General features: G+C 47.7%; 2 protein-coding genes across 2 annotated transcripts; one reads left to right on the plus strand and one right to left on the minus strand.

Annotated features, from left to right (window-relative positions):
* Window positions 1-5,018: 5,018 nt before the first annotated feature.
* Window positions 5,019-18,920, plus strand: LOC140390217 (zinc-binding protein A33-like). Its single transcript, XM_072475188.1, has 6 exons — window positions 5,019-5,539; window positions 7,498-7,593; window positions 9,962-10,195; window positions 11,765-11,787; window positions 11,892-12,013; window positions 15,879-18,920. Exons 1-6 carry the CDS (start codon window positions 5,120-5,122, stop codon window positions 16,427-16,429), a joined length of 1,446 nt encoding a protein of 481 aa, XP_072331289.1. The 5' UTR covers window positions 5,019-5,119; the 3' UTR covers window positions 16,430-18,920.
* Window positions 18,921-26,943: 8,023 nt separating this feature from the next.
* LOC140390214 (zinc-binding protein A33-like) lies at window positions 26,944-86,540 on the minus strand. Its single transcript, XM_072475184.1, has 6 exons — window positions 85,825-86,540; window positions 72,184-72,279; window positions 71,870-72,103; window positions 62,616-62,638; window positions 62,331-62,533; window positions 26,944-31,282 (listed from the first exon to the last, which is right to left on the minus strand). Exons 1-6 carry the CDS (start codon window positions 86,347-86,349, stop codon window positions 30,723-30,725), a joined length of 1,641 nt encoding a protein of 546 aa, XP_072331285.1. The 5' UTR covers window positions 86,350-86,540; the 3' UTR covers window positions 26,944-30,722.
* Between the last annotated feature and the right edge of the window lie 34,014 nt (window positions 86,541-120,554).

Consider the following 120,554-nt stretch of genomic DNA (forward strand, 5'->3'; position numbering starts at 1 on the left):
ATCGAATAGGTGCCTCTTTTTGGAATCTTGCTGTGCAGAAATTGGCTTCCGCATTTCCCTTCTTCACAACCTGTGGCCACACTTTGAAGAGGCGCCTCACTGGCTGTGAAGCCCTTTGAAGCAACCGGAGGCTTGTTAAAGTCGCCGCATAAATGCAAACATATATTGGTGATGGCGTAATGTGAATGGGTGGGCAAGGGGCCATTTCCTCTGGCCGACTTTCTCCGGGGGTTTTCTCATTCTTTCAAAGAGAAGGCAGACTTGCTGAACGAGGCGTGACCTTTGCTGGCACGTCTCCAGTACGACCTCCTCTTGGGGCAACTCATTAGCCGTTCGAAGTCTCCAAGGCAACAAGCCTGCTTTGATCTCCCTTGACTTAATAAACAAAGGAAATAGGAGCAGGAGGAGGCCATTCGGCCCTTCCAGCCTGCTCTGCCATTCATTATGATCATGGCTGATCATCCAATTCAATAGCCTGATCCCGCCTACCCCTTGTTGAGACATGGTGGTGCTGGGTTTACCCTGCGGGTGAGAGTCATTGGGCAGAGTGTTTTCTTGGGTGATAATCTAACACTCCCCATCTCTCACCACCCCCCCACCCGCACTTTGTTGGAAAACATTTGACTTTTCACTGCATGGAAATGAGTTTGAGATGCGGGAGTCTTTCTCCTCCTGCACTGGGTGAAAGGTCAAATCACATCATTTTGTTATTCTGCCATGGGACGTCACTGACAAAAGTCAGCATTTGTTGCCCGTTCCTAATTGCCCTTGAAGGTGAGTGGCATTTCATAGAGGCAGGTGAGAGTCAACTAAAATTGTAGTGAGCTCCGGAGTCATGCGTAGGGGCTAGATGGCGGATTCCCTTCTCTGTAACATTAGCCTGACCCGTTAGCAACATAGTGTTGCTAACTTTTGCCTTAGTTTAATTGCTCTGTTTTATCACCTTTGCTCTTGAGTCGCCAGGTATCTTTATGATACCGCCATGTGGTTCAAGTCCGAGTAATGATCAATAATCCAATACACCGCTTAGTAAGATTTAAATCAAAGCACATTTATTATACACAGTAATCACTACTCATGCATAAATTCTACGTCTAAGCTACTTCTACGACTAACAGGCCAATACTTAACTCGGAACTGGCCCACCGGGTCAGGGAAACCAATGGCCTTTCGTTCGGGTTCTGAGCCTGCGGGATTCGAAGTTGGTACAGATTGGTAGCTAGGAGCGCCAATCTCGTAGCAAGCGTTGAAGTAAGACTTACTGGATTTCAGCGATGGCTGGACCGGTCACTGTGAAGGGTTGGTTTGCGTTGCTGAGTGACCTAGTCAAGAAGAGAAGCAGAGGGCCGATTTGAACTTGGCCTCTATTATTATAGTCCCCAGGGGCTTCCCGCCTTTCAGGGCGGACCCTGTACCTGGTTCCAAGTGATTGGACTTTGTCCCAATCACTTGGTTCGATTTTCTCCAATACTGGAGCGATTCCTTGATCGATGGGCGGTCTTGAGGTGGTCGTTCACCTCCCATTGTGTAGGCTTCTGCTGGCGCCGACGAGTCTGGGTTGGTTTTATGTATCTAAATGTTGCTCATTGTTCCCGGGGATTGCTCATTAATATGATGATGGCTGGTGTTTTGTTATGCTGATGGTTGCCGGTATCGATCTTGTCTGGCCTTTCCAGAGGTAAATACACACTCATCCCGCAGCTGCTTGCTTGTGTCCTGTTGGCTGACTTTCCCATCAGCCTTTGCCGTTCGCCATTTTAAATCGGGAGTTAGCCATTCTAAATCGGGAGTTAGCCATTTTAACTGGCTACAATAGGATGTAGACCAATCGACCCTTCGAGCCTGCTCCGCAATTCAGTATGATCATGAATTGCAACATGGCAACACCGTATTCCCGTTGTCATAACCCGCGACATGGGACTTACGGGAAGGGAATGATTGTCTTCCCCGTGTCCCTTGAGGGGCATGAGCTCCTCGTTAAGGGGGTGGGGAAAACTCACTCTATGTTGTATATAAGGTCAGCCAGTTTGTTAAGACCCGGTTGGGAACTATTGGGAGCTGTGTAGTATAGACTTGTCAATAAACCTACATTTCGTTGATACAACTTGGTGTGGACTTTCCTTGACTTCATAAAACCTGTGCTCTCCCCATATCCCTTGATACCTTTAGAGTCTAGAATTTCCTTCTTAAATATATTCAGTGGTTAGCCCTCCACAGCCTTTCTGTGGTAGAGAATTCCACAGCGTCACCTCCCTCTGAGGGAAGTGGTTTCTCCTCATCTCACTCCTAAACTGGCTCACCCATATTCTGAGACTGTGGCCCCTTGTTCTAGACTATCCCAGCCAGAGAAAACAAATTCTGTGAATCCAGTCCGTCTAGCCCTGTCAGAATTGTTATATGTTTCAATGAGTTCCCCCTCTCATCCTTCTCCAATGAATACAGGTCCAGTGGACCCAATCTCCCCTCTGAATTACTCACCTAGTGACATTACCGTCACTGCACCGTCTCCCTCACCAGTGATCTAGTCGGCGGGGGTGGCAGCTAACCACAAAACGCAGCATGCAGCTTGGCCCCGCTAGATAACGTGTTAGTGCTTTTTCATGCACAGGCGGGGAGGCAGCGCCGGTCGGCTGCAGAGAGATCCGCCCCACCTCTCGGGCAGAATCCTGCAGACTGAAACATGCCAGCACTAACCTCGAAAGCTGGCCGCTGTGCTGAACAGCTGCAGGTTCATCCAAGCTGTGGTTCCATTGCTGGGAAGTGTAAATTATTCTTGGCTGAGGAACGACTCTTTCCTGGAACTCCGCGTGGGGGAGGAGGGTTGGGGTGGGCGGGAATGCAGGAGTCACAACAAAATCTTGCATTTGGAGAGTTCCTTTCGCGATCTCACGGGTGCTTTACGGCCAATGAGCTACTTTTGAAGTGGAGTCAGTGTTGTAGCGTGGGTAATGCCGTGGTGTGTGTTTTGTGTGCACAGCAAGATCCCCCAGGCAGCAATCAGATTCGGTGGGGCGGTTTGTGAGGTAAATTGGCGGGGACACTGGGGATAACACCCCCACCGCCCTCCTCTTCTTCGGAATAGTGGCTTTCACATGCATCCTGCCAGTCGACAGGGCCTTGTTGAACATCTCATCCGAAAACAGCACCCCTGTCTGACAGTACTCCTTCAGTGCGACACTGGATCCTGCATAGAATTCCTAGACTGTAGGAGGCCATTCGGCCCATCAGGTCTGCAGCAACCCTCCGAAAAAACACCCTTCGTTGCCCAGTCCCCTCCCCAGCCGCAATATCCGACCTAACCTAGACATTCCTGGATTCTAAGGGGCAAATCCACCTAACCTGCACACTTTTGGACCGTGGGAGGAAACCGGAGGACTCGGGAGGAAGCCCACGCAGGCATGGGGAGAAAGTACAAACTCCACACAAGCAGACACCCGTGGCTGAAATTGAACCCGGGTCCCTGGCACTGTGCTAACCACTGAGCCACCCAGCTGACATTCCTTGCGCTCAAATCTCTGGGCTGGAGCCTGAACCCGTTGACCAGCCGACTCGGAGAGCAGGTGTTACCAACTGAGCTACTGCTCAGCGACGAGGAGCAGAATCTCATGCGGGGGTGGGGGGGGGGGGGGGGTGGACCAGAACATTAAACAGAAAGAAGACTTCCGGGGTGGGGGGGGGGGGATGTAATGCAAAGGTACTTGTGATAGTCACCACTGTTATATTATATTGTATATATGGGTATTACAGTAAGGCCCCTGTACTACAGGTACGGGGGTAGATCCCTGCCTGCTGGCTCCGCCCAGTAGGCAGAGTATAAATGTGTGTTCTCCGAACAGCAGCCATTTCGTAAGCTGCTGTAGGAGGCCACACATCTCTGTGTAATAAAGCCTCGATCACATTCTACTCTTGTCTCGTCGTAATTGATAGTGCATCAGTACTAACAGTGAAATGCTGCTTTATACCCCTTCGGTTGGAGTGAGTGAGTGAACAGTCACATCAGGTGGTGTTCAACACCAGCTACCATGTGGGATTTCCCGCCTGGAGTTAAGGTTACAATGACCTCGAGAGTTGAGCGGGAGACGGTGCCATATAGTGGTAATGTCAACAGGCTAATACTTCAGAGACCCGGGTTAATGGCGGTCATGGGTTCAAATCCCACCCCTGGAGTTTAAACCTAAGGCAATTAAAACCTGGCATTATAATATTAGGCTCAGTCGTGGCGATTGTTAGGAATACCCACCTGGTTCACAAACACCCTTTCGGGAAATAAATGTGCCATCCACGCCTGGCCTGGTCAGCGCGTGACCGCACACTCACAGTAATGGACTCTTAACTGCCCTCTGAAATGGCTCGGCAGGTCACTCAATTCAAGGGCAATTAGGGGCGGTCAACCCGGGCCTGCCCAGCCACCACGATGAGAACAACAAAACATCTGCTGTTTTAGGCTTTCAATCCCCTTTTCTATTAGAGAAAATCCAGATCATGTTCAACCTCAGTAAGAAGTCTTCCACCACCAGGTTAAAGTCCAACAGCTTTCTTTGGAATCACGAGCTTTCGGAGCGCAGCTCCTTCATCAGGTGAGTGCCCATTCGGGAAGGAAATCTGCCCTCCTCACCCGGCCTGTAGAGTGGGAAGTGCCGTGGTGTGTGTTTTGTGTGCACAGCAAGATCCCGCAGCCAGCAATGTGACCATGGCCAAATAATCGGATTCGGTAGGGCGGTTTGTGAGTTAAGTATTGGCGGGGACACTGGGGCTAACACTCCCCACCGCCCTCCTCTTCTTCGGAGTGAGGAACGCCAGCTGGGTGGCACAGTGGTCATCACTCAAATGAGGAAGGAGCTGTGCTCCGAAAGCTAGTGATTCCAAAGAAACCTGTTGGACTTTAACCTGGTGTTTAAGACTTCTTACTGTGCCCACCCCCGGAGTGGAAATCATATTGGCGAGGAATCAGACTTAGATTGAAGTGGCGAGCTCCGGTACTTCCTTTTATAATGTTTTTTGGGGGGAAGAGGAATGTGTGCTGTGGGATTGACTGACAACGACAGTGAACGTTTATTCCTTTGTCGGCTGTTTCTGATTTCCGCTCCGGAAGGCGGGAAAGGCTCAGAGAGAGAGACAGATGGCAGGCAGCCGGCAGCTGGAGTGCCTGGCGGAGGAGCTGAGCTGCTCCATCTGCCTCTCGCTCTTTGTGCAGCCCGTCAGCCTGCCGTGCGAGCACAGCTTCTGCCGGCCATGCATCAGCCAGTGCTGGGAGGCCCAGGGAGAGCTGGGGCCACCGGGCGGGCCCTCCTGCCCGCACTGCCGCCTCCCCTGCCCGGGCAAGGCGCTCAAGCCGAACCGTGTGCTGGCCAACCTGGTCGAGCAGCTGCGCTGTCTGGAGCTGGCGCTGGGGGACAGCCCGCTTTGCCTGGAGCACCAGGAGGCACTCAAGCTCTTCTGTGAGGACGACCAGGAGCTCATCTGCCTCATCTGCAGGGACGACCCCAAACATTCCCAGCACAGCTTCCTGCCGCTCAGGCAAGCGGCCTCCAAATACAAGGTGGGTTCGCTGGACATCGAGGCACCGCCGCCCGGGTACTGTGTCCCCCCTCACCCAGAAACGATCCAGCGGGCGGTAGGAGAACTGCGGTCCCGACCAATCTGCCCGCTCTTCCAACCCCTGGCAGGAGCGGAAAACAGAATGTGCAGAATGGAAAAGCGAGGGAGCTGCAAGTAGGTGGCAGAGTGAACCACCGGGTGGAGTGTAAAAATTTTGCTGGGACTTGATTAGATTTAGATTTATTGTCAAGTGTCCCCATGCATGTAAACCTACTTGTCACAATAAAGATTATTATAAAAAAGTATTGTTCTGAGTACAGTCCAGGCAGATCATTCCATACGTAAAACACAGGAAGGAGCTGCGCTCCTAAAGCTAGTAAAAAACATAGGACACGATAGATACACAATGTAAATACGTAGACATTGGATGAAGCATATGGACTGTCGTGCTACTCAGTAGAGAGGATGTGTGAAGAGATCAGTTCAGTCCATAAGAGGGTATTCAGGAATCTGGTAACAGCGGGAAGAAGCTGTTTTTAAACCTGGTAGTGCGTGTTCAGTCATCTGTATCTCCTGCCCGATGGAAGAAGTTGGAAGAGTGAGTAAGCCGGGTGGGAGGGACCTTTGATTATGCTGCCCGCTTGCCCCAGGCTGCGGGAGGTGTAGATGGAGCCAATGGATGGGAGGCAGGTTCGTGTGATGGACTGGGCGGTGTTCACGACTCTCTGTAGTTTCTTACGGTCTTGGACCGAGCAGTTGCTGTCCCAGGCTGTGATGCAGCCTGATAGGGTACTTTCTCTGGTTCATCTGTAGAAGTTGGTAAGGGTTAATGTGGACATGCCGAATGCCTTAGTTTCCTGAGGAAGTATAGGCGCTGTTATGCTTTCTTGATCATAGCATCGACATGGGTGGACCAGGTCAGATTGTTCGTGATGTGCACACCTAGCCACCCATCCCAGCATAAACAGGAGCAGTTAAAGGGGCCTCTCCCTCACCACTGTGCCATAGACAGGAGCGTATAAAGGGGCCTCTCCCTCACCACTGTACCATAGACAGGAGCAGTTAAAGGGGCCTCTCCCTCACCACTGTACCATGGACAGGAGTGTATAAAGGGGCCTCTCCCTCACCACTACCATAGACAGGAGTGTATAAAGGGGCCTCTCCCTCACCACTGTACCATGGACAGGAGCAGTTAAAGGGGGCTCTCCCTACCCAGTGTACCATGGGACAGAAATAGTTAAATGGGCCTCTCCCTCGCCATCTCTTCCTACGTCAGAGGGCGGCATGGTGGTGCAGTGGTTAGCACTGATGCTTCATAGCGCCGAGGTCTCAGCTTTGATCGCGGCTCTGGGTCACTGTCTGTGTGGAGTTTGCACATTCTCCCCATGTCTCTGTGAGTTTCGCCCCCACAACCCAAAGATGTGCAGGGTAGGTGAATCGGCCAGGCTAAATTGCCCCTTAATTGGAAAAAAAAAATGATAGGATACTCTAAAAAAAATTTAAATCTTCCTCGGTTAGTAATAGTTGAAGGGACCTCTCACCTCACATCTCTTCCTGGGTCACCGTGGTGATGGGGGCTCGGAAGTTTATTAACCACCCAGAGTGACTCCGAGGTTAGTACCACCGAGTGGCTCCCTCGACCTTTACAGAGGGCAGTTGAGGGTCAACCACATTGTTGTGGGTCTGGAGTCACAGACAGGCCGGACCAGGTGAGTACAGACCCCCCCCCCCTCCGGCTCCATCCCCCCACCTCCCTCCCCCACCTTCCCGTGGGTGAGCTATATCAAGCGTTTCTGAATGAAATCATCAGCAGAGATACATGGAAACTTTGGTCTCCGGTTGATCTGAGGTACTCGGCCCTGCAACTGCCAGCTGCCTGTCCTCCCTTGTGTCAGGGCAGCCTCGGGCAACACATTGCCAAGCGTGGATTTTTAACCATTAGCTTTCCACCTTCTGCAGCATCAGCTGAATGAGATTCTGTCAACAGAAGAAGGGAAGCAGCAAAAGAGGAGTATCCTCATAGAGCAGCAACAGGAGCAGATCTCTGCACTGCAGGTACGTTTAACCCCGCGGTGCCGCTCCCCCAGAGGGAGTGGGGAATTCATCACCCATTGAAGGTGTGGATGACGGGCAGCACTGGAGCAGCCATCGTCCATTCCGCTGTGGAACCCAGCCCTCCTCCCCATCCAGAAATCTACAGGTGGCTGACACTCCAAACTAGGCCTCGTTCAATCTGATCAGTTCTTGAGAGTGTCCAATTATTGTTTTTCAATTAAGGGGCAATTTAGCGTGGCCAATCCACCTACCCGGCACATCTTTGGGTTGTGGGGTTAAGACCCACGCAGACACGGGGAGAATATGCAACCCCCACACGGGGCAGGGATTAAACCCGGGTCCTCGGCGCTGTGAGGCAGCAGTGCGAACCACTGTGCCACCGTGCTGCCCTTGCTCACTTCTTCTAGCTCACATTCTCACCTCTTTTCAGACCTTTGTGGGTGCGCTAACCTTTGACCCTTCAAATCAATATCTGCATTAACAATCAACTTGACCTGTTCCCTCTGGATGGGGAGCAGATCACAGTCAGTCCTTTGGCAGTATCAGTTTTCACCCTATTTTCCTGCCCCTTGATTCCCGCCTTTATCGCTGTTTCAGGAATAGGCTTTGTGCTGATGGTTACATCAATAACACTCGCTCATGCCTTCTTGACCTCCATAATTGATCATTCTAATGTATGCCTCACCTGTCTCCCAAATTCTACCCTCTTGAGGTAAACCTGAGGTCACGCCAAGCTCTGCTGCCTGATCCCTAATTCACAATAAGTCCCGTAGCCCATTCACATATTCTCTCCCCCCCCCCCCACCTTTTTGTACTCGTCCACTCACATTAGCACTGCTTCCTCACATCGTCAGGACCCAGGTTCAATTCCGGAGTGGTTAACTGAGTGGAGTTTGCATTTTTTCCCCCGCATCTGCATGGGTTTCTGTCGGGTGCTCCAGTTTCCTCCCACAGTCCAAAGATGTGCAGGTTAGATGTATTGGTCATGATAAAGTGCCCCTTAGTGTCCAAAAGGTTAGGTGGGGTTACGGGGATAAGGTGGGAGCATGGGCCTAGGTAGGATGCTCTTTTGGACGGTTGGTGCAGGTGCGATAGGCCGAATGGCCTCCTGCACTGTAGTGATTCTATGATTGTCTCCTGGCCAAGCAAGATCTTGAGCTTAAATTTCATCCTTGTTTTCAAAGCCTTCCATGGCCTTGTCCCTCCCTAAATTTGTTATCTCCGCCCGACCCACACATCTCCGAGATATCTGCCCTCCTCGAACTCTGCCCTCTGTGTCTTGCCAACTACAGTCGCTCCACCATTGGTGGCTATGCCTTGGGTCCCAAGTTCTGCAATTCTCTCCTTATTCCTCTCTACCTCTCTCCCTCACTCCCCCTCGTTCAGACACTCCTCAAAACCTGTCTCTTTGACCAAGCTGTTGGCCATCTGATCCAAGAGGCGTTTGCATAGTGGGATTTCTACTCGATTTGTGATCCAGGGTAACTCTCTGGGAATCCTGGTTCGAATCTCACCACGGGAGATGGTGAATTTTGAATTCAGTAAAAATCTGCAATTGAAAGTCTAATGACCACCATTGTTGTAAATGTCATTTGGTTTCACGAATGCCCTTTAAGAAGGAAATCTAGGGCAGCACGGTGGCACAGTGGTTAACACCGCCGCCTCACTGCGCCGAATCCCAGGCCCGGCTCTGGGTCACTGTTCGTGCACCCCGTGTTTGCATGGGTTTTGCCCTCCGCAACCCAAAGATGTGCAGGGTAGGTGGGTTGGCCATGCTAAATTGCTCCTTAGTTGGAAAAAATGAATTGGGCATTCTCAATTTATTTTAATAAAGGAAGGAAATCTGCCATCCTTACCCAGCCTGGCCTGCATGTGACTCAAGATCCACGGCAATGTGTTTGCTCTCTGAAGTGGCCCAGAAAGCCACTCGGTTCAAGGGCCATTAGGGATGGGCAATCAATGCTGGCCAGCCAGAAACATCCACTTTTCATGAATGAAATAAAAAATCTCCTTATGTGACTAAGTCTTATATTTTGATTTATAATATACCTGTGATGTGCCGCCAAACATTTCATTACATTAAAGCCTCTCTGTAAATAAGAGCTGTTGCTGTTTATAATTAAAGGATCAAAGTTTCTCCTTAGTCAGAAGTTGGAACAATGCGTTCAATTTTCCGTCGCAAAACCCCAACAGAAATTTCATTCGGAATTACATTGCCAATCATTTGTGTATTTTGTTCTCAGTCTCATTGTTTGCTATGGCCAAACATTGGTTTTAATCGGAGTTCAGCGTGTTTTCGGCCTGGCTGTGCAGGGTTCGGTTGGAGTCAGGCCTGTTGGAGGAATGATTCTGCTTCTTTTTTTTTAAGGAAACCTCCGGGACGCTTTTGCACCACATCTCCTCGGAGTTTGAGGAATTGCACCGATTCCTCGCCGGCAGAGAGCAACATCTGAGCGAAGAGCTGGAGCAAGAGACGGAGCAGTGCCGCCGTTTAATGGAGGGAAACCTGACTGCCGCCGAGAGGGTCCGCTCAACTGCAGAACAAGGTCTCTCCCAACTCCGAGCGGCAATCGCTGAGAAGAACGACTCTGCTTTTCTCAAGGTGATGAGGAAATTCCTGTGTCCGGGGGGGCGGGGTGCAGGGCAGGGGGCTAAGGGGTTTCCAATACTCCTCAAGCAATGAAACCACCCTGCAGTGTCATGAACGTTCTCTGATTTTTGTCCCTTCTTGTCCATTTCGCTCCACATGGCTGGTTAATTTTAAGGTGACATTTCTTGGTCTCTGGGCAATGATTTGGATGAGGGAACCAAAAGATATTGTATTTCCAAGTTTGCTGATGACAAGAGACTTGGTGGGAGGGTGAGTGGTGAGGAGGACATTAGGAGTCTTGAAGGTGATTCAGACAAGTTGAGTGGGTGGGCAAATACATGGCAGATGCAGTATAACCTGGGTAAATGTGAAGTTATCCACTTCGGTAGGAAAAACAGATTGACGGAGTATTATTTAAATGGTTATAGATTCAGAAACGTTGATGTACAAAGGTGCCCTAGTACACCAGGCACTGAAAACAAGCATGCAGGTACAGCAAGCATTAAGAAAGCAAATGGGGTGGCCGGGTGGCACTTTGGTTAGCACTGCTGCCTCACAGCGCCAGAGATCTGGGTTCAATTCCGACTGTTTGTGTGGAGTTTGCACATTCTCCCCTTGTCTGTGTGGATTTCCTCCTGGTGCTCCGGTTTCCACCCACAGTCCAAAGAAGTGTAGGTTAGGTGGATTGGCCATGCTAAATTCCCTTGGTATCTAAAGGTGTGCAGGTTATGGGGATAGGGTGGAGGAGTGGGCCGAGGTAGTGTGCTCTTTCAGAGGGGTCAGTGCAGCCTTGATGGACCGAATGCCCTCCTTCTGCACTGTAGGGTTCAATAGGGCAACGGTGACGCAGTGGGTAGCACTGCTGCCTCACGGCGCCGAGGGCCTGGGTTCGATCCTGGCCCTGGGTCACTGTCCATGTGGAGTTTGCACATTCACGCCGTGTCTGCCTGGATCTCACCCCCACAACCCAAAAAGATGTGCAGGGTAGATGAATTGGCCGTGCTAAATTGCTCCTTAATTGTGTTGGAACTCTTATAATACCTTCTAATAAGAATCGGTAGTCCGGTTGGTGGGAGGTGTCAAAAATACAACTTTATTATTGTTAATTGCTGACTTGAATACACTGGAATAAGAACTGAATAAAAACATTGAAACAAGATATCAAACAATACATTAAAAAGTCAAGCACATGGCAAAAGCTTTGAGCACAAAAATAAATCACTTTAAACACAAACTAACAAATCGATGATTCAAGAATTCTGGAACAAAGACCTCGGCCACGAGGTCCTACTTTTAAGGGAATTCTTATCTCTGGTTTAAGCCTTCATTTACTTTCATTGGCCTCTAATTCTCAGCTAAGACTTCCTGGTTTGTTCAAATGAATGTTTGTTACTTAGAGGATGATTTGTTGATCAAACATTGGACATTACTTAAGATTGACTGGTGCCTATCAAACGTAGCTCAGTGTCTGCATGCACAGTGTCAGGAAAATTACTGGGAACAGAGAATCCCAACAGCTGGAGAATTCCGGCCTAAAAATGCTTCGCTGACTGTTGTTTTTTCTTATGTAATTGTACACAGGCGCTGAAAGGATTAAAACAGAGGTGAGTGTACAATCTAAACCTTGACTTACACATTGACATTTATTTAATTTTAACAGCCTTATTTGATACTTCGAATGAACCCATTGCTTAACTCCTTTCCCCAGGTTCCAGGAAAAGGGAGGAAATGAGGTAATGAATGTCGTGAAAAGAGGCCCAGAGTTGGGAATATTCAAGGGACCCTTACAATATACAGTCTGGAAAGAAATGCTGCAAATCCTCTCTCCTGGTAAGTGGCATGTCGTCTCAACACAATCCTCTATCCCGATAGATATCAATAGATCTACCATAACCATCACTGGCACCCTCCTGTAAACATCAACAGATTTACCATAGTCCCATCACCTGGTAAACACCGACAGAACATGGTCGTTGGAACACTATGCCACTTATGGAGGGAACTCTTTACCTGGCCTGGCATACATGTAACTCCAGAATCCACAGCCATGCGGCTGACTCCTAACTGCCTCTGAAACAGCCCAGCAAGCCACTCAATTGTTTCGAGCCATTCATGACGGCCCACAGGGACTGCAGCGGTTCAAGGAGGCAGCTGACCACCACCTTCTCAAGCACAGTTAGGGATGGGAAATGAATGGTGGCTTAGCCAGTGAAGCCCACATTGCTGGAATGAATTTATTACCCTTTAATTTGACTGGCCTGATGGACTTTCACAGGATAGAATCATAGCATCCCTACAAGAAGCCATACAGCCCATTGAATCTGGACCAACTCTCAAACAGCACATACTTAGGCCTACTCACCCACCTATTCCCGAAACTCACCTAACCTTTGGACGCAAAAGGGCAATTGATCATGGCCAATCCACCTAACCTGCACATCTTTGGACTGTGGGAGGAAACCAAAGCAGCCGGAGGAAACCCACGTGGGCACGGGGAGAAAGTGCAAACTCCGCACAGACACCCAAGGCCGGAATCGAACCCGAGTTCCCAGTGCTATGAGGTAGCGATGCTAACCATCATGCCACGCATGGCATGTAACCTGTATCACCCCTCTGAATGGCATTTGCTGATCTCACCTCTCAGTGGTCCGAGACTGGGGGCCAGGTAGACAAAGAGCCCTGGTCCTGGTCACTCGCTGGTGTGAACACCAGTTTGGGGTGGAGCTGTGAGGCCTCCTGCAGTCGAACAATAGCTTGCCAACACCTGCTGTGCTGTTTGGGAAATGAATGGCAGCCCCTATGGAAAAGATGCTGGAGATACCAAGAGTACACAGAGCCAGGACAGAGGAAGGAATCAATACACTCCCCCGGAATTAAAAGTATGCTTAATGGTAACAGGAAGCATTTTATCACCAAAACAAAATGTGTCACAGTTAAGAGGTGAGGAAACGTGTTGGGAGTTGTCTTTTTCATACATCCCGATTGATTGTAACAGGGTTTTATGTAATTTATAAGGATGTAGCAATTTGATCATTGTCCGTACTTAACCATTTATGAGATGATTCCAAATGAACTACCCGGGCCAGTTTTCTTGACTTTAAAGCGAGAAATAAACGTTTTCACACAGTGCGTGGTTAGGGTCTGGAATGCGCTGCCTGGAGGTGTGGTGGAGGCAGGTTCAGCCGAGGTGTTGAAGAATACATTAGATGATTATTTGATTGGAATCAATGTGCAGAGGGACAGGGGAAAAGGTAGGGGAATGGCACTAAGTTGTGATGCTCGTTTGGAGAGTCGGTGCAGACACGATGGGCCGAATGGCCTCCTTCTGCGTTGTAACAGATCAGTGATTCTGTTAAAAACCTCGCCAGGTAAAGGCATAAAATTATTTTAAAATGTGAACCCACGTCCCAACCTACGCAGCACGTACACCCACATCACACACACAGGGGTGACACAGTTAACACTGCTGCCTCACAGCACCAGGGACCCAGGTTCAATTCCGGCCTCGGGTGACTGTCTGTGTGGAGTTTGTAAGTTTCCCCCGTGTCTGTGTGCGTTTCCTCCGGTTTCCTCCCATTGTCCAAAGATGTGCAGGTTCGGTGGATTGGCCATGCTAAAAGTGCCCTCAGTACCCAGAGGTTTGCAGGTTAGGGTCACGGGGTTGGGACGGGGGAGTGGGCCTAGGTAGGGTTCTCTTTCAGAGGTTAGGTGCAGACTCGATGGGCCGAATAGCCTCCTCAGCACCATCAGGATTCTGTGATTCTATGGCAAGCATGCAGAATTACAAGCTTATACTGTAGGTTAGTTTTCTTGGCCAAATTAAGATTCAATCCAAACAGGAAAAAAAATGAGTTCATTGTTTGTGAATCCTTTGCTGGTGTCTGCATGGTCATAGCGTCATGGAGTTTTCCAGCATAGAAAGATCATAGGCTGGAAGATCCGTCCTCTTACCCCCGGGATTCTCCGTTTCGCCAGCCGGACAATGGGGTTTCCCATTGTGGGAAATCCCCGGGCTGCCGGCGCAACGGAGAATCCCAACAGCGGAGAATCCAGCTCCATGTGTGGATGTGTGGGCCATCAAGCACCTGCCTATTCTAATCCCGTTTTCCAGCACTTTGTCTGCTTTGTAAGCTATGATGTTTCCAGTGCTTGAAGGACTCTTGAAATTCCAGGATTTCAAGCCCATGTGAACTGCAATTTCTGGAGACAGACACTATTTTAGCGTCATCATCTTTCGTTAAATTGATGATTTTTGCACACGTGGCTCATTTTGATGAAACATCTCTCTCTGTGCTGGATATCAAACTGGAAAAGGGATAGGGTCTTAAATTTGGAACAGAAGATATAGGAACTCATTCCTGCCCCATCAGTTGCCTTCTCCCTGACTGCTGTCCAGCAGCCTGCATGTTGTAATAATTTGTTTAAAATGGTTATTCCGGTCACATGACCTCTCTCCCCAAAATTATTTTCGCTCCCCGAGAGGCATTGGAGCCCTGCACTCTCTTTGGAACTGGGTTTCTGTATTTTCATACTCCAGTGATGTTGCATTCAGGAATGCAAGATGGACTGCACAGGAACCAGGGCATTCAGCCCAAACAGTCCATGCTGGTGTTTATGATCCACTTGAGACTCCTCATGTCCTTTCTCATCTAACTTTATCAGTGTGACTCTCTCTTCTCCTCTCCCTCATGTTCTTATCCAGCCCCCCCTTAAATGCATCTTTAGGCCTCCATTAGGGGTAGTGCGGTGGTATTATCATTGGAATAGTAATGCTCTGGGGACGGGGGTTCGAACCCACCAGTGGCAGATTTAAAATCTGTAATTAGAAGTCGAGCAATGACCATGAAACCCTTGTCGATTGTCATAAAAATCCCCATCTGGTTCACTAATGTCCTTTAGGGAAGGAAATCTGCCATCCTTATCTGGTCTGGCCTACATATGACTCCAGATGCACAACATTTATGGTTGGCTCTTCCCTCAGAAATAACCCAGCAAGCCACTCAGTCAAGGCCAATTAGGATGGACAATCAGTGTTGGCCCAGCCAGCAACATTCACACCCCCATGAAAGAATTTTGAAAAATATTATTCATTCCAATGAAGACCGCAGTATGCGTTCTACATCCTCAGCACTCTCTGGGTATAAGAGTTTCTCCTGAATTTCCTATTGGGTTTCTCAGTGTCTAGCTAATATTGCAAAAAGGAACAAATAAAGAAATGTACAGCACAGGAACAGGCCCTTCAGCCCTCCAAGCCTGTGCCAACCATGGCACCCATCCAACCTAAAACCTTCTAGACTTCCTGGGTCCATATCCCTCAATTGCCATCCTATTCATGTATTTGTCAAGATGCCCCTTAAACGTCACTATTGTCCCTGCTTCCACCATCTCCCCCTGCAGTGAGTTCCAGGTACCCATTACCCTCTGTGTAAAAAGCTTCCCTCGCACACCTTCTCTAAACTTTGCCCCTCGCACCTTAAACCTATGTCCCCGAGTAATTGACTCTTCCACCCTGGGAAAAAGCTTCTGACTATCCACTCTGTCTATGCCCCTCATCATTTTGAAGACTTCTATCAGGTCGCCCCCTCAACCTCTGTCGTTCCAGTGAGAACAAACCGAGTTTATCCAACCTCTCCTCATAATTTAGTTCTTCCAGATGTTGCAAGCTTATAATCATCTCCCTGTTTGTTATTAAAAGTGCTAGCCTCGCTCACTCTGGATCCCAGGACAGCGCAGCCAAGGCTCATATTATCCGAGGACCTGACCAAGGTGCACTCCGGGAATCTGAGGAGGAACCTACCGAACGGCCGAGAGAGGTTCGAGCCCTGCACCTGTGTCCTGAGCAGCCAGGGCTTCACTTCGGGGAAACATTACTGGGAGGTGGAGGTCGCCAACAAGACCGACTGGGATCTGGGCCTGGCCCTGGAGACAGCCGGCAGGAAGGGGCAAATCACACTGATGCCCTCGGTTGGCTACTGGACCATCTGCCAGAGGCACGGGCACACCTACGGGGCCCTGGCCGTCCCCTCTGTCATCCTCAAGCTGACCGCCAAGCCCAGGAAAATCGGAATCTACCTGGACTATGAGGGGGGGCAGGTATCCTTTTACAATGCCGACAGCATGTCTCACCTCTACACTTTCACTGACACCTTCAAGGGCAAACTCTTCCCTTTCTTTAACCCCTGGATAAACAAAAGCATGGGAAACAGTGAACCACTTAAGCTGCTCCATTTGAAACTAACGAGTTAATGGGACCACATCTCTCTGGAGAAACGACAACAGTTCATGACCTACGCTGTTATTAATGCACAGCTCACCCAACGAGTCCACGAGGTCAAGATTTTACAAAGCGAAAGGTGAATCTCTGGAATTTCCTGGTCGACGTATATTATTTTCCTCCTAGCTTATTTTTCCATTGTTTTTGTTTCAGAATTTTCTGTGTATCTGCATTAATTCCCCATTAAACACACCATGGAAAGTTAAGTATGGGTATCTAATATAACAATGCAAACATTGTTAATCCCTTGACAACCTCGCTCCCTGCTGAGTCCTAATCCTGTGAGTACGATCGAATATCCTTCATCAGCACATTCAGAACAGAACACGTCTGAAAATGGCATGTTTTTTAATGATGTAATATTGCAGGTGTAATCAGTGTTAACCAGTCAGGAGTAAGCCGTGTGAGAGGAACAACCTAATGTGTAGACTATAGTTAGCATAGGCATAGGCTATTGTAATGTAAGTAGGCCTAGGGCCTGCTCTATATACAGTCGATCAGAAAAACAATTGTATCTGAATACTGAAATGCAATCAGCTCTAAGGGTTTCAGATAAAGGATACTCGATCTGTAGCACCTCCTTCTTGGGAGATTTCCAACCTTTGAAACTCAGGCTTTTGATGTGTTTGCGTGTCTCTTTATTTTTCCCTTCTCATTCTTAATCTTAATGCTTCCTTCCCTCTGTTTCTCTTTCGAGTCAATGGGCGGGATTCTCTGTCCTGTCGCACCAGTTTTCTGGTGCGGAGCGCCCCCGCCGGCAGCGGGATTCTCCGTCCCGCCAGCCGGCCAATGGGGTTTCCCATTGTGGGCAGCCCCACGCCTTCGGGAAATCCCCAGGCGCGGGTGCACTGTCGGCGAGAATCCCGCCAGCGGAAAATGCAGCCCATAGAGTTTTACAGCACAGAAAGAGGCCATTCGGTCCATTAGGTCTGTGCCGGCCATCGTAAAACTCTCTATTCTAATCCCATTTATCCCCAGCACTTGTTCCATAGCCTTGTATGCTGTGGCGTTTCAAGCGCTCGTCTAAAGTTTGGTCCCTGATTCAAATCTAATTTGTCACTTTTTCCTTCAGTGCCCATCCCCTGTTACTTCCTCAATCCCCAAGTCTCGCTGTCTAAGGCGAGATATGGTCAGTTCCTGCCGTTCACTTTGGTCCCTATCGCTCTTGTTGTTCTTACAACACCATTGTCAGCTCACATTCCCAGCAAGTTAAAGCACAGATTATATTAAAACAAAAACAAAATGCTGCAGATGCTGGATATCTGAAAAAAAGACAGAAAAGTGTTGGAAAAATCCTCAGCAGCTCTGGCAGCATCTGAGGAGAGAGAAACAGAGTTAATGTTTTGAGTTCGATATGACTTCTTTGGGACGCCCCTTGATCCTGTCTGCTGTAAGGGGGCCCAGACCCAGCTCTCTCCACATAATCAAAGGCCCTCATTCCTGGTATCGTCTTTGTAAAGCTCCTCTGAAACCGTTCTAACACCTGGACAATTTGCCTAAATGTGGTGCCCAGGATGTTACACATGACTCCATTTTGAAGCCCGATGCATGTCATGCCAATTAGGAGCTGGAGCAGGCCACTCGGCCCCTTGCCTGCTACCCCAATCAATAAGATCATGGTTGATCTGATTGTAACCTCAGCCCCACATTGCTGCCGACACCCCCCCCTCCCGATAACCTCTCAGCCCCTTGTTGGTCAAGAATCTATCCATCTCTATTTTAAAATATTCAAATACTCTGCTTCCACCTCCTCAGGAAGAGTTCCATGGACTAGCGATCCTCTGAGAGAAAAAGATTCTCTTCATCTCCCATATAACGTTGGAACCCAAGAACTACCATTCAAAGGGTAAACAATACCTGAGCTGGTTAACCGAGGTGGGGCTCATATTAAAAAAAACTTGCATTTAGGTAGTGCCTTTCATGCAGGAGTACCACACAGAATTTAACACTGAGCCACATTAGGAGATATTAACCAACAACAGAAGAATGCTGGAAAAATTCCATCCTGGTTTAGCTCACTGGGCTAAATCGCTGGCTTTTAAAGCAGACCAAGGCAGGCCAGCAGCACTGTTCAATTCCCGTACCAGCCTCCCTGAACGGGCGCCGGAATGTGGCGACTAGGGGCTTTTCACAGTAACTTCATTGAAGCCTACTCGTGACAATAAGCGATTTTCATTTTTCATTTTCAATAGTCCATGAACCCCATATTGGTAAACAAGTACAAGGTTGGAATGAATGATGATCTCACTTTTGCAGCATCTTAATTTCAACCTTAGCAGACGCACAGACTGGATATGTTAACCGAGGATCTTTATTAATATTACTGCAACAAATATGTACCTTAACCCAGGCTTTCAATAACATTACTGCAATGGATAGAAAATACAATATATATAACAATTTCTTCCAATCATCACACTGACGATGTATGTTTCTATATTAAAGGTATGATTGAAACACCAATCGCGGTTGTCGTTCATGTCCAGTTTTGTTTTTGCCTTTCCTCCGCTTTTTCCTGTGTCCTGTTTCCATGGATACAGTCCCTACCCCTCACACCGTCCCAATCTATCCCCGATCGCCTCCTCCCACAGACAAACTGATGTTTGGTTTCCCTTCAGGATAGACACCGGTTGTGAAGGAACAGTTTTCTTCCTTCGTGCATTCATGGAAGGTGGTGACCCTGGCTGGGCCCGCATTATCATCCAATCACTGATTCCCCAGAGAACGGAGTGGCTTGCTGGGCATGTAAGAGGCGACGACACATTGCTGTGAGTGTGGAGTCACATTTAGACCTGGCTAGTTAAGGTTGGAGTCACGTGTAGGTCAGACGAGTTACGGATGGAGCCATGTGTAGATCAGACTAGTTAAGGGTGGAGTCACATGTAGAGCAAACTAGTTAAGGATGGACTCACGTGTAGGGCAGACATGTTAAGGATGAATCACGTGTCGGGCAGGCTAGTTAAGGATGGAATCACGTGTAGGGCAGACTACTTCAGGATGGAGTCACATATAGGGCAGGCTAGTTAAGGATCGAGTCACATGTAGAGCAGGCTAGTTAAGAATGGTGTCACGTGTAGGCCAGACTAGATAAGAATGGAGTCACTTGTAGGGCAGACTAGTTATGAATGGGATCACCTGTAAGGCACACTAGTTCAGGATGGGGTCACATGTAGGACATACTATTTGACGATCGAGGCACATGTACGGAGGGCTATGTAAGGATAGGGTCATGTGTAGGGCAGGCTTGTTAGGAATGGAGTCATGACTAGGTTAAACTCGTCAAGGATGGATTCACGTGTAGGCCAGTTTTAAGGATTAATTCATGTGTCGGCTTGACTAGTTAAGGATGGCAAATTTCCTTCCCTAAAAGGCTCAGTGATGGGCACTATTACTGAGACTAGTTTTATATGCAAAATTTTATTAATGGAATTAAATTCCTCCAGCTGTTGTGGGATTTGAACCCGTGACACCAGAGCATTACCTTGGGTCTCCGGATTACTAACTCTGACATTGCTATTCTGTCGCCTGAGACGTAAACCATGTTGGGCAGCTCGGCAATTTCGGACAGTTCAAGCCTCTGAAAAATGGAAAATGCCCGTCCATAACTCCTCACAGAGAGCCACTTTCACCGTTAATCAACCCCCCCAATCCCGTCAGCCTCTGCCATCTGAAACACCCCCGAGTCCTGCCCATCAACATTTACCAGGTCAACTGAGCTGGCACCGCCACTTGCCCACTCTCCAGGTTGTAAACTGCACCAGCAGTGAAGCTGATCAGGAAGGCTACTTATTTCAGCTGGAACTCCTGAATCTCCCCAGCAAGTTATGAAGGTGTCAGGAGGGCACATCTTACTTACTTTTCTCTTCCCATGCCTGGCGCCGTGTGAGAGATAAAGCGCGTGCTCCCGTTTGTTTCCACAGCTAGCTTATCCTGGAGCGACTCACGAACCTGTCACCAGAGACTCCTGCCGTGATGGTGCAGCCTCGTCGCGCCCGACCCAGTGACGCGATGGTGCAGTTAAATCTTGCGAGAGGCCTCTTGCGAGATTTGTGATGTTCGGGATGCCTCGCGAGATCCATTGAGATCTCCCGAGACATCGCGATCCAGATTTGCATATTGAAGAGAGCAGTTAGCGTCACTTAAACATGCCTGCCGCGGAATCTCCCGAGGCCCAGGATCGAACGCTTGCGCCTGCGAGACCTGCCGTGATGCCGTTTAGCAGTGGTGCATGCAAACGAGATAGTGTGCAACTGCCCACATTCATCGAGGACCAGGAGAAGTGGCCGTTACAACCTCAGATGGGGCCCCTAAGCTCTGCTGACGCTTCTCTGCTGACCATGAACACCAACCACCTCAGACCAAGGGTTTCAAGTTGTTTTTAAAGCATCTCAGACCATAAGACGTAGGAGCAGAAGCTGGCCATTCAGCCCATCGGGTCTGCCCCGGCATTCAATGAGATCATGGCTGATCAGGTATGATAATCCTCAACTCCACTTTCCTGCCTTATTCCCATAACCCTTAACTCTCATATCTTTAGGTCCACAATTTGCTTTATACTTTGGGGAATAGTGGGTGGGGGAAGAGGGGGGTGGAGTGGTGGAAAGATTCCCAGGAAACTTCCACGCTCAACAGGTCCTGGCCTCAAGGCCTCCATATTTTGAGCACATTTCATAGAACTTACAGTGCGGAAGGAGGCCATTCGCCTGTTGAATCTGCACCGGCTCTTGGAAAGAGCACCCTAATTAAGCCCACACCTCCACCCTATCCCCATAACCCCACCTAACCTTTCTGGACACAAAGGGAAATTTAACATCGCCAATCCACCTAACCTGCAGATCTTTAGACTGGGGGGAAACCGGAGGAAACCCACGCAGACACGGGGAGAACGTGCAGACTCCGCACAGACAGTCACCCAAGCAGGGAATCGAACCTGGGACCCTGGAGCTGTGAAGCAACAGTGCTAACATGCTGCCCACTGTGGGTAAATGCACTCAGCATTGTTAATAGGGTCGCTGAGCTACTGCTGTGGAACACCACCAGGGATTTACTAAGAGAGAGCTGGCCCAAACAAGGGGAGAAATAGGAATCTGACATTCCTGACTTCAAGCTAATCAGGAAGGGCGGAAATGAGCAAATGTTGGCAGTATTGATCCATAAAATTATGATTGCCATTAAAAAGGATGGTATACTTGAGGGGGTCAAAGACAGGGCTGGATTCTCCGCAACCCGGCTGCGAAATCGCATTCGGTATGGGGGCGGAGAATCCACTTTCACGCCATTTTGGGTGAATCCAGCCCATAATCTATTTGATTGGTTTAGTAACTTGAGGAAGCCAGCGATAAGAGAACGGAAGTTTATTCAACGATATACAATATTCTGCACAAGGCAACTCGCTCCCAGTACTGTCCTTTGCTGGAGAACTAACCACACCAGGCCCTGCTTTGGGCCGGCTTTATTTTTTTTGTAACAAGCTCCAGCCGGGTGTCCTCCACCACCTATCTGGGAAGCTCGTAGTCCACCAGTCCGACGGGGAGATCAACAGTGGTTTCCCCGTGGGGGCTACACCAGTTGGGGATAAAGAGTAACAGACAAGTGATTACACTTCTGGGTTTACAAAGCAGACGGGGGGGAGGGGAGAGGAGAGAACATCAGGGGAGGTGTGTGGATGGGATGGAATGCATGAGGGATTAAAGGACAAAAGGGATGATAGTGCGAGACAAAAGGAAATAATAATGAGGGAAGAGAAAGAGAGATGTGTCTGAGGAGAGGTGAACAGGATTATCACCAACAGCTGCTGTACAGAAAGGAGACGGAGTGATTCCTGACAGTTTGTGTGCATCCTCCCCACGTATCCAGGCAGCGGCAGCTCTGCCATCAACAAGTACTTCAAAGAGGTGTATCGAGACTGTCACCCTTGGGTGACTGGAAGCGTCTGCGCAAACAAATCATCTGGATTTGATGAATGAGGAGTCCTTGACAATGTATTTATTGTGCCTCTTCAGCAATCGTTGCTTTTACCACTGTCACCGGGAGTGGAGGTCTTTTTCTTACAGAATCCCTGCAGTGCACAGTCGGCCCATCGAGTAGCACCGACCCTTCGAAATAACACTCTACCCAAGACCACCCCCCCGTGCTATCAGCGCCCGTGAGATGGCAGTGCTAATAGTTAAGACATTTAAAACAAATAAAGTACCCAATTAATTTTTTCAAATTAAGGGAATTCACCTACCCTGCACATCTTTGGACTGTGGGGATGAGACCGACGCAGACTCGGGAAGAATGTGCAAACTCCACACAGATAATGATCCGGGGCCGAGATTGAACCCAGCTCCTCAGCGCCGTGAAGCAGCAGTGCTAACCACTGTGTCACCGTGCAGCCCATAGTTAAGGCTTTCAATGCTGGTTTTTATTGAACTCAAATTCCACCTCGTGTCTTGGTGGCATTGGGCACTTGATCGCGAGAGCCATGGGTCTCTGGATTACTGGTCCAGTGGCAATACTGCTACACCACCAGTTCCAATACAAGTTCAAGTTTAAATCCAGCATAGCCCATTCCCCAATTATACTTAAATCTGTGTTGTGAAAGCAAAACACTGCAGAGGCTGGAAACCTGAAATAAAACAGAAAATGCTGCAGCACCTGTTGCAAGTGAAACGGAGTGAATATTTCAGACCAGTGATCTTCCATCAGAGCTCTGTACTTTCCGCGAACTCTGTGACTCTGTATTACTAGTGTATCAGTTTCATTTTGCCACATTTTCTTTCCTGGTCAGAGATGGATTTTCCTGTGCTGTGCCGCGCCGCGTTTCTCTGCCGTGCCTGCATCTGATCACAACCGTCCTCGCAGTTGGATATGCTGTTCAACTTGACGGGTGCACATCCCTTAAACCCATTGTATCCCCCACCCCACCACACTCTCAGACCACCCTACCCTCATTCCCGCAGGACAAGGTGATCCATGGAGCTAGTCAGCGGGGTCAGGGCAGTCGAGCACGACTACCAGTGCTGATGTGCAGGAAGGATCGGGCACTGAGGAGTGGAGGGCGAAGTGAAGGGTCTCTGAGGTCACGGTCCAATCAGCGGTACAGTGAAGTGTCCGTGTTGGTACTGTCCAACCTCACCCCACGCCCAAACCCCACCTAAACCAACTCCCCCCCCCCCCAACCAAAACCCCCACACCCCAACCAAAACCCCCACACCCCAATGAAACCCCCCAACCAAAAACCCCACCCCCAAACCAAAACCCCCCACCCCCCAACCAAAACTCCCACACCACAATCAACCCCCCAATCAAACCCCCCACCCCCCAACCAAAACCCCCGCCCCCAACCAAAACCCCCCACCCCCAACCAAAACCCCCACACCCCAATCAAACCCCCCACCCCCAACCAAACCCCCCACCCCAACCAAAGCCCCCATACTCCAATCAAACCGCCCACCCCCCAACCAAACCCCCCCGAACCCCCACCTCAATCAAACCCCCCACATCCCAATCAAACCCCCCACCCCCAACCAAAATCCCACCCCGGAACGAAACCCCCCACACCTCAATCAAACCCCCCATCCCCCAACCAAAACGCCCACATCCCAATCAAACCCCCCAACCAAAACCCCCACCCCCAACCAAAACCCCCACCCCACAACCACCCTCCATGCTGACCTCCACCCATGCCACAACCCCACCCCAACCAACCCCCAAACGAAACCCCACCACCCCAACCAAACCCCCCTCCCACCCCAACCTCCCCCCACCTACGCCACAACACCACCCCAACCGCCCCCAAACCAACCCCAGCCAAACCAATCCCCCCACCCCAACCTCCCCCATGCCCCAGCAAATGATGAGGAAAAATAAGAAATAGGGAGATCGGGACATAGGAGCAGGAGTAGCCATAGAATTTACAGTAAAGAGGGAGGCCATTCGGCCCATTGAGTCTGCACAGGTCCATGGAAAGACCACCCTATCTAAGCCCACAGCTCCACCCTATCCCCATAACCCAGTGACCCCACTTAACCTTTTTGGACACCAAGGACAATTTAGCATGGTCAATCCACCTAACCTGTACATCTTTGGACTTGTGGGAAGAAACCGGAGCACCCGGAGGAAACCCTCACAGACACGGGGAGAACGTGCAGACTCTGCACAGACAGTGACCCAAGTGGGAATCGAACGATTGTGCTAACCACTGTGCAACCATGCCACCTTCAACCCATTGAGCCTGCTCCGCTGTTCAGTACGGTCATGGCTAACAAATGGATGTCAGTTGAAAGCAATTGACAGAAGGTTCAGGCAGCTGGTGACACTGGGGTATCACGTTAGCAGCCTCTGAGATTTCCCGAGATATTATATTCGCTCTCAAGTTGAGGACAGTGCCCAATAAAACAGATTGCTGCAAGGAAGAATTTGCATTTGAATCGCTCCTTTCACTCCCGTGACTGACTTTGGGGTGAATTTCTGCTCCCCTTCTCCCCGACTCTAGTCTGTCGGAAACTGGCACCAATTTTGGGTGTCAGAGTCTGCTTCAAGGCTTCACTGACTTGAGCCAAATTGCCCTCAGCACTGGGATTGCCAGTTTTGTGCCAATTTAGGTTGGTCAGTTCCTTGGTTCAAACCTCGGAGAGAACCCCTCTCCCCTGAATCAAAGGAAACTGGGGAAATGTAACTGTGTTTGAGCTGCTAGTGAGTCAATCCGTGTGGAAGGGAAATTAACATAAATGAAATACTGCTGAAATATTCAAGTTTCGGCCATATTATGAAAACACATTGTCCTCCGAAAGATAACAAAATGTGTACTCGAGTTTTTAGCCAAGGGCAAGAACATACGTACTATGTATTTCATCGTACGTACTTTCCAAGGTCTGTTTAATATAAACATGCCTGTTTACTTCAGATTCTAAAAACATGCTATCTTCAATCGAATCTCAGAGCGCAGTGCACTGGCTTTGCAGCTGGAACACTCTCTCCGCAAATATATTGGTGTAAATAAATTTCCTTAAATTGAACCTCGAAGAATTTGTCTTTATTATGATTTCCATGACAATCCGTGATCGCAATTTTATAACAATCTATGCATTTATTGAAACAGTAAGAATACAAGCACAGTCAGGACAAGGGACATCAATTAACATCTATATCAGTAAAGTAATAGATTAATATAACTACAAAGATGGGAGGGCACACGCTGTGTTGTAGCTGCAGAATGTGGGAGCTCATGGATGATTCAACTCCAAACACGTCTGTGGTGCCTGCGGCTGGAGGAAGCTTGGCTCAAACACTGAGTCGGAGATCGAGTTACGGGAACGGTAATACATCAGTGAGTTGGGGTGGGAGGGGGAAGTTACCAGGACACTTTGTACCAGGAGGCCGTCTGATGGGGATGTCTGATCTCGTTCATTGTCAGGGATGGGAGGGTAGGACTACGAGTGAGGTAGGTCTCAGAAGTGAGAAGTGGAGGGGTCTTAGGCCTTTGTAAATATCCAACAAGTTTGAGGTTCTTGCAGATGGTCTGAATGGAAGGTGGATGAGCAAACTGATCAGGGCACCATGCCACATGGAACTATCCAAGCAAGGGGGAGTTAATGTGAATATAGTGGTAGGTGGGACAGTGTAGTCAGGGTGATAGATACAGTTCTTTCCAGCCAAGGGCGTGAGTCCAGAAAGCTGTGCTGCCAGCCCACTGCCAGAGTTCAGGACATCAACTCAGGGATGGAGTGGAACCTGGGAGCTAGAAGATGCAGTTGTCATGGTGCATGTCAGTACCAATGCCAAAGGTGGAACTGGTAGAAGTAGAACTAGGAAAGAGGTCCCGTTTGGAAATTATGAGCAGCCAGGGGCTAAATTAGAAAGCAGAACCACACAAGCTGTAATCTCTGGATTATAACTTGAGACACGAGTAAATTTGAATAGGGTAAGTAAAATTAGAGAATTAAATGGGTGGTTCAAAGATTGGAGCGGGAGTAATGGCTTTCAATCCATGGGCATTGGCAGCGGTCCACGGAAAACTGGGAGCTGTAACTTTGGGATAGTCTTCATCTAAAACAAGTGAGACCAGTTATGTCGGGTCATAAAACTAGGGTGGTAGAGAAGATTTTCAACTAAGCACTGGGTGGAGCTAAGAAACAGCAATGGGTATTGAACATGGGTAGGCCATCAAACAGTAATGGTATAATAGAGCAATGTGTAAATGGAAGGGAGGCATTTTCCCCAAACTTGCACAGTGCTGGATCAGTCGAGAAAAGCTGTGTAAAATCGTCGGTTTCACAGGAGCCTTTTCTCACCTGATTAAACAGTATTCGATTCAATTTAAGAGTGCTGACGAGGGTCACACAGCCAGCTGGAGGGGGCAGGCAGGGTCATCAGGTCCACCCCTCCCACCACCTTCACAAACTCTGGTCCGACCCACCCCCTCATGCCTCATGGCATTGAGGCGACATTCCCCCTATCCAGGATTGGGGCACCGTCCCCCCCACCCCAATGCTGGCACCAACCCCCCGCACAAGATTCACCCCCCATCTGCACATCAGGAGAATGGGGCTACCCCGTATGCCTGCCACTGGCACTGCCACCCTGACAGGGTGCCAGGAGGCAGTGCCAAGGCACTGTGAAGCCATGTCCCTCACCATCCCGGAGCTATATTTTACTGTGTGGGATGTGGTCATCGTGACTGGTTTATGAAAAACAGTAGCGATGTCATCCCCCTGGGAGAGGTTAAGGCTTGGGCCATGTTATGCCATCAAAGCAGGTACCTATATGTTAGTTTATTAAAATTTATGGAAATCAGGGCATGAATCTGACTACATCATTGGCAAAGGTGAGGAAGATCTCAGGCTGAGATCTCACTAGGTCAAATCCCATTTTTGGCCCCTTGCAAATTGTTTTTTTAAAAATAATTTCTTTCCAAATTAAGGGGCAATTTAGCCTGGCCAATGCACCTACCCTCTATATCTTTGGGTTGTGGGGGTGGGACCCACGCAGACACGGGGAGAATGTGCAAACTGGATAGTGACCCTGGGCCGGGATCCAGCCTGGGTCCTTGGTGCCATGAGGAAGCAGTTGTAACCACTGTGCCACCCTGCCGCCCATTCCTCCCAAATTTTAGCGTCCATTACGGGATTTGTGCGTGTAATCAATGGGGCGGCTACATCATGGCCAAGAAATTAGAGGTGCTTATAACAAGGGTGATACAGTAAACATTGGGTACCTCACTCTACACATGAACTGGGTAAATCTAATTGGCACGAATGTTATGGGGGACGAATTCCTGGAATGTATACAAGATCGTTTTCTTGGACAGCAGTTGAAGAACGAACTTGAGGGTGTAACGAGCGTAGATAAGGGAGAGCCAGTCGGTATGGTATATTTGGATTTTCAAAAGACCTCTGCTAGGGTCCCTTACAGGTGGTTGGTGAGCAAAATTCAAGCACATGGGATTGGGGGTAATTTACTGGCATGGATTGAGAATTGGTTTATGGACAATGAACAGAGAGTTGGAATAAATGGGTCATTCTCAGGTTGGCAGGCTATAACTAATGGGGTGCCTCCTGTGTCTGTGTGAGTCTCACCCCCAGAACCCAAAGATGTGCAAGATAGGTGGATTGGCCACACTAAATTACCCCTTAATTGGAAAAATAGAATTGGGTCCTCTAAATTTATTTTAAAAAGAAGAAAAGACTAATGGAGTACCTCAAGGTTAATTTCTTGGGCCCCAGCTATTTACAATCCATATAAATGATTTGGCTGTCGGGGTGGGGAGGGGCTTGGTGTATTGGACACAATTTTCATCCCCTTACTGAAGGAAGCATAGATTGCCATAGGATGAGTGTAACAGAGATTTGCCAGACTGAACCCTGGGCTGGTGAGCTTGTCTCACGTGGATAGTTTGTGGAGGCTGGGCCTAAATTCTCCAGAGTTTAGGAAAATGAGAGATCAGCTCACTGAAGAAAACAAAATTCTTACAGGCTCGACAGGGTGGATGCAGAAGGGATGCTTCCCCCTCACCGGAAGGTGGGGGAGGGAGGGTGGATAGTTGGGAGGCATCTGGAACCAGACGACATAGTCTCAGAATTAGGGGCAGGTTATTCAGGACTGAGATGAGCAGGGATTTATTCTCTCAGCACGTGGCAAATCTTTGGAATTCTCCAGGTCCATACAACTATGGCATCTCAGGCATTGAGTATGATCAAGCCAGAGATTTCTGGATTATATCAAGGGGAATAGTTGGGAATATTTCAGGAAAATGGCAAACGATAGGTTAGAATTCTTGTAGAATGGCAGAATAGGCTCAAGGGGCTGAATGGCCTACTGCTGCTCCAATTTCTATATATAATCCTGTCTGTGTTGTGCTCCTGGGTTTCTGGCACCCTGTGAAATCCAGCCGGAGAGCATTCATGTTGGCACCGTGAGAACGTGGCACAGGCAGGCCGGGACCTGTCGCGGAAATGATACACTACGGGCAGGGGTTAGGGCTGGGTATTGGAACATGGGCAGGGGTTAGGGCTGGGTATTGGAACACGGGCAGGGGTTAGCACTGGGTATTGGAACACGGGCAGGGGTTAGCGCTGGGTATTGGAACACGGGCAGGGGTTAGGGCTGGGTATTGGAACACGGGCAGGGGTTAGGGCTGGGTATTGGAAGACGGGCAGGGGTTAGGGCTGGGTATTGGAACACGGGCAGGGGTTAGAGCTTGGTATTGGAACACGGGCAGGGGTTAGGGCTGGGTATTGGAACACGGGCAGGGGTTAGGGCTGGTTTTTGGAACACGGGCAGGGGTTAGGGCTGGTTTTTGGAACACGGGCAGGGGTTAGGGCTGGGTATTGGAACACGGGCAGGGGTTAGAGCTTGGTATTGGAACACGGGCAGGGGTTAGGGCTGGTTTTTGGAACACGGGCAGGGGTTAGGGCTGGGTATTGGAACACGGGCAGGGGTTAGGGCTGGGTATTGGAACACGGGCAGGGGTTAGGGCTGGGTATTGGAACACGGGCAGGGGTTAGGGATGGGTATTGGAACACGGGCAGGGGTTAGGGCTGGTTTTTGGAACACGGGCAGGGGTTAGGGCTGGGTATTGGAACACGGGCAGGGGTTAGGGCTGGTTTTTGGAACACGGGCAGGGGTTGGGGCTGGGTATTGGAACACGGGCAGGGGTTAGGGCTGGGGATTGGAACACGGGCAGGGGTTAGGGCTGGTTTTTGGAACACGGGCAGGGGTTAGGGCTGGTTTTTGGAACACGGGCAGGGGTTAGGGCTGGGTATTGGAACACGGGCAGGGGTTAGGGCTGGTTTTTGGAACACGGGCAGGGGTTGGGGCTGGGTATTGGAACACGGGCAGGGGTTAGGGCTGGGGATTGGAACACGGGCAGGGGTTAGGGCTGGTTTTTGGAACACGGGCAGGGGTTAGGGCTGGTTTTTGGAACACGGGCAGGGGTTAGGGCTGGGTATTGGAACACGGGCAGGGGTTAGGGCTGGTTTTTGGAACACGGGCAGGGGTTGGGGCTGGGTATTGGAACACGGGCAGGGGTTAGGGCTGGGGATTGGAACACGGGCAGGGGTTAGGGCTGGTTTTTGGAACACGGGCAGGGGTTAGGGCTGGTTTTTGGAACACGGGCAGGGGTTAGGGCTGGTTTTTGGAACACGGGCAGGGGTTAGGGCTGGTTTTTGGAACACGGGCAGGGGTTAGGGCTGGGTATTGGAACACGGGCAGGGGTTAGGGCTGGGTATTGGAACACGGGCAGGGGTTAGGGCTGGTTTTTGGAACACGGGCAGGGGTTAGGGCTGGGTATTGGAACACGGGCAGGGGTTAGGGCTGGTTTCTGGAACACGGGCAGGGGTTAGGGCTGGTTTCTGGAACACGGGCAGGGGTTAGGGCTGGTTTTTGGAACACGGGCAGGGGTTAGGGCTGGTTTTTGGAACACGGGCAGGGGTTAGGGCTGGTTTCTGGAACATGGGCAGGGGTTAGGGCTGGGTATTGGAACACGGGCAGGGGTTAGGGCTGGGTATTGGAACACGGGCAGGGGTTAGGGCTGGGTATTGGAACACGGGCAGGGGTTAGGGCTGGTTTCTGGAACACGGGCAGGGGTTAGGGCTGGTTTTTGGAACACGGGCAGGGGTTAGGGCTGGGTATTGGAACACGGGCAGGGGTTAGGGCTGGGTATTGGAACACGGGCAGGGGTTAGGGCTGGTTTTTGGAACATTTTACTTTTATCCTCCAGACTGCCAGGTCCATAAACCTCGGTTGACCTTTGATGTCCTTGAGGAGGAGTTAATATCGATCTTATTTCTCTGCATTTACACAACACCTTCGGACTGTTTCGGATTGACAGAGTTCAAGTGCACCCCACCCGAGATTCACAGGATAGAGAAAAGGGAAGAGACCCTCAGTGAAGGTATCACTAAAACTGTAGAGAACGGACATGTCATCCACATTGTAAAAGATCAACTGTCCTCCCTCATAGTCCAGGAAAATCCCAATGATTTTGGGGTTCAAACTCGGGGTCAGGGTGACTCTAGAGTCAGTTGCTCCATATTTATTGTCCAACCGCCACACACACCAGTAACCGTCTTTAGCAACTAGTGTTATCTTTCCCTTCCGATTAGCTGTCTCACTGGCCACACCTACTCTCCATCTGGGATTACCCCCAACAGCCACCTCCCAGTAATGTTTCCCCGACGTGAATCCCTGGGATCCCAAGACACATTGAGCTGTGTCAAACCTCTGCGGATTATCAAAAGGTCGCTGAAATTTCTTGCCAGCGAATCCCACAACGGTCTGCCCCTCAGACAGGACGAGGTCACGATGCGCCGTGTTAGGGTTCAGGGTCAGTGATTCCGGAGCTGGGGAAAATAAGAAAAAGATCCAATGTTAAATATTTTAGACCAAAGAATGTGATTGGACACAGTTTATAACTGGATTCAGTAAATATTCCCAGATTACAGTATGTGCAGTGAACAGTTATTACAGACTGGGTGTGGTGTACAGTTAGATATATTCCCAGACTCCAGTGTGTACAGTGAACAGATATTACAGACTGGGTACGGTGTACAATTAGATATATTCCCAGACTCCAGTGTGTACAGTGAACAGATATTACAGACTGGGTACGGTGTACAGTGAGATATATTCCCAGACTCCAGTGTGTACAGTGAACAGATATTACAGACTGGGTACGGTGTACAGTTAGATATATTCCCAGACTCCAGTGGGGACAGTGAACAGATATTACAGACTGGGTACGGTGCACAGTTAGATATATTCCCAGACTCCAGTGTGTACAGTGAACAGATATTACAGACTGGGTACGGTGTACAGTTAGATATATTCCCAGACTCCAGTGTGTACAGTGAACAGATATTACAGACTGGGTACGGTGTACAGTTAGATATAATCCCAGACTCCAGTGTGTACAGTGAACAGATATTACAGACTGGGTACGGTATACAGTTAGATATATTCCCAGACTCCAGTGTGTACAGTGAACAGATATTACAGACTGGGTACGGTGTACAGTTAGATATATTCCCAGACTCCAGTGTGTACAGTGAACAGATATTACAGACTGGGTACGGTGTACAGTTAGATATATTCCCAGACTCCAGTATGTGCAGTGAACAGATATTACAGACTGGGTAAGGTATACAGTTAGATATATTCCCAGACTCCAGTGTGTACAGTGAACAGATATTACAGACTGGGTACGGTGTACAGTTAGATATATTCCCAGACTCCAGTGTGTACAGTGAACAGATATTACAGACTGGGTACGGTGTACAGTTAGATATATTCCCAGACTCCAGTGTGTACAGTGAACAGATATTACAGACTGGGTACGGTGTACAATTAGATATATTCCCAGACTCCAGTGTGTACAGTGAACAGATATTACAGACTGGGTACGGTGCACAGTTAGATATATTCCCAGACTCCAGTGTGTACAGTGAACAGATATTACAGACTGGGTACGGTGCACAGTTAGATATATTCCCAGACTCCAGTGTGTACAGTGAACAGATATTACAGACTGGGTAAGGTGTACAGTTAGATATATTCCCAGACTCCAGTGGGGACAGTGAACAGATATTACAGACTGGGTACGGTGCACAGTTAGATATATTCCCAGACTCGTGTGTACAGTGAAATGATATTACAGACTGGGTACGGTGTACAGTTAGATATATTCCCAGACTCCAGTGTGTACAGTGAACAGATATTACAGACTGGGTATGGTGTACAGTTAGATATATTCCCAGACTCCAGTGTGTACAGTGAACAGATATTACAGACTGGGTACGGTGTACAGTTAGATATATTCCCAGACTCGTGTGTACAGTGAAATGATATTACAGACTGGGTACGGTGTACAGTTAGATATATTCCAAGACTCCAGTGTGTACAGTGAACAGATATTACAGACTGGGTACGGCGTACAGTTAGATATATTCCCAGACTCCAGTGTGTACAGTGAACAGATATTACAGACTGGGTACGGTGCACAGTTAGATATATTCCCAGACTCCAGTGTGTACAGTGAACAGATATTACAGGCTGGGTACGGTGTACAGTTAGATATATTCCCAGACTCCAGTGTGCACAGTGAACAGATATTACAGACTGGGCATGGTGTACAGTTAGATATATTCCCAGACTCCAGTGTGTACTGTGAACAGATATTACAGACTGGGTACGGTGTACAGTTAGATATATTCCCAGACTCCAGTGTGTACAGTGAACAGATATTACAGACTGGGTACGGTGTACAGTTAGATATATTCCCAGACTCCAGTGTGTACAGTGAACAGATATTACAGACTGGGTATGGTGTACAGTTAGATATATTCCCAGACTCGTGTGTACAGTGAACAGATATTACAGACTGGGCACGGTGTACAGTTAGATATATTCCCAGACTCCAGTGTGTACTGTGAACAGATATTACAGACTGGGTACGGTGTACAGTTAGATATATTCCCAGACTCCAGTGTGTACAGTGAACAGATATTACAGACTGGGTACGGTGTACAGTTAGATATATTCCCAGACTCCAGTGTGTACAGTGAACAGATATTACAGACTGGGTACGGTGTACAGTTAGATATATTCCCAGACTCCAGTGTGTACTGTGAACAGATATTACAGACTGGGTATGGTGTACAGTTAGATATATTCCCAGACTCCAGTGTGAACAGTGAACAGATATTACAGACTGGGCACGGTGTACAGTTAGATATATTCCCAGACTCCAGTGTGTACAGTGAACAGATATTACAGACTGGGTATGGTGTACAGTTAGATATATTCCCAGACTCCAGTGTGTACAGCGAACAGATATTACAGACTGGGTATGGTGTACAGTTAGATATATTCCCAGACTCCAGTGTGTACAGTGAACAGATATTACAGACTGGGTACGGTGTACAGTTAGATATATTCCCAGACTCGTGTGTACAGTGAACAGATATTACAGACTGGGTACGGTGTACAGTTAGATATATTCCCAGACTCGTGTGTACAGTAAGCAGATATTACAGACTGGGTACGGTGTACAGTTAGATATATTCCCAGACTCCAGTGTGTACTGAACAGATATTACACACTGGGCACGGTGCACAGTTAGATACATTCCCAGACTCCAGTGTGTACAGTGAACAGATATTACAGACTGGGTACAGTGTACAGTTAGATATATTCCCAGACTCGTGTGTACAGTGAACAGATATTACAGACTGGGTACGGTGTACAGTTAGATATATTCCCAGACTGCAGTGTGTACAGTGAACAGGTATTACAGACTGGGTACGGTGTACAGTTAGATATATTCCCAGATTCCAGTGTGTACAGTGAACAGATATTACTGTCTGGGTACAGTGTACAGTTAGATATATTCCCAGACTCCACTGTGTATAGTGAACAGATATTACAGACTGGGTACGGTGTACAGTTAGATATATTCCCAGACTCCAGTGTGTACAGTAAACAGATATTACAGACTGGGTACAGTGTACAGTTAGATATATTCCCAGACTCGTGTGTACAGTGAACAGATATTACAGACTGGGTACTGTGTACAGTTAGATATATTCCCAGACTGCAGTGTGTACAGTGAACAGGTATTACAGACTGGGTACGGTGTACAGTTAGATATATTCCCAGACTCCAGTGTGTACAGTGAACAGATATTACTGTCTGGGTACAGTGTACAGTTAGATATATTCCCAGACTCCAGTGTGTACAGTGAACAGATATTACAGACTGGGTACGGTGTACAGTTAGGTATATTCCCAGACTTGTGTGTACAGTGAACAGATATTACAGACTGGGTACGGTGCACAGTTAGCTATATTCCCAGACTCGTGTGTGTACAGTGAACAGATATTACAGACTGGGTATAGTGTACAGTTAGATATATTCCCAGACTCCAGTGTGTACAGTGAACAGATATTGCAGACTGGGTACGGTGTGCAGTTAGATATATTCCCAGACTCCAGTGTGTACAGTGAACAGATATTACAGACTGGGTACGGTGTACAGTTAGATATATTCCCATACTCCAGTGTGTACAGTGAACAGATATTACAGACTGGGTACGGTGCACAGTTAGATATATTCCCAGACTCCAGTGTGTACAGTGAACAGATATTACAGACTGGGCACGGTGTACAGTTAGATATATTCCCAGATTCCAGTGTGTACAGTGAACAGATAATACACACTGGGCACGGTGTACAGTTAGATATATTCCCAGACTCCAGTGTGTACAGTGAACAGATATTACAGACTGGGTACGGTGTACAGTTAGATATATTCCCAGACTCCAGTGCGTATAGTGAACAGATATTACAGACTGGGTACGGTGTACAGTTAGATATATTCCCAGACTCGTGTGTACAGTGAAATGATATTACAGACTGGGTACGGTGTACAGTTAGATATATTCCCAGACTCGTGTGTACAGTGAACAGATATTACAGACTGGGTACGGTGTACAGTTAGATATATTCCCAGACTCCAGTGTGTACAGTGAACAGATATTACAGACTGGGTACGGTGTACAGTTAGATATATTCCCAGTCTCCAGTGTGTGCAGTGAACAGATATTACAGACTGGGTATGGTGTACAGTTAGATATATTCCCAGACTCCAGTGTGTACAGTGAACAGATATTACAGACTGGGTACGGTGTACATTTAGATGTATAACCAGACTCCAGTGTGTACAGTGAACAGATATTACAGACTGGGTACGGTGTACAGTTAGATATATTCCCAGACTCCAGTCGGTACAGAGAACAGATATTACAGACTGGGTACGGTGTACAGTTAGATATATTCCCAGACTCCAGTGCGTACTGTGAACAGATATTACAGACTGGGTACAGTGTACAGTTAGATATATTCCCAGACTCCAGTGTGCACAGTGAACATATATTACAGACTGGGTACGGTGTACAGTTAGATATATTCCCAGACTCCAGTGTGTACAGTGAACAGATATTACAGACTGGGTACGGTGTACAGTTAGATATATTCCCAGACTCCAGTGTGTACAGTGAACAGATATTACAGACTGGGTATGGTGTACAGTTAGATATATTCCAAGATTCCAGTGTGTACAGTGAACAGATATTACAGACTGGGCACGGTGTACAGTTAGATATATTCCCTGACTCCTGTGTACAGTGAACAGATATTACAGACTGGGTACGGTATACAGTTAGATATATTCCCAGACTCCAGTGTGTACAGTGAACAGATATTACAGACTGGGTACGGTATACAGTTAGATATATTCCCAGACTCCAGTGTGTACAGTGAACAGATATTACAGACTGGGCACGGTGTACAGTTAGATATATTCCCAGACTCCAGTGTGTACAGTAAACAGATATTACAGACTGGGCACGGTGTACAGTTAGATATATTCCAGACTCGTGTGTACAGTGAACAGATATTACAGACTGGGTACGGTGTACAGTTAGATATATTCCCAGACTCGTGTGTACAGTAAACAGATATTACAGACTGGGCATGGTGTACAGTTAGATATATTCCAGACTCCAGTGTGTACAGTGAACAGATATTACAGACTGGGTATGGTGTACAGTTAGATATATTCCCAGACTCGTGTGTACAGTGAACAGATATTACAGACTGGGTACGGTGTACAGTTAGATATATTCCCAGACTGCAGTGTGTACAGTGAACAGATATTACAGACTGGGTACGGTGTACAGTTAGATATATTCCCAGATTCCAGTGTGTACAGTGAACAGATATTACTGTCTGGGTACAGTTAGATATATTCCCAGACTGCAGTGTGTACAGTGAACAGATATTACAGACTGGGTACGGTGTACAGTTAGATATATTCCCAGACGCGTGTGTACAGTGAACAGATATTACAGACTGGGTACGGTGCACAGTTAGCTATATTCCCAGACTCGTGTGTGTAAAGTGAACAGATATTACAGACTGGGTACGGTGTGCAGTTAGATATATTCCCAGACGCGTGTGTACAGTGAACAGATATTACAGACTGGGTACGGTGTACAGTTAGATATATTCCCAGACTCCAGTGTGTACAGTGAACAGATATTACAGACTGGGTACGGTGTACAGTTAGATATATTCCCAGACTCCAGTGTGTACAGTGAACAGATATTACAGACTGGGTACGGTGCACAGTTAGATATATTCCCAGACTCCAGTGTGTACAGTGAACAGATATTACAGACTGGGCACGGTGTACAGTTAGATATATTCCCAGACTCCAGTGTATACAGTGAACAGATAATACACACTGGGCACGGTGTACAGTTAGATATATTCCCAGACTCCAGTGTGTACAGTGAACAGATATTACAGACTGGGTACGGTGTACAGTTAGATATATTCCCAGACTCCAGTGCGTATAGTGAACAGATATTACAGACTGGGCACGGTGTACAGTTAGATATATTCCCAGACTCCAGTGTATACAGTGAACAGATAATACACACTGGGCACGGTGTACAGTTAGATATATTCCCAGACTCCAGTGTGTACAGTGAACAGATATTACAGACTGGGTACGGTGTACAGTTAGATATATTCCCAGACTCCAGTGCGTATAGTGAACAGATATTACAGACTGGGTACGGTGTACAGTTAGATATATTCCCAGACTCCAGTGTGTGCAGTGAACAGATATTACAGACTGGGTACGGTGTACAATTAGATATATTCCCAGACTCCAGTGTGTACAGTGAACAGATATTACAGACTGGGTACGGTGTACAGTTAGATATATTCCCAGACTCCAGTGTGTACAGTGAACAGATATTACAGACTGGGTACGGTGCACAGTTAGATATATTCCCAGACTCGTGTGTACAGTGAACAGATATTACAGACTGGGTACGGTGTACAGTTAGATATATTCCCAGTCTCCAGTGTGTGCAGTGAACAGATATTATAGACTGGGTATGGTGTACAGTTAGATATATTCCCAGACTCCAGTGTGTACAGTGAACAGATATTACAGACTGGGTACGGTGTACATTTAGATGTATAACCAGACTCCAGTGTGTACAGTGAACAGATATTACAGACTGGGTACAGTGTACAGTTAGATATATTCCCAGACTCCAGTTGGTACAGAGAACAGATATTACAGACTGGGTACGGTGTACAGTTAGATATATTCCCAGACTCCAGTCGGTACAGAGAACAGATATTACAGACTGGGTACGGTGTACAGTTAGATATATTCCCAGACTCCAGTGCGTACAGTGAACAGATATTACAGACTGGGTACGGTGTACAGTTAGATATATTCCCAGACTCCAGTGTGTACAGTGAACAGATATTACAGACTGGGTACAGTGTACAGTTAGATATATTCCCAGACTCCAGTGTGCACAGTGAACATATATTACAGACTGGGTACAGTGCACAGTTAGATATATTCCCAGACTCCAGTGTGTACAGTGAACAGATATTACAGACTGGGTACGGTGTACAGTTAGATATATTCCCAGACTCCAGTGTGTACAGTGAACAGATATTACAGACTGGGTATGGTGTACAGTTAGATATATTCCAAGATTCCAGTGTGTACAGTGAACAGATATTACAGACTGGGTACGGTGTACAGTTAGATATATTCCCAGACTCCAGTGTGTACAGTGAACAGATATTACAGACTGGGTACGGTGTACAGTTAGATATATTCCCAGACTCCAGTGTGTACAGTGAACAGATATTACAGACTGGGTACGGTGTACAGTTAGATATATTCCCAGACTCCAGTGTGTACTGTGAACAGATATTACAGACTGGGTATGGTGTACAGTTAGATATATTCCCAGACTCCAGTGTGAACAGTGAACAGATATTACAGACTGGGCACGGTGTACAGTTAGATATATTCCCAGACTCCAGTGTGTACAGTGAACAGATATTACAGACTGGGTATGGTGTACAGTTAGATATATTCCCAGACTCCAGTGTGTACAGGGAACAGATATTACAGACTGGGTATGGTGTACAGTTAGATATATTCCCAGACTCCAGTGTGTACAGTGAACAGATATTACAGACTGGGTACGGTGTACAGTTAGATATATTCCCAGACTCGTGTGTACAGTGAACAGATATTACAGACTGGGTACGGTGTACAGTTAGATATATTCCCAGACTCGTGTGTACAGTGAACAGATATTACAGACTGGGTACCGTGTACAGTTAGATATATTCCCAGACTCCAGTGTGTACAGTGAACAGATATTACAGACTGGGTACGGTGTACAGTTAGATATATTCCCAGGCTCCAGTGTGTACAGTGAACAGATATTACAGACTGGGTACCGTGTACAGTTAGATATATTCCCAGACTCCAGTGTGTACAGTGAACAGATATTACAGACTGGGTACCGTGTACAGTTAGATATATTCCCAGACTCCAGTGTGTACAGTGAACAGATATTACAGACTGGGTATGGTGTACAGTTAGATATATTCCCAGGCTCCAGTGTGTACAGGGAGCAGATATTACAGACTGGGTACGGTGTACAGTTAGATATATTCCCAGACTCCAGTGTGTACTGAACAGATATTACACACTGGGCACGGTGCACAGTTAGATACATTCCCAGACTCCAGTGTGTACAGTGAACAGATATTACAGACTGGGTACAGTGTACAGTTAGATATATTCCCAGACTCGTGTGTACAGTGAACAGATATTACAGACTGGGTACGGTGTACAGTTAGATATATTCCCAGACTGCAGTGTGTACAGTGAACAGGTATTACAGACTGGGTACGGTGTACAGTTAGATATATTCCCAGATTCCAGTGTGTACAGTGAACAGATATTACTGTCTGGGTACAGTGTACAGTTAGATATATTCCCAGACTCCACTGTGTATAGTGAACAGATATTACAGACTGGGTACGGTGTACAGTTAGATATATTCCCAGACTCCAGTGTGTACAGTAAACAGATATTACAGACTGGGTACAGTGTACAGTTAGATATATTCCCAGACTCGTGTGTACAGTGAACAGATATTACAGACTGGGTACTGTGTACAGTTAGATATATTCCCAGACTGCAGTGTGTACAGTGAACAGGTATTACAGACTGGGTACGGTGTACAGTTAGATATATTCCCAGACTCCAGTGTGTACAGTGAACAGATATTACTGTCTGGGTACAGTGTACAGTTAGATATATTCCCAGACTCCAGTGTGTACAGTGAACAGATATTACAGACTGGGTACGGTGTACAGTTAGGTATATTCCCAGACTTGTGTGTACAGTGAACAGATATTACAGACTGGGTACGGTGCACAGTTAGCTATATTCCCAGACTCGTGTGTGTACAGTGAACAGATATTACAGACTGGGTATAGTGTACAGTTAGATATATTCCCAGACTCCAGTGTGTACAGTGAACAGATATTGCAGACTGGGTACGGTGTGCAGTTAGATATATTCCCAGACTCCAGTGTGTACAGTGAACAGATATTACAGACTGGGTACGGTGTACAGTTAGATATATTCCCATACTCCAGTGTGTACAGTGAACAGATATTACAGACTGGGTACGGTGCACAGTTAGATATATTCCCAGACTCCAGTGTGTACAGTGAACAGATATTACAGACTGGGCACGGTGTACAGTTAGGTATATTCCCAGACTCCAGTGTGTACAGTGAACAGATAATACACACTGGGCACGGTGTACAGTTAGATATATTCCCAGACTCCAGTGTGTACAGTGAACAGATATTACAGACTGGGTACGGTGTACAGTTAGATATATTCCCAGACTCCAGTGCGTATAGTGAACAGATATTACAGACTGGGTACGGTGTACAGTTAGATATATTCCCAGACTCGTGTGTACAGTGAAATGATATTACAGACTGGGTACGGTGTACAGTTAGATATATTCCCAGACTCCAGTGTGTACAGTGAACAGATATTACAGACTGGGTACGGTGCACAGTTAGATATATTCCCAGACTCGTGTGTACAGTGAACAGATATTACAGACTGGGTACGGTGTACAGTTAGATATATTCCCAGACTCCAGTGTGTACAGTGAACAGATATTACAGACTGGGTACGGTGTACAGTTAGATATATTCCCAGTCTCCAGTGTGTGCAGTGAACAGATATTACAGACTGGGTATGGTGTACAGTTAGATATATTCCCAGACTCCAGTGTGTACAGTGAACAGATATTACAGACTGGGTACGGTGTACATTTAGATGTATAACCAGACTCCAGTGTGTACAGTGAACAGATATTACAGACTGGGTACGGTGTACAGTTAGATATATTCCCAGACTCCAGTCGGTACAGAGAACAGATATTACAGACTGGGTACGGTGTACAGTTAGATATATTCCCAGACTCCAGTGCGTACTGTGAACAGATATTACAGGCTGGGTACAGTGTACAGTTAGATATATTCCCAGACTCCAGTGTGCACAGTGAACATATATTACAGACTGGGTACAGTGCACAGTTAGATATATTCCCAGACTCCAGTGTGTACAGTGAACAGATATTACAGACTGGGTACGGTGTACAGTTAGATATATTCCCAGACTCCAGTGTGTACACTGAACAGATATTACAGACTGGGTACGGTGTACAGTTAGATATATTCCAAGATTCCAGTGTGTACAGTGAACAGATATTACAGACTGGGCACGGTGTACAGTTAGATATATTCCCTGACTCCTGTGTACAGTGAACAGATATTACAGACTGGGTACGGTGTACAGTTAGATATATTCCCAGACTCCATTGTGTACAGTGAACAGATATTACAGACTGGGTACGGTGTACAGTTAGATATATTCCCAGACTCCAGTGTGTACAGTGAACAGATATTACAGACTGGGTACGGTATACAGTTAGATATATTCCCAGACTCCAGTGTGTACTGAACAGATATTACAGACTGTGTACGGTGCACAGTTAGATATATTCCCAGACTCCAGTGTGTACAGTGAACAGATATTACAGACTGGGTACGGTATACAGTTAGATATATTCCCAGACTCCAGTGTGTACAGTGAACAGATATTACAGACTGGGCACGGTGTACAGTTAGATATATTCCCAGACTCCAGTGTGTACAGTAAACAGATATTACAGACTGGGCACGGTGTACAGTTAGATATATTCCAGACTCGTGTGTACAGTGAACAGATATTACAGACTGGGTACGGTGTACAGTTAGATATATTCCCAGACTCGTGTGTACAGTAAACAGATATTACAGACTGGGCATGGTGTACAGTTAGATATATTCCAGACTCCAGTGTGTACAGTGAACAGATATTACAGACTGGGTATGGTGTACAGTTAGATATATTCCCAGACTCGTGTGTACAGTGAACAGATATTACAGACTGGGTACGGTGTACAGTTAGATATATTCCCAGACTGCAGTGTGTACAGTGAACAGATATTACAGACTGGGTACGGTGTACAGTTAGATATATTCCCAGACTGCAGTGTGTACAGTGAACAGATATTACAGACTGGGTACGGTGTACAGTTAGATATATTCCCAGACTCCAGTGTGTACAGTGAACAGATATTACAGACTGGGTACGGTGTACAGTTAGATATATTCCCAGATTCCAGTGTGTACAGTGAACAGATATTACTGTCTGGGTACAGTTAGATATATTCCCAGACTGCAGTGTGTACAGTGAACAGATATTACAGACTGGGTACGGTGTACAGTTAGATATATTCCCAGACGCGTGTGTACAGTGAACAGATATTACAGACTGGGTACGGTGCACAGTTAGCTATATTCCCAGACTCGTGTGTGTAAAGTGAACAGATATTACAGACTGGGTACGGTGTGCAGTTAGATATATTCCCAGACTCCAGTGTGTACAGTGAACAGATATTACAGACTGGGTACGGTGTACAGTTAGATATATTCCCAGATTCCAGTGTGTACAGTGAACAGATATTACAGACTGGGTATGGTGTACAGTTAGATATATTCCCAGACTCCAGTGTGTACAGTGAACAGATATTACAGACTGGGTACGGTGCACAGTTAGATATATTCCCAGACTCCAGTGTGTACAGTGAACAGATATTACAGACTGGGCACGGTGTACAGTTAGATATATTCCCAGACTCCAGTGTGTACAGTGAACAGATAATACACACTGGGCACGGTGTACAGTTAGATATATTCCCAGACTCCAGTGTGTACAGTGAACAGATATTACAGACTGGGTACGGTGTACAGTTAGATATATTCCCAGACTCCAGTGCGTATAGTGAACAGATATTACAGACTGGGTACGGTGCACAGTTAGATATATTCCCAGACTCCAGTGTGTACAGTGAACAGATATTACAGACTGGGTACGGTGCACAGTTAGATATATTCCCAGACTCGTGTGTACAGTGAACAGATATTACAGACTGGGTACGGTGTACAGTTAGATATATTCCCAGTCTCCAGTGTGTGCAGTGAACAGATATTACAGACTGGGTATGGTGTACAGTTAGATATATTCCCAGACTCCAGTGTGTACAGTGAACAGATATTACAGACTGGGTACGGTGTACATTTAGATGTATAACCAGACTCCAGTGTGTACAGTGAACAGATATTACAGACTGGGTACGGTGTACAGTTAGATATATTCCCAGACTCCAGTCGGTACAGAGAACAGATATTACAGACTGGGTACGGTGTACAGTTAGATATATTCCCAGAATCCAGTGTGCGCTGTGAACAGATATTACAGACTGGGTACGGTGTACAGTTAGATATATTCCCAGACTCCAGTGCGTACTGTGAACAGATATTACAGACTGGGTACAGTGTACAGTTAGATATATTCCCAGACTCCAGTGTGCACAGTGAACATATATTACAGACTGGGTACAGTGCACAGTTAGATATATTCCCAGACTCCAGTCTGTACAGTGAACAGATATTACAGACTGGGTACGGTGCACAGTTAGATATATTCCCAGACTCCAGTGTGTACAGTGAACAGATATTACAGACTGGGTACGGTGTTCAGTTAGATATATTCCCAGACTCCTGTGTACAGTGAACAGATATTACAGACTGGGTACGGTATACAGTTAGATATATTCCCAGACTCCAGTGTGTACAGTGAACAGATATTACAGACTGGGTACGGTATACAGTTAGATATATTCCCAGACTCCAGTGTGTACAGTGAACAGATATTACAGACTGGGCACGGTGTACAGTTAGATATATTCCCAGACTCCAGTGTGTACAGTGAACAGATATTACAGACTGGGCACGGTGTACAGTTAGATATATTCCAGACTCGTGTGTACAGTGAACAGATATTACAGACTGGGTACGGTGTACAGTTAGATATATTCCCAGACTCGTGTGTACAGTAAACAGATATTACAGACTGGGCATGGTGTACAGTTAGATATATTCCCAGACTCCAGTGTGTACAGTGAACAGATATTACAGACTGGGTACGGTGTACAGTTAGATATATTCCCAGACTCCAGTGTGTACAGTGAACAGATATTACAGACTGGGTACGGTGTACAGTTAGATATATTCCAGACTCCAGTGTGTACAGTGAACAGATATTACAGACTGGGTACGGTGCACAGTTAGATATATTCCCAGACTCCAGTGTGTACAGTGAACAGATATTACAGACTGGGTACAGTGTACAGTTAGATATATTCCCAGACTCGTGTGTACAGTGAACAGATATTACAGACTGGGTACTGTGTACAGTTAGATATATTCCCAGACTGCAGTGTGTACAGTGAACAGGTATTACAGACTGGGTACGGTGTACAGTTAGATATATTCCCAGACTCCAGTGTGTACAGTGAACAGATATTACTGTCTGGGTACAGTGTACAGTTAGATATATTCCCAGACTCCAGTGTGTACAGTGAACAGATATTACAGACTGGGTACGGTGTACAGTTAGGTATATTCCCAGACTTGTGTGTACAGTGAACAGATATTACAGACTGGGTACGGTGCACAGTTAGCTATATTCCCAGACTCGTGTGTGTACAGTGAACAGATATTACAGACTGGGTATAGTGTACAGTTAGATATATTCCCAGACTCCAGTGTGTACAGTGAACAGATATTGCAGACTGGGTACGGTGTGCAGTTAGATATATTCCCAGACTCCAGTGTGTACAGTGAACAGATATTACAGACTGGGTACGGTGTACAGTTAGATATATTCCCATACTCCAGTGTGTACAGTGAACAGATATTACAGACTGGGTACGGTGCACAGTTAGATATATTCCCAGACTCCAGTGTGTACAGTGAACAGATATTACAGACTGGGCACGGTGTACAGTTAGGTATATTCCCAGACTCCAGTGTGTACAGTGAACAGATAATACACACTGGGCACGGTGTACAGTTAGATATATTCCCAGACTCCAGTGTGTACAGTGAACAGATATTACAGACTGGGTACGGTGTACAGTTAGATATATTCCCAGACTCCAGTGCGTATAGTGAACAGATATTACAGACTGGGTACGGTGTACAGTTAGATATATTCCCAGACTCGTGTGTACAGTGAACAGATATTACAGACTGGGTACGGTGTACAGTTAGGTATATTCCCAGACTTGTGTGTACAGTGAACAGATATTACAGACTGGGTACGGTGCACAGTTAGCTATATTCCCAGACTCGTGTGTGTACAGTGAACAGATATTACAGACTGGGTATAGTGTACAGTTAGATATATTCCCAGACTCCAGTGTGTACAGTGAACAGATATTGCAGACTGGGTACGGTGTGCAGTTAGATATATTCCCAGACTCCAGTGTGTACAGTGAACAGATATTACAGACTGGGTACGGTGTACAGTTAGATATATTCCCATACTCCAGTGTGTACAGTGAACAGATATTACAGACTGGGTACGGTGCACAGTTAGATATATTCCCAGACTCCAGTGTGTACAGTGAACAGATATTACAGACTGGGCACGGTGTACAGTTAGATATATTCCCAGATTCCAGTGTGTACAGTGAACAGATAATACACACTGGGCACGGTGTACAGTTAGATATATTCCCAGACTCCAGTGTGTACAGTGAACAGATATTACAGACTGGGTACGGTGTACAGTTAGATATATTCCCAGACTCCAGTGCGTATAGTGAACAGATATTACAGACTGGGTACGGTGTACAGTTAGATATATTCCCAGACTCGTGTGTACAGTGAAATGATATTACAGACTGGGTACGGTGTACAGTTAGATATATTCCCAGACTCGTGTGTACAGTGAACAGATATTACAGACTGGGTACGGTGTACAGTTAGATATATTCCCAGACTCCAGTGTGTACAGTGAACAGATATTACAGACTGGGTACGGTGTACAGTTAGATATATTCCCAGTCTCCAGTGTGTGCAGTGAACAGATATTACAGACTGGGTATGGTGTACAGTTAGATATATTCCCAGACTCCAGTGTGTACAGTGAACAGATATTACAGACTGGGTACGGTGTACATTTAGATGTATAACCAGACTCCAGTGTGTACAGTGAACAGATATTACAGACTGGGTACGGTGTACAGTTAGATATATTCCCAGACTCCAGTGCGTACTGTGAACAGATATTACAGACTGGGTACAGTGTACAGTTAGATATATTCCCAGACTCCAGTGTGCACAGTGAACATATATTACAGACTGGGTACGGTGTACAGTTAGATATATTCCCAGACTCCAGTGTGTACAGTGAACAGATATTACAGACTGGGTACGGTGTACAGTTAGATATATTCCCAGACTCCAGTGTGTACAGTGAACAGATATTACAGACTGGGTATGGTGTACAGTTAGATATATTCCAAGATTCCAGTGTGTACAGTGAACAGATATTACAGACTGGGCACGGTGTACAGTTAGATATATTCCCTGACTCCTGTGTACAGTGAACAGATATTACAGACTGGGTACGGTATACAGTTAGATATATTCCCAGACTCCAGTGTGTACAGTGAACAGATATTACAGACTGGGTACGGTATACAGTTAGATATATTCCCAGACTCCAGTGTGTACAGTGAACAGATATTACAGACTGGGCACGGTGTACAGTTAGATATATTCCCAGACTCCAGTGTGTACAGTAAACAGATATTACAGACTGGGCACGGTGTACAGTTAGATATATTCCAGACTCGTGTGTACAGTGAACAGATATTACAGACTGGGTACGGTGTACAGTTAGATATATTCCCAGACTCGTGTGTACAGTAAACAGATATTACAGACTGGGCATGGTGTACAGTTAGATATATTCCAGACTCCAGTGTGTACAGTGAACAGATATTACAGACTGGGTATGGTGTACAGTTAGATATATTCCCAGACTCGTGTGTACAGTGAACAGATATTACAGACTGGGTACGGTGTACAGTTAGATATATTCCCAGACTGCAGTGTGTACAGTGAACAGATATTACAGACTGGGTACGGTGTACAGTTAGATATATTCCCAGATTCCAGTGTGTACAGTGAACAGATATTACTGTCTGGGTACAGTTAGATATATTCCCAGACTGCAGTGTGTACAGTGAACAGATATTACAGACTGGGTACGGTGTACAGTTAGATATATTCCCAGACGCGTGTGTACAGTGAACAGATATTACAGACTGGGTACGGTGCACAGTTAGCTATATTCCCAGACTCGTGTGTGTAAAGTGAACAGATATTACAGACTGGGTACGGTGTGCAGTTAGATATATTCCCAGACGCGTGTGTACAGTGAACAGATATTACAGACTGGGTACGGTGTACAGTTAGATATATTCCCAGACTCCAGTGTGTACAGTGAACAGATATTACAGACTGGGTACGGTGTACAGTTAGATATATTCCCAGACTCCAGTGTGTACAGTGAACAGATATTACAGACTGGGTACGGTGCACAGTTAGATATATTCCCAGACTCCAGTGTGTACAGTGAACAGATATTACAGACTGGGCACGGTGTACAGTTAGATATATTCCCAGACTCCAGTGTATACAGTGAACAGATAATACACACTGGGCACGGTGTACAGTTAGATATATTCCCAGACTCCAGTGTGTACAGTGAACAGATATTACAGACTGGGTACGGTGTACAGTTAGATATATTCCCAGACTCCAGTGCGTATAGTGAACAGATATTACAGACTGGGCACGGTGTACAGTTAGATATATTCCCAGACTCCAGTGTATACAGTGAACAGATAATACACACTGGGCACGGTGTACAGTTAGATATATTCCCAGACTCCAGTGTGTACAGTGAACAGATATTACAGACTGGGTACGGTGTACAGTTAGATATATTCCCAGACTCCAGTGCGTATAGTGAACAGATATTACAGACTGGGTACGGTGTACAGTTAGATATATTCCCAGACTCCAGTGTGTGCAGTGAACAGATATTACAGACTGGGTACGGTGTACAATTAGATATATTCCCAGACTCCAGTGTGTACAGTGAACAGATATTACAGACTGGGTACGGTGTACAGTTAGATATATTCCCAGACTCCAGTGTGTACAGTGAACAGATATTACAGACTGGGTACGGTGCACAGTTAGATATATTCCCAGACTCGTGTGTACAGTGAACAGATATTACAGACTGGGTACGGTGTACAGTTAGATATATTCCCAGTCTCCAGTGTGTGCAGTGAACAGATATTATAGACTGGGTATGGTGTACAGTTAGATATATTCCCAGACTCCAGTGTGTACAGTGAACAGATATTACAGACTGGGTACGGTGTACATTTAGATGTATAACCAGACTCCAGTGTGTACAGTGAACAGATATTACAGACTGGGTACGGTGTACAGTTAGATATATTCCCAGACTCCAGTCGGTACAGAGAACAGATATTACAGACTGGGTACGGTGTACAGTTAGATATATTCCCAGACTCCAGTGCGTACAGTGAACAGATATTACAGACTGGGTACGGTGTACAGTTAGATATATTCCCAGACTCCAGTGTGTACAGTGAACAGATATTACAGACTGGGTACAGTGTACAGTTAGATATATTCCCAGACTCCAGTGTGCACAGTGAACATATATTACAGACTGGGTACAGTGCACAGTTAGATATATTCCCAGACTCCAGTGTGTACAGTGAACAGATATTACAGACTGGGTACGGTGTACAGTTAGATATATTCCCAGACTCCAGTGTGTACAGTGAACAGATATTACAGACTGGGTATGGTGTACAGTTAGATATATTCCAAGATTCCAGTGTGTACAGTGAACAGATATTACAGACTGGGTACGGTGTACAGTTAGATATATTCCCAGACTCCAGTGTGTACAGTGAACAGATATTACAGACTGGGTACGGTGTACAGTTAGATATATTCCCAGACTCCAGTGTGTACAGTGAACAGATATTACAGACTGGGTACGGTGTACAGTTAGATATATTCCCAGACTCCAGTGTGTACTGTGAACAGATATTACAGACTGGGTATGGTGTACAGTTAGATATATTCCCAGACTCCAGTGTGAACAGTGAACAGATATTACAGACTGGGCACGGTGTACAGTTAGATATATTCCCAGACTCCAGTGTGTACAGTGAACAGATATTACAGACTGGGTATGGTGTACAGTTAGATATATTCCCAGACTCCAGTGTGTACAGGGAACAGATATTACAGACTGGGTATGGTGTACAGTTAGATATATTCCCAGACTCCAGTGTGTACAGTGAACAGATATTACAGACTGGGTACGGTGTACAGTTAGATATATTCCCAGACTCGTGTGTACAGTGAACAGATATTACAGACTGGGTACGGTGTACAGTTAGATATATTCCCAGACTCGTGTGTACAGTGAACAGATATTACAGACTGGGTACCGTGTACAGTTAGATATATTCCCAGACTCCAGTGTGTACAGTGAACAGATATTACAGACTGGGTACCGTGTACAGTTAGATATATTCCCAGACTCCAGTGTGTACAGTGAACAGATATTACAGACTGGGTACCGTGTACAGTTAGATATATTCCCAGACTCCAGTGTGTACAGTGAACAGATATTACAGACTGGGTATGGTGTACAGTTAGATATATTCCCAGGCTCCAGTGTGTACAGGGAGCAGATATTACAGACTGGGTACGGTGTACAGTTAGATATATTCCCAGACTCCAGTGTGTACTGAACAGATATTACACACTGGGCACGGTGCACAGTTAGATACATTCCCAGACTCCAGTGTGTACAGTGAACAGATATTACAGACTGGGTACAGTGTACAGTTAGATATATTCCCAGACTCCAGTGTGTACAGTGAACAGATATTACAGACTGGGTACGGTGTACAGTTAGATATATTCCCAGTCTCCAGTGTGTGCAGTGAACAGATATTACAGACTGGGTATGGTGTACAGTTAGATATATTCCCAGACTCCAGTGTGTACAGTGAACAGATATTACAGACTGGGTACGGTGTACATTTAGATGTATAACCAGACTCCAGTGTGTACAGTGAACAGATATTACAGACTGGGTACGGTGTACAGTTAGATATATTCCCAGACTCCAGTCGGTACAGAGAACAGATATTACAGACTGGGTACGGTGTACAGTTAGATATATTCCCAGACTCCAGTGCGTACTGTGAACAGATATTACAGGCTGGGTACAGTGTACAGTTAGATATATTCCCAGACTCCAGTGTGCACAGTGAACATATATTACAGACTGGGTACAGTGCACAGTTAGATATATTCCCAGACTCCAGTGTGTACAGTGAACAGATATTACAGACTGGGCACGGTGTACAGTTAGATATATTCCCAGACTCCAGTGTGTACAGTGAACAGATATTACAGACTGGGTATGGTGTACAGTTAGATATATTCCCAGACTCCAGTGTGTACAGGGAACAGATATTACAGACTGGGTATGGTGTACAGTTAGATATATTCCCAGACTCCAGTGTGTACAGTGAACAGATATTACAGACTGGGTACGGTGTACAGTTAGATATATTCCCAGACTCGTGTGTACAGTGAACAGATATTACAGACTGGGTACGGTGTACAGTTAGATATATTCCCAGACTCGTGTGTACAGTGAACAGATATTACAGACTGGGTACCGTGTACAGTTAGATATATTCCCAGACTCCAGTGTGTACAGTGAACAGATATTACAGACTGGGTACGGTGTACAGTTAGATATATTCCCAGGCTCCAGTGTGTACAGTGAACAGATATTACAGACTGGGCACGGTGTACAGTTAGATATATTCCCAGACTCCAGTGTGTACAGTGAACAGATATTACAGACTGGGTATGGTGTACAGTTAGATATATTCCCAGATTCCAGTGTGTACAGTGAACAGATATTACAGACTGGGTACCGTGTACAGTTAGATATATTCCCAGACTCCAGTGTGTACAGTGAACAGATATTACAGACTGGGTACCGTGTACAGTTAGATATATTCCCAGACTCCAGTGTGTACAGTGAACAGATATTACAGACTGGGTATGGTGTACAGTTAGATATATTCCCAGACTCCAGTGTGTACAGTGAACAGATATTACAGACTGGGTATGGTGTACAGTTAGATATATTCCCAGGCTCCAGTGTGTACAGGGAGCAGATATTACAGACTGGGTACGGTGTACAGTTAGATATATTCCCAGACTCCAGTGTGTACTGAACAGATATTACACACTGGGCACGGTGCACAGTTAGATACATTCCCAGACTCCAGTGTGTACAGTGAACAGATATTACAGACTGGGTACAGTGTACAGTTAGATATATTCCCAGACTCCAGTGTGTACAGTGAACAGATATTACAGACTGGGTACGGTGTACAGTTAGATATATTCCCAGTCTCCAGTGTGTGCAGTGAACAGATATTACAGACTGGGTATGGTGTACAGTTAGATATATTCCCAGACTCCAGTGTGTACAGTGAACAGATATTACAGACTGGGTACGGTGTACATTTAGATGTATAACCAGACTCCAGTGTGTACAGTGAACAGATATTACAGACTGGGTACGGTGTACAGTTAGATATATTCCCAGACTCCAGTCGGTACAGAGAACAGATATTACAGACTGGGTACGGTGTACAGTTAGATATATTCCCAGACTCCAGTGCGTACTGTGAACAGATATTACAGGCTGGGTACAGTGTACAGTTAGATATATTCCCAGACTCCAGTGTGCACAGTGAACATATATTACAGACTGGGTACAGTGCACAGTTAGATATATTCCCAGACTCCAGTGTGTACAGTGAACAGATATTACAGACTGGGTACGGTGTACAGTTAGATATATTCCCAGACTCCAGTGTGTACACTGAACAGATATTACAGACTGGGTACGGTGTACAGTTAGATATATTCCAAGATTCCAGTGTGTACAGTGAACAGATATTACAGACTGGGCACGGTGTACAGTTAGATATATTCCCTGACTCCTGTGTACAGTGAACAGATATTACAGACTGGGTACGGTATACAGTTAGATATATTCCCAGACTCCAGTGTGTACAGTGAACAGATATTACAGACTGGGTACGGTATACAGTTAGATATATTCCCAGACTCCAGTGTGTACAGTGAACAGATATTACAGACTGGGCACGGTGTACAGTTAGATATATTCCCAGACTCCAGTGTGTACAGTAAACAGATATTACAGACTGGGCACGGTGTACAGTTAGATATATTCCAGACTCGTGTGTACAGTGAACAGATATTACAGACTGGGTACGGTGTACAGTTAGATATATTCCCAGACTCGTGTGTACAGTAAACAGATATTACAGACTGGGCATGGTGTACAGTTAGATATATTCCAGACTCCAGTGTGTACAGTGAACAGATATTACAGACTGGGTATGGTGTACAGTTAGATATATTCCCAGACTCGTGTGTACAGTGAACAGATATTACAGACTGGGTACGGTGTACAGTTAGATATATTCCCAGACTGCAGTGTGTACAGTGAACAGATATTACAGACTGGGTACGGTGTACAGTTAGATATATTCCCAGACTGCAGTGTGTACAGTGAACAGATATTACAGACTGGGTACGGTGTACAGTTAGATATATTCCCAGACTCCAGTGTGTACAGTGAACAGATATTACAGACTGGGTACGGTGTACAGTTAGATATATTCCCAGATTCCAGTGTGTACAGTGAACAGATATTACTGTCTGGGTACAGTTAGATATATTCCCAGACTGCAGTGTGTACAGTGAACAGATATTACAGACTGGGTACGGTGTACAGTTAGATATATTCCCAGACGCGTGTGTACAGTGAACAGATATTACAGACTGGGTACGGTGCACAGTTAGCTATATTCCCAGACTCGTGTGTGTAAAGTGAACAGATATTACAGACTGGGTACGGTGTGCAGTTAGATATATTCCCAGACTCCAGTGTGTACAGTGAACAGATATTACAGACTGGGTACGGTGTACAGTTAGATATATTCCCAGATTCCAGTGTGTACAGTGAACAGATATTACAGACTGGGTATGGTGTACAGTTAGATATATTCCCAGACTCCAGTGTGTACAGTGAACAGATATTACAGACTGGGTACGGTGCACAGTTAGATATATTCCCAGACTCCAGTGTGTACAGTGAACAGATATTACAGACTGGGCACGGTGTACAGTTAGATATATTCCCAGACTCCAGTGTGTACAGTGAACAGATAATACACACTGGGCACGGTGTACAGTTAGATATATTCCCAGACTCCAGTGTGTACAGTGAACAGATATTACAGACTGGGTACGGTGTACAGTTAGATATATTCCCAGACTCCAGTGCGTATAGTGAACAGATATTACAGACTGGGTACGGTGCACAGTTAGATATATTCCCAGACTCCAGTGTGTACAGTGAACAGATATTACAGACTGGGTACGGTGCACAGTTAGATATATTCCCAGACTCGTGTGTACAGTGAACAGATATTACAGACTGGGTACGGTGCACAGTTAGATATATTCCCAGACTCGTGTGTACAGTGAACAGATATTACAGACTGGGCACGGTGTACAGTTAGATATATTCCCAGTCTCCAGTGTGTGCAGTGAACAGATATTACAGACTGGGTATGGTGTACAGTTAGATATATTCCCAGACTCCAGTGTGTACAGTGAACAGATATTACAGACTGGGTACGGTGTACATTTAGATGTATAACCAGACTCCAGTGTGTACAGTGAACAGATATTACAGACTGGGTACGGTGTACAGTTAGATATATTCCCAGACTCCAGTCGGTACAGAGAACAGATATTACAGACTGGGTACGGTGTACGGTTAGATATATTCCCAGACTCCAGTGCGTACTGTGAACAGATATTACAGACTGGGTACAGTGTACAGTTAGATATATTCCCAGACTCCAGTGTGCACAGTGAACATATATTACAGACTGGGTACGGTGTACAGTTAGATATATTCCCAGACTCCAGTGTGTACAGTGAACAGATATTGCAGACTGGGTACGGTGTACAGTTAGATATATTCCCAGACTCCAGTGTGTACAGTGAACAGATATTACAGACTGGGTACGGTGTACAGTTAGATATATTCCCAGACTCCAGTGCGTACTGTGAACAGATATTACAGACTGGGTACAGTGTACAGTTAGATATATTCCCAGACTCCAGTGTGTACAGTGAACAGATATTACAGACTGGGTACGGTGTACAGTTAGATATATTCCCAGACTCCAGTGTGTACAGTGAACAGATATTACAGACTGGGTACAGTGCACAGTTAGATATATTCCCAGACTCCAGTCTGTACAGTGAACAGATATTACAGACTGGGTACGGTGCACAGTTAGATATATTCCCAGACTCCAGTGTGTACAGTGAACAGATATTACAGACTGGGTACGGTGTACAGTTAGATATATTCCCAGACTCCTGTGTACAGTGAACAGATATTACAGACTGGGTACGGTGTACAGTTAGATATATTCCCAGACTCCAGTGTGTATAGTGAACAGATATTACAGACTGGGTACGGTATACAGTTAGATATATTCCCAGACTCCAGTGTGTACAGTGAACAGATATTACAGACTGGGTACGGTATACAGTTAGATATATTCCCAGACTCCAGTGTGTACAGTGAACAGATATTACAGACTGGGCACGGTGTACAGTTAGATATATTCCCAGACTCCAGTGTGTACAGTGAACAGATATTACAGACTGGGCACGGTGTACAGTTAGATATATTCCAGACTCGTGTGTACAGTGAACAGATATTACAGACTGGGTACGGTGTACAGTTAGATATATTCCCAGACTCGTGTGTACAGTAAACAGATATTACAGACTGGGCATGGTGTACAGTTAGATATATTCCCAGACTCCAGTGTGTACAGTGAACAGATATTACAGACTGGGTACGGTGTACAGTTAGATATATTCCCAGACTCCAGTGTGCACAGTGAACAGATATTACAGACTGGGTACGGTGTACAGTTAGATATATTCCCAGACTCTAGTGTGTACAGTGAACAGATATTACAGACTGGGTACGGTGTACAGTTAGATATATTCCCAGACTCCAGTGTGTACAGTGAACAGATATTACAGACTGGGTACGGTGTACAGTTAGATATATTCCAGACTCCAGTGTGTACAGTGAACAGATATTACAGACTGGGTACGGTGCACAGTTAGATATATTCCCAGACTCCAGTGTGTACAGTGAACAGATATTACAGACTGGGTATGGTGTACAGTTAGATATATTCCCAGACTCGTGTGTACAGTGAACAGATATTACAGACTGGGTACGGTGTACAGTTAGATATATTCCCAGACGCGTGTGTACAGTGAACAGATATTACAGACTGGGTACGGTGCACAGTTAGCTATATTCCCAGACTCGTGTGTGTAAAGTGAACAGATATTACAGACTGGGTACGGTGTGCAGTTAGATATATTCCCAGACTCCAGTGTGCACAGTGAACAGATATTACAGACTGGGTACGGTGTACAGTTAGATATATTCCCAGACTCCAGTGTGTACAGTGAACAGATATTACAGACTGGGTACGGTGCACAGTTAGATATATTCCCAGACTCCAGTGTGTACAGTGAACAGATATTACAGACTGGGCACGGTGTACAGTTAGATATATTCCCAGACTCCAGTGTGTACAGTGAACAGATAATACACACTGGGCACGGTGTACAGTTAGATATATTCCCAGACTCCAGTGTGTACAGTGAACAGATATTACAGACTGGGTACGGTGTACAGTTAGATATATTCCCAGACTCCAGTGCGTATAGTGAACAGATATTACAGACTGGGTACGGTGCACAGTTAGATATATTCCCAGACTCCAGTGTGTACAGTGAACAGATATTACAGACTGGGTACGGTGTACAGTTAGATATATTCCCAGACTCCAGTGTGTACAGTGAACAGATATTACAGACTGGGTATGGTGTACAGTTAGATATATTCCCAGACTCCAGTGTGTACAGTGAACAGATATTACAGACTGGGTACGGTGTACAGTTAGATATATTCCCAGACTCCAGTGTGTACAGTGAACAGATATTACAGACTGGGTACGGTGTACATTTAGATGTATAACCAGACTCCAGTGTGTACAGTGAACAGATATTACAGACTGGGTACGGTGTACAGTTAGATATATTCCCAGACTCCAGTCGGTACAGAGAACAGATATTACAGACTGGGTACGGTGTACGGTTAGATATATTCCCAGACTCCAGTGCGTACTGTGAACAGATATTACAGACTGGGTACAGTGTACAGTTAGATATATTCCCAGACTCCAGTGTGCACAGTGAACATATATTACAGACTGGGTACGGTGTACAGTTAGATATATTCCCAGACTCCAGTGTGTACAGTGAACAGATATTGCAGACTGGGTACGGTGTACAGTTAGATATATTCCCAGACTCCAGTGTGTACAGTGAACAGATATTACAGACTGGGTACGGTGTACAGTTAGATATATTCCCAGACTCCAGTGCGTACTGTGAACAGATATTACAGACTGGGTACAGTGTACAGTTAGATATATTCCCAGACTCCAGTGTGCACAGTGAACATATATTACAGACTGGGTACGGTGTACAGTTAGATATATTCCCAGACTCCAGTGTGTATAGTGAACAGATATTACAGACTGGGTACGGTATACAGTTAGATATATTCCCAGACTCCAGTGTGTACAGTGAACAGATATTACAGACTGGGTACGGTATACAGTTAGATATATTCCCAGACTCCAGTGTGTACAGTGAACAGATATTACAGACTGGGCACGGTGTACAGTTAGATATATTCCCAGACTCCAGTGTGTACAGTGAACAGATATTACAGACTGGGCACGGTGTACAGTTAGATATATTCCAGACTCGTGTGTACAGTGAACAGATATTACAGACTGGGTACGGTGTACAGTTAGATATATTCCCAGACTCGTGTGTACAGTAAACAGATATTACAGACTGGGCATGGTGTACAGTTAGATATATTCCCAGACTCCAGTGTGTACAGTGAACAGATATTACAGACTGGGTACGGTGTACAGTTAGATATATTCCCAGACTCCAGTGTGTACAGTGAACAGATATTACAGACTGGGTACGGTGTACAGTTAGATATATTCCAGACTCCAGTGTGTACAGTGAACAGATATTACAGACTGGGTACGGTGCACAGTTAGATATATTCCCAGACTCCAGTGTGTACAGTGAACAGATATTACAGACTGGGTACGGTGTACAATTAGATATATTCCAGACTCCAGTGTGTACAGTGAACAGATATTACAGACTGGGTACGGTGTACAGTTAGATATATTCCCAGACTGCAGTGTGTACAGTGAACAGATATTACAGACTGGGTACGGTGTACAGTTAGATATATTCCCAGACTCCAGTGTGTACAGTGAACAGATATTACAGACTGGGTACCGTGTACAGTTAGATATATTCCCAGACTCCAGTGTGTACAGTGAACAGATATTACAGACTGGGCACGGAGTACAGTTAGATATATTCCCAGACTCCAGTGTGTACAGTGAACAGATATTACAGACTGGGTACGGTGTACAGTTAGATATATTCCCAGACTCCAGTGTGCACAGTGAACAGATATTACTGTCTGGGTACAGTGTACAGTTAGATATATTCCCAGACTCCAGTGTGTACAGTGAACAGATATTACAGACTGGGTACGGTGTACAGTTAGATATATTCCCAGACTCCAGTGTGTACAGTGAACAGATATTACAGACTGGGTACGGTGTACAGTTAGATATATTCCCAGACTCCAGTGTGTACAGTGAACAGATATTACAGACTGGGTACGGTGTACAGTTAGATATATTCCCAGACTCCAGTGTGTACAGTGAACAGATATTACAGACTGGGTACGGTGTACAGTTAGATATATTCCCAGACGCGTGTGTACAGTGAACAGATATTACAGACTGGGTACGGTGCACAGTTAGCTATATTCCCAGACTCGTGTGTGTAAAGTGAACAGATATTACAGACTGGGTATGGTGTACAGTTAGCTATATTCCCAGATTCCAGTGTGTACAGTGAACAGATATTACAGACTGGGCACGGTGTACAGTTAGATATATTCCCAGACTCCAGTGTGTACAGTGAACAGATATTACAGACTGGGTACGGTGTACAGTTAGATATATTCCCAGATTCGTGTGTACTGTGAACAGATATTACAGACTGGGTATAGTGTACAGTTAGATATATTCCCAGACTCCAGTGTGTACAGTGAACAGATATTACAGACTGGGTACGGTGTACAGTTAGATATATTCCCAGACTCCAGTGTGCACAGTGAACAGATATTACAGACTGGGTACGGTGTAAAGTTAGATATATTCCCAGACTCGTGTGTACAGTGAACAGATATTACAGACTGGGTACGGTGTACAGTTAGATATATTCCCAGACTCCAGTGTGCACAGTGAACAGATATTACAGACTGGGTACGGTGTACAGTTAGATATATTCCCAGACTCCAGTGTGTACAGTGAACAGATATTACAGACTGGGTACGGTGTACAGTTAGATATATTCCCAGACTCCAGTGTGTACAGTGAACAGATATTACAGACTGGGTACGGTGTACAGTTAGATATATTCCCAGACTCGTGTGTACAGTGAACAGATATTACAGACTGGGTACGGTGTACAGTTAGATATATTCCCAGACTCGTGTGTACAGTGAACAGATATTACAGACTGGGTACGGTGTACAGTTAGATATATTCGCAGACTCCAGTGTGAACAATAAACAGATATTACAGACTGGGTACGGTGTACAGTTAGATATATTCCCAGACTCGTGTGTACAGTGAACAGATATTACAGACTGGGTACGGTGCACAGTTAGATATATTCCCAGACTCCAGTGTGTACAGTGAACAGATATTACAGACTGGGTACGGTGTACAGTTAGATATATTCCCAGACTATGTGCAGTGAACAGATATTACAGACTGGGTACGTTGTACAGTTAGATATATTCCCAGACTCCAGTGTGTACAGTGAACAGATATTACAGACTGGGTACGGTGTACAGTTAGATATATTCCCAGACTCCAGTGTGTACAGTGAACAGATATTACAGACTGGGTACGGTGTACAGTTAGATATATTCCCAGACTATGTGCAGTGAACAGATATTACAGACTGGGTACGGTGTACAGTTAGATATATTCCCAGACTCCAGTGTGTACAGTGAACAGATATTACTGACTGGGTATGGTGCATGGTTAGATATATCGACAGGCTGCAAGCGGGCCCTTCCCCATTAGATTGAGTGTCAGACCCCATTTGGAGTATTGTGAGCAGTTTTGGTCCCCGTATCTAAGGAAGGATGTGCGGGCCTTGGAAAGGGTCCAGAGGAGGTTCACAAGAATGATCCCTGGAATGAAGAGCTTGTCATATGAGGAACAGTTGAGGACTCTGTGTCTGTACTCGTTGGCGTTTAGAAGGATGAGGGGGAATCTTATTGAAACTTACAGGATACTGTAAACGTGTAGAGGATGTTTCCACTGGTGGGAAAAACTAGAACCAGAGGTCACCTTCTCAGACTAAAGTGACAATCCTTTTTACTGAGATGAGGATGAATTTCTTAGCCAGAGGGTGGTGAATGTTTGGAACTCTTTGCCGCAGAAGGCTCTGGAGGCAGAGATAGATAGGTTCTTGATTAATAAGGGGATCAGAGGTTATGGGGAGAAGGCAGAAGAATGGGGACGAGAAAATTTCAGCCATGATTGAATGGCGGAGCAGACTCGATGGGCCGAGTGGCCTAATTCTGCTCCGATGTCTTGCGGTCTTATGGATGGAGAACTTAAGAACTACGAGCAGGAATGGCAAATTCATCCCCTTGCGCCTTATCCACCAGTCAATGCAATTATGGCTGATCACATTTCTACCTCATCTCCACCTTCCTGTCCGCCAGGTGTTTTGGGGGTGGTTAGGAAGGTGGAGATGCGAGATGAAATCAGCCTATATCCTATTGAGGAGACCGGCTTTGCGGATGGCTTGTGTTTGAGCATTGTTTTCATATGAATGAAAAACTTAATTGAAACAAGAATACAGCACAGCTGCCTTCACCTCCCAATTCTCCATTACGCAAATTTATACCACCTCATGCTCCACAGTGCAACATACCTGTAGCCCTTGTGACAATTTAGTGACAACTCATGCCCCCACCCTCTATTCTTCGCACTTGCCCGTACATCCCACTTATTTAGTACCACTTGACAGTTCTTTGACAGCTCCAATGAGTTGATGCACTTTTTGTACATGATCATGCAAACATTTACAGAGTGACTGAAGTCTCCATACCGGCTACCAGCTCTCACCGAGTCTAATCTGCGCACTCCGAGTTTCACAGTCCTGGCCTACCACAGTCCCACTTCAATGGAGGCACTGATCATTCAAACATCCAGCTGCCTTGGTAACACACTGCAACCTGACCACCCAGAAAACAGAGGATACTGTTTGGGGGAGTGGCATGGGATATCCATTTTCACCAGGATCGGGAGGCTCTCTGAGGTGGCAAAATTCTGAGTAGAGTGACTGGATGTCAAGTGAGAAGATGTGCCGATCTCCTTACGCTAACTCGCTCAATCTAACGTCCCCATTAGAGAACAGTCCCTGCACTGACGTACCTGATGCTGCTGGCACAGTGAACTGTACCCACTAACAGGCAGCACCTTCTGGAGATGAGAGAGAGCAGGAAACTCTAATGAAAGTGGATGTGGTGTTTTCATAGAATTATCATAGAACTTACAGTGCAGAAGGAGGCCATTCAGCCAAGGTCAACACCTCCACCCTATCCCCATAACCCAGTAACCCCACCCAACACTAAGGACAATTTTGGACACTAAGGGCAATTTATCATGGCCAATCCACCTAACCTGCACATCTTTGGACTGTGGGAGGAAACCGGAGCACCCGGAGGAAACCCACGCACACACGGGGAGGATGTGCAGACTCCGCACAGACAGTGACCCAAGCCGGGAATCAAACCTGTGACCCTGGAACTGTGACGCAATTGTGCTATCCACAATGCTACCGTGCTGCCCATGTTCTTTGTACGTTATGATTTCCAGCTTCTTCTTCACAGCTACTAGACTCCTCAACAACTTTTCCTTGGACTGATCTGTTCCCTGTAAGAACACTATTGACAACGCCCTATGCTGCTCTTGTTTGGCTCTTGTTCCGCACTGTAACCAATCATTATTTGTTGATGTACCATTGTCAATGTACTCTGTCGATTAGTCTTTTGTCTACTATGTACGTACTGTGTACATTCCCTTGGCCGCAGAAAAATACTTTCCACTGTGCTTCAGTATATGTGACAATAAATATCAATCAATCCTGGTAGCATGTGGTGTTCTTTGTGACGCTGTTATCAGGATGGATGTTGTAGTGTTCACAAAAACCACAGAAGCTAAGTTCATTAACAAAGCTAACATTTATTAAAGCTCGACCACTTACTCCGATAGTAAACAATAATCTAGTAATCTACACTCAACTAACACTAGTCTCTACACTCTATAACTACTCTGTTCTCTCTCACTACTCCTATGTAATTCAGTGCTTTGTATAGTTCTGCGTCTAGCTCCATCTAGTGGTTAATTATGATATGACATTAACCCTTTGTATTCTGAACATTTCACATAATGTCACAGTGGACACCAAGCTGTCGAGTTTTTGTTACCTGGAAAGATGATCTGTTTCATTTTCTGCCACACCGGGTAAAGAAACAGTCCTTGGAATCCTGTGTATCTCCTCTTTGGAAACATCACCACCTCCTCATCCTGTTCAATGTCAATACTGTCTTCATCGGAATCATAATCTGGCAAATCGTCTTCATCTTCACTTTTCTTTGAATCTCCCTCATCCTCCTCTTTAACCAGGTCGCTGTTTAAATGGAATTGCTTTAATCACTCACTGACTGTGATCAGAGTGTAAAACCGTGAGAGAGTTTGGATTAGACACTTACCTTTCTCTGCATCTTTTCAGTTTCTGCAGGACAGAGAATGAGAAACATTTTAATAGATATACATGGTGCTGTTTACATTGTAAGTAGAATCAGTGATTTCAGTAAAACGGGAATGGAGTTTTTAGTGACCGGTTCCGCTGATGTGCTATCGCACCAGAGATCCTCCCACCCGCCTCACATTCCAACCCCAAATTATTGGAAAGAGTTTGCTTGGCTGCTGAAGACTTTAACAGTTCATTTATCAGATCCTTAAATTCCTGGTCACTTTATTCCCAGTAACTCTGAGTTTTCGCTGCTCTGCGCAGCCCTGATCTGTGGACTGCCACGGTACCCCATGATGTCACTATCTGCTCAATGAGGAAACCTCAGTAACCTGTCGGAAATATTCAGATGTTAGATTAACAAGCTACGTTTGGGTGAGGGAATAATAATAGTAATAATCTAATCATAATAATAATCTTTATTATTATTCCCTCACCCATAATATCATTATTATTATTATTACAAAATATGTTTGGTTAACAAGCTACATTTGGGTGAAGGAATCCATTTAGCTCATCAGTTCCTCCATCTGTATAGACTATTGGTGACGTACCCACCGTTACTGCATCACCTGATCACTTTGCTCTCCTAATGCTATCTGACGCGGGGATGAAATAATTTGATATTCAGACTCATATTAAGATGTGTACTTACACTTCTGAAAATAGGCAAATGCAATTTGAAAGTTAGCTATGGGAGCCTTTCAGGCATGATGGGTAAGATACTGTGGGAACTCACTTCACAATCATATATTGTAATAGCCTTAATACTTTCACCGTTTGGATAAACAAGTCATTACAGAGATAGCAAAGCAGACAGGGAGTATTCCCTGCTGTGATTCAGGAAGGCCACACTCTGCCAATAAGGGACATCGGTGCACGACATGGGGGAGGGGGGGGAGGGGGTGGGGGGAGGAATTTTCCAGTTACACCGACCCCAAGACCAGAAATTCCCACCCAAGGTCAACGGACTTTTAAATGGTCCGTCAAAATTTCCATCCTGCCCATGGTAGTTGGGAATGGATAATTTACTACCCCAGTGTTTTCTCTGTAACAGAGTTAGTGATGTATATGTGTGAAACCTAGGCCAAGAGATATAATATATACTATGAAACCGTGTTCAAGGTGAGATGCCTTCCAACATATGTTTACATTCAATTTAACCGACCATTGCCTTTTAAAAGTTATTTGATTCACATGTCCAGGCAGTTTCTTTTTTTTTTAATAAATATTTTATTGAAAATTTCTGGTCAACCAACACAGTACATTGTGCATCCTTTACACAACATTATAACAATACAGATAATAATGACCTTTTTTATATAAACAAAAAACAACAAATAAATAAATATTAAATAACAAAAATGAAAGCTAGCCCTAATTGGCAACTGCCTTGTCACAGGCTATACCCCCCCCCCCCACCCCCATCCCTCCCCCCCCCCCCCCCCCCCCAGTCCTGGGCTGCTGCTGCTGCCTTCTTTTTTCCCCCATCTATCTTTCCGCAAGATATTCGACGAACGGTTGCCACCACCTGGTGAACCCTTGAGCCGACCCCCTTAGGACGAACTTAATCCGCTCTAACTTTATGAACCCCGCCATATCATTTATCCAGGTCACCACCCCCGGGGGCTTGGTTTCTTTCCACATTAGCAATATCCTGCGCCGGGCTACTAGGGACGCAAAGGCCAAAACATCGGCCTCTCTCGCCTCCTGCACTCCCGGCTCTTGTGCAACCCCAAATATAGCCAACCCCCAGCTTGGTTCGACCCGGACTCCTACTACTTTTGAAAGCACCTTTGTCACCCCCATCCAAAACCCCTGTAGTGCCGGGCATGACCAAAACATATGGGTATGATTCGCTGGGCTTCTCGAGCACCTCGCACACCTATCCTCCACCCCAAAAAATTTACTGAGCCGTGTTCCAGTCATATGTGCCCTGTGTAATACCTTAAACTGAATCAGGCTTAGCCTGGCGCACGAGGACGACGAGTTTACCCTGTTTAGGGCATCTGCCCACAGCCCCTCCTCAATCTCCTCCCCTAGCTCTTCTTCCCATTTCCCTTTTAGTTCGTCCACCATAGTCTCCCCTTCATCCCTCATTTCCCTATATATATCCGACACCTTACCATCCCCCACCCATTTCTTTGAGATGACTCTGTCCTGCACCTCTTGTGTCGGGAGCTGCGGGAATTCCCTCACCAGTTGCCTCGCAAAAGCCCTCAATTGCATGTACCTAAATGCATTCCCTTGGGGCAACCCATATTTCTCAGTCAGCGCTCCCAGACTCGCAAACTTCCCATCCACAAATAGATCTTTCAATTGCGTTATTCCTGCTCTTTGCCACATTCCATATCCCCCATCCATTCCCCCCGGGGCAAACCTATGGTTGTTTCTTATCGGGGACCCCCCCAATGCTCCAGTCTTTCCCCTATGTCGTCTCCACTGTCCCCAAATCTTCAGTGTAGCTACCACCACCGGACTCGTGGTATAGTTCCTTGGTGAGAACGGCAATGGGGCTGTCACCATAGCCTGCAGGCTGGTCCCCCTACAGGACGCCCTCTCTAATCTCTTCCACGCCGCTCCTTCCTCCTCTCCCATCCACTTACTCACCATTGAAATATTAGCGGCCCAATAATACTCACTTAGGCTCGGTAGTGCCAGCCCCCCCCCTATCCCTACTACGCTGTAAGAATCCCTTCCTCACTCTCAGAGTCTTCCCGGCCCAAACAAAACCCATGATACTCTTTTCTATCCTTTTGAAAAAAGCCTTCGTGATCACCACCGGGAGGCACTGAAACACAAAGAGGAATCTCGGGAGGACCACCATCTTAACCGCCTGCACCCTCCCTGCCATTGACAATGCTACCATATCCCATCTCTTGAAATCTTCCTCCATCTGTTCCACCAACCGCGTCAAATTTAGCCTGTGCAATGTGCCCCAATTCTTAGCTATCTGGATCCCCAAGTAACGAAAGTCTCTTGTTACCTTCCTCAACGGTAGGTCTTCTATTTCCCTACTCTGCTCCCCTGGATGCACCACAAACAGCTCACTCTTCCCCATATTCAATTTATACCCTGAAAAATCCCCAAACTCCCCAAGTATCCGCATTATTTCTGGCATCCCCTCCGCTGGATCCGCCACATATAGTAGCAGATCATCCGCATATAAAGATACCCGGTGTTCTTCTCCTCCCCTAAGTATTCCCCTCCATCTCCTGGAACCTCACAGCGCTATCGCCAGGGGCTCAATCGCCAGTGCAAACAGTAATGGGGACAGAGGACATCCCTGCCTTGTCCCTCTATGGAGCCGAAAATATGCCGATCCCCGTCCATTCGTGACCACACTCGCCACTGGGGCCCTATACAACAGCTGCACCCATCTAACATACCCCTCTCCAAACCCGAATCTCCTCAACACCTCCCACAGATAATCCCATTCCACTCTATCAAATGCTTTCTCGGCATCCATCGCCACTACTATCTCCGTTTCACCCTCTGGTGGGGCCATCATCATTACCCCTAACAGCCTCCGTATATTCGTGTTCAGCTGTCTCCCCTTCACAAACCCAGTTTGGTCCTCATGAACCACCCCCGGGACACATTCCTCTATTCTCATTGCCATTACCTTGGCCAGGACCTTGGCATCCACATTTAGGAGGGAAATTGGTCTGTAGGACCCGCATTGTAGCGGATCCTTTTCCTTCTTTAAGAGAAGCGATATCGTTGCTTCTGACATAGTCGGGGGCAGTTGTCCCCTTTCCTTTGCCTCGTTAAAGGTCCTCGTCAGTAGCGGGGCGAGCAAGTCCAAATATTTTCTGTAAAATTCAACTGGGAATCCGTCCGGTCCCGGGGCCTTTCCCGTCTGCATGTTCCTAATTCCTTTCACCACTTCTTCTACCGTGATCTGTGCTCCCAGTCCCGCCCTTTCCTGCTCTTCCACCTTGGGAATTTCCAGCCGATCCAAAAAATCCATCATTCTCTCCCTCCAATCCGGGGGTTGAGCTTCATACAATTTTTTATAAAATGTCTTGAACACTTCATTCACTCTCTCCGCTCCCCGCTCCACCTCTCCTTCCTCGTCCCTCACCCCCCCTATTTCCCTCGCTGCTCCCCTTTTCCTCAATTGGTGTGCCAGCAATCTGCTCGCCTTCTCTCCATATTCATACTGTACACCCTGCGCCTTCCTCCATTGTGCCTCTGCAGTGCCTGTAGTCAGCAAGTCAAATTCCACATGCAGCCTTTGCCTTTCCCTGTACAGTCCCTCCTCCGGTGCTTCCGCATATTGTCTGTCCACCCTTAAAAGTTCTTGCAGCAACCGCTCCCATTCCTTACTCTCCTGCTTCCCTTTATGTGTCCTTATTGATATCAGCTCCCCCCTCACCACCGCCTTCAACGCCTCCCAGACCACTCCCACCTGAACCTCCCCATTGTCATTGAGTTCCAAGTACTTTTCAATGCATCCCCTCACCCTTATGCACACCCCCTCATCTGCCATTAGTCCCATGTCCATTCTCCAGGGTGGGCGCCCTCTTGTTTCCTCCCCTATCTCCAAGTCTACCCAGTGTGGGGCATGATCCGAAATGGCTATAGCCGTATATTCCGTTTCCCTCACCCTCGGGATCAATGCCCTACCCAACACAAAAAAGTCTATGTGTGAATAGACTTTATGGACATAGGAGAAAAACGAGAACTCCTTACTCCTAGGTCTACTGAATCTCCACGGGTCCACCCCTCCCATCTGCTCCATAAAATCCTTAAGCACCTTGGCTGCTGCCGGCCTCCTACCAGTCCTGGACTTCGACCTATCCAGCCTTGGTTCCAACACCGTGTTAAAATCTCCCCCCATTATCAGCTTTCCCGTCTCTAGGTCCGGGATGCGTCCTAGCATTCGCCTCATAAAGTTGGCATCGTCCCAGTTCGGGGCATACACGTTTACCAAAACCACCATCTCTCCCTGTAATTTGCCACTCACCATCACGTATCTGCCCCCGTTATCCGCCACTATAGTCTTTGCCTCGAACATTACCCGCTTCCCCACTAATATAGCCACTCCCCTGTTTTTCGCATCCAGCCCCGAATGGAACACCTGCCCCACCCATCCTTTGCGCAACCTAACCTGGTCTATCAGTTTCAGGTGCGTTTCCTTTAACATAACCACATCTGCTTTAAGTTTCTTAAGGTGTGCGAGTACTCGTGCCCTCTTTATCGGCCCGTTAAGCCCCCTCACGTTCCACGTGATCAGCCGAGTTGGGGGGCTTCCCACCCCCCCCCCCCCCCCCCCCTTGCCGGTTAGCCATCATCTTTTTCCAGCTTCTCACCCAGTTCCCACGCAGCTGTATCTCTCCCAGACGGTGCCCCCCCGCCCATCCTTTCCCGTACCCACTCCCCCCTTTCCCCAGCAGCAGCAACCCAGTAATTCCCCCCTCCCCCCCCCCCCCGCTAGACCCCCCGCTAGCGTAATTACTCCCCCCATGTTGCTCCCAGAAGTCAGCAAACTCTGGCTGACCTCGGCTTCCCCCCGTGATCACGGCTCGCACCGTGCGACGCCCCCTCCTTCCTGCTTCTCTATTCCCGCCATAATTATCATAGCGCGGGAACCAAGCCCGCGCCTCTCCCTTAGCCCCGCCTCCCATGGCCAACGCCCCATCTCCTCTCCCTCCCCACCTCCCCCCATCACCACCTGTGGGAGAGAGAAAAGTTACCATACCGCAGGATTAAAACATAAATCCCCTCTTCGCCCCCCCCCCATTCGCCCCACCACTTTGTCCAAACGTTCATTTTCATAGTCCACTCATTCCAATTTTTCTTCTACAATAAAAGTCCACGCTTCATCCGCCGTCTCAAAGTAGTGGTGCCTCCCTTGATATGTGACCCACAGTCTTGCCGGTTGCAGCATTCCAAATTTTATCTTCTTTTTGTGAAGTACCGCTTTGGCCCGATTAAAGCTCGCCCTCCTTCTCGCCACCTCCGCACTCCAATCTTGATAAACGCGGATCACCGCGTTCTCCCATTTACTGCACCGAGTTTTCTTCGCCCATCTAAGGACCATTTCTCTATCCTTAAAACGGAGGAATCTCACCACTATGGCTCTGGGAGTTTCTCCTGCTCTCGATCCTCGCACCATAACTCGGTATGCTCCCTCCACCTCCAACGGACCCGTCGGGGCCTCCGCTCCCATTAACGAGTGCAGCATCATGCTCACGTATGCCCCGACGTCCGCCTCCTCCACACCTTCAGGAAGGCCAAGAATCCTCAAGTTGTTCCTCCTTGCGTTGTTTTCCAGTGCCTCCAACCTCTCCACAGATCGTTTCTGGTGTGCCTCCTGTATCTCCGACTTCACCACCAGGCCCTGTATATCGTTCTCATTCTCTGCTGCTTTCGCCTTCACGACCCGAAGCTCCTGCTCCTGGGTCTTTTGTTCCTCTTTCAGCCCTTCAATCGCCTGTAATATCGGGGCCAACAACTCTTTCTTCATTTCCTTTTTTATCTCCTCCACGCAGCGTTTCAAGAACTCTTGTTGTTCAGGGCCCCATATGAGACTGCCACCTTCCGCCGCCATCTTGGTTTCTGCTTGCCTTCCTTGCCGTTGTTCCAAAGGATCCGCTGCAATCCGGCCACTTTCCTCTCCTTTTTCCATCCGTGTCCAGGGGGAACACCCTTCTGGTTTACCGCACGGTGTTTTTAGCCGTTAAAATTGCCGTTGGGGCTCCTATCAAGAGCCCTAAAGTCCGTTCCACCGGGAGCTGCCGAAACGTGCGACTTAGCTGGTCATCGCCGCACCCGGAAGTCTATCTGTCCAGGCAGTTTGAACGGGACGATTCAGATTACTTAGGAGCAGCACGGTGGAGCAGTGGGTTAGCCCTGATGCCTCACGGCGCCAAGGTCCCAGGTTCAATCCCAGCTCTGGGTTAACTTCAGTGTGTAGTTTGCACATTCTCCCCGTGTTTGCATGGGTTGCGCCCCCACAACCCAAAGATGTGCAGGGTAGGTGGATTGGCCACGCTAAATTGCCACTTAATTGGAAAAAATGAATTGGGTACTCCAAATTTAAAAAAAAAGATTTTTATATAGTTCTGAAAGGATCCATTTATTCTGAGGAGCAGCTGTTTTCTAACCACAGTGTATTTAAAGATGCTGTCTCTTTGTTCTGAAGAGCTTCCAGGTGCCTCCTGAGGAAAGCTGTAGTTAGAAAAACAGCTGCTCCGGGGGCGGCATGGCGGTGCAGTGGTTAGCACTGCTGCCTCACGCGCAGAGGACCAGAGTTTGATCCCGGCCCAGGGTTACTGTCCGTGTGGAGTTTGCACATTCTCTCAGTGTTTGCATGGGTCTCACCCCCACAACCCAAAGATGTGCAGTACAGGTGGATTGGCCATGCTAAATTGCCCCTTAATTGGAATAAAGGAATTGGGTCCTTTAAATTTATAGAAAAAAATAAAAACAACTGCTCCTTTGAGTTAATGGAACCGCTAAAGAGCCATATAAAGAAACAACTTTATGTTCCCTTTGAAACTACCTGAACCTGTCAATCAGAAAGCTTGTAACCGGCAATGGTCGTGAAATTGAATATAAATAATGCAGTTCAAAGCTTTTAGGCTTCTAGGCATACAAACAGGCTACAAAAATTTAAAGGACAGTGAAATTGACTGAAAGAACAACTTCAGATTTTTCCACCACATTAAAGGGAATGCTTTTACTTTCATCCCACAGATCTATGAACTTGGCCTACTGATGGACTCTTTAAAGAGTTTAAAGGCTACAGATTGTAAGACCAACCAAATGAGCCCCATCGCAGAAAGGCCACTGACCTGAGCAAAGCCAAAGTCTCCCAGCCCCCAGCTCCTATGAAGTACCCCCCCCCTTAGCACCCTGGAGGCAATTGTAGGGAGGGTATTCACCCTCCCCGGTCATCCATCGGATGTTAAGGTGCCTCTCTCTCCGAACTTGTGCCAAATCACGCCAGGGGAACTCCCGTTGTGGCGCTGGAGCACCGCAGGAGGCAACTGAATCGGGCATCCTGCCCATAAATTACATTTAAAACAGCGCCAATGAGCTACTTTCATGTTCCCTGCCAGGTCTGGGTGGGAACCTCGTTGGGTCCACTAAGACGTTCATCAGGAACAGTGTGTCGACTGGGAGACTCGCGGTCGTGAAACCTGTTTTTGGCCTGATGCCCAACTCACCAGAACATCGGAATTTCCTCTGCTGACGGATGGACCCGTAGAATCCCTCCTCTGTCTTCAATGGGTGATTCCTTTTAAAACAGTGGCCCGCTAGTTCGACATTCTCCCAGAAGAGGAAACATCCTCTCCACATCCATCCTGTCAAAACCCCTCAGGATCTTATGTTTCAATCAAGTCGCTTCTTACTCTTAGAAACGTCAGCAGGTGCAAGCCAACATGACCAAACTTTCCTCATAACTCAACTCCCCCATTCCTGGTATTAGTCTAGTAAATCTTTTTTGAACTTCTTTCCATGCGTTTACATCCTTCAATAATCCTTGCTGTGCATATGTTATGGAGACCAGGACTGTGTACAGTATTCCAAGGATGGTCAAACCAAAGGTTCCACACAATGGGCGGGATTATCCGGTTACCCGAGCCACATGTTTCCCGGCAGCGCCGTTCTCTGTTCCTGCCACTTGTCAATGGGATTTTCCATTGAAGCCACCTCACACCACCGGGAAACCCATAGGGTTGGGTGTGCTGCTGACGGGAAAAGAGAATCCCAGCAGCCGGAGAATTCCAACCAACTTGTAGGCGATTCAATTCTACTTTTTATTCAAGCAGTGATCCAATCAGAGTAACTGTACTTCTACCATGGCTGTTTCTGTCCTGTATGCATGGAATCATGTGCTAATGACCTTTTGTACTTTCGCTTTGCTGAGTTTGGTTTATTCGTGGCCCTCCCCCCACATATCTAGTTTGAAGAATTTCAATTAAGTGCCTCAAGGTCCCTCATGATTTCTCTGCACATCGTTCTCTTCTACCATTTATTTCCTGGACTTTTTGTTCTGGTCCCAGATATACTGCAGGAAGTGTGAGGTGCTGACAGTTTGAGACAATTTCTCTTGATACACCGATCTCAATCCTGACTGTTACCTGTTAGTCCTCAGTGATACTGCACATTGTGCATTGTGATGGGGTTTAAGCCGTGTTATAAACTACTGTTGACAATCACACCAACAATTTTGAGGATTGGATTATAAACGGTCACCTTGAGAAAGGAGACATTGTCTTGCTGCTCGATATCTACACAAAGGTTCGATATCTTCTCCTCAAGTGACACCAGTTCCTCTTCAATTCTTCTCAGATTCTCCTCCATTGGTCGCAGATCTTCCTCCTTTTGTGTCCTCAGCTGTTCAATTAAATGTTTCTCTTTGTCTTCAAGATATCGATGGATTTTTGCAAATTCTGCAGAGATGTCTTTCTCCAGGGATCCAGTGAGTTCCTATGACAGTGAGAGAGATCATTTAAACAGCGGGTTGTTTAAAGGTTTCAGTGTTTAAAGGGAACTGAAGTAATCCTCACCTCCAGTTCTGAAATCTCCCGTTCTTGCTGCTGTTTTAATTCACTTTGATTTTTCTTTTCTTTCTCCATGGAATCCAAGGATAATTTCAGTAGGTCCTAAAAATGGAATCAGATCTCAGATGATCCATTGTAATGTCTGCTGTTATATCACACACTGTGAGGAGAGGTGTTCGGGGAATGTTAACATGTGGACACGGGCACTTTATAAAAGGCTGGGTGAAAAATGTTGAATTTGACAAATTCAAATCAACCAATGGAAAATAGATGTTGAGATGTTAAATCATGTGAAGACATGTAGCGTTGTAGCAGAGTTGACCAGGGACTCGTAGACTTGATCAGGAGACCCAGTGGGTGTGGTTTACTTGGATTTCAGAAGCCTTTCAACAAGGTCTCACATAGCAGATTGCGATGTAAAGGTAAAGCCCATGGGATTGCGAGTAGTGTCTTGAGATGGATAGAAAGCTCGTTAGCAGACAGGAAGCAAAAAGAAGAAATCAATGGTTCTTTCTCAGATTGGCAAACAATGACTAGTGGGGTGCTGTAGGGATCTGTGCTCGGACCCCAACTGTTCATATTATATATTAATGACTTGGACGAGGGAACTAAATGTAGATTTTCCAAATTTGCAGATGATGCAAAGTTGGGTGGGAGAGTGAGCTGTGAGGAGGATGCAGAGATGCTCCAGCTGGATTTGGACAGTGAATGGGCATATGCATGGCAGATGCATTATAATGTGGATCAATGTGAAGGTATCCACTTTGGTGGCAAAAATAGGAAGGTAGGTTATTATTTGAATGGGTGTGAATTGAGAGAGGTTAATACACAGCGAGACCTTAGTGTCTTTTTACATCAGTTTCTGAAAGTAAGCGTGCAGATACAGCAGGCAGTAAAGTAGGCAAATGGTATGTTGGCCTTCATAGTGAGAGGATTTGAGTCCAGGAATAGGGATGTTTTACTAAATTGTACAGGGCATTGGTGAGGCCACACCTGGAGTATTGTGTTCAGTTTAGTTGTCTTTATCGGAGGAAGGATGTTCTTGCTGTGGAGGGAGTACAATAAGGTTTACCACGCTGATTTCCGGGATGGCGGGACTGTCATATGAGGAGAGACGAAATTGGTTAGGATTATATGGACGAGGGGGGGGGGGGGGGGAAATCTCATGGAAACGTATAAAATTCTGACAGGATTAGACCAGATAGATTCAGAAGGAAGGTTCCCGATGGTGGGGAGTCCAGAACGAGGGGTCATAGTTTTGTTTTTAGCGGCAGCACAATGGTGCAGTGCGCAGCACTGCAGTCTCACGCGGCGAGGTCCCAGGTTCGATCCTGGCTCTGGGTCACTGTCCGTGTGGAGTTTGCACATTCTCCCCGTGTTCGCGTAGGTTTCGCCCCCATAACCCAAACATTCACCTACATTGCACATCTTTTGGGCTGTGGGGGTGGGACCCACGAGACACAGGAGAATGTGCAAACTCCACACGGACAATGACCCAGGGCCCGGCCCGAACCTGGGAGCTCAATCAATAATCTTTATTGTCACAAGTAGGCCGACATTAACAGTGCAATGAAGTTACTGTGAAAATCTCCTAGTTGCCACATTCCGGTGCCTGTTCGGGTACACAGAGGGAGAATTTAGAATGTCCAATTTGGTGCTGTGAGGCAGCAGTGCTAACCACTGCACCACCGTGCCGCCCTAGGGGTCATAGTTTGAGGATAAGGGGTAAACCTATTGTGACTGAGGTGAGGAGAAATTTCTTCACCCAGAGAGTGGTGAACCTGTGGAATTCATAGAATCTCTGCAGTGCAGAAGGAGGCCATTCATCCCATCTGGGTGGATTGAACAACATCCACTACCTAGACCCAATCCCCTGTCCTATTCCTGCAAACCCCACCTATGGTGCAATTTAGCATGGCTAATTCACCTAACCTGCACATCTTTGGACATTAGGAGGAAACCGGAGCACCCGAAGGAAATACACGCAGGCATGGGGGGAAAGTGCAAACTCCACTCAGACAGTTACCCGAGATCGGAATCAAACCTGGGTCCTGAAGTTGTGAGGCAGCAGTGCTAACCACCGGCCATTGTGCCGCCCTTCACTAACACAAAAAAATTGTTGAGGCGAAAACATTGTATAATTTAATGGTGAAATTAGATATAGTTCTCAGGGCTAAAGGGAACAAGGGATATAGGGGGAAGGCGGAACCAGGGTATTGAACTTCATGATCAGCCATGATCATAATGAATTGTGGGATAGGCTCCGAGTACTGAATGGCCTCCTGCTGCTTCTACTTAAGCAATAAATCCAACAGTAAATTCAAGATAAACCTCTCCATGTGAACAATGGTTACAATGTGGAATTTGCTGCCATATTGAACAGAAATAGGAGTGGGAGTAGACCATACAATTCGAGAAGCGAGCACCCTCATTCAATACGATCATGGCTCACCTTCGGCCCTGCCTGTCTACCTGCTCGCGATATCCCTTGATTCCCCACAAGAAGCAACTCACTGAGGCTCTTTTGACAGCGCCTTTCAAACTCGCAACCTGTGCCATCTAGAAGGACAGGGCAGTGGACACACGTGAACATCACCATCTGGAGGTTTCCCTCCAAGCCACTCACCATCCTGACTCAGAAATATCTCGTCATTCCTTCATTGTCGCCGAGTTAAAATCCTGGAACTCCCTCCCTAACAGCACTGTGGGTGTACCTACACCACAGGGACTGCGACGGTTCAATAAGGTGACTCATCTCCCTAACGGCAATTAGGGATGGGCACTAAATGCTAGACTAGCCAGCGATGCCCACATCCCTTAACAGATCAAAATTTTATCCATCTCGGCCTTGAGAGTACCCAGCAAGGGACATCCTCAACTTTCTCAGGGAGACACTTCCAAAGATTCATATCCAGCTGAGTGAGGCAATTAATCCTCATCTCAGTCCTAAATGATCGACTACTTGTTGTGAAAATATGTCTCTGCTCTAGATTCCGCAGCCCAGGAAAGCAACGTCTCGGTTTCTGCAGTGTCAAGCTCGTTCAACGTCTTACATGTTTCAATAGGACTTAAATTATTCTAATAGCCTCAGAGAGCTCAGGCCCAGGTTATTCAGCATCTTGTCATAGGACAACCCTCTTGCCTATGCCTCATCTCACATGGGCGGCACGGTGGCGCAGTGGTTGGCACTGCTGTCTCACGGCACCGAGGTCCCAGGTTCGATCCCGGCCCTGGGTCACTGTCCGTGTGTCTGCATGGGTCTCACTCCCACAACCCAAAATATGTGCAGGGTAGGGATTTTAACCATGTAAAATGACCCCTTAACTGGAAAATAAAATAATTGGATACTCCAAATTTAAAACCAAAAATAGAAAAAAAATATTTAAACCCTGCTTGTTTCTGCTGTGAACGTCAGACTTGCATTCCTAGCTGGTCTCTTAAGAGCTTACATCCTTAAATTTTCGGCCATCCAACACATGGTTGCTCAACATTCTGCCACCCACACCTTAACTCACACCACAAATCCTGTTCACCTTCTGCATTGTCCTCCGTTGGATCCTGGTCAAGCAAAGTCTTGCTGTAACATTCTCGTCCTTGTTTTCAAATCCCTCCATAGACTCATCCGCCCCCATCTCTGAAATCTCCTCTGCACCTTGGAGATATCTGTACTCGTCTCCTTCCGTCCCATTGAGCAACCCAATTTTAATTGCTCTCTCATTGAAGCCTCTGCCTTCTGGTTGCCTAGGACCCAAACCCTAGAATTTCCCACCGACACCTTCTGTTTCTCTCCCTTGCTCCTGTTAGTGTGGAGTTATAGACAGCCCCTCATCAAAAATTAAGAACAGCTCAGTTATACTATAATATAGTGGAAACACAGTCCGCAATAAAGGAAATTTACATAAAGCTACATTACACAACAGTAATAGTGGAAATAGTGTGTAATAAAGGAAACTTACATAAAACTACAATACACTACAGTAATAGTGGAAACCTGGTCTGCAATAAAGGAAAATTACATAAAGCCATATTATACTACAGTGAGAGTTTTAATCTCCAGCATTGAACTGGAATTTCCAGGAATTGAAGATTCATCTCCAGCGCTCTGCTGATAACAATACGCCAGTCCCGTCAATCTTTTGTGTTGTTTGCTGGCCATATCCCCTAGGGAACCGGCCGAGGGGGGAGGGGTCGATATCGACGGGACCAAATGATGCTGGCTTGAAAATTCAGCCCAATGACTCTGTTCATTTTCCGCTTGGGAAGGCAGTGACTGTGAGAATTGACAAGTCAGGTGACAATGTTGGAAGGCCTTTGGGATATTTATAAGCCAAGAGGCCGAGTGATAAAAATGCCCTGAAATATACTTGAGCAGAGTGGGCCACCCAAACTGTAGCAAGGCAGCAAACGCAGCTCTGGAATTAAGGAAACCTGCCCTGCATTAAACAATGGGGCTGTTTAAATATAGGTTGGAACACATTGGTGCGCGCACAACCAACAGGCCTCAAGTTCCTCACTATCACCGATTATAGAATGTTAGTGCTGAAGCAGGCCATTCCTCCCATCCCAACCATGCTGTCCCTCTGAAAGAATCGCTCACCACTCTGCCATCTTCTCCTTTTAGTCCTGCAAAGTTTTCCTCTTCAGGCTAGCATCCAATTCTCTTTTGGAAGCCACAGCTGAGCCTGCCTCCATCACCCTCTCAGGTTGCACATTCAAGATCACGACCATACAGGCTGTATCAAAACCTTTCCTCGAGTCGCCATTGCTTCTTTTGCCAATCACCTCAAACTGGCATCATTTGTTTCCCAGCTGTTAACAGCAAATGTTTCTTCCCATCGACTCTATCCAGACGCCTCGCGATTTTGAACAACTTTGCATCAAATTCCTACTTTGTGAACAACCCATGTGTCTCCAGTCTATCTGTGACAGTAAACGTCGGCCACCTCTCCACAAACGTTTTCATGAATCTTTGTTGTATCCTCCCACACGGTTTCACATCTTTCCTAAAGTGTGAAACCCAAAACTGCTTCAGTTGAAGCTGAACTGAAGAATTTTATGAAGGTTTATCGTAGCCTCTTTTGTTTCATTCAACAGCCCAAAGTTGTGCGAGTTGGATGGATTGGCCATGCTAAATTGCCCCTTAATGTCCAGGGACGTGTTAGGCGGGGTTTTGAGGATGGGGCGGGGATGTAGGCCTAGGAATGGTTCTCAATGGAGCGAATATCAATGCAATGTTTTGGAGGTCCTCCATGTTTCTGAGCAATGAAGGAGAACAGATTTTACATGGAGTTGAAGATCTTTAGCTCTGTGGCCTTGGTGATCTCGCTTGATTGTGGCTCTCACTCTGCAGGTCTTTCGCCAAAGTGGCCCTTACTTGAAAAATACTGACGGTCACTGTTTTATTTTACAATGCCTGTCCCTCTATTTACCAAAGCAAATTCACTTAGTATTGTTATATTGCTTTAGTTGTTGAATACTGACTAACTTCCTGGTAAATATGTAAATAGGTTAGTATGGTGAATCACAGAATTGTTACGATGAAGAAGGAGGCCAATTGGCACATTGTGTCTGTCCCGGCTCCCCGAAGGAGCATCATGACTTAGTGCCAATCCCCTGCCTTTTCCCCGTATCCTTGCATATTGTTTTTATTCAAATAATCATGTACTGTCCTCTTGAATGACTCGATTGAAGCTGCCTTCACCACACTTCCAGGCAGCACATTCCAGACCCCAACCACTCTGTCTGATAAAGGTTTGCTCACATCACATTTGCTGAAAACGTTTTTTCTCACGTCACATTAGTCAGCGGGCAGAATGCATAGAAAGTGCTCTCCAGTAGTCACTAATTATCATTATTATTATTGTCACAAGTGGGCTTCCATTAACACTGCAATGAAGTTACTGTGAAATGCCCCAAGTCACCACATTCTGGCGCCTCTTCAGGTACACAGAGGGAGAATTCAGAATGTCCAATTCACGATTAGATCCCAGCTCTGGGTCACTGTCCGTGTGGTTTGTATTCTCCCCGTGTTTGCGTGGGTTGCGCCCCGACAACCCAAAGATGTGCAGGGTAGGTGGATTGGCCACTCTTTTGAGGTCCACCAACAAAACAGAAGAAAGGAAAACAAACTGAGGGACAAAGCAAAAAAGAGCAGCTCCTGTTAGGAGCACTGCCCGAACATAACAAAGATCAACGGAAACTTAAAAAACATCAAATAAGAGTGCAGTTAAAGGGGTCAAGAAAGCAACCCAACCCCTGCGGTGCCCACCGGGCATGGAAGGCCTCGATGGTGCCCGTGGACACGGCATGCTCCCTTTCCAGGGGCACCCGGCCGCGAATGTAGCCGGGGAAGAGGGGCAGACAGTCTGGCCGAACGACCCCCTTGGTTGCCCGCTGCCTGGACCTATAAATGGTGCGCTTCGCCAGGCCAGTGAGCAGGTTCACAAGGAGGTCCTCCGCCTTCCCCGCCCCTCTCCACCCCGGGCGCCCATAGATTAGGAGCGTGGGGCTGAAGTGCAAACAAAACTCCAGCAAAAGATTGGTTAGAAAACTAAAAAGGGGGTGCAGCCTAAAACATGTAACATAGACATGGTCCACGGACTCCACAAGTCCGCAACAATGGCAGGCAGCAGCTGCCCATACAGGAAACCCCTCCGCGCAGTGCGAAAAGGCACGGAGGGTATTGCCGCGAGGTGGCTAGGATTGTGGGGAACCAGTCTCCGAGGGAGATTTCGAGGCCTGGGACCAACATGGAATTCCGTCTGGGCAGGGGTTCGCCCAGACGGGATACCAGCACACGCCTGCGCGTCTTCCAAACCACGAGGTCCATCGGGTCCGAGCACGACCGTTTTGAGGTCTCGGATGGCATTGGCTGCGAGCTGGACGTCCACCGCTGCACATTGTGCTAACTCATGGTGTGTCATCCAGCCCACTCCTCCGCCCCCCAGCACGTCCCCGATCCGGGTCACCCCGGCAGCCACAGCTCTCTCCTCTGCCAGCCACTCAAAATGGTATTGGTGGAGGTGCGGATTCCTGAGCAGCGGCTCCCCGACGACAGCCACCCCTCCTGACGGGGGGGGGGGGGGGGGGGGGGGGTGAGCTGCGGCGCAAGGCGACCATGTTCCAGACTTTGAGCAGGTCCTGGTAAAAGACGGGCAGTGCCTGCAGAGGGTAACGAAGACCCAGATCTATGAACAGGAGCTGCACGTCATAATTCAGGCCGTGCACCTGGCAGAAGAAATGCGTCGCTGGGCACATCATCGTGGAGGGGGCTAAATGTAAAGGTATCATTGCAGGGTCTGAAGACGGAAGGTCGCCACGTGCGTGCGGAGACAACCAGCGCCTGGCCGCCTTCCCTAAGCGGGAGACTCAGAACCTCAGCAGCGACCCTGTGCAGTCTCTTGTCCCAGAAGAACTCTACAAGCATTCTCTGGATCTTTTTGACCAAGTCAGGGGGAGGGGTCAAAGTGACCAGCCGGTACCACAACATGGAGGCTATCAGCTGGTTCATGACGAGAACTCGACCCCTGTAAGACAGCACTCAGGACAGTCCTGTCCAGCGTCTCAAGCGAGCGATGACCTTGGTCTCCAGCTCCTGCCAGTTAGCCGGCCAGGATTCCTCAGCCGGGCAAAGTTGGACTCCCAAATAGAGGAGGCTGGTCCTGCTCCAGGTGAAAGGCCTCAGTTCCTCTGGGAGGGGGTCCTTCTGCCACGGACCGACCAGGACTCGGAACACTTGGCCCAGTTGATCCTGGCAGAGGACACATCGGATAACACAGCCTGGCACTCTCACATCCTCCGTAGGTCAGCAGGGTCAGTGAACATGAGGAGCACGTCATCAGTGTAAGCTGAGAGGACCTCCCCAATGCCCGGCCCGCGCAGAAACAGTGCACCCAACCTCCTCCGCAGGACGTGCAGGAAAGGCTCCACGCAAATAGAATAAAGTTGGCCAGACAAAGGGCAGCCCTGACGCACTCCTCTCTCTAAGGTCAGGGACCCATTAACCTTAACGAGACACTCTGCGGCAGTGTACAGAAGTCGGATCCGGGCGACAAATTGCGCCCCGAACCCGCATGCTTGCAGAGTCCCGAATAAATATTTGTGATCCACCCTGTCGAACGCCATCTCCTGATCAAGGAACAGGAAGACGCTCGACATACCAGCCCTCTGGGAATGATTTGGACCAGGCCCCGGACCAGATGAATGTTGTCATGGATTGTGCAGCCCGGGACCGTGTAGGACTGGTCAAGGTGGATCATGTGGTCCAGCACGGTGCCAAGGCGCAAACTCATTGTCTTGGCGAAAATCTTGTAACCCGTGCTGAGTAGGGAGACCGGATGCCAGTTTTTAAGGTGGCGGAGATCCCCCCTTCTTTGGCAGCAAGGTATCCCCGGTTGCGATACTTTCCCCCAGGACCCCCGCATAGTCGCTCCCCAGGACGTCCCATAACGCCCTGAAGAACTCCACGATCAGCCCGTCCAGCCCTGGGGTTTTGCCCCTGGACAGTCTGTCGAGGACGCCGGTCAGCTCCCCCAGGCTTATAGGGGTATCAAGCCAACCGTCGCCCTCTGGGCCGATCTGCGGCAAGTCCTCCCACAAAACTCTGCAAGCATCCTCGCTGGATGGATCCGGAGAGAAGAGAGCGCTGTAGAAGCTTCGGATTTGGGCCTGAACCTCCTCCGGATCCGAGATGAGGGACTCTTCATCGGCCAGCAGTGTAAGGAGCTGCTGATGGACCCCGCGCCAGTAGAAGAATGGGGGCCACGGTCCATATCTGTAAGGATCTGGATCCGCGACCTTACATACGCACCCCGGGACCCGACAAGTTGCAGGTCCCACAGTGCGTCCTTCTTCTCTCTGTACACCAGCCACAGGGCAGGGTCTTCATCGGGCTGACCGAGACGTGACTCCAGGTCGAGCACCTCCTTTTCCAACTCCTCAACCCTGGATTTCCACCTCTTTGTCGGCTTCCTCACATACTCCTAACAGCAGGTACGCACGTGAGTCTTGCCCACGTCCCACCATAGCCCCAAGGAGGGGAAGCCACCCCGCTTCCTTCTCCAGCCGGTCCAGAAGTGACGAAACGAGCCCAGGAACCGCTCGTCCTCCAGCAGCAGGTTGTTAAAATGCCAGTACGCGGACTGCAACGGAGCGCGAGACAGGGCGAGCCCCCTCCACACGAGACGGTGATCCGAGCACAGCACCTGCTGCACAGAGGCCGTCGGGACACGGGGCAGGTACGCCCCTGAAATATAGAGGCGGTCGATTCTGGACGCTCCAAGCCCAGGCCTCACAACAGTGAAGACGCTGGAGTCAGGATGGAGAGTCCGCCAGACGTCCACCAAGTCAAAGAACCCGACCAGGTTCCTTAACTTCACCACCGCACGAGAGCTGCACCGGGTACCAAGGCGGCCCTTTGTCCTGAGGGTGCAATTAAAATCCCCCCCCCCCAGGACGATGCACTCGCCCACGGCGATGGTGCCAAGATGAGTCGACACTTGTTCGAAGAACGTCGTCTGCTGCTGGCCAGCCTGGGGAGTGTAGACATTCACAAAGTGAAGTACCTGGACCAACTCGCGGACCATCAAATGCAGCAACCGGCCTGGCACTGGCTCCTTGACCCCCAAGATCTCCGGCTGAAAATGTGGGGCCAACAAGATAGCCATCCCGCCTAAACGTGAGGTTAGGTGACTCATATAGACCACCCCCCCGGCCACTCCAGGAGCCATGTGGCTTCCTCTCCCGGAGCGGCGTGGGTTTCTTGCAGGAAGCACGCCGCATACTTCCCGTCCCGGAGGACCGAGAAGTTCTTGAACCTGCGGAGCGGGTCCCTGCTGCCGTTAATGTTGAGGCTGGCTATGGCCACCTCCATGTCAGCAGTAAAGTGCTACCTTCACCTTTTCAGTGCTCGGAAGGAGCAGAGGAGCGCAGGCCCTGCTCCCTCAGGAGTCCGGTGAGGAAAGGTTTCTGCCAGCACTGCTCAGAAGCGTCCGCGTCTCCCGCCTCTTTAACGTAGGCGCGGGGTGACCAGATGAGCGGCGCCAAGTCCGACCACTGGTCGAGGGCTCGCTGCACTCGGTTTCGGCGACCGCGGTTTGCACGCAGAAAATCCCGGAGTTCCCCTCGGGGGGGATGAGGGCCGACTCAGTGTCGGCCACAAGGGAATCCACCATCTCACTGCTGATGGACCCAAAATCATCCCCCGTGTCCCCCAACGAGCAACCGTCCTCCTCCGGCAGTCTGGGACCGAGTCCACCGCCGCATTGAGTGAGGCGGACGGCAGGTCCCACCAACCAGCCCTGGGTCTGTCTCGATCCCATCCCCCCCCGGATCGTCGACAGACGGGTTCCTCGCAGACGCCTCTAATTGTATCAGGCCAGAGGGAGGCGGCGGCTCAGATCCCCCCTCCTCTTGCGATCCGGGTCACCAGATAGACCCGGGAACAGTTCCGGAATAAGCACCGGGGTGGAGGTGGGGACTGCCGGCATTGGAGGCTGGGCTGGAGAGGGAAGGCCCTCCTCGCAACCATCACCCAATGACCCCGTCACAGCCGGCGTTGTAAAAAGGAACGCCTCTGGGGTGCAAAATGGCACCGGGCGGAACGGGCCCTCGGGGGTCTCGCTCACACCTGGCCCCGAGTCGTCCTGCCCGGGGGGGGGCTGCGACAGCTCAGGTGTCGACAGATGATGGACTTTCTCTAATCTCTCCCGCGGGAGCAGTGTAATGTCGAGGGGCAGGGGTCGGGGCGCCACCAGCTCCATTCCGGGGGGGGGGGGGTATCATGATGTTTCTCTCCCCCAACCCCTCCAAGGAGTGGTGCTGCTTGCGGGGGGTGGCCTGCGCTGAAGAAATCTCCATTCTCGCAACGCCTCCCATTCCCTCAACACTTTGTCCATGGGTTCGAGATGTTGCTGTCTTCTGCGCTGGCCTGGGAGCACGCATATCACCACCCCCCATGCTGACCCGCGCCAAACCGACGACAGACCCGGTGCACTGGCCTGGGAGCACGCGCATCACCACCCCCCATGCTGACCCGCGCCAAACCGACGACAGACCCGGTGCACTGGCCTGGGAGCACGCGCATCACCACCCCCCATGCTGACCCGCGCCAAACCGACGACAGACCCGGTGCACTGGCCTGGGAGCACGCGCATCACCACCCCCCATGCTGACCCGCGCCAAACCGACGACAGACCCGGTGCACTGGCCTGGGAGCACGCGCATCACCACCCCCCATGCTGACCCGCGCCAAACCGACGACAGACCCGGTGCACTGGCCTGGGAGCACGCGCATCACCACCCCCCATGCTGACCCGCGCCAAACCGACGACAGACCCGGTACCCGACACTGAGACTTCAATGGGCCCGGGATGAGCTCGAGTGTCTGCGGTGGCCTCCAGGCCAGAGTTCCGGGGCGAGGGGTCTCTAGGCTGATGGGGTCAGGAGTATTTGCAGCCGATCCCTGCCTTGCCGCCTTTCGGGCCTTGCGGCCTGGTGGATGCCCCCCCTCCCCCACTCTGGCAGCCGATCAGCCAGTCTGTGCCAGCACGGTGTCCCCCTGTAGGGTCGGGGCGGTAATGCCAATGGAAGGGGAGGGGCCGGCGGTGCCACTCGTAGCCACCTTGGTGTCAGTGGTGGCTTTGGAAGCGGAGCAGTTCTTCCGCATGTGCCCCACCTTCTTGCAGGCATGGCACCGCATGCCATCTGCAGACCAGAAGATGCGGAAGGTCTCCCCTAGATGGGAGACCTCGAATCCCCCTCAAATACATCCTCCCAGGCCAAGCGGATGGGAGCCTGGCGCCGGAAGGAGTAGATGTGCCTGAGGGGGGCATCCTTCAGGCCGAGAGGGAGCGGCGCCACCTCAGAACGAACCTCCCCCAGTAGTTGGAGGTGGGGGAGGAGGAGCCCGGCAGGGAGGCAAGGCGGGGAATTGGACAATATGACCCGCTCGGCAGTGGCCTCAAGAGGGTCCACTGCCACGTAGGTCCCGCCCACCGCAAGCCCCTTTTCAAGGACGAGGTGAACCGCCCTCTCGGCCCTCAGGAAGAACACAACTTTCCAGTACGTTCGAGAGGCGGCCACAATGGCCAAGGGGCCGACGGCTCCGGCCTTTGCACGAACGTACGCCTCTGTGGTGACGGTGGGGTGAGCGTAGCACTTTACACCCAGCATCTCGGGTCAGCAACTGGAAAGGTGGCGGTCCTGCGGGAGCAGTGGAGACCGAGGAGGCTACCACCCCTGCGTAGGTGGCTCTGGTCGGCCCCGCCACTGGCCTAGGAGGAGTGGCCATCAGGGCAAGTGCCACGCCCACCCCAATGTGGGCTTTGTCGCGTTGCTATTTAATTGACAAAATAGATAGTGGGAAGGGGGTTGTCAGGGGAAGGGCGAGGTGGAATGACATACTCTTCCCCCTTGGAAGGAATACGGGGGAGCAAAGCACGGAAGGGAAGAGAAGAGAGAACAAGGAGCACTGTTGGAGGAGGTCAGCAACACAGGAGGGTGGGGCACCGTAGATGGAATGGGTCCCGAGGTGAGAGACTCCTGAGACTCCGGGTGAAGCTGGAGGGTGGGAGGATTGGGGATCTTCAGCCCAGGAGGGGTCCCAGCAAAATAAAACACAGTCCGTGCTCCCACCCTAGGTCACCACACTGAGGTACGTGACGCTGGTTTTAAAGAAGTCGTCGGTCCAAGTAAAGCTCAGGAAAATACAGTCTGTGCCCCACCCTGGAACGACCACCCAATGGAACCGATCTCCTCCCTGCTGGTGTATGGGATCTTCAGCCCGGGAGTGTGCCCAACAACCACTCGATGTCCCCGTGCCGGAACAAGCTCACCAGATGGAATGAGGAAGGCCGGACAGTTGGGAGAACTGGGCAGGGCCCTCAGCCCGGGAGGGGCCCAGCAAACAAACAGGACAAAGGGGCTTTACTCCCACCTTGTTTTTGCAACCACCTTCCTGTTGTTGTTTCTTCCCTCCTTCCTCTCTCCCTCCACTCTCCTCCTCCTCCTCCTCTCTCTCTCCTTCCTGCAGGCAAGTCAGCAACAGCCAGCACACAGAGACAGAGAGCAGCTGCAGCCACTCAAAGTGGATTGGCCAAGCTGAATTGCACCTCAATGGGAAAAAATGAATTGGGCACACTAAATTTATTTTTAAAAATTGAAAAAAGAATGTCACTCCCCGTGTTTGCGTGGGTTTCACCCCCACAACGCAAAGAAATGCAGGCTAGGTGGATTGGCCATGCTAAATTGCTCCTTAACTAGAAAAAATGAATTGGGCACTCAAAAATTCACCGAACAGCACGTCTTTCGGGACTTGTGGGAGGAAACCGGAGCTCCCGGAGGAAACCCACGCAGACACGGGGAGAACGTGCAGACCCCGCACAGACAGTGACCCAAGCCGGGAATCGAACCTGGGACCCTGGCGCTGTGAAGCCACGGTGCTCCCCACTGTGCTACCCTGCTGCCCGATCAGTTAGTTTATCCATCACCTTAAAAATGTTTATTTTGAGAAAAAATCATTCTTGCTACCGAAATGAGTTTGGGTGGAAATGTGAATGAATGGGAGCACTGAGCAAAACTTGTCGATTAACTTCAAACAGTCCAAATCACAATCAAATGAATAGGGGCATCTCACTGTGTCCTCCTTACCTTGTGTTTTTGAACTACCTTCCTCACCGGCAGGAACCTGTGGTCCACGTGTGGGGGAGAGTCTACACATTTGGCACAGATCAGAATCTCATCCACCTCACAGAACAGGATGAGCTTTTCCCGGTGTTCCTCACAGAGAGACTGCTCCCTCTCGGTGTCCTCTCTCAGATGCTCACTCTCTGTGTCCTCTCTCAGATTCTCCCCCTGTTCCTCACACAGCGAGCGATCCTCCTTCAGTTGCCTGCCTTCCTCACAGAGATTGACCAACACCTTGTTACTGGTGAAACTTCTCCGGGGGAAAACCTGCCGACATTCCGGACAGGACACAGCCTGACGCTGCTTTCCCCAAACCTTCTGGATGCAGGATTTACAGAAGTTGTGCTCACAGTCCAGCCGCACCGGCTCCACAAACACAGACTGGCAGACGGAGCAGGTTAAACTCTCAATCATGTTTAAGACGTGTTTACTGACGGCCATCGCTGTTACTGCTCCTCGTTCTGTTATTCCCTTAAGTTTCAGTTTCATTTCCCCAGGATATCATGAAATTCACTTCACACAGTGCTCTTAAAGGGACACTGTCATCAGGAAAATGGTCTTGATGAATATTAATCTCTTTTGAAAGTCGCACGGGTAGAAAGCCAATGGCACAGGAATTCTTTTAGCTCCAGGAGCTTTGAATGAGGATACAAATCTGGGGGAAAGAGCTGGAATTAGAGCTGGGACGGCTTCCCAGGGCAATTCCCCTTGAAGAGTAGCAGAATGACCACTCCACCCCACTCCCCTGTCTGAAATCCCACCAGTTTCACCATTATTGTAACCAGTTACTCAAAATGGAAACAGAAACACAGAATTCCGGGACCCTACCCAGCCAACCATGTTTCAGACAAACGCCTGAGAAAGCTTGGGTCCGCACACTGTGTGAGGGGAGGGGGGGTGATATTCCTGCTGCGGAAATTCCAGCCTGCTCCAGACTGAGTGGGGAGGTTGAGGGAGGGAGGTTTTCGAGCTGGCTGCTGTCAGGCTACGTGTGCAAAGGTGGTTTGATCATGCTAAATTGCCCCTTTGTCCAAAGGTTAGGTGGGGTTACGGGGATAGGACGGGGGAGTGGGCCTGGGTTGGGGTGCTCTTTAAGAGGGTCAGTGCAGACTCGTTGGCTGAATGGCCTCATTCTGCACTGTAGGGGTTCTATGATGAATCAACCTGACGCCTTACCCGTGGACGATGTTGCCAAGGGACAGTGTTGGGGATGAGAAACTGACTTGTCGGGAAATTGATGTTTAACGATTAGCTTCAGTTCAATTTACACACAATTGAAGTGTGCCAACCCAATGTGGTGTGGTAACCTTACATGGCCTGGTTTTAGGCCCGATTAAATTGGATATCTTAAATTAAACCTGCCCTGTCAACCCATCGAGAGATCAGTTTTATTGATATGCACCAATTTATTATGGGTCGCCCAGATTCAGCCAGACTTTCGGGCACCCATTTAATTAAATGGCAATAGGTTATGGGCAAGCAATACCACCAGAGGTGGACACCTGGGGACGGGCCCCCAGTACATGTTTGGGTTCATTTAAGGGTAAATATTGTTGTTAAATAAAGTTGGTTTAATTTTTTCCTTGTGTTGCCCTTTATTCTCCTGGTTAATAAAGACATCTGGGTAAAACTTTTGATTAGAATATTGGTCGAAGTATCTGAGATTTACACATGCAACAATGGTTTTGTGCTAAATTCTCGGACACAAGCGCATCACATGACTTGTTGTAGTATCACACTCAAACTTGACAAGGAACAAAAACATATGGCCTGAAGGCGGTGATGGAAGATGTCAAGGTTGAACAATTACTGGTACTGAATGATCCAACTCTCTCACAATTAAAATTATCAGCTCTGTTAACTAAATTCAAAGTTCCGTTGTGCAAATAAAAACAAGAGTTAAAGCATTCAGCTTTGTGCATTAACTTAGTGCAGTTTAACTTGTGATGTTTAAGGCAAATCACTTTATTTCACACAGTCTTTGATTGTGTAAATTTAGAATTAAGTTCAGTGATACTTTTTTGTCGCTCTGTATTTCTTTATAATGTAGCCGTCTAAAATGGCTAATTCCCGATTAATTTGGCCAAACCCCGATCCAAAATGGCGAACTGAAAAGGCTGATGGGAAAAGCAGCCAACAGGACACAAACAGACAGCTGCAGACGGAACAGTGTATTCGGCTCTGGGGAAGTCGGCCCAGACCGATACCTGCAACCATTAGCAGCACATCAACCCAGACATCTGCAGTTTAATCGGCGATCCCCGGGAACAATTGCTACAAATTAGCAATTGAAAGCCGATCCAGACCTCTCGGCGCCAGCCGTGGCCGAGACAACGAAAGGTGAACGACCACCCCCCGATCAAGGAATCGCCCCTTATTGGAGCATATCGAACCAAGTGATTGGGACCATGTCCAATCACTTGGAACCAGGGTCAAGGTCCGCCCCGAGAGGCGGGAAGCCCCTGGGAACTATAAGAGTAAGGGGCCAATTTCAGATCGACCCTTCTCTTCCTGCTCGCAACCGTCGCAAGAATCTTCGAAGAAGAAACAAGTAAGTTTGACTCCAGCGATCGCCACCAGATAGAGACTCCTAGCCATCGACCTGTGTCAGCCTTTGAATCCCGCAGGCTCAGACCAATTCGAAAGACCATTCATTTCCCTGACCTGGTGGGTCATTCCCAAAGTTAAGTATTGGCCTGTAGTGGTAGGTAGTAGTCTAGAAAGTAGGATTATTGTATAAGTATTTATTGCTGTATATAATAAATGATCGTTGTTTTAACTCTTACTAAGCGGTGTGCTGCATTATTAATCATAACTTGAGCTTGAACCACGTGGCAGTATCAGAAAGATACCTGGCAACCCGTGAGCAAAGGTGACAGAATTAGAGCTAATAAAACTAAGGCTAATAAGAGCAACATTTTGGCGACATCCTGACGGGACCCGATCTAGAAGTGGAAAACCACACCGGGAGAACCCAAGAAATCCAATTGGAAACAAAAAAAACCCCACAAGTGTTCAAGCAGTTCTGATTAATAAGTCATAATTCGGAAGTGTGTGTATGCATGCGTAACTAACAGGGCTATAAGGTAAAACTGATAAATTTTTGTTGCGTCAAAACTGTCGGAAGTCTGTATTTTCGGAAACTAGCGCAAGCCGTACCCGCATCTACGACACCACCTTAGCCCCCTGTTCCAAATTTAAGCGAAGCAAGCGAATAAGGAAAGATGGCCATGCAGGCAATGCAACGCCTCATGAATCCCGAGGAATTTACGGTCGCAGCGACCAGCAGCAGTAGAGTGGGACAGTGTCCCATTTGGGAAGAGGAAATTCGGAAATATCTCGAGGGCAAAGGATGGCCCATGTGGGATGATTTCTGCAGTAATGACGACTCAGGTCCCGGAAGTATAGGGCATACTTGGTGGGAGAACATGAGTGAAATCCATAAAAAGAGCTTAGCAAAAGCGCGCAAGCCAATGGCAATTGTGTCCTGTCTGGCACAATTGCGAGGCACAGAGGAGGTCGTCAAGATGCTCCGCAAAGACGTAGAGGGCATACATCGCATGAGTAAAGTCGATGTATGCGAGGTGGAGAAGGAAAATTTAGAGCTAAGGAGGAAATTAGCAGCAAAGGACGAAAAGGTGGCTGACGCCAAATGGGGTGACCAGTCTTGTCTGGCGCATTTGAGTAGTTTCTAGTCCCAGTATGAAAAGGCTTATCAGGACACGCAACGTGCCGTCCTGGTAAAGAAAGAAACAGAGAAGCAGGTGGAGACGCTGCAGAAACAATGCAGTGATCTCAAGGCAGCCTTGAGAGCGCTCCACGCTGCAACCACGGAACAAAGGCATCAAAGACATCATAGAATTTACAGTGCAGAAGGAGGCCATTCAGCCCGTCGAGTCTGCACCGGCTCTTGGAAAGAGCACCCTACCCAAGGTCAACACCTCCACCCCATCCACATAACCCAGTAACCCCACCCAACACTAAGGGGAATTTTGGACACTAAGGGCAATTTATCATGGCCAATCCACCTAACCTGCACATCTTTGGGCTGTGGGAGGAAACCGGAGCACCCGGAGGAAACCCACGCACATACGGGGAGGATGTGCAGACTCCGCACAGACAGTGACCCAAGCCGGAATCGAACCTGGGACCTTGGAGCTGTGAAGCAATTGTGCTATCCACAATGCTACCGTGCTGCCCATAGGCAGAGCACCATAGACCATGCAAAGTGCCAGAAGCAAATTGCAGACCTGCAGTCACTGCTTTCTGTCCAAAAGGGATTTCAAGAAACCTTTGGGGAAAAGCTAGATCAGGAAGACGGCCCTGATTGGGAAGAATTGCAGGAAACAGCACAAAGATATGTTCAGGGAACATATGCACAGGGAAAGCCCCAAAGGTGAAAAGCACCCCCACCCCCCACACAGCAGGTAGTTCAGGCTCCCATGAACCCTGTAACAACCCACCGCACAGCCACATCGGACGAGGCGGAATTCCTATATTCCACCCCCCTCACAGTGACCCAATTACGGGACGCGTGTGCAAAAATCACACCGTTCCTCCCCATCTCAGACCCACACCATTTCTTTGCCACCGTCAAACATCAGGCAACCATGTACGGCCTGGATGAGAGAGAGCATGTGAAGCTCACGGTTCTAAGCTTAGATCCATCGGTAGCAGCAGCCCTTCCCGACCCACAGAATGTAGGAGGAGGCACCCTTGCAGAAATGCATACCTCGATCCTGGATGCGATCAGGTACAACCGGGGTGACCCCGTAGATGGCCTAAATAAATGTAGGCAGAAGAAGTCTGAGCACCCCACAGCGTTTGCAGGACGCTTGTGGATTCACTTTGAAGCCGTTTTTGGAGATGTAGACCGTGCCCATTTGTCCCCAGACAATATGGCCAAATGGACCCGCACCCTTATCTCCCATGCCACAGAGGCAAGACAGAATGCCTGCAATAGTTATGATCCCTCGGAGGAGGCTCACAGCAAGAAGTGGGTGGTTAAAAGATTGTCCCGCGTTTGGGAGCAGTCTGTTCACAATCGACCCGCCGCTAAAACCACAGAGGAAAAGCAGGCCGCCGCAGACATGCAGGCAGTAAAAGCCACACCTCACAACCCCGCCTGGGTAAATGAGGGAAAGAACAGCCCCCCAACAAAATCGCAAGAATGTTACAACTGTGGACAGTTGGGACATTTTGCGAAAGAGTGCAATGGCCCCAAAAAGCCACAGAGAGCCCAACAAACAGGCACTCTCAGTAAGAAAAAGGCCGAGCCCATACATCGCGTTAGCGCCCGTTCGGATCAGACGGACTTGACCGGAACGGACTGACGGTGACAGCTGGGTCTGCGATACCCTTTGGGATAGGTCAGGACGACCCGTAGTCGCAGCAAAATTTAGGGGACAGCCTATCGAGTTTCTTTGGGACACAGGAGGGTCCCGCACCACCATAAATTCCTCCACCCTTTGCCAGGACACGTGGCCCACTACAGCCACTATCGCCCTCAGCGGCTTTACAGGCCACTCACAGCAGGGACACATCACAGCCCCTGTACCCATCCAAATCGGAACCATTAGCACAAAACACCCCGTAGTTTTAGTAGACCTGCCCCACACAGCAGAACACATTCTGGGAATCGACTTTATGAATTCCCACCACCTATCCTTCGACCCAGTCAACCAGTGTGTCTGGAAGATGGCGAAATCCGCTAGAGCCCCCGCAACGCTCACCGTGGGGGACTATATGAACAAAATTAGCGCAGTGGGCGAGTTTTGGTTCAACCCCACCACACTCAGTATGGACAGACAGGTTAGGGCAGTCCTGCAAAAGAACAGGGCAGCATTCGCGACCCACAAGCTCGACTGTGGACGGATGACTGGCTCCGTACAAGTAACAGGACCGGACCCTAGACCCCAGAAACAGTACGGGTTTCCCCTAGAAGCAGAGGGAGAAATCATAAAAGTTATAGAAAGCTTATTAGAGCAGGGCGTCCTAAGATCGGTAGCCTCTACTAATAATGCCCCGATTTGGCCAGTAAGGAAACCCGAAGGATCATGGCGCCTGACCATTGATTATCGGGAACTCAATAAAGCCACCCCCGCAGCAGCCCCCACCATCGCAACAAGTCCCGAGACCATGCTCAAACAGGGACTCAATTCCCACTATTTCACGGTGTTGGACGTCAGTAATGGATTCTGGTCCATTCCATTGGCAAAGGCGTGCCAGTATAAATTTGCCTTCACTTTCCGAGCTCAGCAGTACACGTGGACATGCCTACCACAAGGCTTCCATAACTCCCCCTCCATTTTCCACCGACAGCTGGCAAATGGACTAGCGACATTTTCTCGCCCCGAATGTCTGGTACAGTATGTAGATGATCTACTACTGCAGCCAGACACCAAGGAAGAGCACATTGAGCTTCTGTCCAAACTCCTGGAATTATTACATTCCATTGGCTGTAAAGTCAACCCCAAAAAGGCCCAGATATTGGAAGAAAAAGTGGTATATTTGGGTACTATTATCACACACGGCAAACGCGAGATCGAGCACAAAAGAATTGACTCGATCGCTAAATTGCCCCTTCCCCAAAACGTTTCAGCCCTCCGGTCGTTTTTAGGACTGGTTGGCTACTGCCGAAACCACATTGACGGTTTCGCCAGCAAGGCAGCGCCCCTCTCAGACCTCCTAAAGAAAGGAGCCCCCTGGGAATGGCTTCCGCAGCATACGGATGCTGTGGAATCATTAAAACAGGCGGTCATAGCCGCCCCCGCACTACAAGTTCCCGACCCGCTTTCCCCTTACGCAACAGAGGTAGCGACCACAGACCGCATCCTTTCAGCCGTGCTCCTGCAGGAACGGCATGACCAATTGAGACCCGTAGCTTATGCTTCCTGAATGTTAGATGCTGTGGAGCAGGGATTTTCAGCCTGTGAGAGACACCTGCTCGCAGTTTTCTGGGCAGTCTAGTACTTTTCATACATTATCGGACTGAACCCCATCACCATTTTGACCGAACACACCCCCACCCAACTTCTACTGGACGGACGACTTAAGGACGGTACCGTCAGCCAAATCCGCGCTGCTAGGTGGACCCTTCTCTTGCAAGGACGGGACATCACAGTAAAACGGACAAAGACTCACACATACTTAGCGGACAATTTGCAGTACCCCGGAACCCCCCATGAGTGTGAAATCATCTCTCCACTCCACAATACAGGCCCCTTTATAGCAAGAACACCCCTCAGAAAAATATCAGATTCATCTCAAAGCCCCCCTCACCCGGACACGTGTGATCCCATTAGGATCTATGTGGATGGATCTTCCACAGTCTTAGATGGGCAACGCATAACAGGTTGCGGGATTTATGTTGAGGACGCGCAGGGACACGCCCTCGAGGAAATAGCATTAAAACTCCCGGGACACTTAGGCGCCCAGGCAGCAGAGCTTGCGGCCATCGCGTACATTGTAGAGCACCCAACTTCCTTCCCCAGCCCAGCAGACATATACTCAGACAGCCTATATGTCTGCAACAGCCTCACAGAATTTCTGCCCCTGTGGGAAACAAGAGGATTTGTTTCCGCGGATGGGAAACCTCTCCCCTCAGCCCCATTACTTCGCCATATTTTACAAAAAGCCAAGAACAGGACCTTTGGGATCATAAAAGTCCGCAGCCACCATCGTTCCTCCCCCCCTGGAAATGTAAAAGCCGACGCACTGGCTAAGGCAGGATCCAGGCATGGGTACTTTTGGAAACCCCCCGAAAGCGCGCCAGTGAGTGCGCCAGTGAGTGCAGTTCAGGTCACGCAGACTAGGATCGAGGATCTAGGAGAGGCCCAGAAGCAGGATAGCGCTCTCACTGAGATTGTGAAAGGGAAGTTTCCAGCCTCATACGAGAGGTACAGAAACACAATAACCACACATGACGGTGTGGTGCTAAAGGACACCTTTTATGTAGTTCCTGAGCAGGATAGGAACCAGATGATTTGTTTATTCCATGATTGTCATGGGCACCAGGGAATCGATCCCACTACAGCCCACCTCAAACAGCTTTGTTGATGGCCAAACCTCAAGGAAGATGTATCCCATTACATTGAGAATTGCCTCATCTGCGCGCAGAACAACCCAGATAGATATGTCAAAAAGGCACAACTCAGCCACACCCGACCCATTAACGGCCCCTGGACTAACCTCCAGATTGATTTTATAGGTCCATTGCCCACTTGCAGGAATGGCTATAAATATGTTCTGGTAGTCATAGACACTTTTATAAAGTGGGTGGAAGCATTTCCAGCCCGCACCAACACCGCGAAAACCACAGCCAAGATCCTAACCCACCACATCTTTACAAGATGGGGACTCCCCCGCAGTATTGAATCGGACCAAGGTTCTCACTTTACGGGACGGGTCATGCAGAACGTCCTCACGATATTTGGAATCACCCAAAAATTCCACATCGCGTACCACCCACAGTCGAGTGGTATAGTGGAGCGCATGAATCGGACCCTAAAAACCACCCTCCGAAAAATAGTCCAGCAGAACAACACCATTTGGGACTCAGTCCTCCCTTTTGCGCTGATGTTTCTGCGTAACACTATTTCTACATCCACAGGTTACACCCCACACACCCTTATGACCGGACGCCCCATGAAAGGGACAGAATACTTGTTAGGTCTAGACCTGACCAGCCCTGAAGTAACGGCCCTCACCCACGAGAAAGCCGTGGAGCAATTAGTAGATAATGTAAAAACGGCTCAGTTAGCAGCCGCAGTTAAATTGGGCACCAAGAAGAAACAGAGCAAGGCCTGTTTTGATAAGGCAGTGCATGCAACGGAGTATGATATAGGACAGCAAGTGATGTTGTCTGTACACAATCCCAGCACATTTCTGTCTCCAAAATACTCGGGTCCGTACTCCATTGCGGATAAAGTAAGCCCATCAGTGTACAAAATAAAATACCCAAATGGTAAGACTGCGTGGTTTCATATAAACCAGTTAAAGGTTTATGGACCACAGTCAAACCACGCCCACCACGTCATGCTTGACGCAGCACACCACACCCCGCCCACAGCCAACGTAACCCGACCAACCCCCGCCACGTCCAGCCCAGCCACGGACTCGCCCTCGACTCCACCCCCAAAGTATGCACTCCGCCCCGGAACGCCCACAGACTGCAGCAGCAGAGACAGCGACTGTGACTTGGACGATAGCAACAGCACGCCTCCTTGCCATCCCCATGCAACCGGACCCACACCCAGCGACTCCGAATTCGACTCCAGTGATCCCTTCCTGATCACTTTTCTAAACAAATCCCACCACCGAACCACACGGACGACCCCGACTTTGTCCCCACACAACTCGACACAAAGTATTGGCACCGCGACAATTCCTACAGACTCGTCCGCAATGACGAGAGCGACCCCAACTCACACCAAGCAGCCCTTTCCACCCTAATCCACTCCAGAGTTTGGCACCCGGGAGAAGGTGACGACCTCGGGTCTGACTCCCAAACTGCCAACCCCTTTGCGACCCTGTTCGCAACCGAGAACTGAGGTGTCCACATGATGTTTTAAAGGAAACGCTTGGGAAAAGTGTTGTCCTTCCTGATGGAACCTGCAGGATGTTTTGTGTTGTTCGTACGTTTGTTTAAGTGTTGTTCGTCCGACAGGAGAATTTTTTTCCACCCGCTTGTTCAGCGGTACCAACTTATCTGCAGATACCTGGTCAACAGACCAGACGCTTGTTCAGTGGAACTAGCTTTTCAGCTGATACCTGTTCGGGCACCAGACGCCCGATCAAAACTGCTCTTCTGATTCGAGGATAGAATCACGGTAGCAACCCCACCACGATGACTACATTTTTGCCCATTCTTGTCGGTTGCTCAGGCAGTGGAGAAACGGCGTGAGACCCGCCCTGCCTGGGGACCCCCCCGTTGGTCAAACACACTCGGGTAGGGGAGATACGGTATTGGTAGCCGTCCTACCCGGGGACTCCATCCAAATCTTACCCGTTGCGGTCCATACACACCTCATTTGACATTCTTTCATTTCAAAAAGTTTTTATTTGTTTAGGTGACCTTTATGTTGCTGCCACCTGCTATTTACAGCAAGGAACATTTGGATGATAACTCAGCACTGGTTCATGATTGGGAAGTGTGCCATGTCCTAAAATTTGTTTTTGAAAAAATGAGGGAGTCACACATGGTGACCAATTATAAGAAAATAATTGGCCCCAAAGGACAGACACACTAACATACCGGATATTATACCAAGGTAGTTACAGATACTATGCTTGTTTTACAGAACTCCAGAAGCTCCAGGACCGGAGAAAACAGAGAACACAAAGAAAGAGGACAGCCATGAGGACTTCTTTCATCGTGCTCAAAATATTTCTAATAGACATTTGGTTGCATGGGAACGCGGACCCCATTACTCCAAACCTCCCTGCCGTTAATGTTTCACTGCCCCGCAGTACCGAGGGCCCAGTCACCAGCCACGCTGCATTATCCTGGTGTGCCAAGTTCATAACCTGGTACTCCCTGTCTTACGTAATCGAAGTACTGTTAGCGTTGGCGATTCTCTGCTGTATAGTGCAGACTATGTGCCTCCGTAAATGGCGAAGGAGAGCCTACCGTGCCCGAACCCCGGTATATCGGCTCAGATCCTCTATATTCAGTTATGACCAGACCCCCGACCCCGCGAATGAAATAATAAAGAGCATTTACTTGCGTTATGACTGTAAATAAAGGAATGTACAAAATTTTCATGGAAAAACACTGTATGATCCTGAGCTTGACTGCCAAGCCAGGAAAGATTATAGAATGATGTGATTTTTGGTGTATATTTTAGTGAGATAGGATAATGCAATGTTTATGGAGCATAGTGTAATAAGATAAAATTAGAGGTTCCTAGTTTAATTTTTAATGCATGTCCCTGCCTGACATAGCGCCCTTAGAATTTTTAGGTAAAATGTTTGTGCATAGCTAAGGGTCAGAGCAGAGGCCATGTAGGAGGTGTCCCCCCACTGGTCAAGGAATGGAAAGAACAAAATTTATGTGATCCTTCACGCTTCGCGTTAGGATCACAAGGAGGGAATGTAGCCGTCTAAAATGGCTGATTCCCGATTAATTTGGCCAAAACTCGATCCAAAATGGTGAACTGAAAAGGCTGATGGGAAAAGCAGCCAACAGGACACAAACGGACAGCTGCAGACAGAACAGGATATTTGGCTCTGGGGAAGTCGGCCCAGAACCGATACCTGCAACCATTAGCAGCACATCAACCCAGCCACCTGCAGTTTAATCGGCGATTCCCGGGAACAATTGCTACAAATTAGCAATTGAAAGCTGATCCAGACCCCTCGGCGCCAGCCGTGGCCGAGACAAAGAAAGGTGAACGACCACCCCCCGATCAAGGAATCGCCCCCTTATTGGAGCATATCGAACCAAGTGATTGGGACCAAGTCCAATCACTTGGAACCAGGGTCAAGGTCCGCCCCGAGAGGCGGGAAGCCCCTGGGAACTATAAGAGTAAGGGGCCAAGTTCCGATCGACCCTTCTCTTCCTGCTCGCAACCTTCACAAGAACCTTCGAAGAAGAAACAAGTAAGTTTGACTCCAGCGATCGCTACCAGATAGAGACTCCTAGCCATCGACCTGTATCAGCCTTTGAATCCCGCAGGCTCAGACCAATTCGAAAGACCATTCATTTCCCTGACCTGGTGGGCCATTCTCAAAGTTAAGTATTGGCCTGTAGTGGTAGGTAGTAGTCTAGAAAGTAGGATTATTGTATAAGTATTTATTGCTGTATATAATAAATGATCGTTGTTTTAACTCTTACTAAGCAGTGTGCTGCATTATTAATCATAACTTGAGCTTGAACCACGTGGCGGTATCAGAAAGATACCTGCAGACTGGTGAACAAAGGTGACAGAATTAGAGCTAATAAAACTAAGGCTAATAAGAGCAACAATAATAATAATCTTTATTGTCACAAGCAGGTTTACATTACAATGAAGTTACTGTGAAAAGCCTCTAGTCGCCACATTCCGGCGCCTGTTCTGGTAACGGAGGGAGAATTCAGAATGCCCAAATTACCTAACAGCACATCTTTTGGGACTTGTGGGAGGAAATCGGAGCACCCGGAGGAAACCCACGCAGACACGGAGAGAACGTGCAGACTCCGCACAGACAGTGACCCAAGCCGGGAATCGAACCTGGGACCCTGGTGCTGTAAAGCAACAGTGCTAACCACTGTCCTATGGTGCCGCCCATTTTTATGTTTTAATATCTGTTAGTTGAATGTACTGTGTTATGTTTAGCAGACCAATCACTTTCAAGCATTGATATGTATTTTATGGTGATTTTATGGTGACTTTTTAAGTTTAACAAAACTATTGTGTAAGTTTAATTGACTGATGCCAAGCACTGACAGATACAACAAAAACATACAATAGCAAAGCGGTTGTCTGATCATAAACATATTGATAAGCACCTGTTATAACGAGGTCCTATTGATCAATTAGACATCCAATGAATGCATGTTCTTCGACATCGCATGCTGTCTTAACTCAAGTAAAAGCAGACAGGAAAACTATTCTCACTTACCTTCTATACCTAACAGTACGGCCGATAACATCTGTGAAATTTCCAGGCTTCCGCAGATCATCGGCTGCCGATGTGCGTCAGGGCTATGTGAAAATCCCAAAGCACGGACAGCGCCTAAAAGCGTGCCGCGTTCAAACCTTCGACTGTGTTTTTTTAACTGTCTGCATGGAAGTGCTGTGCTGAAGGAGCTGAATGAAAACATAGAACATAGAACTGTATAGCACAGTACAGGCCCTTCGGCCCACAATGTTGTGCGGAACTGAAAAGTAATGGGTCAGCGGATTTACTAAAGGGAAATCATGCTTGACAATTCTTCTGGAATTGTTTGAGGATGTGACCAGTAGAGTGGACAAGATGAACCAGAGGATGTTGTGTATCTGGACTTTCAAAATGCTTTTGACAAGGTCCCACACAAGAGATTAGTGAGCAAAATTAAAGCTTATGGTATTGGGGGTAATGCATTGATGTGGATAGAGACTTGGTTTGGCAGACAGGAAGCAGAGAGTGGAAATAAACGGGTCCTTTTCAGAGTGGCACGCAGTGACTACTGGGGTATCACAAGGTTCAGTGCTGGGACCCAGCTGTTCACAATATACATTAATGATTTGGACAAAGCAATTGCTTTGGACAAAGCAGGGGCTGTTTAGCACACAGGGCTAAATCGCTGGCTTTGAAAGCAGATCAAGGCAGACCAGCAACATGGTTCAATTCCTGTAACAGCCTCCCTGAACAGGTGCTGGAAATGTGGTGACTAGGGGCTTTTCACAGTAACTTCATTTGAAGCCTACTCGTGACAATAAGTGATTTTCTTTCTTGCATACAATATCTCCAAATTTGCAGATGACACAAAGCTGGGTGGCAGTGTGTGCTGTGAGGAGGATGTAAAGAGGCTGCAGGGTGACTTAGACAGGCTGGCTGAGTGGGCAAATACTTGGCAAATGCAATATAATGTGGGTAGATGTGAGGTTATCCATTTTTGTGGCAAAAACAGGAAGGCAGATTATTATCTAAATGGTGGCAGTTTAGGAAAAGGGGAAGTGCAACGAGACCTGGGTGTCATGGTGGAATAGTCGCTGATGGTTGGCATGCAGGTACAGCAGGGGGTGGGGAAAGCTAATGGCATGCTGGTCTTCATAGCAAGAGGATTTGAGTCTAGGAGTAGGGATGTCTTGCTGCAGTTACACAGGGCCTTGGTGAGGCCACACCTTGAGTAATGTGTGTAGTTTTGGTCTCCTGGTCTGAGGAAGGGCATTCTTGCTACTGAGGGTGTCCAGCGAAGGTTCTCTAGACTGACAAATGCAGAAAGACTGGATCGACTGGGCTTGTGCTCACTGGAGTTTAGAAGAATGAGAGAGACTCTTATAGAAACATATAAAATCCTGATGGGTCTGAACAGGCTAGATGTGTGAAGAATATTCCCGATGTTGGGGAAGTCCAGAACTAAGGGTCACAGCCTAAGAATAAGGGGTAAGCCATTCAGGATTGAGATGAGGAAGCACTTCTTCTCTCAGAGAGTTGTGGAATTCTCTACCACAGAAAGCTGTTGGGGCCTGTACGTTGGATATATTCAAGAGGGAGCTGGACGTGGCCCTTGCGGTTTAAGGGATCAAGGGGTATGGAGAGAAAGTGGGAGTGGGATACTGAATTTGCATGATCAGCCATGACCATATTGAATGGTGGTGCAGGCTCAAAGGGCCGAATGGCCTACTCCTGCACCTATTTTCTATGTGTGGTAGTATGTATTAGGGGTCATGTGGGACTGTGAAGCAGTGATGCTATTGGCTGACAGATCCCAGGTCCTGGTTGGCTGTTGACTCCTGGCTCCGCCCTGAAGGCGGAGTCTAAGAACCCGAGCTTCTCCCCGCCGCTCCATTCTGTTGCTGAACTGCTGGGGACAAGTCTCGCTTAATAAATTGTGCACTACACTATGTTTCTACGTTTGCCTGCTGATGATAGGTAAATATTTACGCCTACATTTGTTTACAGCCTTGTTTGATCTAGCTGCAGCAAGCAGAGGCAGAGACATAGCGGAGAGATCCTTTAGGTGGGCTGATCTTTTATAAATGTATTTAAAAGATGTTATGATATTCTGCTGATAATTCCATTAAAAAGTACTTTCATACAAAACAGTGTCTGCAATAAGCTTCAGCTAAAAGTCATTTAGATTTTGCTATGTATTGTAAGCAGTGTTGCTGATTTCAGTATTAAGAGTCTTCCGGAAATTCTCCCCGTGTCTGTGTCTCACCCCCACAACGCAAAGATGTGCAGGGTAGGTGGATTGGCCACGCTAAATTGCCCTTAATTGGGAAAAAAAGAATTGGGTACTCTAAATTTATATTTTAAAAAAGAGTCTCCCTGATGTGATGTTGATCCTTTTCAGCTTCTTAAGTAGTGATTTGTTTAATAAATTTAGAGTGCCCAATTCATTTTTTCCAATTAAGGGACAATTTAGCGTGGCCAATCCACCTACCTGCACATCTTTGGGTTGTGGGGGCAAAACCCAGACAAGCACGGGGAGAATGTGCAAACTCCACATCGACCCAGAGCCGGGATCGAACTTGGGACCTGCCGTGAGGCAGCAGTGCTAACCCACTGCGCCACCGTGCTTCCCTTAAGTAGTGATTTTGATGTGTCACTGTGAGAAATATGCCGTTTGGCTACTTCAAAAGCATTAGGAAAGTGTAATACTTTAGATGGCATTGGCAAGCCTGTTGTGAACTATCTCTCTAATATGTATTCCAGAATGCGGTGCACATTGGAAACTTGATCTCAAGATTGCCTGGCCGCTGTTGCTTTTGCACATTGAGCTTTTAAAATAGGCGATATGTCCCTCCCTCACACCCTCATTATCTACTATCCCTCCCTCCATCATTCCCTCCCTCCATCAAGCCCTACCCTCCCTGTCTTCCCTCCTTCTCTCCCTCATTCTCTTCCCTCCCTCCATCATTCCCTCCATCTCTCCATAATTCCCTTCCCTCCCTCCATCATTCCCTTCCTCCCTTCATTGTTCCCTTCCCTCCCTGTCTTCCCTCCCTCCATCATCCCCTTCCCTCCCTCTATCATCCCCTTCCCTCCCTCCCTATTTACAAACAAACGGCACAGAATCGTTGTGGTAAAATGAAAAAATATATTTTATTGTGAAAAATTTGAGAAAGTTGAGGTAGTTCTTATCCTAAATGTCATACCGCAACTGCTTAAGTTAAACATTAAGTTAAATGTTAATATCGTATCAAAATTTTGAATGCGATTTGACATGTAAAAAACTGTTTCTCGGTACCCACAGCACTGAGAACAACCCTGCTCTCTAACGGGACTCTACCAGTTTTGTTTGGTCTCGGTCAGGGAATGCCCTGCCGAGGCCGCACTTACCTCATGACTCGTGGATGGGGGAGCCATTTTTAAATGCCACCCCAATTTTTTGACTCCCCCCGCCCCCCCACTCTGCCTCTCCACTGCATCCTCTAGCCCCCATCACTCCATCTCGAAGGGCACCTCTGGGCCCGATCCCTAACACGGGCAACCTGGCACCTAGGCACCTTGACGCTGCCAGCCTGGCCTCCTGGCAGTATGCCTGGCACCCTGGCAGTGTCCCTGCTAGCCTGGCAGTGCCAAAATGTCAGGCTGTCTGCGCCAAGGTTTCCGGGTGCCAGCAGGAGTGCCAGGGTACTACCCTGCCCAGCGCCCGACCTCCCGGGGGCCTCCAATGGCCTGTGAGACCCCCTTGGTGCCTATGTGGACCAGTGCTTTGTGGCGCCATGCCAAGTTCGCCCAGGTTAGATGGTCGTTAGTTCCCTGGCCCAGGGAGAATACGGCGTAGACAGGTGGCACGGTGGCCCAATGGTTAGCACTGCTGCCTCAGGGTGCCGAGGACCTGGGTTTGATCCTGGCCTCGGGTAACTGTCTGTGTTAGTTTGCACTTTCTCTCCGTGTCTGCTTGGGTTTCCTCCGGGTGCTCCAGTTTCCTCCCACTGTTCAAAGATGTGCAGGTTAGGTGGATTACCATGCTAAAATTGGATGGACCATGTTAAATTGCCCCCTCATATCAAAAAGTCTAGGTGGGGATTACAGGGATATGGTGGTGGCTTGGGCCTAGATGGGGTGCTTTTTCAGAGAGCTGGTACAGACACGAGGTGCCGAATGGCTTCCTTCTGCACTGTAGGGATTCTATAATTTGAACAGGAATATGTTTAAATGAAGGCATAAATATATTAATAAACAGCACTATGCCAAAAAAAAACAGGTCAATGTCTTTTGAAATCATGTCGAAAGACATTTAAGACATTCTAGTGACAGCTGAAAGCTTGTGCCCGAGGGGCCTTTTTTTCCATTATAACACTTGTCACAAGGTCAGAACCAACTCCAAGGTAAAAGCATTATATGACAACAAGGTAACCTCATTGTGTGCTATCAAGATTAGACAGGGCTACTTCCCGGCATACCCAAATTTACTGCATTATTGACACCTCAGAAAGTTTGCAAAGAGACATCAAAGAGACATTGTGTGTTATCAAAGATTACATTTGACACATCTAAACTGAGCAGGCAAAACAGCTATTGTTCCCTTTCTTAACATTTACAGTCAGAAACTAGGATCTTAAGTTTTATTCTAAATGAAAACATACAAATACTTTTAAGCATGTCACATAAAGTTATGCAGTTATAGAGTAGTATCACAGATTTAAAACAAAACCTATGCTCACTTATAAGTATTAGAATCATAGATTCCGACAGCGCAGAAGGAGGCCATTCAGCCCATCGAGCCTGCACCGGCCCTCCAAAAGAGTGGTCTACCCAGATCCACACCCCCCCCTCCCCATTCACCCTGGCCTATCCCTTTAATCTATCTGCACATTTCTGGACACTAAGGGACAATTTAGCATGGCCAATCCACCTTACTTGCCCATCTTTGGACTGTGGGAGGAAACCGGAGCATCCAGGGGAAACCCACGCAGACACGGGGAGAACATGCAAACTCCACACAGCCAGTCACCTAGGGCCGGATTTCAATCCGGGTTCCTGTCACTGTGAGGCAGCAGTGCTAACCTCTGTGACACCGTGCTGCCCATTGAGTAATGATCATCTTCAATCATAAAAAATAAAATTAAGAATTACACTTTAAGTGAACCAATAACAAAAACATTAATTGTTTAAAAGAAATAACGAAAAAAAACAACTTGGAAGGGGATTGAGGAGGACCCACTGCCAAAGAACAGAATGGCCACAAACATAACGGGCCGGGATTCTCCCCTCCCCGGCGGGGTGGGGGGTCCCGGCGGGATGGAGTGGCGTGAACCACTTTGGCGTCGGGCCGTCCCACCGCACCTTTAGGGGCCAAGCCCTTACCTTGAGGGGCTAGCCCCGCGCCGGAGTGGTTTGCGTGCCGCCGACTGGATTGAAAGGCCTTTGGCGCCACGCCAGTCGGGGCCGAAAGGACTTTGCCGGGCGGCGGAAGTCCGAGTATGCACGGGAGCGTCAGCAGCTGCTGACATCATCCCCGCGCATGCGTAGGGGGGGTCACCTACGCGTCGGCCATCGCGGAGACCTTCACGGCCGACGCGTAGTAAAAGAGTGCCCCCACGGCACAGGCCCGCCCGCGGATCGGTGGGCCCCGATCACGGGCCAGGCCACCGTGGGGGCACCCCCTGGGGCCAGATCGCCCCGCATCCCCCCAGGACCCCGGAGACCGCCCGCGCCGCCTAGTCCCGCCGGGAAGAGAGGTGGTTTGATCCTCGCCAGTGGGACAGGCATTCCAGCAGCGGGATTTCGGCCCATTGCGGGCCGGAGAATCGCCGGGGGGGGCTCGCCGATTGGCGCGGCGCGATTCCCGCCCCGCCGAATATCCGCTGCCGGAGAATTTGGCAACCAGCGGGGGGGGGGGGGGGGGGATTCACGCCAGCCCCCGGCGACTCTCCAACCCGGCAGAGAGTCGGAGAATTTGCTGTAATGTTTGCATCCCTCCTTCCTCCTCCAACCCACCAAAAAAGAGGGAGTGAGACAGTGCTATCGGAGAGCACCAGACCTGCGAGGGACACTCTTCTGAGTGTGGATTTAAGAAGGCAGCTGATTGGTGAGTACGTCCTTGTGAGTGTTTTTACTTTATTAAAGCAATTTAGTATTTAATAGGGGGAGTCGTGACAGTTGGTGGGGTTTGCCGTTCCACCTGCGACATGTGGTCAATCATGAATCCTGACATTATGGAGCACCACGGTGGCACAGTGGGTTATCCCTGCGGCCTCACGGCACCGAGGTCCCAGGTTCGATCCCGACTCTGGGTCACTGTCCATGTGGAGTTTGCACATTCTCCCCGTGTTTGCGTGGGTTTCGTCCCCACAACCCAAAAGATGTGCAGGGTAGGTGGATTGGCCACGCTAAATTGCCCCTTAATTGGAAAAAAAAATGAATTGAGTATTCTAAATTTTTTTAAAAAAAAGTTTTTGAATACTGATGGATAAGGGCAAGAGTGGTTCTCGAGTGAGGGTGCTAAATTGGGGCTAAGCTAATGACAACAGACTTCAGCAAGAGCTGGAAAATATTGGGAGCGACTGTTTGAGGGTAAATCCATATTTGATAAAGACCAGTTGATTCGAGTGCAGGACAGGCATGGCCCTGTGAAAATGAAGGACAGAAATGGCAGAATTAGGGAACCATGGATGATGTCCCTTTGTTTAAGAAGGGAAGCAGGGATAATCCAGGTAATTATAGGCCGGTGAGCCTGATATCAGTGGTGGAGAAGCTGTTGAGAAGATATTGACGGACAAGATTTATTCACATTTGGAAACAAATGGACATTTAGTGATAGGTAACATGATTTTGTGCGGGGAAGGTCATGTCTTCCCAACTTAGAGTTTTTTGAGGAGGTGCCAAAATTAATTGATGAGGGAAAGGCTGTGGATGTCACTTACATGGTGTTTAGTAAGGCGTTTGACAAGGTCTCTCATGGCAGACTGGTACAAAAGGTAAAGTTGCATGGGATTCGGGGTGTGCTAGCTAGACGGATAAAGAACTAACTTGGCAACAAAAGACAGAGAGTAACAGTGGAAGGTAGCTTTCAGAATGGAGATCTGTAACCAGTGATGTTCCACAGGGATCAGTGCTGGACCACTGTTGTTTGTAATATATATAAATGCGCTAGAGGAAAATGTAGATGGTCTGATTAGCAAGTTTGCAGATGACACTAAGATAGGTGGAGTTGCAGATAGTGAAAGGGACTGTCAGAGAATACAGCAGAATATTGATAGATTGGAGAGTTGGGCAGAGAAATGGTAGATGGAGTTCAATCCGGGCAAATGCAAGTTGATGCATTTTGGAAGGTCAAATTCCGGTGTGAATTATACAGTAAATGGCAGATCCCTTAGGAACATTGACATACAGAGGAATCTGGGCATTCAGGTCCATAGTTCCATGGAAGTGGCAATGCAGATGGATAAGGTGGTCAAGAAGGATTACAACATACTTGCCTTCTTTGGCCGGGGCATTGAGTGCAAGATTTGGCAGGTCATGTTACAGTTGCATAAAACTTTAGCTTGGCCACATTTGAAATATTGCATGCAGTTCTGGTCGCCACACTACCAAAAGGACGTAGATGCTTTGGAGAGAGTGCAAAGAAGGTTTACCAGGATGTTGCCTTGTCTGGAGGGTGTTAGCTATGAGGAGAGGTTGAATAAACTCGGATTGTTTTCGTTGGAAAGACGGAGGCTGAGGGGAGACCTGATCGAGGTCTACAAAATTACGAGAGTTATCAATAGGGTGAATAGTCAGAAGCTTTTTCCCATGGTGGAAGACTCAGTTACAAGGGGGCACAGGTTCAAGGTGAGAGGGAGAAGGTTTAGGGGAGATATGCGGGGAAAATTTTTCATGCAGATGGTGTTGGGTGCCTGGAACATGTTGCCAGTGGAGGTGGTGGAGGCAGGCATGATAGCAACATGTAAGATGTATCTGATAAACATATGAACGGGCGGGGAATGGAGGGATACAGATTGTTTGGGCAATAAGTAGTAGGTCTAAATAAGGAATCTGGATCGGTGCAGGCTTGGTGGGCTGAAGGGCCTGTACCTGTGCTGTAATGTTCTTTGTTCTTTAAAACTGCCCTTTCAGAGCCTGCCCTCAATGGCCATTCTAAATCTGGGCCCTGTCATAGGTCACCGTGGTTACACTCCTCCTGCACCGCGCTGGGGCCTGCAGAGACGGTCCCGCCACAGGCCGAAGGCTACTTCTCCAATCGGGAGCTGGATTGACATTTTCAAAGGAGCTAAGTTTGCAAGGAATTCTTCTGTTTCAGGTGGCTCATGGCTTTCCACCGTTAGGAAGAAGATTGGGTTGTTATGGCTGAACGCGGCCCAAGTGTTAACCTGCGCCCAAGGCCGAAACGAGAAACAAGAGATGCAGTAAGCTAGTCAAGCCCTCCTCTGTCTCTAGTATCGATAATTTATTAAAGATTTCCTGAGTTACTTCACCAAACTGTCTTTTGCTGCCTAAATGGCTTCAAGTCTCAAATGAACACTATTGGAATTGAAGTTCAAACAATACCTAGGACATACAGACAGGATTGTGGATAGTCTCCTGGAGGATTCCACAGGTAACAGTGTAGATCACTGCAGGAGTTTTTAAACATTTATTTACAGGAAGTGGGTATCACTGGCTAGGCCAGCATTTATTGCCCATCCCTAATTGCCCCTGGGAAGGTGGTGGTGAGTTCCTTCTTGAACCGCTGCATTCCCCGAGGTGTAGCTACACCAACTGTGCTGTTAGGGAGGGAGTCCCAGGATGTTGCCCCAGTGACAGTGAAGGAGCGGCGATATATTTCCAAGTCAGGATGGTGAGTGACTTGGAGGGGAACCTCCAGGTGATGGGGTTCCAATGTATCTGTTGCCCTTGTCCGAGATGGTTGTAGGTTTGGAAGGTGCTGCCTAACGAACATGGTGAGTTTGTGCAATGCATCTTGTAGATGATACACACGGCCACTACTGTGCATTGGTGTTGGAGGGATTTAACATTTGCGGAAGGGATGCCAATCAAGCGGGGATGCTTTCTCCTCGATGGTGTCAAGCTTCTTGAGTGTTGTTGAAGCAGGGTCTCTGGTTGGGACTGTACATGTTAGACTGGAACAAAGTGAGGGGCAGTCAACAGAGATGGACACTATTGAAGGAGGGTGCTGTGCCTAACTGTCTTAGTGTTCACATCAGCAGAGAGGCTAAGGAGGGATAGTTTCATTGTCACAGGAAGAGGGGATGTCTTTTTTGTGAAAGTTTAGGGATGTTCAGGCACTGTGGTATGGCTGGAATCTTGGTAGGGGGTGTTCACATGGAGTTGTGCGGAATACTAGGCACCAATTTGGGATATGACAACACATTCAGTGACATTGGAGAGGAAAAAGAAATTGGAGATGGATCTCTGGGGATGAAAAATGCTGCCATTGATGTTTGAATTCCAGGGGAGGCTAATGGAGACATATGGGATTTAAGGATGCCTCCCCTCACCACAACATCTTTCTGACAGATTCCCAAGGATTTCAGGCAAGAATCTCCTTTCAAAACTACTCCCATTGCCACCTTCCACCCCCAAATCCCTGTATCAATCCCAAACAAATCCCACTGCTCCACTATCTCCATAGTCCTGCATCAATCCCAAACAAATACTTCTGCCACACTCTTCCCATAGCCCTGTATAACTCCTCAATTTTTCCCACAAACATGTTTTATCTCCATAGCATTGTATCAATCCTAAAGTAATCCCACTGCCCCACTCTTTCCCCATAGCCCAATATCAATCCCAAACTAATCCCACTTCCTCATTCTCTCCCCACACACCTGTGTCAATCCCAATCAAATCCCACTTTCTCACTCTCTCCCCATAGTCCTCCATCAATCTCAAACTAATCCCACTGCCCCACTCTCTCCCCATATCCCTATCTAAATCCCTAACTAATCTTACTGTCCCACTCCCCATATCTCTGTATCAATCTCCAACTAATCCCACTGTCCCACTCCCTCCCCATGTCCCTGTATCAATCCCAAAGTAATCCACTGCCCCACTCTCTTCCCTGGTCCTTGTATCAATCCCAGACTAATTCCACTGTCCCAAAACCTCCCCAAAGCTCTATATCAATCCCAGACTAATCCCACTGTCCCATTTCCCTCCCCATATCTCTGTATCAATCCCAGACTAATCCCAATGTCCAACTCTCTGCCCATATCATTGGATCAATCCCAAACTAATCCCACTGTTCCCTGTCTCCTCATAGAGTTGGCTGGAATTCTCCGAACTTTGGCATTCCTTTTTCCCTCTGGCATCACCCAAGCCGTCAGGTTTCCCGGCAGTGTGGGGTGGCCTCAATGGGAAATCCCATTGACAAGCGGAGGGAAGAGAGAATCCCTCTACCACATTTGCTGGAGTTCCTTGATGTCAAACTTAATCAAAAAGTGTCTAATTGGCTAAAAAGCACTTTGGGGCATTCTGAGGTTGCGACAGGTGTGGTAAAAGCACTTGGACAAATGGTTCAAGTTCAGATCTCACCACAGCATTTGAGTGAATTTAAATTCAAAGATTAAGGACACAAAATCATCTGGATTACTGGCTCAGTAACAGTACCACGATGCTATCATCTGTGCTAACTGGGATAGATTCAGAACAGTTCTAGCAGATCAAAACTGGGCATCTGCGAGGCACTGTGGGCCACCAGCATCAGTGGAATGGGATTCAACCACAATCTGTAACCTCACGGCCTGGCAAATCCCTCCCACTCTCCCATTACCACCAAACTGGGGCATCAAGACTGGTTCAGTGAAGGAGATCATGCCAGGAGCAGCACCAGGCATACGTCGCATTGAGGTGCTGACTTGGTGATGCGACAACACAGGGTGTAGCCATGTAAAATGGCCACCTGCAAAGGACCATGGGAATTGTGGGACACAGACAGGTACACAGCCTCTGTGTATTGTGCAAAGAAACCAGACTTGACTGAAACTTGCATCCATTAAGAATCAATTACCATTTCCCCCAAGACAATAGCATTCGCATTAAGGACCATCATCAATAGCAAACTAACCGGTGTGGCGCCACCCCCCTTATTTGGAAAGGTCTACGTGCCTGGGACAATGATAGCTAGGACCCGCCCAGCCATCGAGATATCCGCCCCCTAATTGGCTGAGATCGAGGAGGGTGATCGAAAACCCTATCGATCCATTGGATCTGGAGTAAGGACCACCCAAAAGGCCGCGAAAGAGACGAAGGATTAAAAAGCCCTGCGCACTAGAGATCGGTCTCTTTTGGACCAGCCTGTGCGCGACCAACTGCAGCAGAACAACCAAGTTCAAGGACCCGCGACCATTCCTGAAGGTCGAGCCCAGCTGAGACAAACTCAACAACTTCCAACCGACCACGTGGACCCGGATAAAGGCCTTATCTCGCACAGTGCCAGTCACTCGAAGTTAAGTAAAGGTCATCTTAGTTGTTAGGCGTAGTTTAGTACGGACCCGCGTATATTATTGCATAGAGATACAAGTCTTGTGTTATTAATAAACTGTGTTTATGAGCTAACATACTGGTTGTGTGGTCATTTATTCAATATCAGAAACAGCTTGTGGTTCACATAAAGGATAAAAGGCAACAGGGCTAGATGCATGCTGATCAGCAGACGGAGGGTGCAATAGAAATGATCCCACTACTAATGGAACAGATCCATGTTCCCTAGTCCTGAAAGGTGGTAGTCAATTCATAGAATCATAGAGTCCCTACAGTGCAGCAGGAGACCATTTGGCCCATCGAGTCTGCACCAACCCTCCGAATGAACATCCGACCTCGGCTCACTACCCCACCTTATCCCTGTAACCCCACATAACATTTGCATCAAGCCGGGCAGTGCTGCCGCAGTGTCCTGGTACTGCCAACTGGCACCCTGGCAATGCTGGGACAGTGCTGGGGAGTCCTCTGGGGAGCTGCATTAGAGTGGGGGGTGGGGGGCCTTCCCTTGTGCGTGCCTGAGGGGGTGGTTCACTTTTTTAAATATTGGAGATATTTAAAAAGGCTGCCCCGATCTCAGGATTCCCGGCTGCCGATTATTTCTGATCCTGCCACGAAAATGCAGCCGGTGAACTACCCACCGCGTTTCCCACCCGAGTCAAAACTTTGAAAATAGAAACCCCAGAAAATTCTGCTCAATGACTGGGAGTTCTGCGGCATGTAACTGTTATAACCTGCCTACTTACCATTGGCTGGGAACTAGTGACTATCCCACAATCCTGTGGGAGTATGAGCTTCCCCAATGAGGGGGGCGGAGAAACCACTAGTAAACTCCTAGTATAAATAAAGCTGGCCAGTTCAGGAACCAGCAGGAAGGAGTATGTAGCAAGGGAAGTTATTGCTACTGTTATGTATATATGTTATAGTAAATAAATGTTATTACTTTGTATCCTTAAAACTCGTGCTGGATTCTTCGTGGCCCTTACAAAAGTAACTCACCTCCCGGGTCCCCAAAGCCTGTCCATTATCTACAAGGCACAAGCCACACTCCTCGCTTGCCTGGGTGAGTGCAGCTCCAACAATACTCTCAAGAAGCTCGACATCATCCAGGACAAAAACAGAAAACACTGGACAATCTCAGCAGGTCTGACAGCATCTGTGGAGAGAGAAGGGAGCTAACGTTTAGAGTCTGGGTGAATGTTATAACGCCAATGGAGGTCCCGGGATCAGGACTATACGATTTCCCGTGACCTCCCCGCAATATGAACCTCCCCTTTAAGAAAGCTTTGAGACAGGCAGGCCTGGGCAGCACGGTGGTGCAGTAGTTAGCACTGCTGCCTCATGGCACTGAGGACTGTTGACTTCTTTATTTCTATGTGAACCACAAGCTGTTTCTTATATTGACCGAATGACCACACAACTAGTATATTAGTCCAAAAGACAGTTTATTAACAAACACACTTGTTCTATATGCAATGATTCACGCAGCTATGCACTAAACTAAACCTAATAACTAAGATGACCTTCACTTAACTTTGGGGTGACCGGCTCTGTGCGGGAGATAAGGCCTGTATCTGTGTCCACGTGGGTCGGTTGGAAGTCGTCAGGTTCGTCTCGGCTGGACTCATCCTTCAGGTAGCGATTGTGGGTCCTTGAACTTGTCTGGTCGTTATGCTGCAATTGGTCGCACACAGGCCGGTCCAAAAGAGGCCGATCCCTAGTGCGCAGGGCTTCTTATCCTTCTTCTCTTTCGCACCCTTTTGGGCGGGGTTAACTCAGGATCCAATGGATCGATTAGTGTTTCGATCACCCTCATTGATCCTGGACAATTAGGGGGTGGATACCTCGGTGGCTGGGCGGGTCCCAGCTATCATTGTCCTTGGCACGTAGGCCTTTCCAAATAAGGGGAAGTTGCACTGGTTAGTCTGCTACTGCTGTGGCTCCTTGATTCAAACTCTATTGTCCTGGGGAAATGCTGATTGACTTTTAATCGTTGCAAGTTTTGGTTCGGTCTGGCTTCTTTGCACAATACACAGAGGCTCTGTGCCTGTCTGTGTCCATGCTGACCACAATGCCCATGGTCCTTTGCAGGTGACCATTTTAGATGGCTATAGGACCCTGGTTCAATCCCGGCCTCAGGTCATGTCCATGTGGATTTTGCACATTCTCCCCGAGTCTGCATGGGTTTCACCCCCACAACCCTAAAGATGCACAGGTTAGGTGGATTTGCCACGCTATATTGTCCTTTAATTGGAAAAAAAATAATTGAGTGCTTTCTTTTTTAAAAAGCCAAGCCTTCCCCTTTTGCTGGTAAGGAAAGTGCTCCAATTAACAGTAGCTGGGAGAAATGTAACTCTTTGTGTGTTGGTAAGTATTGTGATTGGGAAGTAAAATCTTTATTCCTTTCACTTATTCATTATTTGATATTATATTTGTAATCAGTTAAGGTAAAGTGTAAAAATGGCAGGCGATCCCAGACCCGTGTTATGCTCCTCGTGCTCAATGTGGGAGTTCAGGGATGCGGCCGATGCCCCTGGGCGGGAAGTGTGTCCAGCTGCAACTCCTGTTAGACCGCATGACTGCTCTGGAGCTGCGGATGGACTCACTTTGGAGCATCCGCGATGCTGAGGAGGTCGTGGATAGCACGTTCAGTGACTTGGTCACAACGCAGATTAGGATTGGTGAGGGAGACAGGGAATGGGTGACCAAAAGGCAGAGAAAGAGCAGGAAGGCAGTGCAGATGTCCCCTGCGGTCATTTCCCTCCAAAACAGGTATACCGTTTTGGATACTGTTGGGGGAGATGACTCACCAGGGAAAGGCAGTAGTAGCCAGGCTCATGGCACCGTGGCTGGCTCTGCTGCACAGAAGGGCGGGAAAAAGACTGGCAGGGCTATAGTCATAAGGGATTCAATCGTAAGGGGAGTAGACAGCCGTTTCTGTGGTCGAAAACGAGACTCCCGAATGGTATGTTGCCTCCCGGGTGCACGGCTCAGGGATGTCTCAGATCAGCTGCAGGACATACTAAAGGCGGAGGGTGAACAGCCAGTTGTCGTAGTGCATATAGGCACCAACGATATAGGTAAAAAACGGGATGAGATCCTACAATCAGAATTTAGGGAGTTAGAAAATAAGTTTAAAAAGTAGGACCTCAAAGGTAGTAATCTCAGAATTGCTACCAGTGCCACGAGACAGTCAGGGTAGAAATTCAAGAATAGTCAGAATGAATATGTGGCTTGAGAGATGGTGCAGGAGGGAGGGGTTCAGATTTTTGGCACATTGGAACCGGTTCTGGGGGCGGTGGGACCATTACAAATCGGATGGTCTACACCTGGGCCGGACTGGAACCAATGTCCTAGGGGGTGCTTTTGCTAACACTGTTGGGTTTTAAACTAATGTGGCAGGGGGGTGGGAACCAGATTAGTAAGTTAGAGGACAGTAAAGAGGCAGCAGCTAAAGCCAGTAAGGTACTAGATAATAAACTCAATGTGACTAAGGGGAAGAGTAGACAGGGAAGAGATGATGAACGCAAAGAGACAGGTGGTCTGAGGTGCATTTGTTTCAATGCGAGAAGTGTAGCAGGTCAGGCAGATAAACGTAGGGCTGGGAATATGATGTTATTGGTATTACTGACACTTGGTTGAGGGAAGGGCAAGACTGGCAACTAAATATTCCAGGGTATAGATGCTTCAGGAGGGATAGAGAGGGAGGTAAAATGGGTGAAGGAGTTGCATTACTGGTCAGAGATGATATCACAGCTGTGATTAAGGAGGGCACGATGGAGGATTCGAGCATTGAGGCAATATGGGTAGAGCTAAGAAATAGGAAGAGTGCAGTAACATTTTTGGGACTTTACTACAGGCCTCCCAAAAGCGAGCGTGAAGTAGAGGTACAAATATGTAGACAGATTATAGAAGAATGTAGGAGCAATAGGGTGGTCGTGATGGGAGATTTTAACTTCCCCAACATTGAATGGGACTCAGGTAGTATTGGAGGCATAGATGGAGCAGAATTTCTAAGGAGCAATCAGGAGAGTTTTTTAGAGCAGTATATAAATAGTCCAACTCGGGAAGGGGCCATACTGGATCTGGTATTGGGGAATGATCCAGGCCAGGTGGTTGAAGTTTCAGTCGGTGATTACTTTGGGAATAGCGATCACAATTCCGTAAATTTTGGAATACTCATGGACAAAGACGAGAGTGGTCCTAAAGGAAGAGTGCTAAATTGGGGAAAGGCCAGGTATAACAAAATTCGGCAGGAGCTAGGGAATGTGGATTTGGAGCAGCTGTTTAAGGGTAAATCCACATTTGAAATGTGGGAGTCTTTTAAGTAAAGGCTGATTAGAGTGCAGGACAGACATGTCCCTGTGAAAATAAGGGATAGAAATGGCAAGATTAGGGAACCATGGATGACGGGTGGAATTGTGAGAATGAAAAAGGAAGCATACATAAGATCTCGGCGACTTAAAACTGATGAAGCTTTGGAAGAATATCGGGAAAGTAGGACAAATCTCAAACGCGCAATAAAGAGGGCTAAAAGGAGTCATGAAATATCTTTGGCTAACAGGGTTAAGGAAAATCCCAAAGCCTTTTATTCGTATATAAGGAGCAAGAGGGTAACTAGAGAAAGGATTGGCCCACTCAAAGACAAAAGAGGGAATTTATGCGTGGAGTCAGAGGAAATGGGTGAGATCCTTAATGAGTACTTTGCATCGGTATTCACCAAGGAGAGGGACATGACGGATGTTGAGGCTAGGGATGGATGTTTAAATACTCTAGGTCAAGTCAGCATAAGGAAGGGGGAAGTTTTGGGTATTCTAACAGGCAATAAGGTGGACAAGTCCCCAGGTCCGGATGGGATCTATCCCAGGTTACTGAGGGAAGCGAGGGACAAAATAGCTGGGGCCTTAACTGATATCTTTGCAGCATCCTTGAGCACGGGTGAGGTCCCGGAGGACTGGAGAATTGCTAATGTTGTCCCTTTTTTTAAGAAGGGTAGCAGGGATAATCCAGGGAATTATAGATCTGTGAGCTTGACGTCAGTGGTAGGCAAACTGTTGGAGAAGATACTGAGGGATAGAATCTATTCACATTTGGAAGAAAATAGACTTATCAGTGATAGGCAGCATAGTTTTGTGCAGGGAAGGTCATGTCTTACAAACCTAATAGAATTCTTTGAGGAAGTGACAAAGTTAATTGATGAGGGAAGTTGCTGTAGATGTCATATACATGGACTTCAGTAAGGCGTTTGATAAAGTTTCCCATGGCAGGTTGATGGAAAAAGTGAAGTCGTATGGGGTTCAGGGTGTACTAGCTAGATGGATAAAGAACTGGCTGGGCAACAGGAGACAGAGAGTAGTGGTGGAAGGGAGTGTCTCAAAATGGAGAAAGTTGACTAGTGGTGTTCCACAGGGATCCGTGCTCGGACAACTGTTGTTTGTGATATACATAAATGATCTGGACGAAGGTATAGGTGGTCTGATTAGCAAGTTTTCAGATGATACTAAGATTGGTGGAGTTGCAGATAGCGAGGAGGACTGTCAGAGAATACAGAAAAATATAGATAGATTGGAGAGTTGGGCAGAGAAATGGCAGATGGAGTTCAATCCAGGTAAATGCGAGGTGATGCATTTTGGAAGATCTAATTCAAGAGCGGACTATACAGTCAATGGAAGAGTCCTGGGGAAAATTGATGCACAGAAAGATCTGGGAGTTCAGGTCCATTGTACCCTGAGGGTGGCAACGCAGGTCGATAGAGTGGTCAAGAAGGCATACAGCATGCTTGCCTTCATCGGACGGGGTATTGAGTACAAGAGTCAGCAGGTCATGTTACAGTTGTATAGGACTTTGGTTAGGCCACATTTGGAATACTGCGTGCAGTTCTGGTCGCCACATTACCAGAAGGATGTGGATGCTTTAGAGAGGGTGCAGAGGAGGTTCACCAGAATGTTGCCTGGTATGGAGGATGCTAACTATGAAGAAAGGTTGAGTAGATTAGGATTGTTCGCGTTGGAAAGACGGAGGTTGACGGGGGACCTGATTGAGGTCTACAAAATTATGAGAGGTATGGACAGGGTGGATATCAACAAGTTTTTTCCAAGAGTGGGGCTATGAATTACAAGGGGTCACGATTTCAAGGTGAGAGAGGGAAAGTTTAAGGGAGGTGTGCGTGGAAAGTTTTTTACGTAGAGGGTGGTGGGTGCCTGGAAAGATTTACCAGCGGAGGTGTTAGAGGCGGGCACGATAGCATCATTTACGATGCATCTAGACTAATATATGGATGGGCGGGGAACAGAGGGAAGTAGATCCTTGGAAAATAGAAGACAGGTTTAGATAAAGAATCTGGATCGGCGCAGGCTGGGAGGGCCGAAGGGCCTGTTCCTGTGCTGTCATTTTCTTTGTTCTAAAGGGGCGGGGTTTCCGCTTTTCAAGGAGAGCCCCAGTTGTGTAAAAATCCCGGCCCAGCTGCAGGTGGGGAAGGAGACCCTGAGGACAGTGGAGGGCTATTGTAATTGTATCAAAATAACTTGTTCTGTACAGATAGTCACCCTAAGCCAGAATCAGCATTAACAACATGTTTGAAATATTTGCAATAATCTTCAGTCGGATGTGCTGAGTGGATGATCCATCTCGGCCTCCTCCAGATATCCCTCACAACACAGATGCCATTCTTCAGGTAATTCGATTCACTCCACGTGATATCGCTTCATCGGATGGTAAACATGCCCAATATTCCCATTTGTTTCCATACATAGAATTATAGAATCATAGAATTTACAGTGCAGAAGGGGGCCATTCGGTCCATCAGTCTGCACTGGCCTTGGAAAAAGCACCATACTTAAGCACACACCTCCACCCTAAGGGCAATTTAGCATGGCCAATCCGAGGAATGCAGAGGGTCAGTTGTGGAGAAGGCTTTGGAGACGAGAAGTGATGAATTCTGATCTGTCTCACACTAAGTCCACAATTCCCTCGCAGTAGGATAGTTATAAAACATGTAAAGCAGAGCAGTTGTGTCTGGGGGACAAGGAAGAAACTGAAACACGACAGGTGGGCTAGCTTTTGAAGATATTCAGTGAGAGTATGAAAGGGTTCGAACAGGAGCCAGATCTGTTTTATAAAGAAAGTACAACTCTATGCCATGCTGACTTTAAGATAGATTGAAAGCTGTATGTTTATTTTCTTGTTGTTTAATGGGAAATTGCATAGTATTGTTTCAGGTGTAATTGTAAGGTGTACTTTTCGGGTGTGACGTTAAAAAGTTTAATATTGTATTCATAATAATGTTTTGTTTTGAACATAACCAAGGCCAATTTCTTCACAGCAATCCCGCCTGGACCGAATAATTCCTTCCACACAATCTTACAAATAAAGTCAAATATTGGGGTCTTGGTCCAGTATCCGAGTCACTGTTGGGGTCTCGTCTGGATTCGTAATACACTCCAGGGTGCGATAAATCCCAGAATCGGACTGGTTAGTACACCTGCGTGCCCAACGGAGGGAGATTTGGGAAGAACTTGCCTGAATGTCGGTCTGATGAAAGTAAAAATGACAACAGATGTCATATATCCAGTAACAACAGGCAGCAAATACCAAAAGGGGCTTCCGATTTCTTTAAAAAAAAAAATTTAGAGTACCCAATTCATTTTTTCGAATTAAGGGGCAATTTAACGTGGCCAATCCAACGACCCTGCACATCTTTGGGTTGTGGGGGCGAAACCCACGCAAACACGGGGAGAAAATGCAAACTCCACACGGACAGTGACCCAGAGCCGGGATCGAGCCTGGGACCTCGGTGCTGTGAGGCGGCAGTGCTAACCACTGTGCCATCGTGCTGCCTTTGGTTTCTGATTTCTTGAGGGAAAGACATAGTTACCTTATCAAACTTCTCTCAAAGGTCTAGAGGATTGGAAATGTTACACTTTTATCTTTACAAAAGGGAGAGAGTTGAGTCTGATAGCTACAGACCTCACCTCGCTGGCGGTGAAACACCGAGAAGCAAGAACTCAACTCACGGACATCCAAATTAGCATCAGTCAGAGGCCATGTGGCTCCTTAAGTCTGCTCCCACATTCAATAAAATCAAGGCTGGTCTGATTGTGCCCTGAACTCCCACATACTGCCAACTCCCCCACTCCGCCCCGATAAATCTTGACTCACTTCGTTTTAAAAAAAATATTTTAATTCAATTTTTACCATTTAAAATACACAACACAACAAAGTTAAACAACAACAAAAAAACAAACACCCCCATCCTTCAAAACCCCAGTAACTCAGAGCAACTGTCACCCCACCCCCCACGCCCCTGCCCCCCTCAGCAGCTGACGGTAACCAACTCTTTAAAGTGGAATATAGACAGAATCCATCTCTTGTGGACCCCATGAAAATGAACTCAACGTTCACCAAGTACAGGAACTCCATCAAGTTCCCCAGTCACACTGAGGCACTGGGCAGAGAGACTGACCTCTACCCCAACAGGACCCACCCGGAAGCAATCAGCGAGGCGAAGGCTAAAACATCCGTCTCTGTCTGCAGCTCTGGCAAGTCCGACATCACAAATACGGCCCCTAGGAGACTGGGCTCCAAAGACACCCGCTGGATCGCCAACATGGTGCTGAAAAACAACCTCCAGAATTTCTCCAGATTTAGGCAGGACCAGAACATATGTACATTATTGGCTGGACCCCTCCCACGGCGTTCACAAGGGTCCTCCACCCCCTCAAACAACCGGCTCATCCTCAACTTCGTCAGGAGAGCTCTATCTACCACTTTGACCTGTATCAACCCCAGCCTCGCACACAAGGTTGAGGCATTCACCCTCCACAGCACGTCCCACCACAACCCCTCCTCCAGCACTATCCTCAGCTCCTCCTCCGACTTGGCCTTGACCCTCTCCAACATCACCATATCCCCCTCTAAAATCCTCCTGCAGATCACCAAGATAACCCCTGTAGCCATCTGGGTTGGCCACTTCCTGTCTTAAAATGGAGAACTGCAAAGGCTGAAGGGAAATTCAGCCAACACAGGCAAAGACTAGCAAGTGCAGAAATCATGTGTATTGAAACTTGCAAAAACCAGACAGCACTGAAACGAGTACACACAAAATATGTTTGACAAACTTGATCGAGTTCTTTGATTTTTAGAAAAATATTTTTATTCTCCTTTTTCACATTTTCTCCCAGATTTACACCCACCAACAATAAACAATAATCAGCAACAAAATATGTCAAACCCCACATCAATAACAACGATCCCATCCTCCCACCAAACCCCAAACATTGGCCCGCATGTTCACATAAACAAATGACAAAAAGGAATCAGGAATCACCCATCGTCACCATCAACACACACAGTCCCCCTCCGCCCAACCCTCCCAACCACCCCCCCAACTAATGTTCGATGTTATCCAGTTCTTGAAAGTGCATGATGAATAATGCCCATGAATTGTAGAACCCCTCCATCCTGCCCCTCAGTTCAAACTTAACCTCTTTTATAAAAAAAATAATTTTTATTAGAGTTTTCACAAAATATCAACAACAAAATGTAAAAGGAACCCAATAGAATTAAATACAAAACAAAACAACCCAGTGCCCCCCTCCCCCCTATACATAAATAATAAATTAACACCCGCTGAAACACATAGCAAACATAGCAAATATATACACCCCCTCAGATCCCCCAGTATAGACAAACAAAAATAAAATACCACCCCCCTACCCGGGCTGCTGCTGCTGCCATTGACCAATGTCTACCGTTCTGCCAGTAAGTCTAAGAACGGTTCCCACCGCCTGAAAAACCCTTGCACCGATCCCCTTGAGGCAAATTTCATCCTCTCCAATTTAATAAACCGCGCCATATCGTTGATCCAGGATTCCACGCTTGGTGGCGTCGCATCCTTCCACTGAAGAATCCTTCGCCGGGCTACCAGGGACGCAAAGGCCAGAATACCGGCCTCTTTCACCTCCTGCACTCCCAGCTCATCTGCAACCCCAAATATTGCGAGGTCCCAGCCCGGTTTGACTCTGGATCCTACCACCCTCGACACTGTCCTCGCTACGCCCTTCCAAAATTCCTCCAGCGCTGGGCATGCCCAGAACATATGGGTGTGATTTGCTGGGCTCCCTGAGCACCTAACACACCTGTCCTCACCCCCAAAGAACCTGCTCATCCTTGTCCCGGTCATGTGTGCCCTGTGCAGCACCTTAAACTGTATGAGGCTGAGCCTTGCACACGAAGAGGAAGAGTTCACCCTCCCTAGCGCATCTGCCCACGTCTCCTCCTCGATCTCCTCCCCCAACTCCTCCTCACACTTACCTTCCAGTTCCTCCACCGAGGCCTCCTCCTGCATCACCTGGTATGTTGCCGAAATCTTCCCCTCTCCAACCCGTGCGTGGCGGCAGCAGCGGGAATTCCACCACTTACCGCCTGGCAAATGCCCTTGCCTGTAAATACCTAAAGGTGTTTCCCGGGGGAGCCCGTACTTCTCCTCCAGCTCACCCAGGCTCGCGAACTTCCCATCCACAAGCAGGTTCCCCAACCTTCTTATCCCTGCCCTGTGCCACCCCGAAAACCTTCCTCTGGGACAAACCGGTGGTTCCCCCATATCGGGGTCCACACCGAAGCTCCCACTTCCTCCC

The sequence above is a fragment of the Scyliorhinus torazame genome, chromosome 14 (genome assembly GCF_047496885.1).
Source record: "Scyliorhinus torazame isolate Kashiwa2021f chromosome 14, sScyTor2.1, whole genome shotgun sequence".
NCBI lineage: Eukaryota > Metazoa > Chordata > Chondrichthyes > Carcharhiniformes > Scyliorhinidae > Scyliorhinus > Scyliorhinus torazame.

Bases quoted from the DNA above. Each gene is read 5' to 3' on its own strand.
- LOC140390217 (XM_072475188.1), top strand. From the start codon at position 5,120: ATGGCAGGCAGCCGGCAGCTGGAGTGCCTGGCGGAGGAGCTGAGCTGC. The intron at 5,540-7,497 runs GTGGGTTCGCTG...CACCTTCTGCAG, and splicing joins AAGCGGCCTCCAAATACAAG to CATCAGCTGAATGAGATTCT. The intron at 10,196-11,764 runs GTGATGAGGAAA...AATTGTACACAG, and splicing joins ACGACTCTGCTTTTCTCAAG to GCGCTGAAAGGATTAAAACA.
- LOC140390214 (XM_072475184.1), bottom strand. From the start codon at position 86,349: ATGAAACTGAAACTTAAGGGAATAACAGAACGAGGAGCAGTAACAGCG. The intron at 72,104-72,183 runs GTGAGGATTACT...TCACTGTCATAG, and splicing joins GGGAGATTTCAGAACTGGAG to GAACTCACTGGATCCCTGGA. The intron at 62,534-62,615 runs GTAAGTGTCTAA...CCATTTAAACAG, and splicing joins CTGAAAAGATGCAGAGAAAG to CGACCTGGTTAAAGAGGAGG.